Genomic DNA, 144,179 nt, shown 5'->3' on the forward strand with positions numbered 1-144,179 from the left:
GCTACTCCAGCCTGATCCCTCTGCAGTAGTGACCTCTACACTTATTTTGCCTTTCAATGTCTTAAAATTTAGTTTTCTGTGCAGTCATTCACACTGAATCCTGAAAAGAAGATACATATATATTTATAATGATAAAAGAGAAAGAATTTCTTGACTGTTATGGGCTTCTGATATTTTATTAGCCAAGTCTACATTCACCCTCACCCTTACGGGTCTCCCTGTGGTAGCTCTGAGCTCTGCTGATCTCCTAGACAAATGATGGAAACATCTGACTTAGAGCCTTTTAGAATCAAAGAAGATTGAGAGGGAAAAGACCTGCTAGGTCATTTTGTCCATCCCCTGCCAATACAGGATCATGACCTACTGTACAATAACTTCACTAATGTTTTGCCAAGTCTCAATTTAAACGAATCAAATGATGGGGATTATATCACTTTCTCTGGGACAATATATCCCTGTTGCTTCATATTCTCTATGAAGAATTGTTATGATATTCTACTTAATATTCTCAATATCACCATAATTACAAGGATAACTTATTTTCTTCTTGTAACAATTGTTTCTTTCTTGGTGTTCATATTTTTCATATATATCATGTTAAAAGCACTGTATTTGTCACGCAATTCTTCCCAGCTTTCTTCATAACTCAGCTCCTAAGTCCCTTATCGATGTTTGGTGTTTGCCTTCATTTAATTTCCTTCCACTTAATTCATCTTTCTGGTATAGGCTGCTCAAAAAGTTACGTATTGCTCATTAGATTATTCTAGATGTGATTCTTAGGTGTCAATGTTCTACAGCAAGGCTTTTGCCTGAGTCATAACGTGATGCGTCTGGATATGTAATTCCAAATCTCCTGGGTGTCCCCGTTTATAGCTCAATGCAGCTCTCTGACCAGTTCTCATTCTTGTCTTTTATGGCACCAATATACCTTTTACACGCTGCTGAAATTCTATTTTAGTGAATCATCCTTCCAATTCTCAAGTAAGCCCACTTGTTCATTATCATCATCATTTAATATTCTAACTCATCCTACTTATTTCCCTATGCCCTTTTGTAAAATATAAAACTTTTTTTTTGCAGAATTTCTGTATCTTATGTTTTAGTCAAACTGGAAATAATAATAAAAAGAAAAAAGCCAGACTTTGAGTTACATAAACCGTATTGAATTTTTAAAAATCAATTTAATCTTTTCTGGAGCTGCAAAGACTGAACAGCTATCAACATAAATATACATTTATTGCTTGGCATTGCTACAGATCAGAGTTAAGTTTCTTTGGATAAACTCACTGGATATTTCCAAACCAGTATATATTTACCTTTCATTTTGACATAACATTCATGCAAAATTCCTATGAGGTTTTTTTACTCTTAAATAACTCATACATACTTTTAATTTTAACACATCTTTCAATTTTTGTTTTCCATTGGAATTCTTTGACTTGTTGGTCTGACTAGAAAATTTTTAAAGCCTCAAACTATCAACAAAAATAAAAATATGAAAAAGATATTACATGATTTTCTTTAACTGCTACTTCTTGATCAATTCTGAAGAAAGAAGCACGGGAAGAGACAAACTGTATTTTAAATGACCACAGAAATTAAGTAGAATTAACTTTGTTTAGCTATTTGTAAGCTATTGTGCAAATCATATAAGTTAAGTTGGATTTCACTTTCAAAATATTAATTTAACTTACTTTTTACTTTTTTAATTGCAAAATTGCTGATGTAAATGAAACTTATAAATGGAAATATACTTGAAGTTTCCATATGTCTTTTATACATAACATTTGTATATGTGACTCTCCTCCTCCTCCCCCACTAATATAACTAAGGGATCATAAGCATGCATTCCTTAATAAACACGAATTCCTTCACTGTCAAAAATTGCTCCAGGCAAAAAGTTGGCAAGCAAAGAGTTAACAAAAAGGTCAATGAAATGTGAAGAAATCTGGTCCTCAATGTGTACAAAAATAATATTTGTGGTTTTAGATGACTTTTATGTTTCTATTGCTCAAAAATAGATTTTTTTTTGATTGAACATTTTCAGCCTTCCATTGACTGAAATAGATGACCGCCTTAGGGCATTTTTGAAGGGGAAAACTAAAAGAAAAATGACTAAATTCCTTTGTTCAGAACTGCTGCTCTGCATATCCAGTAAATTTTTTAATACAAAGACATACCAGTCAATGGGGAGTTTTGCTTGCAAAAGGACTGCAAGATCAGCTTCTTAGTATGCAAGTGTGACCACCAAACAGGCATGATAAGACTGCAGTGACCAGGAAGGGGCACTTACAGCCATCTTCTCAGTTTTCATGTTTCAGAACACTGCAGCTATTCACATTGGAGCAGTTTGACCAAAACAGGAGAGACGGCCAGCGAGGGAAGGAAGAGAAACCGTTCACACTGCAAACCAGCTAGGAAACAACGCTAGCTAGTCCCATGGCTGAGGCGGCCTGGCGCTCAGACACAAGAGCAAGGTGACCTTCCCGGAACATGGGAAGACTTCAGTTTTTGCTGAGCTTTAGTATGGAGCTGACTATGCACATACCTGCAAAGCAGGTAGTTAATCCAGGCACAATGGATCAAAGGCTGTATACAAAAGGACTAACCATTTACTCTTTGTGGCTAAGGAACAACATTAGCAGTTAGGAGGTACAGCACATTTCTGTTCTTACTTTATTTTTGAATCAGCACAGATGAGTTAGCTAAACTGTTCCTCAGCTTTCCCTCTTGCTTGTATCTATTAGAAGAGGCTGCTGTGAGAAGCAGTGCTGTAGTTTTTGTGATGTATTTACATCAGAGCCTCAGCTGAAGATGCTCTGAAAGAACAAAGCCAGATCCTTGTCCTGACGTTTATTCTGGACACGCAAGCAGTGCTCTATGCAGAATTGCAGGGGTCAACATTACTGGAATAAGTTTTAGAAGTGATGGTTATTTTGTGAGCAAAAAGAAGAGGGGGTGTTAGAGTGTTAAAACTTACATTTTTATTCAATTACAGTTATTCCCTCTTTAGCTCATAGTAGCCAGTAAGAAATACATTGAAAAAGCCTTGATCAAAGGGAAGAATCTACAAGGCTTTCTTTTCCACTGCTGCTGCTGGCACTACCAAAAATGTTCTGTGAAATGTTTTAAAATTTTTGTTATGTTCTTGGATATGTATTGACATCTTAGCTCATAACAGCTATTTAATGGCTATTATAATTTAACAGGTTCATAAAATGCATATTCAAGAAGACCCTAAGCAGGCATTTGCTTAACAGGGGAAGGAATTTGAAGCACCAGAAACATAAAACACATTTTAAAAGGTCCTGTTGATATACATTGAAACATTGGCTAAATTAATAAATCCCAGTTTATTAGACTAGACTACACTAGAACAGAACCGAACAGTTCAGTTGGAAGGGACCTGCAATGATCCTCTAGTCCAACTGCCTGACCACTTCAGGGCTGAAGTTGGTTGGTTTATTTTTTATGGCCTTGAATCTGAAGAGGGACATGAATGGCATCATGAAGGGTTTCTACAGGTAGATTAACAGCAAAATGCAGACTAAGGAAAAAGGAAAATCATGCCTGACCAACCAGATAGGCTTCTACAGTGAGATGATGAGCTCGGTAGATAAGGGGAGAGCAATGGATGTTATTTAGCTTGACTTTAATAAGGCCTTTGAAGCTGTCTCCTATAGCATCATCATAGACAAACTGACAAATTATTGACTGGACAGTGGATGGTGAAGTAAATTGAAAATTGGCTGAAGCGCTGAGCTCAAAGTGTGTTCAACATGACAAAGACTGTCTGGAGACCGGTAACTAGTGATGTCCCTCAGGAGTCAATATTGGGTCCAATATTGCTTAAAATCTACATTCATAACTAAATGATGGGGCAGAGTGTAAGTTTGCAGACAACAGAGAATGAGGAGGACTGGTTGCTATACCGGATGATTGTGCTGCTCTTCAGAGGGACAATGTGGAGAAATAGGGTAACAGGAATCTCAAGAAATTCAGCAAATGGAAATGCCAAGTCCTGCACCTGGGGAGGAATAACTGCATGCACTAGTGCAGGCTGGGGCTGGCCATCTGGGAAGCAGCTTTGCAGAGAAGGCCCTGGGGGTCCTGGTGGACCATGAGCCAGCAACGCACCCTTTCAACAGGGAAGCCCAAGAGCCTCTCCTTGGGTGCATCAGGAACAGCACTGCATCACCTGCAAGTTAAAGGTGTGATCCTTCCCCTCTCGTCAGCGCGGAGGAGGCTACACTACAGCTGGAGTGCTGGGTCCAGTCCTGGGCTGCCTGGTCTGAGAGGGACATGGGTGTACTGGAGTGAGTCCAGCAAAGGGTCACAAAGATGCTGAAGGGCTTGGAGCATGTGAGTTACGCGGAGAGGGTGAGAGAGCTAGTATCGTTCAGCCTGGAGAAGAGAAGGCTCAGGAGGATCTTCTTCATGTGTATAAATAACTGATGGGGGGGAGTAAAAATTGTGGAGCCAGGCTCTTCTGAGTGGTGCCCAATGATGGGCCAAGAGGCAATAGGCTGTCGTGGTTTAACCCCAGCCAGCAACTAAGCACCACGCAGACGCTCACTCACTCCCCCCCCACCCAGTGGGATGGGGGAGAAAATCGGGAAAAGAAGCAAAACCCACGGGTTGAGATAAGAACAGTTTAATAGAACAGAAAAGAAGAAACGAATAATGATAATGATGACACTAATAAAATGACAACAGCAATAATGAAAGGATTGGAATGTACAAATGATGCGCAGTGCAATTGCTCACCACCCGCCGACCGGCACCCAGCTAGTCCCTGAGCGGCGATTCCCCACCCCCACTTCCCAGTTCCTATACTGGATGGGACGTCACATGGTATGGAATACCCTGTTGGCCAGTTTGGGTCAGGTGCCCTGGCTGTGTCCTGTGCCAACTTCTTGTGCCCCTCCAGCTTTCTCGCTGGCTGGGCATGAGAAGCTGAAAAATCCTTGACATTAGTCTAAACACTACTGAGCAACAACTGAAAACATCAGTGTTATCAACACTCTTCACATACTGAACTCAAAACATAGCACCGTACCAGCTACTAGGAAGACAGTTAACTCTATCCCAGCTGAAACTAGGACATAGGCACAAACTGAAAGGCGGGAAATTTCAATTCCCCCATAAGAAAAAACTTTTTACTGTGAAGGTGGTCAAACACTGGAATAGGTTTCTTGGGGAGGCTGTGGAGTCTCCGTCCTTGGAGATATTTAAAACCCAACACGGCCCTGAGCAATGTTCCGTGGCTGACCCTGCTTTGAGCGGGCCAGTTGGACTAGATGATCCCCAGAGGTCCTCTCCAACCTCACCCATGGTGGGATTCCGTGGTTTAGACAGTTCATTGTAATACACTCTGCTGTCATTAGAGCTTTTGGAAAACGTCTTTATTCTTTTTTTTTTTTTTTTTTTTTTTACCCATAGAGAATCATGTCATCAATAAAAAAAAGGTGGCTCACACCATGGTGTACCACTTCCCTCATTTTGCTTTCTGTTTATCTGATAGTGCTTTCTGCCAGGGCCTGGGCCAAGAACAGGAGATCTAAAGTCTCATGCTGTCCGTATTACAAAAAATGCTCACACTGCAGTGAATTAGTAATGGTGTTCAAGCCTCATTGTGTTTCCTGGGGGCAAAGGCAGTATACACCAGTATAAGTGTGCTTTTATTTTAAAGGGTTGGAGGCTGATCCTACAAACCCTTTCTAGCGTGAGTAATTCTGATATAAAGTTTTCTCCCCCAGAGCTATTCACTTTTGAAAGGGTTGCTCTTCACAGGAACCAATCCTTGTGTTGTATGTGGCAGTTTAGAAACTGGACTGTGAAAATATTTCTTCTTCTGAACATAGAATGGTAATGTGGATGGTTGTTAGCAACGCAATTCCTCCAGCAAACGGGAATGGTTACTGCATACAGAATCAGTTTTACCTTCATTACTTTTCAAGAGGTTACTTAAATATATATTGTATCTGCTATAGAGCAAGTAGGAAACAGAATGTGGAAAAATGAAGGCTTCTCATTTCAATTGTGGTCCTTTTTTTTATAACTGGCAGTTGTTCCTGTTTTCAAGTGTTTGTTTCTACTTTAATGAGGATACCAACTTTCATCCAGTGAGATGTGTGGGTCACTTTGTTAGCGCACTTGCACACACCAAGGCAATACGCCAGCTGGAAATTTTGACTTTTAGCTGAATTATTTTTCCCCAGCAAATGGCTTTCCTTTTGACATATTTTAATGTACTTGCACACTGAGAGGAAGAGTGGGTGAACAGAAAACAGACTGTTTTATTAACCCAGCAGTCACCTTTGAGATTCATACATGTCCACTTTTTTCTCGCCTTTGTACCTAATCCCAAGAGACTGGTACCTGGCTTCCCTTGGAATAACAAAGTCAGTCACAAACCTCCAAACATGATTGTTAACTGAATGCCAACTGTTTCTTCTCATCTTTTTTTTTTTTTTTTCTTCTTTTCCCAGTACTATGTTAGGGATTGTGTCTTTATGGGTGCCCTATAACCATAACATTAATTTGGTTTTATATTTAAGGATTTTTATTTTATTTTCAATAATAGAGGTACATTGTGCAAGAAATTAAATTGCTGCTTCTATTTTGTGTGTGTGTTTTATAGTGATTTTTTCAGCTCTGCTAATAGTGGAAAGGGAAGAAATAAAGCAATGCTGCAGGCACTGACTGGACTACAGTTTCAGCTCAGAGGAAAGCTACAGGATCAAGAGTGGACAGACAAGCACCCTCGAGAAGAAGCCCATGCACATTATTCACAGTGTCATATGCCAGTTTCACAATATCCTGGGTTCAATGGATTTTTTCCAGTGGGAACACACTTTTCATCAGACAAAGCTCCAGCAATCTCAGAGGTACCTATATTACTGACAGATATTTACAAAGCAGATATCTGAATGTTGTGTTACCTGCAGAAAGCTATTCTTAATTGTAACATAATTAGCTCATTTTGAAGTGCACCTAAATGAAATCCAGGAGGGAGGTGAGGGGTGAAGCTTTTGGAATTAACACGTTCTAAAAAATACGTAGGGCTCAAGCAAGCAAATGCCGGGGCATTAACCAACTAGGTCTTATCCCCACGCTACCTCAAAACATGCTTCTTGAATCATTAATCTTAGGATCAACTCTCTAATGATCTAGGGCTGACAACTTACACTCCATCTTCCCTTTGGATAGCGGAATGTCTCTGGAGCTTTCTTTCCACATCATGCCGTATCTCCAGGCAACAGACAGGCTGAGGTCCAGCCAGCGGGGAGCGGGAACAGGGCCCAGCAGCCCCATGTTTGCTCCCTCACCCCATGGCAGAGCAGGCAGCTTCTCGTGACATGGGGAGAGAGGATGCTGCCTCCCGGTAAATCTGTGTCTGGCAGTTTTGGCTTTGGCATCAGCCATTTGGGAATGTATTTTTTTTCATGCGCTGCGGTTGACAGCCTGGGGTGGTCCTGGACTGTGGTCTGTTCTCCCAGCTCCAAGGACGAGCGATGGGGATGCGGTTTGGTACAGCGGCCACGGTGCCAGGGGTAATATTGCACAGGCTGCCAACTCCTCGGTCTCAGCGGGGCATGCGGAGGGGTGCAGAGCTGCCGCACGTCAGCCATGCCATCCCTTGCGAGGTACGCGTTACAGAACAGATGCTTAAAACCATTGCTGAACAGGTCAGATGACGCCACCATACTTCTCTCTGTTCGAATGGGAAGTAACTGTGGTATTTCAGATACCACATGGTGGCAGCTGTTGATAAAGGCTGATACTAGTTTGTTTTTCATTTTTAAAACTGAGGAATGATTAATTGCAGTGAGTGGAGCAGCCAGGTAGCCGTTTCAGAGATGTTACATCAGGAATGTTCTGATAGCTTGGTATCTGATGCACTGACCCTTTCTTTCTCATTTAACAGTGGGAAGGAAAACAAAAAGATAAGTAGAGATTCAGGTACCATCCAAACTCTGAATCCAACAATGAATATTTTAAATCTTTCTTTGACTGCTAATAAACTTTCCCTCCAGTTCTTGCCACTTTCTTTCTCTTCTGGGCTCCCTCTGCTCTCCTGTTCCTCCAGTATTCTTCACTGTAGCCTAGGGAAAAGAAGTTTAAGAAAAATAATAAAGTTTTTATTTATTCCTTACAGCTTTTCTGCCCCTGTGGGCATTTGTCTGCCTGTCTGGCTAATGTGCTGTAATGAATCTGCTCTCTGCCATACACACACGTATCGTCCTATCAATCAGTGAGAGGAAATGCTGAGTATGGTGAGCGCTAACAAGCACTCAGAGGGGTCAGTACACCAGTGCACTACAGTGGCATGCTACTTTCCCTACAGGCTGCTTTAATTGGGGGGAACACAAATGAGGTGGCGTGTGGCTGGCACCATGTCTTCTTGCCTATCTCCCTGCTTTGGCAAACTGACCCTCTCTGCTTCAACTTTCAGGGGAGCGCTAACCCTCCTCTGGCTCCTGCTGGAAGGCAAGTCCCTCTCAACCCCTTTGGAGTCTCTGGGTTAACTGGGGCAGGTGGAGCTGCTGGTGGAGCTTGCTTGCAGAGGCTAGCGGGTGATCAAAGGGTGCTGAAGAGCCTGTGGGGATAGCACTTCTTTGCAGGTTGGAAATCACAAGGGAAAGAGAAATGGGAAAAGGTGGAGAAAAAGTAAGGAGGGCTCTGCGGAAAAGTAAAGCAAGGTGGGGATAGGAGACGGAAATGGTGAAAGAAATAGGCGATAGGGACACTGGAAGGACTGAGGGAAAAAACCAAATAAGAGGAGAGAGAAAAAAAAAGAAATAATGACAAAAAGATGTGGAAAGTCATATATAACTGGAGAGAAATACTAGAAGTAGGAAAAAAAATTGAGAAAACTAAAAATATTCCTGTGCAGAAGTCAGGGTAGACAGGAAGCAACATCTCCAAAAGATCTCAAAGAAGATCAGGTCACCAGAGGAATTTTTCAAAGGCAGATTTCAGGTTTTAGACAAGAAATCATGCCCAATCCATAATTAAGTAGCAGTGTTTTAAGTTATATTCCTATAGACAGGTTGACTTCTAGACATGATTTCTTTTCACCTATTTGTGGGCTGCCAGCATGCCATTAAGGACTGACTGTCATTGCTCTGTAGCACAACTTATGATTGAGTACATTTTCTACCGGAGGCTTCACAGCAAAGCCAATCTGTCCTTTGTTGGCTGTCTGGAAGGTGAAAAGGGATTTGTTGGGAAGAATAGAGGAACTATAAATCTCTGAGGGGTTATAAAGTCTCAGGTGGGAACTTGGGGTTAACTGTATGTAAGGACAGACCATTATGCCTTTCTGAAAGTCCTGCATTTTCTTTGCATGCACAGAAGTTCTGGTGTTGATAGGTGTAGCATGATTGCAAGGCAGTCAAATGATAAAAAAATCTTAAAGCAGTGTTTCATTGCCCAGAGCGAGGACTAACAAGGAAACCATCTTGAGTGAAGATTTACTGTAAAATACCATTGAGAAAACTGCCTTTGAGATCAAGGATTTGGAAAGGTAGCAAGAAAGGGTTAGTTTGGTACTTTAGAAAAACAGTAGCAAAGGCCTAAGAGAGTTTGAAGTCTGAGGCCTCATGATGAGGCCTCTTTTTGTGACACAAAATCCGGGTCCAGATTAATTTCTGTGTTGATCAAGGAGAGCCGGTTATACTCTCCAGGAAGGCAGGTTAATCTACAGAAGTACCAGAGGCAGTAAAAGAGCTACCAGATTTTCTCCTGCAGTATTTGTAAGCCCTATAAACTAAGAAACTTTGGCTTTAGCAAACATCTGGATTGGAGATTTTGAAAGAAAATCCAGAGGAAAGTAGGATGCCATTTGTGACTCAAAAAGTGTGACTTCTGCTCTTGAATAAATGCCTGATGAGGTGAAGGGCAACATGTAGTGAGAAATATCATTCTTCAGTCAGTGGGCAAAGGCCATGTTCCTAGTCTCCATGTTTATACCCTGCTGCCCTTTTCTCAGGAGTGTTCAGTATCTTAGTCAAAGTTCAGCTTAGATAAAGACTATGAACCCCCTTTGAAGGAAAATTTATTTTATTTAGGAATGGCTTTTATCAAATATTAGTTTTGGTGGCAATTTTAGTGTCTTTTATTCTCCAAGCAATCAGCCAAGCAAACTAATTATTTAGCATTTCAGGTTGCCACTTATCTTGTTCCCTTGCTCATTCTTTAATGGATACATTCCAGTGGATGTTAAATTATTGGATTAATATATATATTCCTTCTCCAGACTCCCCCTTCTCCATGGCATGCCTTTTTGTTGTCAGTGATAAACTGTGTGTTCACAAGTTCAGGATAATGCATGTCCTTTGTAAAGACCATTGGCAACTTTAAGGTAAAAAGAGCAATATTGTATTATAGTAATTATCATTGCTAAAACCAGAAATAATCATTACAATACAAGCATTCAAACCAAAATATATTCCCTGGTAAGAAGGTGTTATGACTGGAAGAACTCTGTGGTTTTGGCAATATTTTAAAAGAGTTAACAGGTTATTCATCATAAATAGCAAAAGAATGGTTGATATGGCACTTACTTAACAAAGAATGAAAGAAAGATAATGTGCCTTATGGAAAATCGATTTTGTCAAACTAACTTTGTATCTGTCTTGATCCAATTTCAAGTTTGGTTGATAGAGGTAAGACTGTTAATATAATATAGCCAGACTTCCTCAAGGTGTTTGATTAGTACCCATGTCAAATTAACTTTCCATGCAATAATTGGATTAATAAACTAAATAACTGACAGATGTGAAAATGGATTTGGAAATAGGGGATCATTGCTGATTTTGACATAGTCCTTTGGAGTAGCACAAGAATGAATTCTTGGCCCAGTGCTACATAAATATATTATCAACTACTGAAAACAGTTTACATGTGTAAGTGACTTCTTTGCTGAAGGAGTGGAAAAGAGTGCAGAAAAATGTCACTGGTATAGAATAGCATGGGCTTTTCAAACTGTCAAAACTGTGTGCACAACTAAATAATGTATATTTTAATGAGAAGTACAAAACCTGCACCTCCAGAAAATGAAAAGCTCTATCAGGCCATAACAAGATGGGGGACTTTATCCTGGGAACCTGTAACTTTTGTCAAAGACATGGGAGTCAGAGACCTTGATCAAGTGGAAATGAGCTGCCAGAGCAGCATTGCAGCAAAATAATTAATCAAATTCGTATATCTAAAAATGTATATAAATATATAAATAAATAATCCTTGAATAGGACCAGGGATGCTGGCTTACCTGTGTATTTGGGGCTGGTCTGACCATTACCGGATACTGTGTCAATTCAGATCTCCCCAGATCCAGTAGGAAACTGGTAAGAAGGTAAGGACTAGACAAAGACTCCAGCAAATTATTAAAGTATAAAAAGATCTATATTATCATGAAAGATTTGGGGAGCACCATCTCTTTAAGTAGTGTAAAATGAAGTTTAAAGACGACCTGCAGAAAATCCAACAGCTGTAGAGACACCAAAACATTCAGAACAGGCTCTCCAATAAACACAGCAAAGGTATGCAGGAGACAGTGGTTGGAAGCCAAAGCTGGAGTCCCTGGATAAGAATCTTTTCACCTGATTTCAGGCACCTACAAGGTAGGTGTTTGCTAAATTCCCATTGCTCCCCGTGAGGCCAGAATGATGCTTGCCTGCATATACTGGGAAAAGCTCTGCATGAGGGTCTGTCTGTTAACCAGTTTGAAATCTCTACCCTACCACGATCTTCTGTGCGAGTGGCTAGGGAGGATAATACTATGGCAGTAACCTGGGACACTGAGGAAGCTTGGAGGTAAGCTTCTCACAAACATGTCTATAAATGGTTACATTTCTTTTGGAAATAGTTGTTTTAAAGCTGCTGGGGTTAATTTTAATACTTACTCTTTTAGAACCTTTCTGCAGGCAAATTTTATGTTTAAAAACAGAACAGGTCCAGTCCAGACATTGCTAGGAGGGAAGTCATGGCTTTTGTAAAGTATTCTGAAAGTCACAAATATCTGTTATACTTAAAAGTCCTGTGCTGCCTGCCTTGTATTTCCCATGTAGGGAGTCTCATTTACCCGGTGTGTCTGCTACACTGACATCTTTCCAGTTCCTTTTCTGATGTCCTCTGTTGGTTGCAATGACTCCCACATTTCCCACATTGGTGAATAGGCACATAATTTGACAGAATTTTGACAGAATAGGAGACATTATGAAAGGGAGAACAGAATGGCAGCGGCTTACTACACCCACAAAAATACTTCATTTGAAAGCATGAAGACGCACTATATATCCAAGATCCTTTTCGGATCCAGGTATAGATCTCACCTGCCTCTGTAGGCTCTGTAATACCATCTCAGGGCTTTGCTCCAGGCCACAGCTCCTGTGCGAATGACATACTAGCAGCACATAGGAACATAAGAATACTTAAGCTAGAATAGATCAGCTGTCCATATAGCTCAATAATCTGTTTCAGAATGCCTTCCTTGGGATCTCCTCTATCTCTGAAACAAGTATCTAAACCTGAACTAGATGCTTAGCGACTTTTTGTAGGCAGTGGGGCAAGCAAGCGCTTTTAAGATGCAATTTATCTGGCTTATCTTAGGCATTTACTTTCAAGTAAGATGGATTGCACCCTCAAAGTTCCCTTTTTCTCCCTGTTGACTGAAAAAAGTCTAGATAATTAGCCTGGATGTAGGCATCTTCATTTTCTCATACACACAAAGTCAAATGAATTCCACCTCTATGTCTTTTGCTTCAGAGAAAGGATAGGAGTCTCAAAACTTCTTGATTCCACTTTAAAATTAGCTTATGAGCTGACGCTTGAGGGTTAAAATTTAATTTTATGTCACATTACCACAAGTAAAGTAATTGAGTTTATTATGCTTTTTAAGTCTTCCTGAACTGTTTGCTGAAGGAGTTTCTAGCAGCACAGCTGTCTGTGTGTTTGCTGAATTCACATAGATTGTTTCATGGCAGTCATTTGAAATACGTTACTTTTTAGTTCTGTGGACTATAATATTATTTTTTAGTGTAATACTTACATTTATTGATATTAATAACGTCCTTATATTTGGTATTGATATGTATATCATGAGAAAGAGTGTATAAAGAAAAGGAAAGGTGGAAATGAGGTGAAGGGGTTCAGAAATAAGAGGGAAAAGGGAAATGGGAAGGAGAGCAAAATACGTTTTGGAAGATGTGGAAAGAGGAGGAGCAGAATGGAGACCAAAAGATACGGGTAAGTGGGAAATAAATAGAGAGATCTGTGTAGGATCCTCAGGCTCACTCATTATTTTGTGGACTTTTATAATATCTCTTCTTTTCTTCTCCTTTTCAAACTTCACAGACTTCATCTTTTTAACCTTACAGTGTGTAAAGTCCACAGTCTCCATTCTTCCTCCCATATACCTTATCATTTTTTGTTATTTTTTTAGACCTTTTTATTTTTGCTATGTCTATTCTTGCACACACCTCTTCACATCTGAGCACAGCTGTTGACCTACTTCTGTTCGATAATTCCCGTAGCATGGAAATCACTGATGTCGCTGCTACTGAGAGAGTAAGTTCAGCAGGTCCATCACCTTCATCACTTGAAGAAAGCATTAATGCTGGATCAAAATTTGATTTTTGACTCAAAATTAGAATCACAGGTAACAATCCTCTAAGGACTTGAAGCTGTCTACCGTTAGGATGGCTCAGTCTAAAGTGTATTGTGATTCTTTGTATGAAGGAGGCCAAGAAAAGTAGAAGACAGGTCTAAGAAGAAAAATAGTCATGCTTTAATCACAGGATCTCTTGATTTCTTCCCATGTATTCTCAGCTCAGAATGCTGAGCAGCAGTGAGCTGTCTGTCCACACTTACACATTTAAGTATGTCCAGGTCATGTCCAGGCAGTCATCCTCTCAACAACTCTTCTAAGAGTTCTTGGCACAGTTTTGGCCTATGCCAACTAGTGCTCTCCCTCAGTGAGGTTTGGAAGTTACAAGGTCCTGGGACAGTTCATAATTGTCATTTTGCAAATAGTTGTGTTCTTGTAGTTTATAGAGATTTACTGACAGTGATATGGGCTCTTCCATGACTTCTGGGCTCAGTGCCCACTGCCATTCCCAAGCATATCAATTTTCTGAATAGAATTATAGCTTGAGAGGGTCCTGTAAAAGTTCTCTTTTGACAGCAATGTGCTCTTCAGTGTATATTTCAAAATGCATGGTGCAAATAGGGTCAGAACCCATTTGCAAGATATGTAAGCAATTCTTAATTTTTTTTTTTTTTCATGGGGAATATTAACAGGTCCCAACTGGAATTAACAAAGGTTTTGTAATTGTAAATTAGAGAACGACAGTGAAAACACTGATGGACCTACCTTGAGGGTGTTGCAGGCTTTTCCAGTGGTAATGAAAGGAGGCTCAATTTCTTGTCACCTGCAACAGAGAAAATGAATCAGCTCCACAGACTTGCAAAGCAGATCAGCATTTTTTTGAGCTTCTGGCCCAGGATTAAAAGAGTAACAGGACTCCCAGTTTCCTATTGACTTCAGCAGAAAGGTAGGAACCACGGTGGGAGTTAGGAGTCTGATATAAGTCTATACTTGACAGTCATACTATTCCTGAACTGACAAATGGCAGCCAAGCAAGAAGCAGTCAAACTGAAGGGTCACTAGGGAAAAAGGAGCTTTGAAACATAGTGCTAGTCTCTATGACAAGGGCTACAGTAATTGAATTTTGAAGAGACCTGACTGTTGAGATATTAAGTATTATACACTACATTAGTAATTACATAACAGATGATATTAATGATTCTTACACAAGTGTTTGTTAAACCTGTAATTCAGATTTAACGAATAACCAATGGCCTTTGTTATAAGAAGAAACCTACACTTCATTTGTGAGATTAATCTTATTTAAAGCAAAAATTCTCTCTCTGAATAGCTGGTGGTATTCAACCTAAATTAGCATCTGCTGAAGTGAGCAGTTGAGCTTCATCTGACATTTATTAGGACAAATGCATAAAGGCTGTGCTGTGGCAATACCATTTAATTGTCAGGGCAATTAGTTGCCACTTTGGATATCAGAATTGTCACTGAGTTTAAAAAAAAAAAATTAAGGGAAGAAGCTGTTGGTTGTTATGAAGACCCAGCAGAAATGGTTTCCTTTTTAACTGGAAGTGGTGTCTGAATTTTATATTGCTCATAAAAGTGAGAATCTGATGGCATAGACTGGACCCAGGCATAACAGGGAAAAAGTAATCATTTTAACAGTGGTTGGTCTACTTCTTGTGACTTCAAACCAACTCTGACTTTTATAAAAAATATGTAAATCACTGGATGCTAGGGGCAAAGTCCCTGTAGTGTTTATGGTTCTCTTACCTCCCTAGAAAAATCAGGATTATTTGTTTTCTTTTCAACTGTATTAATATATTAAAAATAACCCCCCCTTGTGTCCTCATGCATTATTCTGTGAGCTTTAGTTCATTTGCTCTGCAGTTTGCATACATCTCCTTAAGCAAATTAGCTGTGCAAGTTGTCCAACAGTTTGACTCTTATCTCTTACTATAAGAGCTTTCTTATGTTGGAAAATATTCATGTGGTTATATTCTTCCAATATGCAAGTAAACTGGCCATTGCGTGAAAGGCTCTTCAGCTGCCCTCGTTTATTGGTCTTTTTGTTCTCAAATGTTTTCTAAAGATCTTTGCAATCAGTGTTGCTTATCTGCCCTGTAAAGTTAACATAGCAGAGCCAGAAAAAATCTGGCAGAGTTCGGAGTCCATTTAGCTCAAGGCTCTGATCACAAGCGCGGTGTCTGGAAGCCTATACTCTGGCAGCTTGTACAACGGCTGGCCTTTGGATTAATATAGGAATGCAGAGTTACAAGTCCCTTAATCTTCATAAAGAATGACAACCATCTCTAAATGGCTGGAGTCTCTGTGTTGTGTGTTCATTCCGTCCTTCTCCCCTCCTCACCAAAGTGGCATTTATCGGTTCCACATCTGTCCAGATCAACTTCTACAGCCTGTCTTTTCCATGTGTTGGTCACTTCTGTAGCTGGACAGATAGGAGAAGGTGATTAGATGATTCTCTGCTTTAGAGAGAAAAAGGGGGAATTTAAAATCAAACTCTAGAAAGAAGACAGCGAGATTTTTATTTGGATATGCCAGAGACCTCTGGCCTATGCTGTGATCCAGCTGTGTAGAGGGAGAATTTTGCTATATCTCAGCTGCGATTTACTAGCCGTGCAATGGAGGTAATGCATCTCATACATTCATTCAAAACTGTTTCCAACCATCCCCAAAAGTTCAGTGTGTTTTTACCATGAGGCAGATGATCCTGTCTAATTAAGTGGCTGGTCTACTTTCTGAGCAGTGCCAGACAGGGTCAGGTTCATTTAAAGCTATATTATAATTGTATTAGCTTCTATACATTATTTTCTGAGCAAAGATCTAGGACCTGTGGAGGCCAGCACTTCAAAACTTGGGAAAGTAATACTTTTTCAGAGGCAGGACATTAAAAATGTTTGTTACAAAACCCAGACTGAATCCTTGCAATTTATAGATCAATTGATTTCAGGTTAACTTCTTTGGATGGAGTGAGAGGCAAAGGGATTGAAATGAATGGAAACTCCAGATAGCCTCTACAAGTAGTTGAAATCAAACTTAAATATGATTGAAATAGTGTCAAGATGTCATGATTTGTCTGTGATTACCTGCGGTCCAGCAAAACAACAGAGAATGAAGCCAATCTGATTCAAGAGATCGCACACTTTTTCCTTATTTTGAAGGTTTGGAGCTGAACAGACCATTTTCGTGGTAGTCTGGAGTGCTGCAATTTGTTGCCCATATGAGCCGAGGTATTGCTCTGTATTTCCGTCACGGTGTTTCTGCTCCTTTTGTTGCCAACCCTGTTTCTTCTAAACCCTTGTTGGTCTCTGGTATGTTGTGATCTTGTCTACACCGTCTTTCCTCATAGTGATTGTTGTTATACCTACTCCCATGAAATTTTTTTATTAGTGAATTTAAATACAAAGCAGTCTTTCACAACCTTCCTGGGTAATCAGCTTTACCCATACAAGTACTACTCTTTTCTTTTGTGGAGTTGTTATCTGTCATAATATTAGGGCCAGATTTTGGAAATATGCAACTGCTGATGCTCATTTCCAAATCTCTGTAGCATCTTCTTGTACTATTTTGAAAAATGGCATTTAGTCATTCTCTGGTATTTCCTGAACTGCATTTTTCCAGAAATGAAGCACATGGTTATTGTCAACAGAAACCTGTGGCCAGTCTTGGGCTTGATTCTCCACTAGTTGGAAGGAAATAAGAAAAGCTAAGTGTGTCACTTCCTTCTGTCCTGACCCACAGCTGGTTCTGGATCTCTTTAGCTATACTTCAAATGTCCCACTGTATAAGTTTTTGATGAGTAAAACATGATGTAAATCTTTCATATTTGCCTCTGAGAAAAGGCTACAAATAGCTCTTTATAACGAGGTCAAGCAATTTTTGATTTGACAGGGAATTTTAGGACATTCCAATTTTATCTCAGAAGTCGAATGTACTCCCTAAAATGGAAAGCATCTTCAGTTTGGGGCATTGTATCTTTCACTGTAGAGGCAGATGCTCAAAATGCAGTAAAAATGAAGTGATTCATTGTCCATCAAATGCAAGTACAAAATAAACCACAAACAACTCAGCATGGGTAAAGTAAGACAAGAATTCTCTTCCACAAATTCAGTTGCCTGCTGTTCAGATCTGTAGTATAGAAACATGGCTTTGTTCGCCATGACACTTTTCACCTATAAAAGGGCATATTTATCCTTTCTCAGGAGACAGCTATTTGAATGGAATAATTTGCATCTGTGGGGTTGCTTAAATTTCACAAAGCTGAGAACCATACAAATTTGATAATGGAGAAAAGTGTAACAGACAGAAGGGGCTTTGGTACTCTTCAAAGGAGAATACCTGTTGTAAATGGCAGCAACTTCTTCTAGTGTCCATAAACCTAAAGGAAGAAAAAATACTGTTATTCTACAGCCATGACAGTTTTCAAAGCAAAGCAAAGCAATGCAGAGGTTGTCAAGAAAGCAAAAAACCCACAATAACCCCCACACCTCTAGCATTCCACATTCCACTTATTTCACCCAGGGCTGCATATTTATTTTGAGATTAATTTGGTACATGTAGTGTACATTTGCCAAGTTTTTTTTCCTATTTAAATCTTCAGTTCCAAAGCTATGTTTTAATCCTATTACTGCTAATTGAGTGAAGTCTGCAGTCTTTCTGAGTTAGGTGAAGTTCAAGTTGTAATTGGTATCAAAGAAAGGCACAATGCAAGAACTGAATATTAATATTTAACTCTTGCCATTTTATTATTTCCACTTGAAAATCACAGCAGTGGTTAAAAGACCTTTTTATGAGTTCATGAGGGTAGTGAATTGGAGACTATGGGATGAGATTTTTCATTCATGCAGCAAGATTAACAGAAATTGCTTTGTAAGAAGTGTAAATGAAATATTATACTGGTGCCCAGTAGTACTGGTTATAGCTACAGGTCTCTCAGTATTCCCATTATGAAATTTTTGCCTGTAGGTTAAGTAGCTGCACTGTAAAATTTTGCTCAAGGCTAATACAGCATACAAGATTCTAACCCAGGAGCTATTTTGTTTCAAATCTTCCATTTAGCCTTTTGCAGGTAACTGGAAAGTGTGCCAGTTTTGGATGATGTTTTGGATTTGAGTACTTTTTACATGACTGTGATTTTAAAGCAGAACATCTCATAAGATATGCACACAATGGTGGATTAATTGCTTATGACTGAAAATAAGGACAAAGACCACCCAGGACAAAGACCACCCCTTTGATTTCAGATCCCTAAACAAGTACATTTGTTTGCCTAAAATAAGTTGTTCAGAGACACAAATGGTTAATTTTTTTCAAAGGTCAAAGAAATTAAAAGAAAAATGTCCATTGACAATGGTGGCTTTGGAAATAATTTTTAACCCCCTGATTAAAGAATATTTGGAAAACTCGTTAACAAAGAATTTCTGTAAGTAAGCTTTATTTTCTCTATTATTCTGATTTTTTTCATTGGGAATTACAGGCTCTTGCTTTAATCATACCCATAGTGCATATTCACTGCTATACCCTTGGGACTGCTATAATCAATGATTTGAGATCAAACTGGATAGAGACCACAACACAGGAATCATTCCAGCAGCATAGTAGTAGCAACTATATTTCCCAGAACTGTATGTTGCTGAAATATCACAAACAGAAGAAAAAAAAAAAAAGGTGTCTGAGAGGAAGAAAAATTATAAGAAGTAATGCTGGAAGTCAGAGTAAACAAGCAAAGAGATCAAAACATAGAGAGGAAGCAAAGAAGAGGTGAAAAATTGGGCAGAGAGAAAAACATTGAAAACAGCAGAGCAAAAAGGACAAAGCTGGAAATATTATATCTCCACCATTCATTTTACATTAGATGTAATAAAATGTGGTAATTGTTGCTTATTTTTCCTGTCAAAATTGTTGTCCGTCACATGAACATTGCAGATAGTCTAAACAAGTCATTTGGCCAAAATGTATAACTAGCATTCATAGCAAAGCTGGTTCCAGAGTGAGATACTTGATTCTAAGCACTCGCTCTGTGCACCGTGATTTCAAACCAAGGTACAGATAATCAAAGCTTTGTCTATTTATACGCCAATTTTTTCCATTAATATTTTATGTTAATATCTGCAGAGTTTGTTGCATTGAAAGACCTTGCAAGGTTGGACCAAACTGGGGTCCATGCAGGTCTAGTAACTTTGTGAGGTGCATTAATACAACTGTAGTCACAGACAATTCCTTATGCAGAATGGATCTCAATTGCTTTCTAAAGCAAATAGGAAGAGTTTTTCTGGTTTTTTTTGTTTGTTTGGTTTTTTTTTTTTTTTACAAAACATTATCAAACTAAAACAGGATTGGAACTGTATAATAAATATAAGCTTGTAACTTTCATTAGTGCTGTTACGAATCATGGACATATTTCTAAAAAACAAACTCCATATTTTCTTCATATCTAAACCATAAATAATTGAACTGTGTCTTGCCTTTTTAATATCGAAAGAGGCAGATTACAGTTACAGGCCAAAGGGTGTGAATAATTAAAAATAGCTTGCATTAGGTCTTGAGATAAGCTATGGTATCGAACACACAGAGAATGAAAAAAAATTGAATGTTGCTACAACAACCTCCAACTGATTTAGTGAGAATTTTGCCTTGCAAAATGCCTTGAAAATTTTGCCTTGAAAAATTCAGTAGGACTGAATACAAATAAGCAATGCCATCCACTTTGTGCTACTAAAAATGTGGATTTTGAGGCTTAAGTGATAATATTAATAGTTAACAGAATTTTCATACAGAGTGCTTGAAGTATCATCCAGTTCATTCAAACTCCAAACTTAGTCCTGTCTCTAGATTTTGTCTTTAGTTAGTAAAAATGTCAACAACATTAGAATACAAACATTCAGTTCATACCTTCTGGGGGTTGGGGCTCATTGCCTCCAGCATCCTTTCCTATGTATTTATGTTAAGGGATTTTCTGGCCCCCACTGACATTTTGACAGTATCATATAAATTTTGAAGTTTCACCCCCCACAGTTTCACTGTAAGGAAGGTGTCGCACTTTACAGGTGAAAATTTAAGATGCACAGACACAAATTTAGCTCCTTATAGTATAAGGCTCAGTATAAGGCTTAGCTTCCACAAATACCTACATGGATCCAACTTTTTAGTCGTGTGACTAATAGGTGTCTAATTAAAGTCAGTTGCCCCAGTCTCCCTCTGTGATTAATAGTAAGAGAGGCACATCCAGAGGAATAAAAAATAATAATAATAAAAAAAATTCCTGCCTTTATATAAAGTCTCTCAGAGGTATCTGAAAGTGATTCACTTTCTGGAGGTCCTTTCTGTTGCCATTCTCCAAAAGACAGACTTTTTCTTAACTTAGACTAGAAAACTATCTCTTAGAGATGAATGTCACCTGTGATGAATGCTCAAAATTATCCAGGGACCCATGTTCAGGTAGGAAATGGCACCAGACTCTTTGAAGTCTTTGTGTAGCAGGTAACCACTGAGCCATTCTTCTTGCAACCCAGATGATCTTTCTCCAGAGACTCAGTCCACTTCTCTTATATCCAAGTGAAGCGGAAAGTCTTTTCTCCCCTTCAAGTCAGTAATATGTACTTCCATCTTTCACAGGAGGATCAGCACCTATTACAACAAACTGCCCCACAAATGACTGTGGGATGCTAAAGCTCATATTTTAGGATAGTGATGTGGGCAGCTTTATGACCTGCTTGACAGTATGCTCGTCTTACAGACTTCTGCTCCTCTGGTGCTGACCACTGGTAGAAGTAGGACAAGATGAACTGGTAAATGTGATGTCTTCCAATATCTAACACAAAGTATTTCATGTTAGATACTGTGTGTTAATTATCTGGAGTTTTCACAATGTAAGAAAGTTTTCTACAGTAGTTCTGCAGTAAAACAAATGTAGCTTCCCTGTGGCCTGGCTAAGGATTGCCATCTGCAAACTGAAAGACCTGGGACTAATTCCAATGTCTACTGAAAACAATTGGAGTCTATTGAGCCTTACTTTCAGTCTAAAAAAGCAGCATTTTTAGGGTTTAAGAAGGACCATCCTGTGTTAAAAAAAACAAAAAACTCTGAAAACATTTTGAAAGCATTGCAGCCAGTGATACTTCCAAGAGACTTGGTCTGATCAGACACTCTGCTGATTTGTATTTAAATCATTATTAAAAAAAACATGCTATGGAAGGTATTTTTTTGGATTATAGGTAATAAACCTAAGGGGAACCCAGCAGTTAAAAGCCCTGTGTCTGTATGAATAAAATTGAACACACATAAATGGAAAAAAACCCAAACAAATCCACAAAACTTTTCTGTATTCTTATTTGAAATCTTTATACCAAGTCAGGCCTCCATGTGTACAGGGCTATTTTAAGCACACTTTCTATCAAAAGAAGTGTTGATGACATTTCAGAAGTGATTCCCTCACTGCTGTGCTACAGTTAATGGGCCACTCTTGTGATAACAGCAGTATTGCTTCTAAAAATGTGATGATCCTCTGCAGACAGAAACCTTTTTCTCTGCATTATGCCCATTGATTCAAAAAACAATACTAAAACACTTCTCCGTGGAACACAGATTGGGAAGAAATGAGGCATAACTGGACTTTATTCTCAAAAATGACAAAAGAATAAAAAGAGAATCTACTAGAAGGGGTAGGCTCTTGCCAATCATTTTTTCTCCTTATTACTTGATATTACCTAGTATATAAATATACATATCACGCCCTCCACACATACATATATCTGCTTAAAATATCCTCTATAAGTATGTGCGAATGTGTGGAAGTGTATATAAAAGTCAAAAGCTGTGAGGAGTGGCCTATTGTCACTCCATTGTATAAGACACCATAAATATGCACAGGAGCAGTGAATTAGGGCCCCCAAATGTCTGCTACCTAAGAGTCTGATCCCTGGCTATTCCTAATGGATCAACAACAGTTTCATTACAGAAATAAGGATTCCCTCACACATAGCACCTGGTAGTCAAACCAAACAAGTAACATATGATTGCTGTTAAGGTGGTTGCAATACAGTATTTACTACCTTCTCACTTTTATTGAAAAAAAAAAAAAAAGAAAGCTAGTGGCTAGAATTGACCCACTGTTTATGGTTGTAGAAGATAGGCATTCAGAATTAAACTCCTAGACCAGATGCTTAGATGAGGCACATTAAGCTGAGATTCTCAAAAATGTCTACGTGACTTAGAAATGCAGTCTCCATGACTTTAGTTAATTAATGAGTGCAAAATTATGCACCAAACAGGTGAATATTTAATTTTCTTCATTCAGCAGTAATACCTAAATCTCTCCTATGTGTCAACAACATTCATGTAGCTAACCTGAACTACACTACCAATTATTTTTTTCTACACTTATTTCTTTCACAGTTGGAAGGTGAAGGTGGATTTTCTTTATATCTCGATGACGTTCTCTAAATATAAGCATATTATTAGTCTCTTATGCAGTTTCCTTGCTGTCATTGTTTGCTGTATGCAGCCATTCGGTTCACTGGCTTTCTTTGCAGCTCTTAAGTTCATCATGCATGTTAGTTCTTTCAGAAAGTATTTCTGAAATACTCACTGAAAAGAGAATTTTCCCAGGTGAAGTATTAAATGGTGCTCTTCAAGACTTCAACAAATATAATATACGCCTTTAATGCAATGTGTTTCAGTAAGCAAGTTACTATAATTTCAATTATTAGATAATAGCCACTAGATCATACAAGACACTGATGGTATGTTTGAACAAATTCTAATACTTCAGAAACTTAATAGAAAGATTTGAGCTTCTATTCATCAGCTTGAAAATCCAGTTTAGTGTAGATTGATTCATATATGATTTTCAGAGGGTTTTGGTCGTTTTTTTTCCCCTCAAGTATTTTTAATATCAGTGTTTTACTGCATCAGATTTTTTCTCCTATACATGCCCTTGCCTAAAACCTTTTCTACCTTTTTTGACTGCTATTTGCTACATATTAAAACCACTGAAGTTGCATTCTCCATCATATCTATTCTTACCTTCCAGTTAATGTTAACATTAGAGAGTTGTTCCACAAGAGTTCCTCACATTATGAGAAAATGCAATGGCTTTTCAAAACAATAATATTTGCTTTAAAAATATTATTACTTCTGTATTGTCTCATCTTCATATCATTGTAGATATGTGGTCTTGTAGCTTGTAGCTTTTCTGGGATTCAAAGCATACCATGGTGACTTTGTAACTTCTCTGAAATCAGTTGAGAGTTTTGTAGTTTTGGTAAACCCCCTAAAATGTCTATAAAATCAGATTCAATAAATATATTTGATCTTTGCTTTTCTAAGGAAGTATACTATGGAACTCCAGTTTTTCTTCTGTTGTCTCCTACAGGGAAAAAGTCTGTGGTGCTTCTTCAGGTTGTGTTGTATTAAATAAAAAAGAAACTTTTGAATATGCCTTATAGTGAAGCGGTGTTCCAGGAGGCTCAGTTTCAAAGCAGCACCCATCACTTTCATGAGGCAGCAATATTTGATCATTTTTAGCATAGCTTTCTGAAGAAAGGTGGCATTTTTTTGATGGCAGTTGCCATCTGTTTGCTCATCATCAACCTTTCTTTCCTTCCGTCTCAATAGTTCTTGAACCTGCAGGCCAGTTTCAACAGAAGTGCCTTGAGGTGACATGGAAATCCACAGGCGGGTAAGGAAAAAAGCATAAATTGCACCACAGGGAAGGAAAGCTTTTAATGATTCCGCAAAGTGATGAGCAAGGGAGGCTGGTGTGTGGGGTGGGCTCTCGGGCTAACGTGGGGCTCTGGCTCCGGAGCCCGTGTGCTGCGAGCTCCCTTCCCAGGCAGCAGATGTGATCAACCCTTGGAAGGTGCAGTGCAGGGATCACGAGAAACAATCCAAAAGAGGGTAACTGGGAGTCCTGAGAAAGAAAGCTTTAAGGGAAATATAACAGAAATCCATGGGGAACAACACTGTATCAGTTTCACTATTCACGGACCAGCTCGTTAATATGCAACATTCAAATTATGTTGTGTATATGTAACATCATCATGAGAAGAGGGACACCTGCTACATTTTATTTATCATATTTCTTCAGCTCACACTCATTTTGAGGCTGATCGTCTGTGTCTATTTTTGTACTGCAGGTTGTTAAGGTAGTGTAACAAATCAATGCTTTTGACTGGTGTGTTGAATTTCAACTTGGGTTTTGTATTTAGTTTCTATGCTTAAAATGCTCCACATGTGAAAATAGACATCCTTTGCCTCTGAAAACCTGAGGTGCCTCATTTACTTCATCAGAGTCCTGTGCAGTGCAGAAAGTTCATGGAAAATGTATTACAATAACAATAATAATAATAATAATTCCTGTAATTATTATTGAGGCAAAGTTCCTAACAAATGGCAATATTTTAAAAGCAGAATGGTAGGCTTTTGCCACTGTTTAAATAAGACATACTGCTTATTAGCTAAGAGAGAGGATCTAAAAATAAGATGCAATTGCCAGGGAAAAAGCTCAATTTCTGAATGACGTTACTGAAAGAAGAAAGATGCATTCATGTGACTAGTTTCAGAATCATATAATATTTTTGCTGTGTTTAGCAGACAGCTAACTTTGGACTACAGCATTTTAAATTAATTTAAGAAGAAGGTTGATAGAATCCTTAGTGTTTCTTATTTATTGTATTACTGAGAAGATATTTAATTTGTTTCCACTTTGGAAAAACAGGTGGTTTTAACCTAATGATGCTCAGTTCATACAAGGTTCAGATACTCAGGCTTAAGTCCACCAGGGCAACCTAAGTTACATGCAGTTACGAATCTAGTTGAGGATAACTTGGACTTTTTCTCCGAGCAATTTTGTTGCTGTTTGCACTTTTCTTCAAGTTCAAATGGATTGCACTTGTAGGGAATCAACCCCTACTTCTGTTCTCTGCTGTGTTCCATATCTAGTGCAAGTTCAGCTTATGTCATGGCTCCTGGAGGCCCTTTATTAAAGTGTTCTGATTTCGGAGTTGAATATTAATCTGTAAGCTGTAATAAGCCTATTCACATATGAATTTCTTTTCTTCCTGATTACTCAAGGAGGAAATAATTTACGTTTCATACTGCTTTATTTATAAAGAAAGGAGTCTAGAAGACTTCCAAACTTAGCTACCACACGAGAAGGGACTGCTGAAAGACCTCTGCACCGGGCTGCTCCTGTGGAAGTTGTAAGGAATTGTATTGACCTCAGCAACACAGCACTTTCAGAAGCCCCAGCCGTGACTGAAAGAGCTTGTAGTCAGAAGTTATTGGATAATTCTGGTTTCTTCAACCAGATCAGTGCCCCAGTGTGCAAAGCATTATACAGACATAGTGAACCACTTCCTTAAGGGCCTTACAGCTAAAAAGGACTTTATTGACAGAAAGCACATCTTAGACTTCTAAAGTCTCAATGTCAAATCCAGCAATACAGAAAAAAAGTGGAGAGGACAGCAGTAATCATTCAATGCAGATACTTAAGTTGTATGTTTGTTTAAGTGCTTTGGCAATGTCTTGCTTTTCTACATTAAAAAGGTAGTTGGAGCTATACACAAAATAAAGAACTGTTCTCTGAAATAAAGAGTTGTTCTCAGCTCTGGGGCTTACTTCAAGGAGTGGGGCTGGGGATTCTGGAATGTCCTGAAATATTTCTGTAACAATGAAATCTTCCTTAAAAACTAGGACTCTGTGCAAAGTATTTTTTAGTGGATCCTTCAGTGTAGAAAAGCAATATTTAGAAATTTAGAAAACTGATGTAGAGAAATTATCTGGTGCACAGAGTCTGCAAACTCTCCACTGTCTTGCCCCAGGGTGGATTATTTCATCCCCGCTTTAAATGCTGTGACATGGTTCAGGAGAGTGGGGCATCAGCCTCTGTGGTGGGATGCCTCCACAGCTGAGGGTTGTGTGATATTGCCTTAATTTAGCAGCAAAGTAAGCTGTCATGCCAGCTGTGTTTTTCAAGCGAGAGATGAGAAACTAGTGGGAGAAAGCAGGCACTTGCTGAGCTGTGGATAGTCTTCTGTGAGCAGCTTTCTGAGGTTAGATCCCAGAGGAGCAGAGCTCCTCCTCGACCAGGTGAAGGTGTTCCTCAGCACAGCTGCTGGTAACACAACATATGGTGGCTTCCCCTCTTATGTGATATATTCAGCATTATCCAGGGAGTCAGAAATGGGAGGCTAGATTTTCCAAAGCCAGTTTTGGCAGTTTGTGGATTTGGCATAAATTTCTATCTCTTTCAAGGAATAATTCTTTGGGAATATTTTTGCTTTTTGAATTTTTAACTTTATAGTATCACAAGCCCAACTCTGCACCATTGACTCAAGGTACTCTTCTGCTTTAAAGTTAGAAAACGTTATCCTATTTCTGTAAATTATCTTCATTTTCAGATACTAAAAAATTACTGTTCTTTGAAGAGAAATGACTTGATATCTGGTTTACCTGAATTATGTAATAATGAGACAGAAACCTTATGTTTGGCTTATTTAATGAGGAAAAAGTCAAGTCATGGAGCGCGAAAGATCCGTATTTTATGCATGGACACAACCATGTAAAGATAAATTACTTCACAGAACTCTCTGTTTTTTAGTCTTGATGCTAACATAGCTTATGAAACCAAATTTGAAATTGAACGCTTAATAAGTATGAATTCATGGATGATGAGTTTTGCATTAGTCCAGTCAACAGGTCAGTCTAAGAAGTGAAGTTGGAGAAAGTATTTTGTTTAGACTTACGGAAATATTTTGCACACCATTGACCTGAAGATGGAGCTTGAGTGGTTCAGATATATATGCAAAGTATAACTTGTTTCACAGCATGGTGATTAATAACTTTCTGTTTGGACTTTGTAAAGGGAAAGAAGCACCATCTTAAGCTTATTTAGATTCTTGTGACAGAAAAATGAAATCTATAAACAAACTTTCTTTCTTTAATCTTCCTCAACTACCCTATGCTCCTGGGTGTTTTACAGATTCTTATATAAGACTCCTGTAATTATTGAACTGTTCTTTTGACCTGGTTGCTTGAAGGATATTGGATTTCTGTTATCTGCAAATGGAGATTAGCTGTCAGATCACCTGAAGTGCTAAAACACTGCTAATTTTTTTAAACAGATTTATTACAAAATCTTTTTTTTTTCCTACCTTGGACTTCAGTATTCACATTTAACTTGTAATATCTGTTTAGTGTAATTCGAGGATGGCATTCCCTGGGTAAAATTTTACTAAGCACTCTAATATCTGCAGTACAATGTTATAAACTAACTGGTCTCTCTGAAAAAACAATAATTACATAGTTGGATAACTACTTATGTACCTAATATTATGATTTAAAATAATTAGAGCATGTTATCTGTGGCTGCTGTTTTCTGGTTGTTTCAGTGACCACTTTCTTAAAGGACTTCTTGTCTGTGCACACTGAATCTCAGAGTACTCTCTGAGGACCCAGGTTTACCTCTTTTCTTTAGCTTCTAGCTTTTCAGGTAGAGCCATTGATTTCACAGTTCCCAGCCACATGGCAGTGACTATAAGGACCTAAAATTACTGACATTGCCTGCAGTGGAACTACTTAAAAAGTAGGGTATACTTAACTGTGAATAGGCTTGGTCCTACCTGTGCCCCTTCTGATTTGTGCCCCCAAACTATTGTCCCAAATTCCTAATTTTCTAGGGTTGTAGGAGCAGGAATGTGGGTATCTGTGGCAGCAGAATAACAAACATGGAATTAGTGGCCAAACCCATGAAACAGATGTTTTCTTTCCCATTTGGGGTGAAAATGGAGAGTCCTGAGTGTGCATTTTCTGGAATTGGAAACCCGTGAACAGTTACTGAGTTTGTGAACAGGACCCTGGGCTTTGACCTCACAGAAGAGAAAGTTTTTATTTCCCTTTTTTGTATTCTCATTATTACAATTTATTCTTTTTTTTTTTGTTATGAAATTTTGGATATGGAAGTATTCCTAACGCTAATATCAACAAAGAAATGTGATATTTTCTTTTTGTTAACTATGAGACTATTCCTAGAAATTATCTAAGCTATAAAGCGACATCTACCCCTCAATTCAACAAAGATCCCTTCTGACAAAAATGCAGAGTGGGGAGGGGCAGGGAGAGGAAAAATGAAATATTGTGAAATAATTCTCATTTCTACATATGCAATAAAAGTACGAGACACTATGCTTGTAAATAAAGAAACAAGCATGGGGGGAGGAAAACAGGGTTGCTAAGACCAGTGACTTCCACAAAGAATGAAGAAGACAATTGTAAAACATTATCTATGCAGTTCACAAATCTTCTTCAGCCTCTGTTGTACAAGCCTGAGTGAAAACATTTTAGGCAAAGCTTTAAAAGAACCTGGAGGACTGTACAAAAATGCCAAGAATTGGATTAATTGGCATAATACAAGGTGGCTGGGCACAGTTGGGGAAAGTGTCAGTGTAGGGAGAATCCCCACCAAGTAAGACTGTCTGTGCAATTAGCTATCTGAACTCTAACCCTTCCAGAATAATTAATGAATAACAGAGGGGATCAAGACAAAGACACAAAGTGATTTGGTGGGTGCTAGCAAGTAATACATCAAAGAATGCTGGTAATTGGCCCTGTGGCTTTCATTCTTTGCCCTATTTCTTTCAATTCATTGACTCAAAATAATGGGTTCAGGTTCATTATCAACAGGTTTTAGCTGCAAGAGCACAACACTTCAACAAAGCTATGATTGTAGCAGTGCTGGTGGCTAAGTAAAAAGTTGTAGACTGTAGCACACTCCCTTGAAAGGGAAAGTAGCAGCATAGTCATAGGCTTTGTCTTACATGAAACAGTTGGTATTCACGAATTTGCTCTGAGTTTTCTAAGACTTGGTGTTCACTGAGGTTACAATGCTGGAATACAGTTGGTATGGGCAGGTATGTATAACTCCACTTCAAATGCTACTATAGCAGCAGCATCTATATTCTGTTCCTTCAGCTGTAAGAAATGAAATAGAATTCTTGACATCATGTGTCACATGTACATGACATTATCTGCATACTAATGGAGACAGTTTAGAGGCTTTCCCCCCCATTTTGGCAGCATTGCAGTAAAAGGAAAATTAATTACTTTTAATGCTTAAAAATATCTTCCTGATCTGCAAAATTTTACTTGGGGGTTTGAGGGATTTTTTGGCCAAAACCAGAAATGGAATCTCCACTGTTCTGTTTTGTTTCTAGCTAAATGCCTGTTGTAAGATGTCGGTTTAGCTGATGCAGATGTATTTAAATAATTAGAATAGCTTTTCATAAGGAATAGAAGAAAGAGCAGAATATTAGAGCAGTCGTCTTCAATGAGTGAATGATGTGTAATTTTGCTGTGCTGTTTCATTTTGCCATGATTGTTTCTCCCTATTTACAGGCTATAGCATATGTTGTTTGTTATTTATTACCATCACATTAACAACAATTACATTTACAGTTAAAAACTGCATGGCACTATGGTTAAAAACTGCCCTTTTGGTTTAGTATTTGAGAAACTTGAGAAGTAGTTTAAATTTTAGAAGGATGCTTACGAGCACAAATGAATGTAAAATTATTTTTCTTTTAAGTTGAGACGTTACTTTGAATTTGGTTTCGTAGCAAATACGCAAAATGCTATAAATGTTTTAAACACCGAATTGTGCTCCATATACTTATGGACAACAATCTAAGAACTTCCCAATACCTCTGAAAAGTCTGTTAGGAGGTGGCTGCTTGTGCAACTATTGGCTGCCGAAGTGTTACATGTCAGATTCTGATCTCAACTACATCACTGCCTTTTTGAAATAGCTTGAACAAAATTTATGCAGAATTTCATTTCAAGAGGACTGTATTTTGTAATTGTGAAATCATAAGGTTGAATCTTGAATAATAATAAAGTTAGATAAAAAGTTCCTGGTACAACTTGTGGTATTTCATTTTGATATTAGTCATGTTTCTGAGAATAACAATTATGTATGAAATATTCAGATAAAGGTATGATTTACCAGTGAAGAAATACAGCTATAAATATGATGCATGTCCAGCAGCCTCCCCCCCTTTAAGTGCACTTATACTGTTTGAAATAATGTTGTCACTGATCTGTGTGTAGTAGTCCTTTGTTGTTATCTTCTATCATGCAGATTCATCCATTAGAATACATGCCTTAACCATAACTTTGTCCGTGCCATGGGCAAAAGCATTCTGGTTTTAGAAAAGCCTTATTAGCATATATTCTAAATTGAATAGTTGCTTTTGATAAATTCTAAGTAATGCTTCTTAGAATTTTTTTAAAATTTCAGATATTTGTAGTAGGACACTGCTTAGCACTGGGAACAGTGCTACAAGCCCAGCGTAACAAAGCTGTTAGAACATTTGCTTTCCCCTCTCCCTGATTCCAGCTGGTTTTGGTAGGGGTTTCTTGTGTAAATCTCAGCATGACTTAGACGATATATGAAACACTTTGAGACAATTTCAGGATTGTTGTTCTTTTAAGTTCGAATTCGAGTTCTTAGAGAGGCTTTTCATAGCACTGAGGAAGTCTTTTCCATCTGTTTACATTGGGACATGGATGATGTAAATATATCATCTTCACAATCATTAATGTTAAAGATGGCAAACAAACAGAAAACTGTGATTTATTGTAGTCTTGCCACTGTTATATGTTGTTAAAATGAATATTTTAAAACTATTTCTATTGTGAAGAGCCATAGTCACAGTGCCTTCTGTCACACGTATAATTCAAGATCCTGAGTTGACAAAATACTGGTTGATCTTGTCCCAGAGGTTCTCACACTTTTTCAGAGAGTTGCTCCTCTTTTGTATAATTTTACCTTCAAGTGAATAACAAGACTTTGGGGGAGAAGGAAAATCGTTATTAAAAATACACACAGACTTGATCAAAATAACTTTGATGGCTAGAATGATGAGAACAGTCATTCTCTTCCTTTGACAGGTATTTTTTGGTCTGAGATTTGAGGGCACCAATATTGATTTAGAAAGCTCTGTGGCTCAATTTTAAATGAAATGTAAAACTTTTCCATTTTCTCACCTATCAACCTCTATAAAAGAGCAGCTGCTCTTGCAGGGAAAAGCGCTATTCTCACTTTGGGTAGGTATCACAATGCATTTATGATGTGGGGCTTACCTAAACAGCTCCCCTTTATGTGACTAGGAAAGAAAGCCCATCTTTATTTAGGGTGGGATTTCTGACTGTGGCAGCTGGATACAAGTCTGGATTCCAGGCTGGGATGTGGGCTCCGGACCCCCTTGAGTGCATCCTTCGCAGCAGGTACCCCCTGCTTTTCTCCTCTCTCCTGGAAGTGACAATGGCAGAAGGTTATTCCCTGCTCTCCCCCTCCTGCAGGCAGCTGCACCCCTTGTCTGGACATCCACTCCTCTTCCTCTCCGGAGAAATGGCAGCAAGCTGAATGTGCCTGGGCGTTTGCCTGGATCCTTGTTAGCCCACAGAAAGTTTCCCAGAAACACACAGGGGCTTCATACTTTCTACCCCTGATGATCAAAATTACTCTTAAACACTGCAAATGGATTAGGTTTGATAGCAGAACTAACCATATATGGGAAAGGCAGAGGAAGAGGAGCTGAGGGACAGTCCTGTCTCTCAAACGCGCTCAGTTCCTGTCTTTTAGTGAGAACAGGAACAACTGCATGCTTTTAAGGACGTTCAGCAGATGAGAATTAGAATATACCCCATCGCATTGCTTTCTAATAGAAACTGCACGAAGGCTGCAAAGGAGAGGGGAGTCTTGGTTGCTGAAGGTCAGTTCCTGTTTCAAAGGCTGACCTCCTTTGAAAAGAGGTCTCTCTGCCTTGTGTTCCCATAGGAAGGGACCCAGGGGCTGGATCCATGCTGGCCTGCGGTCAGGGAAGTGCTGAGCTTCCGTTCAAATCACTGTTCCCTGAAAAAAAAGGCATTTCAGCATAACCTTAGGTGTCTTTGACTAAAAACTGGATGCTTTCTAAAGTAGCGTCTTCATTTGGCTGGTATTATGTGCTTGAATATCTCAAAGGCTGTAAACTTAGCAAAATCCAGACTCTTCTTAAACATGATTTTTTTTATCTTCATTTGGTGTGGTTTCGTTTGGCCTGTTATCCACTGCACAGTGCATTACTGGGACTATTAGTAAAATATGGGCTGAATGGGTCTGGGAGATAAAATCATATTTTTCAAATTTTTAGGTGCCAGAAAGAGAAAAGCATAGGATGGCAGTAATTAGACTTAGGGAGTGCAATCTGTGTTTCTGAGTTTTATTCCTAAACTGTGTCATATACCAACTTCATTACCAAGCCTCTCAAAGATGACAATATTTACCAGAACAAAGCCTTTTGAGATTCTTAGGTGAAAAGTTTATGTAGCAGGGAAATATTACAGTAATGACATTTTAATTTAGTTATGTCTCTAATGGTGAAAAAGGAAATATTCATAGCTTGGGGAGGGGAGGGAGCTGACCTCTGTTATCAATAACGTTTGTACTTTCTCTCAAAGTGCATTCCTTAAACAAAAGAATAAGGAATCACCTCTGGATCTCAAGGAAAAGGGTGGCAGGATGCTGGAGGGCACAGGGATGCTGAACAGAGTCCTGATCAGCCGTTTCTCATGGAAATCAGTGAAGTGGAAGCCAGAAACAAGAGGGAACACTCAAGGAGAATGTATTAGATATGGTATCTGCTAATGTGTCATTGGCCAACCAAGAAGAAAGTGACTAGTCCATCTCTCCTCTGTCCCCTCAGGCCAGGGCTTCCATTTCTGTCCCCTTTGCCACCCTGAGCTCCTCCATGATGGTTTTTATATCACTTGCCAGAATTTCTCTGGCTGAAGGTCCAAACAGGTTTCCTCACACCCCCCCCCCCACCCCACTTCGCTGAACGTTGTCTTGTTTGTGGAGCTTTGAATCCACCTCGCCTTTTCAAGTGCCCCATGGGGAGCTAGGCTGTCCCTGTCTAGAGCAGAGCTCGGATGAAGGCAAGTGCAGGTCTCGTGACTTTTTTTTAAGTTTTGCAGTGCTGTGAGAATAGCAGTGGCATCTTCAGCAGCTTTAAGAGAAAGCAGCTCTGTTTCAGTGTCCGAGGTGGACAGTGTCCGAGTGTTTTATCTCTCTCAGATGGTTTTGTCCCTGTATAACTTTTTGCCATATTAGACCTCTTTCTTGCTTGGTGAGATCAGAGGCACTATTAACTTCTTTCAGTATTGTTACTAAAAATTGTGAGCTGCTGTTTGAACTTCAGCCCTCTTGCTTTTGGTTTTGTGCATTGCACCAAAAACTTGACTGAGTGTGAGAACTTTCAAAGTATTTTAGTGTCTTTCAAGTAAAGAATAATTAAACCAGGAAAATACCATGCTAGCTGTAGCTGATCTGTCATTTCTCGTGTATCCCAATTCTTGCTTCTCATGAAGGGTTAGATGAATCCTTTACTCTAATGTTACACAGAGAATAATACAGTGTGAGAGAAAATGGGTGTTTCCTGAACAGGACTTGGGGATGTAACTCCCACCTTTGAAAGTATTTGAATGTGAAAAATTCAAATATGCCCATAACACTTACAGTGGTTATAAAAACTGGCCTTAAAAGAGACAAAATAGCTTCCCTTAAGGCTTTAGCATATAGGTACTACTTTAAGGAAAAAAAAAAAAAAGCTTAGGGGACTTAGCGTGATTTCAAGTTATTCATAATTTGGAGGAAATCATTGCATTACAAAAGCCTATCCTGATTACAGAACTTTTTAATCTCAGCCCAAGATAAACATGTCTTCAACACCACACACACCTGAGTTGCCCTTTTAAATACCCAAAACCTTGATCCATATTCAGGGCTTTTTTTCCCGAGTCTCCCTGCTGTGATGAAAGAGTCATCTCATCTCGTATTAATTTTGTCTCGGTACATGGAATATTATTATGCGATAGCTTTTGGGGCAGGTTTTCTCATATATTTCTGAGAATTTTAAAGCTGTTAAAGTAATAGCTAAAATTTCCACCTCACTTCCAAAAAACATGTTTTGTTTGCGAGAGGAAGGTGGTGTTACGCAAACTTTGCCCTGAGCAGTTTTCTTTAACAGCCATCGAAAGTCAAATATAGAACCAAATTTCTAGTAGTTCCTTAAGAGGTCAACCTTGTCCCCACCCTTCATGGGAAAGGAAGCAGGATCTGTGAAACCCACGGGTGCTTGCTTCCCTCGGCATTACTGACCCCCAGCCGGCCGGTCACGTCTGCCCCCCGCGGTATGGGTAAGGAGCTAGGGTGAGTACGGGGACGGGCAAGTGCCTGCCCCCGGGGACCGTTCCGCTTCTCGGTAGTGGGCACAACCAGCTGGCAGGGTCTAACCTGGCTTCGGGGACCGCGGGAGAGGGTGCAGAGTCTCGCAGCGGCGGTGCCAGCCGTGGGGAGAGCCTGGGTGCCCATGCCAGCCTGGCGGGCAGCAAACTGCTTCGTGGCGGGGGTGCGCGAGAGCAGCGACTGACTGCACAACAGGGCTTAATTGTGTAGTCGTTAATAATCGATTTTAATGCTCGCGTTTGAACTGCCATTGAACTTGCAGTGTATTTTTGTGGCAGGAACTGGTTGGTTAAAAAGATATTTTCAGTGCCATCTGGATTTGGACTGCGTTACAATTAAACTATTGTACTTCTATAGCCATAGCATTGCACCATAGCTAACTGGGTTTAAGTTAGACCATTAACTTAATAAACTGCTTTCTGAGGAGACAAGAAGATTTCATTTCCCTCTTCTATAAAATTTAATTTGTTGTACCACATAAAACCGTACACGCTTTTTACTGCTTATTTACACAAAACTTCTGTTTAGTTCAGTGGAATTTTTGCTGAAAACTTCAGAGCAAGGCTGTATTCAAATAATATTTACATCACACCACACTTTTCCATTATGCAGTTTACCCTTTCCCCTCATCAATTTTAATAGTTAATTATGAAACAATTTTTAGAACTATGGGGACTTTAACGACTCTGTATGTACAGATGTTAAGTCCATGTCTATGGATGTATAGAGAGCTATATTCATTCACAATTAAACTCTCCACCATAAAAACTTGATTCTAAATATAGACAATTTGTCCCCAAGGGAAAGGAAAATAAAAACCACTCATCTAAGGAAAAAAATAATTCTGTCCCCCAAACCTATAATTACTATTTGGTATCTAAATCATACTTGGTCTTTTTGCCTCCACGGTCATGGACAAATCTCTCAAATTTGGATGCCCAAGATGTAGATGAATTTTCAAAGCCTGAGAATGATTTAAGAGCATAGTCTACAATAAGATCAGTGGGGACTGGCATTCTTGAGTCACTTTCGTGGTTCTCACAAGAATATCCTGAATGTATAATTTCACATCAAAGTCAGTTTGCTCCTTGCAATGCTTAGGGGAGCAATTGAGTTTTGGAGAGCTATACACAAAGGTATTCTCATACTACTGTGGCAACTGACAGGACTGAGTACTAATTTAGATGCCTAATTTTAAATCAAAGTAAATTAAAAAAATCCATACTTATTTATCCCAAGTCATATTATAAAGCTGCTCCTAGTTTGCTCATCTTATCTGGGTTGTTCTAAAAGTTTGACATCTGGGCTAAGCCAGTTGTCATTGTGGAGAAGCAAGATCTAACACAGAGCAGTCAATCTGCCTGTTTTAGACATAATTAGGACACAACTCCCTAATTTAATCCAAAACTTGTATTCTGGAACCGACATGCATTTGTATGGAAGAAACATAGCAAAAGGAAAAAAATGGTAACAAGGTTAGATTCGAAGCCATTCTTTTCATATTGAGCTGGCATGCTCCCCAGCCAACACCTTTGCTGAATGGGAGAACACAAATGTGACCACCAGCCTTGGGGAATATCACTTGCTTAGTAGAGAAGCACTTACCTACTCTGCTCCGGGGTGACTGGTCATGTTGGATGGATGCAGGTGTGAGGGTGTACACATTTGTAAATGCAAATGTATTTAAGAGAGCGAAGGTGCAAATTAGAAATTTCTAAACCAGGTCAGTAAAAAGCAAGGTTGCCCTTGAGCTGTGCTTTGCCCTGGTGTGTTGTGTTTTAATCCATCACTCTATGTTGCTTCACCTTTATAGAGTTGTACTGCCAATGCACAAGACTTTTCCCTAAAATTTTCCCTAGCAGTGGTTTTCCCTGCACCAAAAGAGAAAGGGAACATCTCTGTGGGGATCCTTTTGCACAAAGGCATAGGAGGGCTGTGTCATCGGAGTGCTGCAAAGCCACCTTGAAGCAGTAAGTGGTGAGCAAGTGGGCAGAGGCCCGGGTTTTGTGTCACAGTCATTCTGTTACTTTTGGAGGCTTCTTGGGACTCTATCACTATGTTGCCCAACTAGATGATAGGTAATCTGGGCTGGGCAATGTTGTGGTCACGTCTGCCTGTAACTGGCCTTGTTCCAATGGGACAGGTTCTGCTGAGTTGTGAAAGCAGGGGAAGCAGCACAGGGCTGCAGGCTGTTGTCAGCGCAAGGCTAGGAACTGAACAAACTCTTTCCCGCAAGCGATAATTATACCACGGTTCAGTAAAGGAGCGCTTGCAAAACCAGGCACAGCCAAGCACAAAATAACCTTGCTGATCAAGCAGCCATACCCATTGGGATCTATTAACTTTTCATCTTGACAGAGACTATATAGGTGTGTTCAAAACCTGTTGGTTTGATGTTTCTTTCAGGAAAAATTTAAGTGTAGTCCAAGGGAAAGCTGCTTCTCAAGTCTCAGGCTACACAAGTTGTAGAAAATACTTGCCATTTTCCTCAGTTTCATATGGTGTTTCAAAGCCTCCCTTCTTCAGAGGGTGTTCATTCCAGCTGCCCACCCTTGCACGAGTGGAATCCCCCTCTTCACCTCTGTGCATGGCTGGATGTGCTGCAAAGGCTTTAGGGGATGAAGGGAGATATTGCAGCACAAAATCATTTTCCCCTTTTTAGCTGTTTAATGAATTGTGACTTTGAAATGAAGAGTAAATCTGTTCAACTAAAGCAAATCCAACCAAATTCAGATAAAACTTTACTTAGGGTTGTATTAAGTGTCTATAATGGCCACACAGGCTGTATTAGAGAGACTTCATTTGCTCTCATGTCCGTGTCCAGAAGTTGGATGTCTTAGCCTGAGTTACTAGTGCCAGGTTGCCTTCATAACAAATGGAGTAGAGGAGAGAACTCAGGAGACCTCTGTGCAGTCCTCAGTTAGCTGTCCACGGCTGGTCAAACAAATCATCTCCTGGAGAATTCTCATCAGTAAGAGGATCATTGCGGGTAGAGATGTCTAACTTTGAAGTGTCTAAACTTGGTCAAGAGGAATCCCCTCGGGTAAAAATGCGTGGCAAGAAATAGGGCTTGCCTTGAAGAATTTATCAGTTATCTAGGGAAGGCAGGCAAAAGGGCAGCAGAAGGACGGCACAGGGAGGTGGCAGGAATTGGCCAAAGTGACCCAGCCCCTCAGTCATTGCATGGGAATACACCCTTGCTGTCCTGAGACAAAGTTCTTCACCATATATCTTGGATCCATTTTAACCTAGTGTATATTAACTTCGCCATGCTCCTCCGAACTTCCTTATTAAGTCAGAGTCTTAAGCAATAGCTGAAAGCCTGGAGGTGGGGAAGGGGAGAAGGAAGGATGAGAGGAGACTTCCCACACTTCACAGCCTAATCTGAAAAAGGAAGTGCTGAAAATTTTGCAAGATAATCAGATCCTCCAAAAAAAAGTTCAGCCTTGTTTTGCAGCTAGTTTCAGAGCCAGTTTAATGGATGCAGTGAGTCAAACGCAGTTCTGCTGCAAACCAGTTCAGCAACAGACTTTACTGCGGCTGCTCTCACTTGTACTGATTTGAAAATGGCCAAATAAACAAGGGAAAATTTATTTTTTCTGATTATTATATAAACTGATGAGTACAGTGCTGTAAGTGGAAATTCACAATCTGTAGCACATGGATTATGGGTTGGAAATGTGGAAATACCTTTCAGATCACTTAGCACTTTTTCTCTTCTCAATTTCCATTGGCTAAACGTAATCAATATGCCTATAAGCATGAAATATTCTTCTAGTTTTGTTTTTTTTTTTGCAGAAATTAAATTGCTTTAGCTGCATCATAGACGGTATATGAATGTAAATACAAGGGTCAGTGGACTATATTGTCAATCTTCAACATAAGATGTGTTCCACACTGGGAAAAAAAGGAGGGAAAGCAGAAACAAAATGAAAATAGTTTCAAAACCAGGCGATTCACCACCCAACAGAAACATGGATGAGATGGCAGACTCAAAAGATGAGCATTAGGAATGATTTATAGAATGAAATAAAAAGAAAGATGTTGATAAAATTTAAAAACTCAGCTTTCCAAGTATTTACTTAAATGAAATTTAACCTGGGAATCAAGTAAATTTTGCCTCCTTGTTTTGAAATGAGTCTTCTAATGAAAAACTTGAGTGTTCTTTTTCATCTTAACTTTCCTCAATCTTCAGTCTCTGGGCTTGACATCTGTTTAAAAAAAAGTCTAAAAATAGGATAGTGAAATGTAATGACTTTGAGCAATAATGGCATGACTCAGACTACTTTTTCTTAGAGTCCACTGTCAACTCAAACTAAGAGTGGCCTCTGTTCAGTTTTAATTGCTAATGTTAGCCTATCTTTCTTGCAGAACTTTAGTAAAGACAGCTCAAATTTTTGTTGTATAAATTATGATGCCATATAAACTTTAATTAAAGGGATCCAGATACTCGGCTACTATATCTCAGGATTTAATGAAACGAGTTATAGCAAGTCATGATCTCAGCCAGTGTGACCAGCATACAAAGATAAGGATGGTCATTTACCTTACTCATGTGAGATAATTCCCAAACCATATAATTGGCAGCATCTGTAGCTCATTGGTATTAATATGTTTAATGATGATAAAACAAAGCCTTTCCACTGCAGTGTGGGAAATGTTCAAATTCTGTTTCCATAAACACTGCAGGACCTTTGGGGTAACATAATTCCTGCTGCTGGTATCTGCGTGCTGGAGAACCCACTCAAGGAGGGGTGTCCTGAGGTGGGTGGTGATAGGCGTGAGGCTGGGACCACAGTAAGAGGAGCTGTTTCCCTGTCTGTTTAGGGAACCCCAGGCAACCGGGATTGACTCTGCTGTATGTGTGCCAAACGCCTCTAAGGTGTTTTCTGCTCCCTCTCAGAGTGGATGAAGCTGGGGCTGCTGCTCAGAACACCCATGAGCTGTTCAGCAGCTGGAAAGAAAGTTACTCTTTCTTAAAAGAATCCCTGAGAAAAGACAGAACCTAAATACTGGCTGTCTCCCCTGAGAGGTAAATCATTCTGGATGTGCCTGTGGCTCCCTACAGGAGCTCCCTACAGTACCTTAGTGCCTACAGATGTTTGATCAGGTCTGCAGCTTCTCACGCTTTATAGTGAAGTCCTTGAAAAAAGGTGTCCAACCAATTATAAACACCAACAGGATTTTGAGTTTATAGTTACTAACATGATAGCAAGTTGAAATACTCCTACTTTTTAACCAAACCGAATTAATCAAATTTATCTTCTTCTTTGATGCACATGACTCCTGTTCACTCTGCAAAATGCTCAAAGGGTTAAATTAAAGATGAAATAGAAGACAGTAACATGCAGGAGAGCCTCCCCCTCCTTCAAATCATATTTAAATGATAAAAAGCCTTTCTACAGGGTTAGATCCAAACTGTAGATTTCCTGTTACATTTAATAATGTAACCTCATACATAATGATAAAACTTAATTCTTTTAAATTCAATTTTTGGAATTACCATAATTATTTATGTCAGAAAATAATTGAAACAATTTATTTTCTGTTTGTTTGAATATTGTTTAAAGTTGACTATTTTTATGCACAAACATTTTTCTATCGATTTTTTTCACTTTAATTTTAAAGGTCTTCTTTCATGTTAATTCTATTGACTTCATTATTTTTCTCCACATTGCTATTTCTGAATTCATACCATTGCAATTAGATTTTATTTTAAATTTTAGCTGAGGAGAAACTATGTCACATTTGTATGTTAGGGGGCTGTGCCAAGAGCCTGTGACAATGAGGACAATCACGATTTCATATTTGGAAAATGTCAACAACTTTATTAAGTGAAATTAAATAAGATGATAGCTTCAAAGTCATACATATTCAGCAGCTACTGAAAGTCTGGGAGTACCATTGCTTTTTTGCTCCTTTTTGTCAAACAGGTGCAAGGAAAGCTGTCAAGGAAATTAAAAATATCATATAAATGTTGTTATTTAAGATTTTTGAACATAACTTTATATGCCTGTGGAATTCATCACTACAGATGTGTAGACTTTGTGCAACTGAGGAATATTCATAACTGCATGTTATGGAACATTAAAGTAAAACCTCTTCAGACAGCTTCTATGCAGAACTTCCTATTTCACCATCACTAACTTTCAGCTGGAAGTTGCCAGTCACCAACTTTCAGCTCATTGAATCCCATTGTTATTTGGATTGCCTATATGGCTGTTCTCATGATTATATAATTTCCTTCCTTTTCCTGAATACCTGAAAATGGATACTGTTTGAGACAAGTAGATAAGTTGGACTACTTTTTCTCATTGGTGTGTTAGCTTAAGCTGCCTAAACTGAGCCTGTTTTGTCCAAAAACTGTAGGAACTCAAGGTTAAGAGACCAAATCAAACTCTGATTAGAGAAGTATATATATATTTAATTCATGAGACAAGATTAAAGCACAGATCCACAATGGTGCTTAGGGTATATTTAGGAACCGTTTTTTACTGGCTTCCACAAAAATTAAGTATTTAAAAAGGAGTGATCCAACCAGGGCATGGAATAAGGCTCTCTTGTTCTGATGATGGGGCATGACAAACACACTGCTCTTCAAATTACACTAAAGACTCTAGAAAATATAATTACAAATGGCGGAAGTGATATTTCAATGACTTCTACAAAGACCAGAATAACATAACGTGATAATAACTAACAAATTGCTGAACTATTGCAATCCTCATAAAAACTAACAGTAGGATTGAGAGTATGCACAAGAGCTCAGTGAAGCTGGGTAGTCACTGCATGTAGTATCCAAAGGAATTCTCATCAGTCTGCATCAAACAGTCATGTTTGTCTTTGCACGGTAAAGATCAACACCCGACTCCTCTTTCTGCTGACCCTCACATTTCCTTAAAGTACTTGTGTCTGTACAGAACATGAAGCTGCTACCTGCACCCAGGACAAAAGAGATTCAGAGACTGATCCTAACTTTGTTCTGTAATGGCCTTTGTTCTCTGACTTGAATGTCAATGTTATGTTTTGTTGGATTTTTTTAAGTGTGCATATTTTCAAGTTTAGCAGGATTAAACCAAAACAAAATCTAATGAATACTATCATGCAATTAATGTTACCGGTCGCTTGAATCTATGAGAGTTAGCATGCTAATTAATTTAATTTTGACTAAGAAATTCAAAGCACACTTACTCCCCAGGTGTAAGAACAGATGTCTAGGCTAGCAGAAGCACGTATTTAATGCTAGCTTCGTGTGCCACGTCTGTTCATGGTCTTTAATGCCTGAGCTAAGATTGTCTTATGTCCAGACTTCCCACTCTTAAGTTCACATTTAGAAACCTAGATAGAAGTGTTCCTGAGAGTGGCCACTGTCTATGGTATTTTGTAGCCCATATAGCTTTCCATGGTGGTGATTTTCCATACTTGTAAGAATCAGTTCATTTGCACTGAACGTCCTAAAGAAAAAGTGAAACATAACTCTCAAAAGACACGAGTTTGAATATTTTGCTCCATCATGTGTGAAGTGCATTGATCTGCAACTTCAGAAGTGGATGAAAACTGGACATGAACCAGCAATGCATGCTCACACCCCAGAAGGCCAACCGCATCCTGGGCTGCATCAAAAGAAATGTGACCAGCAGGTTGAGGGAGGTGATTCTCCCCCTCTGCTCTGCTCTGGTGAGACCCCGCCTGGAGTACTGTGTTCAGCTCTGGGTCCTCGGTCCAGGAAAGACATGGACCTGTTGGAGCAGGTCCAGAGGAGGGCCACAAAAACGATCAGAGGGCTGGAGCACCTCTCCTGTGAGGAAAGGCTGAGAGGGTTGGGGTTGTTCTCCCTAGAGAAGAGTAGGCTCTGGGGAGACCTTATTGAGGCCTTTCAATACTGAAAGGGGGCTTATAAGAAAGATGGAGACAGACTTTTCAGCAGGGCCTGTCACAATAGGACAAGGGGTAATGGTTTTAAACTAAAGGAGGGCAGATTCAGATTAGATATAAGGAAGAAGTTCTTCACTGTGAGGCTGGTGAGGCGCTGGCACAGGTTGCCCAGAGAGGTGGTAGATGCCCCATCCCTGGAAGCACTCAAGGTCAGGCTGGATGGGGCTCTGAGCAACCTGGTCTAGTTGAAGATGTCCCTGCTCCTTGCTGGGGGGTTGGACTAGATGCCCTTTAAAGGTCCCTTCCAACCCAAACCGTTCTGTGATTCTATGATTCTATGAAGTGATGTCAGGATTGTTATTTCCATGTGTCAGTCAGTGTCCTGCCCTGTGTATAACACATGCTGAAGACTAAAAGTGTGCTTGCATCCTGTGAAACTCCACAATGGAGAAGAAAATCTCATTCTCATTGTGGTCTGTTTAGTCTGTTCATTGGGGTTGTTGAAGTAGCCCTTGAAGTTTTTGCATCTTGTTTTCACTGGATAGGAATTTAAATACTGCTTGGCCCACCTCAAAGTTTTGACTGCGTGAGGAGTTAGTGGCTCTATGTACTTACTTCGGGTATTTGGGTGTGATTTACTTAGATATGTCTTATGCTCATTAAAGCTGTGTTTTGCAGTTTTCTAGTTGTGATCATGGACTGATTAGTAGGGCTGTACTCCTGCCCTGCTCTGAGAGAGCTTTTGTTGTCTACAGAGAGTGAGCAGGGAACCAAGCTCATCATTTGAAGCAGACAAAGGCGGCAGAATTTTGTCTCAATTTGAGGGGAAAGCTAATTTAGAAATATCAGTAATCATAATAGACCTCACTTTTTCGTTTCAGGATATAAAAAATACATGTTGAAGTCAATAAGATTAATTAATATAATATGATGAGAAATTCAAGTGCATGGAGAGTTTTGAGGTAAAAGGCAAGTCTTTTTTTCTGCTTTAAAAGCTCTTTGTGTGTTTGCCCATCTATAGGAAGGCATGTATGAGAAACAGAGAGAAATACATACATAGGTATTTGTATGTTATATATGTACCGTCCATAAATTACCATTTGAGGTTATCATTTCAGTTACTCATCCTTTACTGAACAGAAAGATGGGAAGGAATTTTCTCTGTTATGACTGAGTGAAGGCCAGCTGTGCTGACCTGCCCTACAGCTCGATTGTCTCCCATTGGGGGATCTGTTACTAGCACCATGGTAGAACTGGATCTGAAAAGAGGGCCTGTACAGGAAGAATATTTGTGGAAAAGGTCAGAATAAGAGACAAACCCACCAATAATAATAGACACTTTGATTTATACAAATTGTTTGTTTGATTTTTTATGAATAGAATATTACTTAATTATGTCATTGCAATTTAATTCAGTTCACTCAGTCACAAGGAGGAATTCTGATAAGTGTGTAAGATCCAATTAGAAAAAAAAAATTAAATTCATCTTCTGAATGCTCTAAATGTCTGTCTGTCTGCCTTCACTCTGTTCTCAGAGACAGAACTCTCATTTGGAAGAGAGGGTGGAGGGGGAAAGGAGCGGCAGATGTCTTCAAATAAGGCACTGCCTGCTCAGCTGTATGATATCTACACCCCTTTATGTATCTGAATTCAGAATTCCCTCATCTAAAACTGAAAACCACCCTTTGCAGGGCAAATGAGACTGCCAGAAACAGCCTTTTTCATAAACAGCAGCTTATCCGCTCTACTTTCTCTAGAATAGGAGCTACACTTAAGTAGGAGTCACTGTGGCTTTGCATGTTTACCATACCTCTTAGATGCTTTTAGAAACTGTATCCCTGTTGATACCTGTTGCAGGCACGTAAAACTTTACATAAATAACATTTTGGATCTAAAGTAGCCCATAAATGGACAACATTATTTTTTTGGTCTCGATCTTACTGAATGATATTGTTTCAGAATTCCTACACTGAAAGATGCAGGTCTACAAACATGCTGTAGTTTTGAAAATTTTTCTGCATATATTAACTAGTCCTTAGCCATGTAGCCATATTGTACAAAAGCTGCATAAGGTTGTGTGGATTGTAAGGGTAAGCCCAGGTAATTGAATAACGGGTGTTCCAGGTGGAGCCTTAGGTGGGATGCAAGTGTTTGTGGTGTCTGCCTGCCTTCTTCCTACGTCTGTCTCACTTTCATGAGCAATACAATTCACACACAATTATTTTTTCTATTAGAAAAGTTGAACAGTTGGTGCCAGCCTACATAATGGCTGGCTATTGTAATGCCTTCTTTTTTTATTAACAAAAGCACTCTGAATATTCATAAAAAGTTGACATTATTTCATTAGCTGTTGCAGGTGTATGAGTAAGCCTACTGAAAAGAGTATCATGCTCTCTGCTGGATATCTCCATAAATGTTTCTAAAACATGAATTCCCACAAGCATGGAGGACCATATAGCAAGGCAATTAATGGGCACTGAATGTGTATTCCCAGTCATTCGTTCCTCCTCTCTTTCTTATTAGTTCAGAGCTGTATTTATTATTAGTTCTTTCATAAATCTGTGAGATCCTAATCAAGAGCTCCAATAGATAGACAGAAATGGGTGTTTGTGAAATTCCTCAGCCCTTTTGACTTCCTCAGTTTTAACAAAGAGGTTTTTATATATTGGATTTTTACCAGTATTACAGAAACAAGACTTTCAGAGTTTATTTCAAAATCAGAGTTGCACTCTGGGAGCTCAAAAATTTCCAGGCATGTTCAAAAAGCAGGAAACCTGCCACATTGTAAAGCTGGTGGTTATAACTACTGGCTGATTGTGCCTCCTGAGCAACCTGTGATGTTGGGCAGAGCCTGAAATTTTGTTCTGAGTTTGCAAAATGTATAGCGTGAGGGGTTTCTGGTATATCACAGGCTCTTAGGAGTGACATAGCTACTGAGTGTCCATGCAGTGCAGTTGTATTGATAAGTGGGTTGCAGGTGCTGGGCTGCCAAGATGGCAGGAGGTAGATATAAGTGGTGACGATGGGCTGGAAACCCATTTCATTCCTTGCTTGTGCTCTACCACTGCTTCTCTGTGCTGCTATAATGCAATTAATAAATAATAATAAGATTTAATGGACAATTTCGGCCTGCTGACATTTTGAAGTAGTATAAATGGGTGGAGAGCTTGTGATGAGAGAGTTAGGATGTGCAAAAACCATCTTGTACTGGGCTCACGGAGGAGCTATTAGAAAGAAAGATCCATAAACCTCTGCTTAGTGATCATTAATCAGTCTGGGGACAAGATGCATACAAGCAAATGTCCTGGTTTTCCCATGAGCATCAGATTTTTTTTCTAAATTCTGTGCTTTGCAATAGAACTCCAGCAGTTGAGATTTGCGATTCTGCCCATTATTTCCAAGTCCCTATGCTGATTTTTATCCATTGCTTTTCACCTCCACATGGATTAGCAGCTGCCTGTGAACTTACAGCCTTCAGATCCACAGAACATGTTGTAAGAGCTGCAAATCAATAGAAAGCAGCTGCTTAGCATCCCTACATCGCCCTACACAGAGCAACACATGCACGGCCCATCACTGGCGGGTGAAGCAGACATGCGGAGGGAGCATAGTGATGCTGAACATTTGTTCTATCTTCCTTGTCCTTCTTGACCAGCGTTCAATGGTTCCATAAAACATAACTGCTGTAATAATGATCCAGCAGGAATCATTTGCAAGAAGTAGACCCAAAACATTTTTTAACATGTACTCTTCCCATGAACCAAATAGCCAGATGTCTTATTATGGAAATTGATTGTTCCCATGCCTCTCTGTATGTTGTCTTGCTGCTACGAGGGGCAGGCCTACTTCTAAATTCTCAGTGTAACACTGTGGCTAAGACTAGGTTATTAAAATATATATATATGTATATACACACACACACGTATAACAGAACTAGGTTTTAATCCCAGCTCTATCTAAACTAGCTTTATATGAACTCCCAGTTATTTTAGCTGTAAAACTGGTGAATAGTTATTATCCCCCAACGTATTAAGCCTTTTTGCATATTCATGGCAGTGAGAAGTAGTGAAATATTAGGAGCAGTTGGTGGACTTGCTGTGACCACAAGTCGTGGGGTCTGGGTTTGGGGTAAGCTGGGACTCGTACCTGACTACTACTGCAGGGACTGGGAGAGGAGCCATGTCTTCCTGGGGTGGAGTCAAAATCTGTATTATTTCCTACAGCAGGCTGCAAAAGCCGTAAATTTAAACAGAATAGGCAGCTGTGCTCCACACAGGGGTTGGGGTCGAGGTGACACTGTGTATAATTCATTCAGTTCTGGAGTTTTTTGCATGGTGGTGGTTCTGCTACTTGTACAAAGCAAGCTTTTTAAATGCAAGTTTTAGGGATAAATTGGAAACAATGAATAACATTTTCCTAATAAGTGAAGCCAACGTAGACATTCTTGAAATACTTTTGGGAAGCAGGGTTGACAGAAAGATATTTTGTGGACACACTCCACCATTTCATAACAGACTTGTTCTGAGCTACTAGAACTATCTACACTTCTTATTCATTAGGCTAGATCCCAGTACTCTGTTCCTCAACTCTCATATAGGTACATAAGTGGAGAGGAATAAAAAGCTCTCTCTCTATATATTTTATGTTGAAAACACTGACTTTGACTCCACTGCAGCTGCATTGATTAACACAACCTAAAGACCCGAGTCTACATTTTTTTTTAATATATTTCTCTCAGTTTTGAAAGCAAAACCACTCTTCGAGTCTTTCTTTTAAAACAAAGAATGCATGTAAAACATGTCCTCTATGTTCATCAGACATACTGTTGAATTTGATAGTCCTATCATTTGTAGGCTACATATAGTGTTGCTTTAATGCATTCCCTCACTACTTTGATAAAAGCCTTAAGATGTTGCCACTAGTCCTTTGATGTTTCCTTCTGATGTTACAGTACCTCTTTTTTTTCTTCTCTTCCAAAAAATCTGTTTTGCATAAACATGAGCAGGCAAGACATTTCTAGTTAAGGATAGAAACATCAAATTCTATCAATAAAAGGACAAAATGAAAAGGTATATCCAGACTTTTATATACTGTTGCCAAGCCCTTACAGATTAAAAATTAAACCTACATTGGTGTTTACATTGCAAACATATTAAAGCAAATGTATTTTGCACGTTCAAAAAAACCAAAAGAAAACCAACTTAGGCTGCAGTGAATTTTCTTGTGATGCAACAATTTATTTCGTAATAGGCTCTTAGAGGAACTCTGGGAGGATAAATCTTATGCTGGTAAGAAAATACTTGCATGTCTAGTCTTGTCCATAAACTATCAGTCTACTAACATGGATTAATTGGTTGTCATACAAGAGAAAAGACTGCATTTTTATATTTAGCTTCAAAGCCATATATCTTATCTTGAAAAATAAAATTGCTTAGTCTGTTTTTTTACTGGGAATAAGTAAGGGATTAGTAGTAGTAGTAGTAGTAGTAGTAGTAGTAGTAGTAGAAGAAGAAGAAGAAGAAATGATTCAAATAAAGGTCCCAGTGAAGAGGAGGTGGCATTGTCCCCATGGGACTGAAATAATCCTTACCCCAAAGATTTTCCAAAATGAAAAAGATATAATCATAGTGATAAATAAATACTGCTAATTCACATTTATCAAGGAAAATAAATTAAACATTTTGCTCAAGGTCGTATAGGGAAAACGTAGCAAGGGCAGGGACTGAATACACAGAACTCCTGAGTGCCAATCCACTGTAATTTAAATTACTGGCAAGTGTTGTGGAAAGAGTGATTTTCCTATGAATGGCATGACTGTTTTGCTGCATTCAGGAAGAACCCAGTGTAGTGGAGCCACAACATGGTCTGGTGATTAAAGAATGTTAACTTAAGCCAAGAAATGCCAGCTTGTCATCTTGCTTCTTCCAAGACATACATGTCCTTTGGCTAGTCAAAATTTTTACTGTTTTCAAGAGCAGAAGATGAGATCTCATAATACATTATAGCTATGAACTGAAAATTGAAATCCTTTTAAAAGGTTTATATGATCAATTCTCAGTAATGTAAATAGACATAAAATATAACTTCTTTGTTGCACAACCGGAGTGGTATACTTCTTAAGGACTTCTTTCACAGCTCACTAATACAGGATGCCCTTGACAATTACCGCCTAAAGCTTCAGTCCTATAAATAATTGTCCATGGGAGTATTCCCCTGAAATCAGTGAAAGACCTTGGTAGGATAAAATGGGAAAAGAGTAGGTAGTTGCAGGATCAGGGACTATAAAGGTATTAGCAATGATAAAGACATTCTTGTAGCAATAAGCAGTGATTAAACAAAAACAAACAATCCCCCCACTCTCCCCCCACCCCTCCTACCCCCCACCCCCAATGAGATGGAAGTAGGTAGAGACAAAGTAAGCTCCTAATTAGCTAACAGGAAATTTGGGAATTGGAAATAAGTAGGTTAAACAAAAACTATTTGATTGTGAAATCAAAAACTATGCAACCACAAAAAGTTCTACAGAAACAGAAAAATGGAATGAACTAAGTGATTCTTGAGAATTAATATTTGTTAAACACATTTATTTCTTCATCCTACCTGAAGTCAACTACTGCTTTTGTGTCCACCTTCTGTCTTCCCTGTGTTGTTAAAACTATTGAGTTCGGACTTGGGAGGATGGAGACAAGGCCTTCAACTTCCATTGCTCACTAGTAGAGAAGGTCACAACCCTGAAAGGTCCCTTTTTTTTCTAATCTGCAATACTCTATTTCAATACTGGTTGATTTTACTGTAGAGCTGTAAAACAGCATCTGGAATTTATGCCATTGATCAGAGTGTGAATGATATTTATATATGAAGGATTATACGTAGACGTCTATTTCCTACTGCTGTGCAGGCCACTTCTTGCTGTAATCCTGTTTTCACCTTTTTACCAGCCTTTCTCTTTTTTTTACTCTCCACACATTTTCTTCAGAAATGGTGTCCAGATCTGAAGCCTACAGTAAAAAGACTTAGATTTTTGCTGTACAGCAGTCACTGGTACCATGAATCATTTTAACTTGTCTTGCAAAGACTTAATGCAAAGACTTTTTTCTGTATCTGTCACATCCAGGGAATCCCAGAGTGTCTTACACCAGGCCTCCCAGATGGTGTGCTTTAAATGTAGGTTTTGGGAATCAATAGCCATGTTCATCTCTCTTGTAACACACACTTCTTATTATTGAGGTCTAACTGCTAGGACTACTGGACACCGGGTACACTGAAATTGGGATTGTATACTGGGAATGGGAGAAATAATGTTTACCATGGAGTTTTCTCTATGGCTTTTACTGAATCCTCAGCCAAAAAAAAAAAATCCCCTGGTCCCTCACTTCTTAGTATTTGAAGTATGGTTAGTAACCAAATTAGTTATTGCCCAGGGCTGCTCTTCCATGAGACACCTTTCCCCTCCCATCCATGGCAGTTTTTGCACACTGGACACATACCTTGCACATTATGACATAAAATCTATTTCAGATAAGTTTCTGCATACATCCTCTAAACACTGAAACTGTAAAGCTGGTACCGTCTTCTTGTCTATGAGGGAGGATAGACTGGGATTTTCTTTAATGAAGCAGTTAAAGCTTTAAATTATTTGCTTGCCTATTCACAGTCTGGTCCAATTTTGCCAACTTGAAGAGAAAGCTAGCAACAAAACAACCAGGTCTACTTTGGATCCATAAGATGATCAAAAGCCTGGTGGGGCTTAGCAGCGTGTCTTGTTTTGCTGGTAGTCTTTTGTATGATCCCCAGCCCACGCTGGCAAAGGGCTTTCTGGCTGATGTACTCCTGTGGTCTCTTCAGCTTCAGGTGTAACTTTAGGACCCTTTGTTCTGTGCAAATACAGAAAGTGAGCTAATGAAGATTTTCTGCATCCAAGATTGTTTTTATGTTGAACACATTCTATTTCTTTGTTTTGTTTAATAGTTAAATATTTCTTCTACCTAACCACCCAGGACATTTTCTTGTGCCAAACTGGGAACTCCAATCCTTTGTGTTTATTATGGCAGCACTGCTTCGTGCTGCTTACTGCCAGGGCCAGTTTTAGACTTGGCACCTAAGTAAACTATCCACTAGAAAACTGGAATAGGGTCTAAATTTCTTCTTTTTATTATGCTCCAACATTCTCTGGTTGTTTTTGTTTTGTCTACTTCTCACCTTGTGTAATTGTCTTATCTTGATTTCCCTTTTCTTCTTTTAAGGTTGTTTAGTTTTTATTGTGATGACAGACTCATCTTTCTTTTCTTTCACAGTTTTATTTTCCCTCTTTTCTTGGTGAAGGGCTGTATCTTTGCTTTCAAGTATTCTGTCTAGGAATACAGGGGTATGCAAAATATCTTTAAGTAGAAACTGAAATTAATGTTCTTTCCATCACTCAGTTTTCTGACAGCTTTTATCAAGCCCAATTTTTTTCTATTTACATTATCAGCCTAATCTAGCCAGCTGGTCTACATTTTCTAAATTTTATTAGTCATAGTGTTATCCCCTTTCATAATCATGTTAAATGCAGTTCTTGTTTTGCACCTATTCATCCCAAATCAGCATTTCCTGCTCTTCCCACTACACTGATCACTGCCTCAAAGCTTTCCAGCAAATAGGAGGATAATGCCATCTGCAAATCTCAGGTGACTTGAGTATTCTCTGCTGATACCGCTATGCTTAGTTTCTCATTCAAGGTTTATGGAGACCTTTGTGCAGGAGAAAAGGGGGTTGGTGATATAATTGAAAAGGACCTTTTCACTTACCTTGTCGAATGTAAACTTCGACTCAACTGCACTATAAATGTTTTTGAAGAGTGAAAGGCTACAATACTGTAATGTGTACCTTTGGAAGTGAAAACAAAACTTTAGTAGGCGACATGCAAATCTTGCTTCAGGAGTTGAAAATGCAGGTTAAATTTAGCTGGGCTGGAGACTTATGGATTAATGTGACAAGCTAAATTCTTCTGCTGGAAATCCAGCTGTGGGGGAGGGACAGCGAGAATTCTGAACTTCAAGTAGTGGGATTTTGTAATCTTTAGGGAAGGATACTCTTGCCCATTATAGAGACCATCCTGACTATAACAGTGAGCTGTGCACTCGTGCAGCTGTTGTCAAAGAAGGAGGGAAAAGGCAAAAACACAGCTCAGAGACCAGCACTTTTGCAGTCTGAAGCCACATTTACCTATGCTGTCCTTTCTGTCAGTTTTCTGTAAGAAAGCCTTCCCCACTCTGGCAAGCATTTATGCACCCGCTCATTCAGTGGAATGGTCCTGAGGGCCACCAACATAAGGACAAAATCTAGACTTGACTGAGAAAAATAAGGGTGTTATCAAAATGTAACTGTCTTACATATATGCTCTGCATACAGGTACAGAAACGGTAATAAGCTCAAGTAAATCTCAGTAAATTATGTTGTTAAACTACTTTGAAACAGTGCTGAATAAACTGGGACTGTGAACTGGCTTGAGAATAACCCTAGTGTTTGATGTTACAGTTAATTAACTCATTCTATATTATAATAATAAAAGACTGTAATAGGAAGAGTTCTGCCTCCCTGTTTAGGCTTTGTGGCCTTTTGAATAGCAACAGTGATGACAGACTGACAAAGTGATTGAAGGAAACAGCAAACATGGCCATACTATTACGCTGTTGATTTCTTTCTGCATCTATTCTTCAGTTAATAATGCATTTAAGACACAGACAGGAAGTTTCTTTCCTTAAAAGCGCTGCATCATTTCTTCTTCTTTAACTGAAATTCCAGCCAGAGTTAAGGAAACACCCTTATGAACCACTTCTCCTTTCTCTCCCTCGAACCAACTGGATATACAAACAGTGACATACGTTATTCATGGCCAGATTTTTACTAGACCTTTCTTGTTTGCCCCGCTGTGTTCGGGTACCTGGGCTCTGGGGCGATGTTGTTTCATAGAGGTGATAAAACTGATAGAAATCCAGGCACTGCCGGTAGGTGACTATGCTGGCAAACCAATGTTTCTGCACTTTAACTGTGTGATGAAAATCAGGCTGATCGGTTCTTGCTTTATTTTGCACGTGTGACGGAATCATGGTTTTATCTGCCATCTTCTTAAGGCAGACCAAAGAGGCTACTGTTTGCCTTCTTTCCATAACGTGGCCTACTGATTATGCTGATAAATGCTAATTAACTCATTTGATAATTAAATAAATTTTTTAATACTAAGAAACTCACTTACTAAATCTTAGTGTTAACATTCACAGCACACTGCTTTGTTGCAGTACAAACACTGTGACATGTTTTCCTGCTGAAAGTTTTGTGGCAACATACTGAAGACTCTTTAAAATACTGTTACCATTATTAAATATTGTTATTTTCAACTAAAAAAATTATTTTGGGGGCAGAAAGATTTCACACAGATACATAGCTATGACAATCATTTTTCTAGGCAATCCTAACAACTTGTTTTTAACTTGTACATTCCTTTCCACATTAGGACCATTACATTTGAAATACTTGTTCCGTACAACACAGCTTATAATTAATACTCTTAATAATGACTTAGCAGTAGTAATCTTTAATTCTATATTCACACAGAACTCTCATTCAAACTAAGTGGGAATTTTTCTTGAATAATCCCAGTAAAATCAATCATCTTTTGTTAATTAACATGTTTTTATTTAGTGGATATTGGCTGAAAACTGTTGAGTAGTTTGAGCTTACCTTAATATCACTCCTCCAACTCCTGTTGTGTAGTGCCTACTAAGTACACAAATGTTTGCTGTACCTGAATGGAAATGGAAATGCTGTAATGTACAACTCTAACACTGAAGGACATGTACCTATTTCTGCTAGGCTGCCTTTCGATTCTACTCACAGTGTTTTTACAGCAGTTCTTGTTCTAAAGGTTTTTAAAGGGTGATTTCAGAATTTAAGAGATTATGAAAGGAACTGAATTTTGATCTGTTGTACAGTAGAAGTTGTATTAGGATCTTCTCTTTTTTTTTTTTTTTTTTGCTAATTGAGTTGCTGCTGAACAGAACATGTTGTGAACTAAGATTAGTTTAAATACACATCAAAAGGCAAGACTGCTTGCTCAGTTCAGTACTGAAAGTACCAATTATGCTATTTTTGTGACATTTCCAGTCAACTGCAGAGTACAGCAAAACAGAAGTGTTTGGAGCCTTGCTCTCTGTAAGTGTTCTCTCAATGAATTCTCAGCTTCCTTTCTCCTTTTTAGCAGATATTTATCAGTGTTAGACTGAAAAGTATCTTTTCAGACTCTGACATGCAAAACTATAGTTCAGAAAAAACTCCTCGAACTAAATTATACAATTTTAAGTAAAAATTTATAGTTGTTATAATTTCTGGGACTATGAGATGTTTTTTCACGAACAGCTAGGGTCTTTATTTAATTCTTGTTTGTACAAATAGTGACAAACATAAATCCTATGAAATTATTAAAGTATTTCAAGGGCCACGTAATTACTGCACCGTAAATCCACTGTTACTAGTCTCAGAACATAAATGGAAGTGTATTGCTGAACGAATATACTGATTTGTAGCTGGTGTTCAAGTACTGAAAGTAATGTTTGCTAACCTCATGAACAGCATGCCAACAGCATCCTGAAGCATCATGGTCAGACTCATTGCCACTTACAGCCATAAAACATATTTGAACACAAAATGGACCAGGTGGACTTAAAAAAATGTTCTTAACAACTGATACGAAATATTTTTGTTACTTTTTTCTCATATAGCTGTTCTTGATGTGCCATTCCTGTTTTTGATGGAAATGTCACCTACTGCTGTCAGCTAACCCAATCTGCTCCCCTTGTATGAAAGCACACTTTGTGGCCAGATCCTAAGCTGGCTCAAAATGATGTTGCTGCCTTGATTTCACAAAAATCGTGTTGTGAAGCTGAAACCTAAGATGCCTACTTTGAAAGCTTCCCCCCTTGCCCTCTTTATCATTCTGAGACTGAGGAAAGCAATAGAAAGCACATTTCTCAGGCTGAAGCTGGTTTTGTCTGTGTCTTTACAGAAGCTATAACCCTTCCCAGACTTAAAATAACTTGTCCAACAGATTAGCCTCCCTGATGTGACTACCTCACCAAACCACCTTATGCCACCGGCTTTGTTTCCTCAGTTCTTGCAGTGCATGGGCCGGGGGGTGCATACGTCGGTACAGTTTGTTTTCAAAATGAGGGAGGACTGAAACAGACAGAAAGAAGTTAGTAACAAGCAGTGCTGTCATCTGGTGGCTAAATTGTTACCACTTTTAACAAACTGATCGTGCTTTTCAACCAATGGGTTTCACTTTTTTGAGGAAGTTGATGTAGTCTCCTTGGCATACAGTCATGAATCTTTCATAGTAGAAATAGGCAAAACCAGTGGTTTTATCCAAAATCACTAAACCTTTTGAGCTTACTCTCTTTTTGAAGAAGAATAGCGCGCCAGAGGTAGGCTTATTGTGTTCAGGTTTTGTCTTTCTTCTTCAGCTTGTGCTGCCAAAACATGCAAAGTTATTGGAAAGAGCATTTTAAATGTTGTTTTTTTGTGTGCAAACACTACTTTTCCAATGGAATGAAGAAGTACAGACAGAAAGATGTACCCATCCCTCAGAAATATCAGTATACTCAAATGCCAAAGTACTATTTTCTCCTTTTATAGGTTTACCATCAGTACTTTTTTTCCACATTATATTTGATGCCCATATCCTTACATACCAGGAAAATACACTTTTTAGGTCTAGCTTCTAGGTTTGTTTTTCTGTCTAACTGAACAGGAGGGATACTACTGCCACCATTGCATCTCAAATGATACAGCGTCTGCTCACCTGGGGAGCCAGAAAATAGGTGTAGCAAACAATGAGAAACTTGTTACTTCATGCTCCCTCTTCATACTTTCTAAGGCTGACTTCTCTCTGAATTCTCTTAACCTTTAAAGTGAGATACAAGTGACAAAATTATAGTTGTCACATGAAAACAATTAGAAACCAAAGAACAAACCAGAGCCTTTTGAAACTATTCAGGAATTTACTAAAGTTGCCATCACACCAGTGATCTTTCTTCTTTTGGTTCATTCATTTTGAAGCTCAGTCACCTGACTTTCTCATCTATGCATAAAGGTAGTACACATACCTACTGGTTCTCTCCAATGTTAGACCTATACCCCAAACTTTACCTAGGGATAACAAAACAGAATATATCGATCTTCATAATACAGCCATCTTTTGTCTTTTCTGATTGCTTTCATCTGAAACTAAGTAGTTAAAAATGTTGCCATTAAAATATAAACTTTCATGTCTGCAAGCATTTTCATTATTCCTGATCCCCGTACCAGTATGATATGAATCCTATATTTTGGAGTAGATTTCTTTTTGATGTACAATATTTGTCAGAAGACCTCGAATCTCTGAACAAAATACATGATTCTAGTTATGGATTTCCCATGCTGCTATAACTGTAATTTTTATGGATCTGTGCTAGTTGTTACAGTTGACAAATACAGAACTTTTCATGCTGCTATTTTATTTATTCTACAAGGACCGAACAAACTGCACTGGTGGAAGTTCATTAGCAGATGATATTTAACTGAAACCCAGATGATTGTACTTTCCATATTCAAAACTGATTTTCCTTGAATACATTTGTGAGACCCCCTTCTCCGTTTAATAACATCTTATTAGGTGTCCTAATCTGAAGAACTTCTGAAGATACAGACACGTAATTAAGTAAAGGTATCAGGACCTAGCTCTTTAAACATAGCTAGCCGTACAAAAAGTTTCTTTCCATTCTTCAAATGCAAGAGTCACATTCACTGTCCTTTAATAACATCAACAATAAAGAGGAACTGGAACAGTAAAGATTTATTATATTCACAGATCTCATGAATCAATGAGAGCATGGACAGGGTCACTGTGCAGAGTCAGAGTAAGGATATTAGCCGGGGATTCATAATTTGATTGTGGTCCGTTGTTATGCTTGTGTGGCCTATTAACTGTCGTGGTTGGTTTTATTCACAGTTTAGATTTTCAGCTTAGATTCTAACTTAAATCAAAGGGATAGTTTTGTAAAAATACTTCCTGTAGTTTGCTTTGCTTAACTTTATAGGCTGTTTTTATAGTGCAATGTTAAAAACTTGAGTCTTTTCTGCCAGTGAAGACCACAAAGTCATCGAGACTCATTGTTATTTTAAAACATGACAAGCTGGCCTTAAGACCTTAGGGATCCTTTCTTCAGAAGTCAAGCTGGTGATGGATAAGGAGCCATCAGAGCTGTGTGTATCTTAACTGCAGGAGTTCAATTAAGAAGCCAAGAGTGTCTCAGGTACACCGGCGCAAATGGCAGTGCTTGCTTTGATAATGTCTCTGTAGCTGCTCAGCGCAGGTAGTCGGCTTCCCCCAACTCATTTCTGATTGCACAAGGAGGTTAGCACAGAGGAATACCTGAAAGGACTGAGCTCCATCAATGCTCAGTGAGTGCTGGAGAATACCACAATGGGGAAACGCTATCAAAATCCCTGCGTCTGCACGGGGATTTGACAGGAGAAGGCTAGCTGTAAGATCTCGCCTCTAATAGCCACAGCCCCGAGAGCCCGGCCGCCTTCCTCTGCCCGAGAGGAACGCTGTTCTGCTGCCTGCGCTCTGCCGAGGCAGTTTCCTTACCCAGCACTGGTTTCTGCAAAGTCCGTGCTGCGGTTCTTTTGCTCCCACATTCCTCGTGCTTTTCATAATGGTTGGCAGTGTGAGGGAGAATTTCCGATCGCTCCCGCCCTACCCCACATTTATAATTATCAGCTATTTTTAGACACCGAGATAGCAAAATACAGAAGCGGTAGTGATTGTTGAAGACACGGCCTTTGTCAAAGAACTTTAAAATGTTTCCTCTTCAGTCTCTTCACCCTTGAAAGAACATTCACAAGTTCCTGATGAATATGATGTCAAAGGTTAAATAAGATGAAAAATAGTGCACTAGAGTCACATGAGAATTTTTTCTTAACTTGAAAGCTACTGTAAGGCATCAACTAAACACGACCGTGAGTTGCCAGACTGCATGTCTTTTGCTTTATATTCTCTCTTCATGCATATTAATGGAGAAGGTCTCATCTAGTCAGATCAAAGTTCCAATAAGAAAAATATTCACATTTAAAAATTAATTACTGTGTTTAGCTTAAGTAATTAATTGACATAATCACACATGCTTTTATAAACTAAACATTAAAGTGAACAGCTACATTATTTGGTGATAGTTTTTAAGATAGAATAGAAGTGTATAATTGCTAAGTTAAATTGAAATTTCATTTTATTATGAAATAATTTCACAAATACCCTTTTCTCAAAAAGTTTAATAGAAAGAGCAGGACAAACAAACAACTGATGTTCATTTGTAATAGAAGTTAAAAAGGATTATTTCATCACTAAAAATGCTGTCTTTCCCCTAACCCTTAAAATCCATTTGAAAGTCCTCAGAAATAGAGCTAAAATAGTCTGTGTTGTGACTGTGTTTCTTATCTTAAAATGGAATTAGACTTTTTGGGTACTTACAGAACATTTTAATAATTAAAAAGTTCATAATTAGATGCTTATTTTCTGGTACAGTGGCTGAAAAGAACATGAAGCCCCATAACTCAAACAGTTTCAGAGATGTGTTTTGTTCAGGACTAATGATAAATGATGTGATTCCGTTGGGGTGAGAAATTTTACTTCAAAAGCTATTAAAAACACTGGAACAAATGAACATCCAACATAAATGGCAAACTGTAGTGAAGTCTACTGGGTTCTGCCCAGTACACTATGACGATATCTAAGCATATTATTTTGTAGCAGACTTAAACATTTATTAAATTCAGAGTGAATTTTCATCAAAGAAAAAGTTGCTATTATAATAGCCAGTTTTCAGATCCAAAAAATCCATAAAATTTAAACACAGAAAGGACTATTAGACCACTCATTCTAATTCCTCTAAAATCATAGGCTTTGTATTCCATTCAGCTATTATCCCAGTACTCAGCTTTTGAGTCCAAGAATGTGTTTGATAAAAGTATGTCTTGGATTTGGCTAATGCATCTCTTCCAGAAAGTCGTCGACCCTTAGTTTGAAGAAAACAGCAGTTAGAGCATTTCCTTTTGAGTATTTCACTGTTTATTCACATAATTTCCGATATGAGCTTGCCTAACACCAGCTTGTGGCCAGTGGCTCTTGCCATGCTTTCTGTGCTAGCTGAAAAACCCTGCCACATTCAGCATCTCCCACAAATTTCACAGATTTCAATTTGACAGCAAGAACATAGCTGAGTTTCTTCAAACTTTCATCAAAACGCTCTTCTCAGTCTTCAATTACTTCCATAGTTTTTTTCTGCATTTTTTCAGTTTTTTAAACACTGTTTTAAAAATGTTCAGGGTAGAAATATTTTTAGGATTCCATTATTGATCTCTCGTGAGCCATAAATAAAAGAAGAGTAAAGCCAGGCTCCTGTTCACTACTTCCTTTATGCCATTTTCCCTTTCTTGCTATAGCATCACCTGGACACTCCTGCTTTGTTGGTTTGTTATGACCCCAAATTCTTTACAGACTCGTTGTTTCCAGTGTTTTCTCCATTCAGTTTTCTCTGTTGTTGCATCCTATATTTCTTCCTCCAGCATATGCAGATGTGTATTTGGCTGACTGGGAACACATTTTCTTTCAATGGGATCACTAGTCTAAAAAATATTTATTCTTTTTGGTTGGTTTTATTTTTCATTGGTCCCAAATCACGGATGGAAATGTTGAGTAGTACAAGACTGAAGAGCACCTCTTTCTGATGCCAAGCCTTTGCTGATTACTTTCTTATGCATGTTCGTTAACCAATTCTTAATCCAGTTAAAACACGCTTTATTGATATTGTGTAGTGCTATATTTTTAATTAGAATATTGAATGATACTAAGTCAAAAGGCACACAAAAGTTGAAGTGTATTATACCTACATCGTTACCTTTGGCAACCTAACTTGAAATCTCATCAAAGAGCAGAAGTAGATTTGTTTGACAAGGCTTATTTTGCACAGAACTATGTTGACTAGCATTAATTATATTCCTATCTTTTAATAATTTATTAATTGAATATCTTTTCAGTATTCCTATTATTTCTCCCAGGACTGATGTAGGGCTAAGCAGCCTGGGAGTACAGGTATCACCTCCTTGCCCTTAGTGGAATACCAATACAAGATGTAGCACTGCTACTTGCCGGAATACTGCTGACATTGTTCTTGCCTCCTTTAGGACCCCTAAATATGCCCTCTTTCTTATTTTTGGCATGCTAGGTATTCTTTTACTAATGGAAAAAAAATCTCATCAGCAAATGTGGAAGTAAAATATTTTATGTAAATAATCTACTGAAGGCCTAGTTATGCCATTGTGCAATATATTAGAAATGAAAGTAAAATTAGTGAGAATGTGGGAAAAGACGTTACACAACTCTACCGCAGCTTTACAACATGATGATTTGTGCTCAAATTAGAAAGAGCGATTGAAGAAGTTTGAACATGCACCTGTAATTCTGAAAGGCTGTTATGTTCTTGTTCTCAGAAATGGCTTGTCAGTGAGATATAAAATAGAAATAGGTACAGTCAGTTGCATGTGCATTGGGATCTTGTCTGGATTAAAAAATCCATCTCAAAGTGTTCATTTCTGTTCTAGCTTTGTTCTGGTGGAATTATAATATTTGAGTTTGGGCTGGATGCTTTTGGCTCCCTGCATGCTTGATGTTTGTGGTTCTGAATAGGCTTTAATTTCACCATGATTAGGAAAGCCAGATAGTAGACAAAAGCAGTACCTAGGAGGGAGTGGATAATCTATTTACTGTTGAACTTCTTTATGCTGTCCTTCACTCCTCAATAATCTAAAATAATTAGCATTTAAAGTACGTGGCCATGGCTGCTGCAAGAGAATGCCTGGGAGGAGAACCAGCACTTCGTCTGTGCAAATTCGTCACCGTGTTACACCTTGCACACACAATAGTCAAAAGAGCCTATATAACTTTAGGAACGCTTGGCAGGAAGGGTCAGGTCTCTGACTGTACCGAGAGCTAGAGCAGATGTGCCAGCAGGACAACGCTACGTCCTGGGCTGTATCTGAGGCTTGTCTGAGTCAGGATCTGGATCGTCAGGTGGTCACTGAGTGCCTACTTCTGCTAGGGATTCCCAGAAATCAAGCATGTCAACAAGCAAGTTCATCCATTTCACAAAAAAATAGGAAGGCAGAGAGACATTTAATAGAAAATGGTCTGCTGAGAGCTAGAAGATATGCTTTATCAAATCACACTGCTTAACGTGGATCAGAGATGAGAAGCCAGATTCCACGGAGCTGCCAGCTGCTTGGACGTTCTACCCTGAAAACCATCTCAGGGTCTTCCTTTCAAGCTGTTCTGCTTTAAACAAATTATTAAATATTCATTGACCCAGAGAGAGGTAAAAAAAAAAGGTAACCCTATAGTCAGACTGTTGTGACAGACAGTAAAGGGTGTGTCAGCATCAACGCTGCAAGTCCCTGCTCCAAAGAAGCTTTATGACACCCTCACCTTAAAATTTCACATAGTCTCTGGCAAAATGGTCTCACAGATTATGGGAACTCCTCAAAAGGAATTAGAAAATTAGTCTCCCAACACTGCTGGAGGATACTGTACTAGGATTATTGGGCAAAATAATGATGCTTCTACTCTGAAAAATCTTTTTTTTTTCAATTTTTTTGTGGAAGGACCTTATCTGGTGGATCTAAGATATGCACATGATCAAGGTCTCTAAGCAGCTAAGTGCATATCAGTCTGGACTGTTTTATTTGTGGGATTACTTATGCGAGGGACTGGTGAAATTGGAAAGCGATCTTTCAGTTCTTTCACTTTTTGCATTTATTTCACTGAACCCCTAACCTGGTACCACTTTTTTCCCAGACTTAATAATAATTATCCGGAGTTTCAATATTTAGACTACCAGTTCAAATTCCCTGGCTATTTCTAGACTTCTTTTGCTTCCTCAGGTGCTCAGGGCCTTGTCCAGTCAGTTTTGAAAATCTCCAGGGATGGAGATTCCACAACATCTCTGGGCAACCCATGCCAGTGCTTAGTCACTCTTTTTACACCATTAAAACGAAGCTCAAAATCAAGTCAATGTTTAATGTCTGTAATTATGGTAATAGTTATTTAAAATAGTTTATTTCACCTAAAGTTTTCAGAAAACCTAAACTGAAACTTAGCTTAATACTACTGATATAAGATAATAGAAGTCATCCAGCACTCCACTGGAGAGCAAACCAATCATACTTGGTATCTGACACTGGACTATCTGGTTTCGTAAAATGCTCCTATTTCACACATGTTGCATGGGCAGTTTTAAAAGTTATTTTTAATTTTTGAGATCTTAGTATTCTTTTAGCATACCAGGACTTTTTTTCCCCATTTATTATACACTAGCAGTATGATTATAAAAATAGGATTCCAGCTCTGCTTTGTCTTTACATAGTGGTTTGACTTTCAAAAGTGCTTTACTTCTTATTATTAGCATTCACTTCTAAGACTTATTTAGGTATATAAAGATGATCAGGGATTGCAACTTCAGGTACTTTTTGAAAATCAGGGCATAGGTCTTTTTAACCTCAGTGGTTCTGCTTTGTAATGACTGCGGCTGGCACAGAAAAGGGGATAGAGAGTCTTGCAAAACCATAGCAACAGATCCCATCAATGAAGCTTTAAATTCTTTTCCTGTTTGTGGAAGTTCAGGACAGTACCGACAGGATATAAGCACTGAAAGAATATCGTACAAAATAAGTACTCCTGACAAACTTGATTTTTTACTTAGTCAGCAGTTAGCTGATTGTCTTTCACAGATCCTCCCCTTGCCTGGTGGGATGGCCCTGTGGTGGTTCACTAGGAAATCAGGCTGCACAGAGGTTTTGGTCTACCACTAGCAATCTGAAGTCCAGAGAAAGCAAAAAGCAAGCCATTGACTTTTCAGCAAACTTCTTGTGGCAGGACCCACTTCCTTATTGAAATCCCGTATTAAAAACAAATTTTAAAACAAGGTAGTATAGACTTCAGACACTGCAAATTTCTTATGTTTCCCATTCAATTTGAAGATACGTGATATTCTGAATTTCATGCTTCAGGTAGACCTGGAGAATTTCTAAGACAACAGTTCCTTGCTCATTACAGAGCCATCACCAGCTTCATTTAAGAGAAAAAAGTAGTCGGGGTGAAATGTAGTAGATGCATTTGTAGCCTATGCATTGATCCCACTCTCGTTTATGCCATGTGAAGAAGCTGTACTTTCAAAGCTGTTGATTGCAGTGCTCTGCACTGCTGGAAAGAGGTCGTCGTCAGTTTAGGCACTGCAAGGGTCTGGGTAGTGGTCAGTGTGCGTGGATTCATGCAGTGACCCTAGAGTCCAGCACAAGCACAAAGTGTCCCTGGGTGCTTCTGAAACAGCAGCAGAAAACAAGGGTGCGCAGCAAATCCCTGCTCTGGCCATACAACAGGACATATTTTCTTTTGCTCAGCACGTTGCATTTCGCCCAAGATCGATACTCTGGTTAAACTGGCATGCAGTAGATTTCATGTTTGGATTCTAATTTAAGAAACTGCTTGATTGTCCAACTTTCAATATGAGCTTAAGCCTTACTGAAGCTGAAGGAACAAATAGATGCACAAGTATCTGAATGATTTGGGATGGTTTTACATGTATCCTTACACGTGATAAATCAGAGCTTAAATTAACAGTACATTATACACTTTCTAAAACTAACACAAAGATCTCAGTTAAGACAAGTAGTATCATGATTTAAGTAAATCCCAAATACACATGCAGTTTTTAAAACCTTACAAGGGATGCATACCTTCCCAACATAAAACAGGAAAATATAAACACCATATTTAAGATTTTATATCAATATTTTAATGGAATGTTATTTAATAGCTTTAAGGCTTACATCAAAATAATTAATATTATATTCATTACTGGATGTCTTAATCTTTTTTTTTATGACTAGAAAATTAGTTTAAAGAAACATAATTAAAATAATTCTAGACATGCCACCATAACGTGATTAAAAATAAAGTAGGTACTGCAATTTTGTACAAAAATACAGCTAATTTAAATGCAAACCCCTTTTATGGGCTATTTATCTCTGCTTATGTATGTTAGGGGAATTAAAAAGAAGTTTGTTTAAATGACTGAATTTTTTTTTTAGAGAAAAAAGGGCTGCAAAGCAAGTCTTGCTATTATTTAACAAATATTAATCATGCTTACACAGAGGCCACTTGAGAAAAATTTATTACAAGAAATTTGTGACCAGTCATGCCATAGGAAGAGAAGAAAGCCACAGGGCTGAAATGACAGTAAGGTTTGTGTATGCAGTGCTCCTCTGGTAGTTAAATTGCAGGAATGTGACATTGATCTGAAATGGGAACTGTTTGAAGTAGCAACTGTCAATCTCTGTAATCAAAGGATGGCCCAAAGTCTCACTCAATTAGCCATTTTGGCATGACCACTCAGTTTATAAAGTCCTACCAACTCAAAAAGTGTTCTGTCCTCAAGAGGCACTTCAAGAAGACTGTGTGGTTTGAGGATAGTGAACAGTCATCCAGCACGATAGCTTGGACTCTTCATTTTGTTGTTTGGGTTTTTTTTTTTTTTTTCTTGCAAAAGTACAGCAATGCCTCATTTAACTGACTGTACTTACTACAAGGTGAGCCAAATGTGGATTTAGATATGAGTGAATATCTGCTGCTGTTGATATTACTTGAAGTTGGTTGGATTATGTTTTTCTTTATACATTTATTTACTCTTTCAAGCATGAAAGAGTAAATACACTGATATTAATTTTAGAGTACATATATGCCTGTAGATTTGATTGTAATGACCATCGATTTCAACAGAGATCATTCTTAAATGAGAAGAGAAAAATGTGTGGCATAGTTCTGGTCTTTTCTCAGGATCATGTTTCTCTTTTCTAATTCTTTCATAACTTTTCTTTGATAATTGTTCAGAAGGTTTATTCAGCTGTGTTAGGTGAAAATAGTATGCAAATAAGAAATGTGTAAGGGTGCAAAACTGAAAAAAAAAAATTAAGGTTAATAATAATTCTATCCAAGTGTTATTAAAGCTGAATCTATTGTTTTGAAGTTTTACAAGTGAACATATGGGCAAATACTGGTACCGGTAACTTGAAACTTTAGCGATTATTTCCATTCTTTCCCAGGTACAAACACACTTGGAAAATCAGTCTAGATACCACATACAGCAAAGCCAGAGGCACCAGGTGAAGCAGTACCTGACCCTCGATACCAAGCTGTCCAGCCAGACGCTCTCCCTGTCGCACTCCCACACAATCCAGCCTGTGGGAGTGACCTCCATTTTACGAAACGGACACATGCCTCCTGTCAGCGATATTGGCACGCCAGAAAGCCCTGTTACCAAGCTGCTGGCCCTTGGAGGCGAACACGAAAATGCGGTAGGGCAGGGCTGGTGAAAGGAATGGGGAAATGGGCTTTGCGTACTTCTACAAAAACATTACATGACCCACCTTGTATTGGTAGTGGGCAAGAGATAACTTTCTTTACTTTCATGGGGTCTTCAGTTGCAGCACTTAATCCCTGAATCCTTTTGGATTACGTGGGCGATTCCTTGAATGAATAGCTTATTGCACGATCAGACTTCTGAATTACTGCCAGTTAAAATGTACTGTTGCATCTTTTTATCTATGCGTCATATATTGCTGTACGTTTTTTGAATATGTACTTCGCAATGCAAAACTTTTTTTTTTTCAGATGAGAGTTATTTCTGCCTAAAAGTATTATCCTAGCTGCATAACAAAGTTAAATACTGATTGCCTTAAAGATGTAACTGAAAGGATTGCTCATTCATTTTTCAGTTAGCTGATATATTTATGTATGGGTTATCTTGGGTAAATTGGCATAGATATGCTAACTTTAGTGCCACCATGGATTTTAATAGAGGTACAGCCATTATACAATGTCAGATTCTCAGCCAGTGTGAGATGTGGATCATTATGGCCTTTAATACTTCAACAGATTTCAAAAGAGACTGCTTATTAGGTAAAAGGAATTCCTACAGAAATGAGAAATAGAGATGTTGTATCATATCTTGGGCTTTAACAGAACAGAAGAATCTTACAAATACACTGTGGCCCATTTGAGCATTTGGATGTTATGCAGCTAAGCGCGAGGGAACTGAAAAAAATAAACCCGACACATCCTGGAGAGCTCATCTGGGGTCCCTCCATTCCTTCTGCATTGACAACTGACATTTTATGCAAAGATGATTTTAGATGGCCTTTGTGGAGGCCTCTGCGGTCACCTCTGTGCTGGTGACTGCAGCGTGCTGGAACCGTTCTCAGGCACTTTGAGTACCCGACCAGAATAACTGGTGCCTGCCCTCCTACCACCCTCTGTCCGGGAGAGCCAGGCAGCTGCTTGTAAACCACTCTCCTGAACTGTGCCTGGTGGTGACTGGGAGAGGGACAGTTGGCGCTGGCCAAAATCCTTGCAGGCATCTTCCCAATGATTTGAATAATCCCACCCCAGGGCCTCAGGGAGGTGACTGGCACAGTGTAATTTCCTAGTGCGGATGTGCCCTGTGGTTCAGTGTAGGCTATAGTTACATTAGCAAATAATATAGAGCAAATAATTTAGAGCCAACACAGAGGTTGGTGCGGTGGACTGTAGTCCTTCGTATTGTCTAATTGCTGGCGTTTCTTGGCATCCTTTTGGCCCTGACAGCACTTTCCTAGATAAGTCTGGGCACAGCTCCTGGGACAGCACATGTCTGGTTTTTAGAGAAGGAGAGGAGTGCATGTGTGAGCTGTGCTGGGCCAGGTGGCCTGAAAGCCTGTGTTAAAAGGTCCCTGGCCAGTGTGATACTGTCTTTCCTTGCATAGGACCCTCTACATTTCCTTCAGCTACAGCTCTTCAGACAGCTCCCAAGAGCCGCTTGAAAGGCCTCAGAGCACGAGCCAACTGCTCCTGCAGACGGTAGAGCTAACAGTGACAGGTTCATCGTGGGATCTTTCCCAATTCGTTTTGTGAACAGAGCCAGACCAAAATGATCATTGAAAACTCATGCTGTACCTCATCCAAATCTATGTCGATATGTCTGCAAAGTATTCACTGTTTCATCCCAAGTAATTAATTAGTTATTCCATCTGCTTCAGTAGTTTTTGATTCAGATTAGGACCAGGAGGCTGTCTGGACGAGTATCCAGTGTACTGCCAAACACAACACAAACCTTTGCCTGCTGAATCTTGAGAGCAGTGTGTAACACCAAATCTTGAGTGACTCACGCTCTTGCAGAACCACAGGTTCCTTTCAGCCTCCCTGCACCGATGCAACAATACACTGTGGATATGACACATTTGATGAAGGTGACAGATCACAGTTACAACTTAGCAATGCACTCCTGTCATCTGATCGTGGTGTTGCAATAAGGGGTTAAAAAAGGGGAATGGGCTGGTGTTTGGGAGGAAAGAAGTAACTTGCTAAACCACAAAAACTGTTTTCACAAGAAGTAAAAAATGTGAATATTGTGTAAAAATGCTTGAATTGTTTGAATTTTAAAATGTAAACTTCTGAAATTCAGTTTTATAGCTGCAATAAATATTCAAGATTAATTCCTCTGTATTTTCAGAATAACATTGTTTCCATTATTATTTGTAATGATTGGTCTTAAAATATTATTTTATCAGATGGAAGAGGTGATTGAAGACATAATCAATATGGAATCAAGTTTTAATGATGAAGGGATAGGTTGTTCTGAAACTCCTCTACTAATGCAAAGAACTGTAAGTATTTTGTGGAATTTCAACTTGCTGTTTATTATAGAGAATTTCACTGAGTGATTCAAGCGCACGTCACACTTCAGAGGCTTAAGCAGTACTATCAGTGGACTATTCCCCTTTCTCTTCGGTTGTTTGTCTTTTTGTTTCTTAATATTTGTTTTGTCAACAAATATTACAGGAAGGGGTTCCAATGTGGGGACACACAGCTGTTTTAAGTGGTCTGAATAGCATTTGGGGTTTTAGCCCAGCACCAGGTCTGGCACATAACCCATTCAAGGTACTAAGTACCATGCAGGACTATGGATAAGAGGAGTCCCTAGACCCTAGAAGGCCTTTTAAAGTCTTGCTTAAAGATCCTTCTACCTCATCCAAAAAAAAAGCTTCCCATGTAAAATTTTCTACAGTACAGTAGTTTCTCCAGTGACTTACGCTGAAGCAAGGGTGGGCTCTATTTCTTGACTTTCATAAAGGCACGTTGCACTTAGTTAAATAATTTTAAGCGCAAAGATGAGAAATGGAACTTTTTAGGTGAAATGTTTTATAGGATTAAACGTAACAAACTTGTAATTTTGTAACATCTTTTTGTAAAGAAATGACAGAGGATTAACAAAGGCTGCTTACATTTCCATATATGTTACACATTTGAATAGGAAGGATGGACCTTTTCTGGACACAACAATGCATAGAGCATTATTATTTGTGAAAATAACGCCTATCAAGAACTGTAACGCAACACACTTCATAGAAGGGAAGTTCTTTGTCCTCTCAACCCTAATTTATCTTGGGAACTGTTTTCCACAGATTTTGTCCTCAGGGCCTTAAAATAGGTACTGATAAAGGGAAACTTCACTCTGCTGAAGGCAGAAGGATTTTCACAGGCTTCGACAGTCTACTAAGTTCATTTCAGAATACAGAGTCAGGTGCTTGCTCTTAATCACCCTCTAAAGGAACATCTTTTTCTGGCTACAGAACATCACTGGCTACAAAAATACCTTAGGAGATAAGATCTCTATGCCTCTGTGTTGCCCACTACACAGTCCAGTATTAAGGGCAATTAATTGTTCCATGAATACCTGGCATTTGCATGCCAGCTACAGAACTAATACAGTCAGACTGTTTTATACATATCTCAGTACAGAACATAGCAAAGAAATGCTCCCTGGGGAGTGAATTAATACTTTGGCCTAAATTAACATGAGGCAGGGGAGGATCCTTTCAGGTGTGGTACCGTGGGATGGTGATGAGAGGCATGAATTCTGGGTTTTGGATTAGATTCATACTCCCTCAACACCTTTTAAAACTGGATGATGTTAATCTTTGCTAATTCCAGCCTCATTAGCCTTTATCTTCAGCCATGAAGGACATATCTCTCTAAAATGTATTGAATACCCCACTCTTGATGAGCAAGGAAATATGCAACGACTGTTAGGCCTAGCTGATATCTTACTTGCAAAGGTTTGAGACTCCTGCAATGTCTGTGGGCCAGATAATGGTGTTTATATGTTTTTGTGCTGAAGAAGTCACCAGGCTAGTAGGTAAGCCAGGGAATAGCATGTGTTTCCAAATCTCAGTGCAATACTATGGCAAAATAAAGCCTGCCTTCAACAAGGCATGCGAACTGCGTCAGTGTGGAAGCAATCAAGCAGTGTCTCTGCCTCTTCTGTCTTCCCTTTTGGCAATGTGTACTCCAAAAATATATGAAAGAAATGGACATATAGAGGTGATTTCAGGCATTTAGCTCATGACTCACCGTTTTATGGCATCTTTCAGGCAACATCCTAAATCTGCCTGCAAAATTTTGGTCATAAGCTGTGCAATAGAGAAGGATAGAGAGGCAGGTAGAAAATAAGTTTTTTAGATCCAGTTTTTCATTATCATATTAAAAGTAATGACATTTTCTTTAACTGAGTTAAAAATATATATATTACAACAGTGTTGGACTAGGAGACATGATCAGGAATGAGAGAACATCTAATTCCCCTGAGAAGAGGAACTGGGTTTGTGCTCTACTTAAACAAAGATTCATATTACCTCTTATGTACTTCTGCACAAGGCGCCTGGCTATGGTGGCTGCCATCAACATAAAGTAAGTGAGATCACAAGTGGGACTGAGTTGCCCGTGTACCTGGCTGATTTGGTGTTTGCTACCTCTTTATACTTCTCCAGTGTAATGCTTAAGTATTTTTAGAATTTCATCTTAGATTTTTCCCTCCTTGGCATTGTCTTGAATTTTCCCAAACTGTGCAGAGTAGTCTCTCTAAAATTCTGAAAAAAATCTGACTCGCTTGGTTTTCAGAATGTGGTGTGAGGCTAGGGTGTTTTTTCAGCAAAATCTTTTCTTGACCAAGCCAAATTCATGAAGCCATTTTCTTTTCTTATTTTTCTCAATAGAAAGAGGCTGAGATTAGGGACTTTGCAGTGCTACCTGTTGTGTGTTGCAATGAATTAATGTTTGCTTTAGTTAGATGCAGCCATGTACCATTTTAATGGCACATTAAATGAGGACATTGAATTCTATGAGACCACTCATGTGAATAATTGCTCAGAGGCTCATTGTCTGACCCTGAATTAATGAATTACAGTCATGTATTAGTAGAATCAGAGAAGTGAAAACAAGAACATTCCTCCATCTCTCATTAAAATAATTACAGCTTCTGAAGAGTGGATTGTCTGGCTTTTATTGTGTTTGGACCCAAATTCATAATTTCATAAAACTCTCTGGGTTTGCGTGGTAACTTAAGAATTGCTCAAAGTAGGGAATTCTCTGGCTGTGTTTCTATTGCTCTTAAGAGTACCCTAATGGTAGAAACCTACTTTTTATAATCATTTTTTAGAAGTTCAGTTAAAATATAAGACTAGGTCCTCCCTATATATGCAAGAGGTCTTGATTCTTCTGAATGTATTTGTAAACCCAGTTATATGTTTGTCCAGAAAACACAGCTGAAATCAAATCATAACTATTCTTATTGAACTATCATTTGATGACAACTGTTTATTCACCATAAAGAAGGTAAGATTTAATTTAAAAAACCTTGAAGATGACACCAATTTAAAGTCATTTTGCCTTTTCATAATAATTTAGTTTTATGAAACTGTTTACTAACAGACAGCAACGTATTCATCTACATTGTAAGAAATTAATTTCTTCTCTAAGTATCATACTAGGACCAACAGGTTTCTTCCTGACTTTATAGGAGTCATTACAAAAATGAAACAAAGAATATATGAGTGAGTTTTAGAAGCAAACTAATGTTACATATGTCAGCTATTGTGACAGACATTTGAAAAGTAAACGTTTTTCATTTTTATTAAACTTTCATTCTTATTCAAAATCCTCACAGGCTATTCAACACTCTGTAGTGAATTTAAAGTTTATTAACTTCCAAATGCTCATAACATAGGAAATGTAGATGTGCAGGTCTGTTAATGTAAAGCATGTATGACACCATCATTAAAAGTTTAGGGCAAGTTCTAAAAAGCTGTGGTCTATGTTCCTTTTAATGTCTGAAAAAAGGAAGTTTAAGAAACATGCTGTATTAAGGCAGATGTGGAGAGCATTAGTCACAGTGAAGAGAGCCGGAAAAGAGCAGAGTTAAAAAATAGGATCTCTGTGCTTTTCAGGGTGTGATTTGACAGTGTGTGACCTAGTAAACCTCTACTTGTTACTAAATGTTGTTTTGTTTTGCTGATATATGTATACAGCCCTAGGACTCACCAGAAAACCTAGTAATTTAGCAAGTACAACAGTGATCTCTATGAAAACATTTGGCATTTTACCAGTACCTTCATTCAGAAATAACTGCTGTAGCCCAAATAATCACAGTACAGCTACTGGGATAATGTCCTCTACTTGACATGCAGTCCACTAAAACTTACGTCAAGCGCATTAGGAGATTGACTGGCTTGGAATGAGAATAAAATGAGAGGGTATTAATGTTCTGCAAAGGCACAGGCTTCTCTTGCACCGTGCTGGGTGGCACCGGCCAGAAAATAATTTAATTTTGTGAACATTTCCAAGGATTCTAAGTTGTCTTTTGTTCTGGCGCACAAGAAAACAAGAGCTTTCAGAATTATTCTTGAAGAAGCCTGGGGAAAGAGGCTCTGTAATGATTAGATAGGTGGTGGTGAAAGCTAAGGAGCAGTGCAGAGTAGTGCTTGGGGCAGAGCACTACCATAAAACTGGTCTTCAAAAAATCACCAGCAGCGGCCCAGCTGGTGATATGTTGAATCAACTGGGCTGACTGTTGCTGGAGTAGTAAATATTGAGCGACTAAACAAAATGGAGCAGTTCCTTTCGGATTGCTTCGGAGAAAATTGAAAGCTTCTCCATGGAAAACCTTTTCATTGAGTTTTTACCATGTCCAGTACTAAATAGACCCAAGAAAAAAATGTTTCTATATTGATTTATTCATAATATTTAAGAAATGTTTTCTTTAATTATCCCCTTGAATGAGCTTGCCAACTGGAATGTTTCCTAAAAGCAATGGCTTCTAACCAATAGAAAGCACAGATTTTATTATTATATATGGATAAATGCACCATAAGTGTGATCTAAAGAATTATTCTCACTCAGGGAATAGAATAGCCTTGGTAGCCCTAGACAAAGCTGCAGCAAATATCTGTTAAAACAAGTTATTTTTTAAAAAAATCTCCAAAATAGTTTCCAAAATGGTTGTCTCCTTTAAAGGAAAGAAATATTTAAAGATTTGAAACAGCATTAATTCCTCCAACAGCTCCAGCTCTAACTGTGTACTGAAATCATTACGGTGTCACTGGTGCTTTGAAGTCCACATCACCTCAGAGATTTAGAGCTGTCACAAGCAATGAATCTGTTGTTGGGAACTTTGTCTGTCTATCTGCGAAGCTAAGCAAATTTCTTCGGTCCTCCTTTGAATCTGACTTGATGTACGTGGCATTTATATGCCGGGAAAAGAAGAATTAAATCACTAACAGAGAGGGGAAGCAAAAGCACCTGGTTTTGCTAGCCGGTGGATGGCAGGGCTGAGCTGGGGACCAGCCGGGCGTGGGGAAGGCGACAGAGCGGGGAGCACGGTGCTGTGCGAAGGCGTTGCCTTGGAATAGGTCACCTCTTGAGGGATCCTGCGAGGCTTCGTTGCTTCACTTGCATGACTTCATTTCATACATTCATAGCACACTATTTCATTAAGATTGGGAGCTACGGTCTGCTTAAAGTCCACTTTGGAGTCAAGTCAGTTGGGATCGCTCCACTTCTATTCACTCTTGCAGGAAAACAGCTTACAGAGAAAATCCTCAGTTGCCCTGTGGCTCACTTGTATTTGTTGAGCTCCTCTGGTATTTGAAAAAACCTTGTGTTGTACAGGCATGGAGTAGAGGTTAGATCAGGACAGGACAGGATAGATGTTTTTCTTCTCTAATTTTTATTATTCTGTTAACTACAGCTGGTATAAAGTTCTGATTACATCTGTTAACTCTGCATTTGATTTTATGGCGACACTATTTATTGATAAAAGCACAGTGCACTCTGTCTGCAAAATCTCACTGCTAGTACAAGGTCTTTGAGGTCACAGTTTCTCATCATGGCATTAATAATTTGTATTTGTATTAATTATTTGTCAAATACTGATGGTTACCATCTGGATGGATTACAAAAACTGCTGTCTGTCCCATTCCCAGAAATCATACAGAAAAAAGATATCCAAGTAGGTATCCTCCACAGTCTTTTATTCAATAATTGCCGTGATTATTCAGTCATGAAGTAAAACCAGGTTTCCATTAGAGGTGCATATAGCATTGCTGATCTAGGCAGCCCCCTGCTGCATAATCATGAGTATTTTTTATTTAGTGAATACCAATGTCATTTGGCAACCTTTATAAGTGTATAAAATCTGCTAAAGTTCAAAACTATTTTAGAGAAAGGGCTGGAGTAAACATTAACAACCTCATTTGCTTAGGTTGGGTAACTTGAAAAGGCTGCATAACATCAATGAAAATGCTTTGTCAATCACATTCTACACTAGATTAGTCTTAAAGTCCAAGGAAGAATCAAAGTTCACCTAAGTATATAAACTCCTGTATAGCACTCCTTGGTATCGTTTCCAAGTTTAACGAAAAAGAAAAATGAAGGAGAAGGAACAGTCGGTAGCTATTGAGGAAATAATAGACTCCTCAAAAATAAAACTGGTGAGCAAATATTTTCTTTGTCTTTCTTCAGTAGTATAGAGGTGCTAGATAGGAAATTGTGTCTTTCAATTGCAGAGAACTAACAATGAAATGCACAAACTGAGAACTCCTCAGGCCTGTTTTCTGCAGCTGGAGGAGTGTTTTGCTATCACTGCCTCTGCTGTTTTGAATGTCATACAGATGCTAGATGAAGGTTTGTTTTCAGTGTTTCACACAATATAGTAGTTTGAGGCTGAAATGGGCAGTGTCCAGCTCTCTTGCCTGCTGTAAGTACTCCAAATAGATTGGGTATGAGTGTTTGCAATTTATCTCGTGCCGTAGAAAAGGTCTTCATAGCATAGAGCATACAATACTTTGGGTCAGGAGAAGAACTGTGGTCCGCTTTCACATAGCCGCAGCACTCAAAAGCTGTGCAAAATGCCCAAATAGCTCAGCTTGGTCTCTAACAGTGTAACAGCACAATGTCTAATAACCCTTCTCTGTTTTTGGGGGTAGACCCCTCTGTCTGAAGGGAACCAGAAGACTCAAGCTTCATGCAACTGGAGTAAATTTTTTCATAACTATGAAATGAAGGAAAAGTTCCTTTTTTCCTCTTTGGTTTTCTCTTTCAGAAAGGTAAATAGATATAAATGGAACTATTACTCTAGAATACACAGTTGTTTGTATGTAAGTACCTCTTACAAACATGGTCTTCATCTCAGAGCTTAACACATGTTGAACAGAGGTAAGACTAAAGGATATGTAAAGCAAGTTTCTAGTTCTCCTAATATGCACTCCTCGCTAATTCTAAGCTCCTGTGCAGCAGGATCTGCAAAAAAATTCCTGCTGTTTGGGGCCACCAGGTGGATTCTGTTTTATCCCAAAGCCCTGATGCACAGCCTCTACTGCATGTCTCTTGCTGTCTGCATACAGCAATGCAAGACCTGAGGTCCTCAGTAATGACAGATAATAGAGAAGACTGCATCAGGCTCCTTGGGGTCTGTAGCATATAGGTTATGATTGCTTCTGGAGCTAAACTTTAGGAATTTCTATCAATGGCATTTACATAGGTTGAATAAAAGACTTGTGATGCCAGAGGCAACAACAGTGGCCACTTACTTTGCTCTCCAGGCATAGTCAATCTTCTTACTGCACGATAAAACTAACTTGTGGGAAACACAAGGATTTCTTGAAGGCTGTTTTAAGAAATAAAACCCTAAAAGATACAACTGCTTTTCTTAGCACCTCCTTCTCCATCAGCCAAGGCCTTCTATGACCTTTACCACATGTGTACAGTGGTTTATGAAGTAGTTAACTATGCATTTATATTTACACTAGAAATAAACACTTGTGGATATATCAGAAATCAACTGCTACAGAAAGGAATTCCAACCAAAATGAAACTGCAAAGTACATATTAATCCATCTGAACACACTAGATCGCAGAAATCAGTAAATACCTTACTGTAATGTATTCAGATACTTAGGTGATACGTGAAATGTAAGAGGACATAATACAAAGCATATAATACATATATAAAATATATCATATAAATATTGGTAATAGACATGTTAGCACCTATATTTAAAATAAAATGCCCAATATTCTAATCCTTCAAAAAAAATCTGGTTTTCACTTGTCCCTCAGTCTCAATGTTTCACTTTTCTTGTGTTTTTGTGCTGACATTTGTTCATTGTTTTTAGAGGAAGAATTTGAATGATTTGGTATATGCATTTGCATATGGTAGCCAGAGAAATAGAAGTTGGATGGAACCACGATTTAGTGCATTAGCTGGTGTTGCTAGTGAAATAATCTTAGTAAAACAGCTAATGGAGCTGTCATTTAATTGTCATCTTTGGGTTTCAGACCCTGGATGTTAGTGGGGCAGTACTGCTGTGACGTTTGATTTCCAGCCGCAGGTTGGATGATGACAGTATCACAACATCACTTCACTTTTGGTCGGTGTCTGTTATGTTAGTGTTCTAACAAGAAGAGCCAAGAACAGCTAAAAACATATAATTAAGAGATGACAGTTGAAAGAACAGAACCCTCTTGCAAAAGGCTGATTCTCCAGAAAATTCCTTTGCTTGGTCATATTTGATCAGACATTTATCTAGACAATGGACTTCTATGTATACGATCAGGGCAGGAATGTACTGTAACTGGGAATATGAACAGAGTTCATTTTTCTCTGATGAATAATGAACCAGCTTGATGATCATTATTTGAAGATAAAAAATGAACCAGTTTTCATGCATAATATATAATATGTAATATAATATATCTGAACATTAAGTCCTGGTTGAGGAGTGTGTAATTATGAACCATGTTAAAGATAAATATAGAAGGAGATACAATTTGTTCAAAGGAAAACAAGTCTGAAAAGGGAAGCATTTGCTTTTCTGCTGTTCTCTTTAGATAATAAAAAGAGGAACTGGAACATTTGGGTATTAGTTATTACTAAAGACCATCTATTTTCAAATATAAGTATTTTGTATTGCAATTACAGAAGGACCTAAAACTCAAAAACCGGTATACTACAACTTTTTTGGCAGTTGACAGTGTAAGCACATCCCTACAAAGAAAAAAGATATCACAGCTTATGTTGTTCAACTTTCTTCAAGCCACACAGCAGTTGCAAAAGAAAGCCAGAGGTTGAACCCCAGTCTTCTGAGTACAGAACTTGGATTGACCCACAAGATTATGCATCCTGTCTGTAATACCTTTGGATTAGGTGAAAAGGCACAATTTACTAAAACACACATTGAAGATACAAGAATTACTCTAGTTTTTCCCTTGTCAAAACCTGGAAACACCCGGTATACCAGATATTGCTAATTAGAAAATGGATTTGCAATGACTGGGTTATTATACACTTATTGATCAACTCACTATTTGGCCAAATTCAGTGCATACTTTGAAGTTAATCTGCAAACTTCAAAGATTGAAAAAAATGTTGTTTACCTGTCATGAATAAATAGGAAAGGAATGACAAGGAATTAAGTATGTGTTTTTTATGTTTTGTACCCCGGTAACAAAAATACTGAACAAACTTTTACCTGATGTGTAAAATGAACTGTGGACACAGTTCCAAATTTAGATTTCTACATTTGGAATGCATATATGGGATAATAGTACAAAAACTTTGTAAAATCCCTGCTTTGATTTTTTAATTAAAATGAATAAGCAAGAACCACATTGAAATGGATGGGTGCTAACGTGTTTTGTGGCTAAGAAGAAGAAGTAGCCTCATTTTACAAAACCGTTCTTTGAAGTGATGCTATCAATTAGGTTCATGAGAACATGATTTAAGTGGGATATATTTAGGGGTGGGAAAGGATAAAGTATTGTACTAATATTTCACTTGTGAACACTTCATTCTAGATGCAGTCTGAGCAAGTACTAATTTTTACCAAGCACCAAAAGAGATTTTTTCTTGCAGATATAGTACTCAACCTTTCAGGTTAGGCAGCTACATAGTTTCTTCTTGTGACCAGTAAAGCAGCATGTGTTTGGCTTCCCTGTTTGCGGAGTCTGTAGGTGCAGTACCGGCAATCTGACCGCGTGCAATAGGGCCAGTGATCCTCAGAACCATCTGTACTGCACAGCTGCTCTGCCATACTTCTGATACTGCAGGAAATATAGGCGTGTAGACACACTTGGTGAGGTGCATGTCTGCGGTTATTAACCCTGCAAAAGAGGGTAGCAAAGGAAGTTTCTGCTAGCAGGACTATTCCTGCAGCTTGCTTCTCACTTGCCCTCTTTTTCGTGGGCTCTTCTGACCTGGGCAGAATGAAGACCTCTGGTAGAGGCAGTCCGGCCCTGACCTCTGTATTTTCTGGGGGCATCTTCACCCTTCTGATCGTACATTTGGGCTTGTGAATGTGACGGTGAGGAACTAGACCCTGAGAGAAATGGTAGCTGGAAATAAGCCTCCACTAACAGGACAGTCCCTCCTGCTGCCTGTTCCCAGGTCCCTCAAGGGAAAGCAGGCTAGCTGATAGATTTTTTTTGACCTGTTGGAACAGTCCAGATGCCTTTGGTGAAAAGCTTTTGCTATCCTAGGGTTTAGCAATTTTAGGCAACTAGAACATGTAAGATGTCTGCTCTTTAAAATTGTATATACCCTCCCTCGCTTCCATGATTAGTGACATCCTTTTGGATGTATGGAGAGCTGTCTGCTACTGGAATTAGTCTTGCTAGCTAGTCCTGCATATCCAGGGTTTATTGATTGTAGCCTTCTTTTATGAATGCATATTAATAAAATGCAATAGAGATTATATAGAAAGCAACTGAACAGGATTCTTTTCGGGTTAAGGGGCAAGCTAAAGAGATGATAAAGATTTTGTTAAAAGAGAAGATATTAATGAAGTGCTCCAAGAATCAATCCTCAGCTTCAGTTTATTTAATATTTTCATTAGTGACCTTGGTACAAAAATTACGTTTATGCTGATGAAATTTACTGAGGTAGCAAAAGTAGAAAGTATTGCCAATACAAAGGAGGATGAGGATATCATAGAGGAAGAATTATATGACTGTGATGACAGAATAGTATAAATGGAAGGAATGTAATAGTACTGAGTGCAAGGTCATTCATTTAAATACTAATAACAGGAATGTCTGCAGTAAGCTGAGAGCTCATTAACTGGAGATGACAGAGAAAGATCTGGTTACATTAGTTGCTCAGAGGATGACTATAAGCCATCAAAATGATGGGACTGCAAAAAGGAGATAAATATGATCTTAGGATCCATCACGAGAGAGATTTCCGAGAGATTACAAGGAAATATCCACTGCAGAATTCACTGGGTACAAAACTTTTAGAATACTGTAGACAAATAAAGGTGTCCACCCTTCAGAAAAACTAATTCAAAGCAGGAAAGGTAGAGAGAGGCCTGTTAGGACACATCATAGCATGGGAAGTCTGGCTAAAGAAGCATGGCCTGTTCAACTTAGCCAACCAAAGGCTTAAGGGAGCTATGGTCACAATAATCACATGGGGATGTTAAACAATGAACTATATAAGTTAAAAGTGACACAAAACCAAAACAAAATTTGTCTAGGAATGGAAATAAAAAGAAAGATTTTTAACAATATTTTGCAATCATTCCACCTTTGGAACATACTCCAAATAAAAATATTGGCGATGTGAAACTTAATTGATTTAATTGATTTTAGACAGAACATTATTACTTTCTGAAATGGATTACGTGATGGTATGTTAAATGAACCCAATATCCAGGAAATGCTTTCTAGTCCAGACTGGGCATTACCACATTCAGCAGTATTTTTAAATTAAGAAAAATCTAGCTGACTTCAGAAGAGGGTTGGGCTGTTATTTTCTAGCTGTGCAACATCGCCTGTGATAGAGCCATGATCCTTACAGGCTTGAGTGTTACTGTAAGACAAACACATCATGCAAAGATTAGCCAAAACAGAAAAATACTTAAATTGTACGTGATCATGTAAGTGAACATTATTGTGACATAGAGCTGTCTAGGCACTACAGGTGACAGACACAGACAACCTGTATCTGTATATTTTTTTATCATATTAAGAATCCTTCTCTTTCCTTCCTGGAAGATAAGGAAATGCTCTTTGGTTTAAGTCTTCCTTGAAACTACATGATATTTACCAATAGCTGCCATGCTATGGGATTTGGAATACCACATGATTTCCCTTAATGAGGCAAGGTTTTCCTGGCTTAGTAATGTTCTCCTTTAAAAAAAACCCCATAACTTGGTATTAGAGACTGCAGATTGTGATCACAGCTGTCCATTGCCAGACATCCATGCAAGTAACGAACCCTTAATATTTGCCACACAATCCTGCCTGCATAGCAGTTCAGACCCAAGTATTGAATATAACAAGCTCCTCTGGATGAGGCCTTTACAGTACTTGTCTTGGACACTGGCAGCAAGCACAAGGTCATGGGCCCTTGTGAGGTGCTGCCGAGCTCAAGCCAGACACTACTAGCTCAGGTACTTCAGCTGAAGTTTGCTTTTATAATTAGTCTAAGCTTCAAAGTTGAGCATCTTTCAGGACTGAGCCCCATGAATGGAAATTCTCATGTTCCAGTCTTTGCACACAGGCGTTGAAGATCCCATGACACTCTACACAAAAAGAAGGACGTTAACCCCAGTGTCCTTGCCAAATGCTAACTTCGTTAATTACAGTCTGCTTTCTTTAATTCTCCTTGCAGTTTTAATTAGATATGGTATTATTCTCTTCCTGTACCACATTGTCACTGGTTATTCCCACTTAACCATTTGCTGCGTTAAAGGTTGTTAATCTTTTGTCCAAAGCTGGCTGTATGTTAGAAGCAGGAAAAATGGCTAATTATATACTGCTATTTTTAATATGTGTGTGCTCACCCCTTACGAGCCACTTGCATCTAAATTCTCAGACACACATACATAAATGTGTGTATCATGAAGGGAAAGGTTGGACACTATGTGACTTACCAGGACTTCTCAGAACAACACAGGTGTGAAGCAATATAGCTCATGACACCTGCAGGATAAATAGATTACTTCCTGGGGCTTATGAATTTTCACACACAAATGTCTGTGTTTCCACATCTCTAAACTGAAAGAAAGAACGTGCTTTTGACGCAGTGTAATCAGCTGGAGTTTTAAAGTGCTTTGGGATTCATCAGGTTTGACAGTGCTATGTAATTGTAAGATTATCACTGTACACATATCATATAATTATGCCATTGCAATGATTTCTACTTTTAGTAAGATTGCACTGGATTTTTGTAAGATTGTGTCAATGTATATATTTATCTTGTAATGTAGAACTGGAAGCTACTTGAAGCCTCAGTACTGCAAAAACTTTCCCTGCTTACATGACATTGTAAGAAATAAATTGCATTATGGTGTATGGAGTTTTAGTGCATATCCAAACAACTAGATGTATTTTGACGCACAATTTCTCTAATATATTGTGCTATATATTTTAATTTTGTAATTTAAAAATCAGTTATTTCCCAGATGTCTACATTTCTAAAAGAGCTTCCTGCTTTGACAGACAAAAAAAGTATCTTTCCTCATGTTGTATCAGAATTGGCCAATTTCTGTTTTAAGATTGTTCTCAGTGTTCAGTAACATTAGCAAGGAAATTCCTTCGGACTTTCCATGCTTGACATCAATGGAGGGCAAATTGAGGTAGAGAGTTTCGACAAAATACTTCAATACATTTTTTACTTTGTATTTTTAAAACTCCCTCATAATCAGAAATGTGAATATCTGTAAAGAAAGATCCAGTATGGTTTGCTTTGTTGTTCTTATGTGATTTTTAAACCAAGAGTTTGTTTGGAAATTTTCATATTAGGAGCACAGTGAGGTTTTGTGAGAAGGCACATGTGGAAAGCCTGCAACAGTCACCCCAGGCTTTCTTTAGAGTCAAGAAGAAACAGAAGTGATTCAGTTCACCCTAAGTGTCCAAGACAGATCAGATTAATCACCCCCTATTTCTTCTCTTGATCCTGAATCCTGACACTGAGAGTTATTCCTCTCACACTAATTCATAGCAGATTTTTCCATGTGTCACCATTTCTGTAGGAACGAAGCGACTGTCAAAGGCAGTCTAATTTACTGGTGCTTTATACCCACTTTGCCCTACTGTAAGTGTGAAAATGCTGTGCTGGCTAACGGAGAATGAAGACAGTGTGTCAAAGGGAGATCACCAATGGCTCTATCCACAAAGAAGCCACTTACCCATCATAGTGGCCATTACAATATACTTGAGATTTCTACTAAATGCACAGGAAGAAAGAGGCAGTAGATACTGTGATTGGCACAACTGCTTTTGTACTAAGCAGAATCATCCAGACAAATGCTGAAGGGAGACAGCAATCCTAAATCTGGAGGGGTTGTAGGTATGATGAAAAGAACCTTTTTTTGTATGTCCTTTTTATGGCCAGATGAGTAAACTGTTTATTCTGTTATCTAATCCTTCAGAGCACTGACTGAGATGATGGTAGACTTAAGGAGGGTCAAACCTACCATTCTCTATTCCCCAAAAGTACCCTACCTATGCATTATTAAAAATGGTCATATTTGTCACACCTGTGAATGTTTCAATTGGAAAGACAGTTTCTGCAGCTCAGAAATTACTGCTTTCAAAATAGGTGAATGAGTGAGAATTTTGTAGGCTCTCTGTGACAGTGCTGTTGAATAGGGTTATTCTCCGATGTCCAAGTTCTGGAGAATAATTTAGGACAGTTAACATTAGATCAAAGTTTCTTTTCAATGGTGTGGCAGAAAGTGTCACATTTGCTAACTTCCAGTCAACTGGGACCTCCCCAGTTAGCCAGGACTGCTGATAAATGATTGAAAGTGGCTCGGTGAGCACTTCCATCAGCTCCCTCAGTGGGTGGGATCCACCCATCCCTTGGGTGGATCCCATCCGGCCCCATAGACCTGTGTGTGTCTACATGGTGTAGCAGATCGCTAACCATTTCCCCTTGGATTATGGGGGCTTCATTCTGCTCCCCATCCCTGTCTTCCAGCTCAGGGGGCTGGATACCCCAAGAACAACTGGTCTTTCTATTAAAGACTGAGGCAAAGAAGGCATTACGTACCTCAGCCTTTTCCTCATCCTTTGTCTCTATGTTTCCCCCTGCATCCAATAAAGGATGGAGATTCTCCTTAGCCCTCCTTTTGATGCTAATGTATTTATAGAAACTTTTTTTACAGTCTTTTACGGCAGTAGCCAGATTAAGTTCTGGTTGGGCTTTGGCCCTTCTAATTTTCTCCCTGCATAACTACATGACATCCTTGTAGTCCTCCTGAGTTGCCTGCCCTTTCTTCCAAAGGTCATAAACTCTCCTTTCTTTCCTTCTTGAGTTCCAGCCAAAGCTCTCTGTTCAGCCAGGCTGGTCTTCTTCCCTGCTGACTCATCTTTCGGCACATGGGGATGGCCCACTCCTGTGTCTTTAAGATTTCCTTCTTGAAGAATGTCCAGCCTTCCTGGACCCCTTTGCCTTTTGGGACTGCCTCTCAACAGACTCTGTCAGCCAGGCTCCTAAACAGGCCAAGTCTGCCCTCTGGGAGTCCAAGGGAGCAGTTCTGGTGACCCCTCTCCTTACTTCTCCAAGAATCGAAAACTCTATCAGTTCGTGATCACTATGTCCAAGACAGCCTCCAACCATCGCATCACCCACAAGTCCTTCTCTCTTCACAAACAACAGGTCCAGCTGGGCACCTTCCCTAGTTGGCTCCCTCACCAGCTGTGTTAGGAAGTTATCTTCCACACACTCCAGGAACCTCCTGGACTGTTTCCTCTCCGCTGTATTGTATTTCCAGCAGACATCTGCTAAGTTGAAGTCCCCACGAGAACAAGGGCTAGTGATTGTGAGACTTCTCCCAGCTATTTATAGAATATTTCATCTGCCTCTTCATCCTGGTTGGGTGGTCTATAGCAGACTCCCACCATACCTGCCTTGTTGGTCTTCCCCCTGATTCTTACCCATAAACACTCAACTGTATTGTCACCATCATTAAGCTCTGGACAGACAAAACATTCCATAACATACAGGGCTATCCCACCACCTCTCCATCCTTGCCTATCCCTTCTGGATTAACACGTGTGAATCATTTGAATTAGTGAGTTTATAATATTGTAGCCATCAGTAGATGAATGACTTGGGTTTGGATTTCATTTTCGTCATCTCCACATGGAGTTATGACTCTGTTTTCCTAATGACTGAGAAAAATTGCCAAATGATGAGGGGAAAAATTCTGGAGACCGTCTGTGTGAAGCAAAGATGATATGGGACATTAGGGAAAATATTTCATGCCTTTCACTGCTCGATGGAAGCAGTAGTGCAGCCAGACATAGACCGTGGACAGATACTCGCTTGCAGCCCCGGCTGTGTGGGATGACACTGCCCCAGCAGTTCTGCTGATGGAAGGAGGCATATGAACTCTTACCACTCCAGACAATGGCAGCTGTTTTAGACAGAAGTACTTTCATCAACTGTGTTATCAAATTCAGCTGAAATGTCTACCTGTGGTTTTAAGTTGAGTTTACTTACCCCCTTTTGAACCCTCACACAATTCTGAAATTTCAGGTGTGTTGGTATTATTTTTTCATTACCAGCTAAGTTAGCCATTCATGACCTTTTCTCTTGGATTTGGACCTTATCATTTGAATTCACAGTTTCGTGAATAGACTATAAAAATTTAACTATATTTTGAGGATAAAGTTAAACCACTGTTTGAAAATTAGAAGTAATCCTTGACGTATCTATCTCATGTGTTTGTGTCAAACTGTGGTTTACAATTGTGATTTTTTCATTAATGGTATTGATAACCTTATAAATTGAAAAGATTACCACCAGTTTCATGCAAGTTATTGACCTCATGTACACAGCTATGTGAAATATATAAAATATGATAGATATGCATTTCTCATTTGTTGGACTATTTATTAGATTATATTATATTCAGTGGTTACTATTTCCTAGAATTTCACAAAAACGGTAGCCTAAACCATATAACAGCCTTATCCAAAGTCCACTGGAGTAAGTGTAGGAGTCACATTGACTCTCAATTTTTTATATCATTCTGTTTTCATATCATTTCAATAAGCCAAATTCATTTACATGAATGTAGGAAGTAATTAAGTATGTGTCTAGAGCTAATATGAGTTCTCTCTTGTAATATAGTTATACTAGCCCTGGAACAAAGAAAATGTGAAGGTAAAGCTGCAGTGAATTCTGTAATACTTGTCAGTTTACCACTCTGGAATGAAACAAAGGTGCTTAACGGGCAAATGCGCTTAGCATTCAAATCCTGCATATTAAACATAGCTTGTTCTTGAGTAATACTCAACTGAATTCCAAACATTCTTTTAAAAAGTATTTTCATTGAGAGATCAAATATGTAAGCAGATTTTCAAAACTGACTTGCTGTTGTGATTTCTAATGGTATTTAAGAGTTGTCAGTTCTCCTAAGTAATAAACCTCTACTTTAAAAATGAGCGGGTTATTTATGTGTATTCAGAAAGAATCCTCATTCCTTCATTTCATCGTAGGTTATACAACTGGGAGAATTTAACACAAATTAGGTTCTCAGATAATTTAGTAAAGTTATTAGTTAATTTTGTAAAATCATTATTTAAAAATAAAACATTTAAAATTTCAGATTTAGTATAAAAATATAGCAAGCACTGCCATGGAACAATTTCACACTGAGCACGTCATTGGGAAAGTGTCTCCGTTCAAAATAGCTTGTGGTGAAGCTCACAGTCTCTACAAGAAAAGAAATGATCAGAGCCTAAAAAAAGCTAGTTCCCAGCAGACCTATGGTTGGTGTCTCAGTGACCTGCCTGAAAAACTCCAGGGTGTTTCAGGATCCATGGGTGCAGGGCAGAACTGTAAAAACATGTTTTCTTGTCTATGAAAAACAATTTTCTTAAATAACTCCTTATTTCCTTTCATGCTTTTCTGTCTCAAGTCAGTAGTTTTACCCACAATTTTCCTCACTTTTTTTCACCCAGTTTTTCCTCCTTTTTTTTTTTTTCACCTTTCTTCTTGGCCAGGTGGACCCAAACTCAATTTCTGAGTCCTTGTGTGTTGGTGGCAAAAGAAAAAAAAATGTCAGCACAAACTTTGTATGCATGATAAAATGAAAAAAAAATATGCTGCTCTCACTGCCTTAGAAGGCAATAGGAATACAAGTCTTTTTTTTGTGAATCTGGACTTGGACTCTTTTTATACAGCTGTTTTCACATGAACGTACAGAAATGTGTAAGATACTCATCAGTGCTGAAAGGTTGGTTCTACGGTCATAGAAACTAAGCAAAACCTGAAATGTTCTTTACTAAACTTTTACACGTTTTACAGTTATTTCAGATATGTAAAATTACTCAAGTAAAAGTAATATTTGGGTAATTATCTGGAATCCATAGAAATATACTTTAGCCTTACTTCTCTTTAAGTGCATTCTATGGGTTTATTTAAATAATGTTATATTACATTTTAGAAGGTAACAAGGGTAATGGTATACATTATCGTATATGTTATACATGTTAAAACCATTAGGTTATCTGGTTTATCCTGACAACAGCACAGTTTCTTTCCTTAAAGCATATTCTTTGATGTTCTGTCCACTCTAATTTTAACTATTGCATCTATATGGGTCACTGAATCTTTCTACTGCTAAACCAGGTGCAGTATGAAGTACCAATTCAGAATTTAGTGATGTGGTTAAAAAATCACTGGGGACTAGGTCAAAACCAGCAAGGTTATTTTTACTTTCAACCTAATTCATGTTTGAAATGCAGTTGTGGTAATCCTGTTATTGGAAAATATGGTATAGAAGTAATTGAAAAACAGACACTGGGAGCCATATCCTGCCATCACTCTGCATCTGAAATCCACACAAAGGGTACTTAGAAAGCTGCTTGTGGAACAGTGGCAGGCTGTGATGCTTCATTTTCAATTTTACTTAATAATACATAAAGGTAAGCTTTACCTTTAGACACATATACACAACTACTTCTAAAGAACACCAGACATATTCAAAAAAGTTTGCTCTTTGTATTTATGTTTTTTTTTTATCTTTTAAGTCTTTAACTTATTTTAATATTTTTTTTTCCTTATTCTTCTTTCCTCCCCCTACCCCTCAAGCTATCTAGCAGCATTTTGGATATATATAACAGTGACCAAGGAATGGCATCAGCTAATATGGGTCTCACAAATGCTTCCTGCCCAGCTAATCTACCAGTAAAAAGGGAACTCACAGGTAAAAGAATTCTGAGATTTTAGTATTTTATAATTGCAGAAGTGACGGTGTTTCTCTTAAAAGTTGAATAAATCTTACCCATGAATAGATGTCTGTAATTAAATTCCTGAGCATTTTGCAGTTTGTAGTTTCATTTAAGGAAAGGAACAAAGACCAAGGAGAAATGTTTTCTTTCTGTTCTCCTCTTTAGCAATTCAGAAACCATATTTGCCCCCTGTTTTTTATGAACATCTTGCTTCTAATAAACCTAATTATTTTAGGAAACATAGTGGATTCTTCCACATGTTGGCTCCTGATCAACGGTATAAATAAATTATCATCCATTAAATTTGTTCCAGGGTAGAACAAATGGTTCTTTTAAAACCTTACAATAAGGCTATTCAAGGTAAATCTATATTAGTGGATTAACAACTTTAAAAGTTACATTCAATTAATCCAAAGAATGCTAACAACCATGTACAGTTTATTAGTGTCACTCAGAGGAAACAGTGAGTTTGTTCAATATCTTACAAATCTGATTAACTCTTGCATTATGGGATATACAAATCCACGCACATTAGTGTATTGTAAGTTTTAACCTGATGTAAAATACAGCAAATTGGAGAAAAATACCCCTCCATGGCATTTCTATGTTCTTAAATAAAAAATGTGCAATAAAAAAATCTGAAGGAACCTGCCAGACTAGCTCAAAATTTAGTACTGGTAGAATATAGATTTGCTTATGATCTTGTTTAATAATAAAAAGAGTAATGAAGTAAAAAGACTAGAAGGCTGCTCTTTGTGACAAGAGGCCATTTTGAAAAGGTGAAAGAAGTACTGGAACTGCAACTTAAGGACTGTTTTAATAAATGTTACTTTCTGTCAGAAGCAGATACACGAGCAATGGCAAAGGAGAGACAAAAAAAGGATAACCACAATCTCAGTAAGTATATGTTCATCTTCCATCTCATTAAATGGAATGTATGGGGAATGCAAAAATAATATACATTAGCTACCACATCTCTGTTCTTCTAGATTAGCATCTTAACAGGGTAATCAAATTGAACTCAGTCTGCAAAATCAGCCAGCCACAGAGCTTTCTTCCCTGAACTTCATGTCTTTCACTTTTGTCTTTCAAAATACTTTGCATATTGTAATGAATTTCTTTTCATACCATCTCCTGCTACTATGTTTTCATTCTACAGTTGTACATGTATCCTGCACACTTTACTTGATGTTGTCTCTAAGAATTACAGTGTAAAACAGACAAGAAAGGAGGCAGATGATGAAAAAACTAACAGTGAAAATATAGTCTTCATACCTTACTTCCTGAAGCACCCAAGCGAGAGGCTATATCTATGGGTGATGGGAGGGAAAAAAAAAATTACAGAGGGTATCAGACAACTTCTAAACACTAGTTAAGCACTTAAATTTGTGGAAATTGTATGTCACAAAAGGAGATCAGGGCAGGACTGGGTGAGACTCACGGTGCTCTGACTCTGCTCTGATACACAACCCCCTAACCTTTGAAGGCTGGGTTACACTTCTGTTTCCTGTATGGACAGCAGTGCAGTCATGTACGGATGTTAGGCATTTCAGTTCTAGAGGAACAGTCAATTTAGGCTTAGAACATAGTAAAATTCATAGTTCAGTGTCTAAATATTAAATTTATAAAAATAAACAACAGTTTGGTTTATCTAGAATAGAAAGAAAAGAACAGTTTTTATTGCTGAAAGATTGCCTATAAAATTAGGCAATTTTTCCCTTTAAAGAGTAATTTGAAACAAAACCCCTAAAGGATTCTTTTTGGAAAGTGTTGAATATAGCAATTAGATTTTCCAGTTCTCCTTTCCACTTTTTCCAGCAGAAATAATCTGGCAGTTGGACTCAGTGATCCTTATGAGTCCCTTCCAACTTGAGATATTCTATGATTCTATGAATTTAAACCCAAATTGGTAATTAGTTAAGAGCTGCTATTTATATCTTTGTTGTCTTATTTGTATCTTGGTTCTCTGGCTATTCTGGTAATCTCAGAGGGATTTATGGCTTTACCTGCATGAAATTATACGCGGAAGTATACATACACCTGTACAATGTGCTAGCAACCACTGTGGACATCTTTCTACTACTTAGACTTTCCAGAAGGCATCCTTTTTTCTGTCTGTACGTTTTTGTGGATTACAGACAGACCATGTGTATTTTTAGGCCTGTTGCTAACACATCTTCTCTGAAGTGCCAAGGTAGCTGCTGCCTGTCTTGTTTGGGCAGGAATGGGGAATTTTTGCTGGACTAGGAAGGGTGGTGGGTAGGAGTTGTCTGGAACTGCAAGGGGAAAGACAGGCACACGCATACATTGGGGATGCCAGGACTTACCATTGCCTCCATTGGTTATTTTGGCTCTGAGTTTATCCTTCCTGAACACAGAAGACATGTCTGAGAACTGTCCCTCACCACTGGCAACTGAGCTGAAGGCTGAATGCCAGGACGATTGCACGCAGACATGCGACATCTCTTCTGGTTTGGCTCCAAGTGTATACGTCAGAGTCTCTCTGGCGATAGCTCTACTATCTGATGGCTTGGACATATTAATGCATTACATATAATGGCTTTATTAGTGTGATTTACTCTTTTAGGAGTACCTTTTTTTTAGAGATAGTCTGAAAAATCAGGTTTTGAAACTTGCAGAGAATTATACAAACATTCATGTTTCAGGTTGAATTAAGGTCCACATTTTACAGAAATGTTCTTGTACCTTCTCATACCAAGGAGGAACTAGAAAAAAGTTCTTTCTGAAAGGTTAGATCCTCAATGAAACCATGAAAATGGATTTAGATTTAAGAAATAGAACACTTTCTTCACGTAACAGCAAGAGTTTAAACCATTACTAAATGTATTTTGTTGGGTATTTTTGGTTTTTGTTTTCCAGACAAAGAATTAAAGGTATAATACTTGTTTGTTATATGGTCATCCTGTTCACATAGTTTGAAAAATAATTTTCTGGTTTGTCTTTGGTATAATTTGATACTTGAAATATTATTGATAACTCAGGATACCACTGGACTGTAACAGATGTAAATCAGGAAAGCTCTATTGAAACATGTTTCCAAGCTTCAAAATTTTCCCCCTAATTCATATTGGAAGTTTCTTTTCAGGAAAAACTACAAAAACAGAAAGAAAAAGAATTCTGTAAGTGTCCACTTGTAAAGAAAATTTTTTCTTTGCCTTGTTTTATTGCCAACATTTAGTTGACTACTTTTTGATGAGTATCTTGCAGAGCTTTTCCACAGTGTAAATATTAATCAAACAACAGCTATTATGCCATATGACTGTATAGTTAATGCACATTCTTTAACTCCGTTTGCCCTGCCATTATTTTGCCAACATAACTGAAATACATCTTTTAAATTGTTCGGTTGCTATGTGCTTTTGTACACTGTGTTCTCCTACGAGATCCAGCACGTTCACGCCAATGGAATGCGAGGGGTCACTTAACAGTACACTCAGGAGAATTATAACCCTGTCTCCTGAATATGTGAATCATGACTACAAAACCTGAGATGCTTTAATCTGTTGAGTCAAATTCCTGTTTCTGGAGAGAATAGACAAGTTAATACATCTCACCGAGCCAGAGCACTTCATCAGGGTAAATAATAACACCTAGGGAGCTCCCTGAGCTGGAATCAGCTAGAGAGGAAATAACCGACGGCTGCACAAACCTAAGAGCCTCACACAGACAGGAAGAAAAAACACCTTTACGTGTTGGAAGAAGTAAAGAACTAAAAGTGATCTATGTGGTGGGGCTGAAGTGGAAGCAATATGCTCGTATGACTGTGAGAAGGTTGAAGTCAGCCTAGGAAGACCCACCAGGCTGCCCTTGGCTTTACACTTCTAATTTAGCTCTACTGGGCTTGTCGTACTTATATTCAAAATTAGGACATCAAACTTTTAGTGCACATCTCCATACATGGATGAGGGGAGCAGGTATCCATTCTGCCCATGTTCTAGGCTGGCCGGGTCTGTTCTGACAGAGTACAGCGGCATTAGTATATTGAGCCCAAGGTAAGGTCTTCCAAGAAGCAAGGGATAAGACAAACAGCAAAATGCAATCCTAGTGATGGACCGAAGCTGAATCCTGTCCATTCACTGAGGTTTGGCTTGAGTTAAAGTACAACGTGGAAGGAGTGGACAAAAGTGTGAGGTCACGCCAGTAGAACATCACTGCTGGTCTCTGACACTGACCAGTACCACGATGGGGCTACGTTCTCGCTGAATATACTTTCTATGTCACAATTATGTACAAGAAGCTCCCTAAAGCAATGAGATGTCCTTTGGGCCTATCCACTAGAAAATGTGAAGTTTCTACATGTAAAAGTAGCTGGAGAAAAACTGGTGAGGAAGCAGAGGAGAATTCTCTGTAAATTAGTGAAATGGGAGGCAGAAAGATGACAGAGCCTTTTGTACAGAGAAGGATCACACACTCCAGTTTGGATACTGGTACAATGCTGATAAAGTGGACTGAGAGCACAGGGAGGGGGAACTAATTTTAAGAGGCTTATCTTCTCTTTTTTCATTTCTAAATAAACTACAAGTAAACCAAGATACCATACATAGTTTTTCTTAGGAGAAGCATAAATTTAAACACAGAAATTTTTTTTTTATTGTTTAAATTATGTTTTTCTTCATCTTCTGTGTGTTTTAAAAGTTATTGTAAACACATCTGTGCTGTCCATCACCAAAGGAAACAGATGTGCTGGGTATGAAGTGTTTCTGGGACACAATCTTTGTTTCAGTGAGGCGATATGGTTGCCCTTATGTCCTCTCTGTTGTTTGCAATGCTGATAACTGTAGATAAGGGATAGTGAAGCTGTTAACTGTGATCTGTAGCAGGAGTTCTGCCAAAATATGAAATGTTGGATGAGTTGTCTTGCGTCCCTGTTGAAGTCATCAGCAAAACTCCACTAAGCTGAAAACTCTGTTGTGTGGGAGCAGGGTGGAGAAATAATATAGAAACATCAGAAAAAAAGAAGTGTTAGCTCAGTTTAGACAACATGTGACTATTTCATTCTCTAGGAGTCTAGCTGTAAATGGGGGAGGAACCTACAGGTAGGGTAAGATACAGAGATGGTACTAATCATGGAGTTTGTCCTGAGAGTAAGTCAGAGTCAGGTAAGAGATCATGTTGGGACTTCTATTTGAGGAATAAATTTTCTGTACATTGACTGACTCATTTTTAACTAATTAAAATGTTTTATGTTTAATTTCTCCAAGAATATTTCACCATAAAAATAGTAACTGTTTCTTTTTAACAGTTGAGAGAAGAAGAAGGTATAATATTAATTACCGAATCAAGGAGCTTGGCACACTCATCCCCAAGTCTAATGATCCGTGAGTTCAACAGTCTTTCCTATAATAATGTTTATCGTTTAAATACAGGGAAAAAAAGACAGTTGCATATACTAGCTATAGGATTGAGTAATGGGATACAAAATCTTCCATGCCGGGTCACTGGCTCAGATTAGGCTGTTAAAGTAACAAACCTTTGACAGAGCAAACCTTTTGGTGGCTGTTGGGAAAACTTACGTGAAAGGATAATAAAATGAAAGCAATTCCAGGGTGTTTAAGAGAGACTGACACATCAGGGGAAAAAAACAAAAACCGAACAAAACCAAAAAAAAGATAAGGCAAACAGCAGACAGTCCAGCTCTCTGTCCCTGGGAGCAATTGTGTGGTGTCTCTGGAGAAGGAGTGATGTTTTCAGCCCTTGCCATGGGCCCTCTAGTGGGATAAAACAAAATGCATATTGTCACTGTCTGCCCTTTGCCTAAGAAAAAAAAATATCAGCTTAAGATTCTGTAGACTGAGCATTTTTTGAAAGTCCTCCGGTCAGTGCAGGGAAAACAGTCCTAAAATGCAAGGATAAAAATAATAACTGCTATAATAATATCATTTTATACTAATACATATACTTACAGTAACAGAAATGCATATTTCTTAAACTATACCCGCATTCCCTTAAAGCTTTTATTTGTCATCAATATGAAAAAAAGCTGCCTCGGTAGGAAAGTCTATTGCAGGATTAGCAATAACAATTCAGTGTGATAGTTAGTGCTGAACTTGAGCCTTAGATTTCTCATGTCACTCAGGGAAGCCTTAAGACCATGTGCTAGCATGATTGTGACTCGCATAAAATTGATTATACAGATTTTCTCTTTATCATTTGCATGTCAATACAGACCTGCATGATACTTCAAATGAAAACATCTATTGATATTTCAGCCTTTTTTTTTTTCCTTAGGACTAAGAAATTTTTGATTATATTAAGGATTTCTATAACAATGTAAAGCTGTGTGAGACTTACATAAGTACAAGGTTGGCATACCAAGCCACTTGGAGTGAAACCACCAGAGAGAAAGTTAACATACCGCATCCATTTTAGAGAATTCACGATCTCGACTCCTTCTACAGCATCCACCCAAGATTAAATAAATGGGCACGTTCTTGTTATTAATATAGAATTAGGTATTACAGCCGAGTTAAAATAAGAAGAGCTTTAAGTACCTAAATAAAGTTTTGGCCGCATGTGATCTGCTGCAAACACAGACTGGTAGAAGGGTTTTAATTTTGCTGGTGCATCTCTCAGTATTCAAGACCATTTGGGCAAATAATTGAAAGATTTCTCAGAAAAACAGTGGATGGCACTGTTGGTTTGCAGCTATAAAGCAATAATGGAAGCAAGTTATACTGCAATTAGAAATGGGCATGAGGTACAAATTCCAGTTGTGATTTTTGATGGCCTACAGAGGTGTTTCAGTTACATGTTTTGGTCTGGAATCAGGCTTAGTTTATGAACTTACTCAAAACATTTATACCTAGAGCAAGCACTTAAGCTCTTCTCAAAATGAATGAGCTGGACCTGTAATTTTGCTCCAGTAAATGAATGATTTTACCCACAGATTTTGGTGGTGTTGCTTGATGAAAAAAATTCAGGTATAGATCCTGAAGAAATAGCCTTTTCTTGTGTTAGTCTGCAAACCCATGACTGAGTTCAACAGTGCGACAGCCCCAAAGTGGCTTATGTTTACAAAAGCACGAGGTGAACTTAAGTGTTTCAGGTTCTGAGGACTGCTGTCTTCAAAAGGCTGGTAATCAGTACTCCTTTTGAAAATAGGCCTATTTAAAAGGTTTCAAGTTGGTATTAAGAAAAAAGAGGCATCAAAAGGTGCAGGACGCTTTTGAAAAACTAGGTTGTAACACAGCTTTGCTATAGCTTGGTGCCAGACTAAATTAATACAAAGTGTAAACACATTTTTTTTAATATATTGGTAGGTGGAAAAACATAATTTGACCATGTTGTTTTGTTGGCTGAGCAGGTCAAAATTATTATTTCTTTCTGGTATGGTCCTGTGTTGACAAATCATAACTCAGTGTCCTTACCCTCTCTTTCAGTTCTTGCTTTTTCCTTCATAACACCTTACTGTGCCCCCAATCTGCCCCCTTCTTCTTTGAAAGAAGGAGATGTATCATCTCTTACAATACTTTATCTGTAACATTTTATCACACATAGCATTTTCACCTCATATATTGATTTTAGAAGATTCTTCTTATAGTGGGAACTTAGCTGTGAAAAGAGAAACCTTACTGATGCTTGGACTAATGACAGTGAAGCAAATCAGCCTTTGCATTGAAGAGCAAATACTACTATAACTAAGCCATTGTGGTTAGCATGCCTGTCCCAGATGGCTTGCTTCAAGAAGATTACATTCAGACACAGGAACAGAAAAGGACATTTTTGATGCTATTTGGAAACCTTTTATGATTTATATTTCTTAGAAGTGGTGTGTGGGGTTTTTATTTCACTTTTGTTTTGTTAGTTATGTAGTGAACTTGTTTGGCTCCTGCAGAGCTTCCACAGGGACTTTCTTTTGACTGGCTTAAACCCCTATTCTTTTTGCTTCTTTTTTTTTTAATTTAATGATGAAAAGTGTGGATTACATTGCTTAAATGAATGGGTGTTTAAAGTTCACTTCATCAGCATTAGAAAATGGAGATAAGTATAAATTGCAAAGAACTTTGACTCTTTTGTTTCATTTTCAATGCTTAGATATCCAAGTGGTAGATGATTCAGAATGCAAAATAGTTACACAGAATAATTCAAAAATAGAATTTAAAAAAGGCCCAAAATACCCAGTCATATTTAGCTGAAAAACTCATAACTGTTCCTTTAACTATACCTACCTTTCCATTCATGGTTCCTTTGTGTTCAGCCTTTCAGAATCCACCTTTTAAGTGTGATGGAGTCTGGAAATGCCTATGCAAGAACTGTTTTATGGTAGTCGGACTAGAATTGTCAGAAATACTAAGAAGAAAAAAATCTTTCCTTTAAGAATTCTAGTCATTCTACAGAACTGGGGTGTTAAGAGAACCACTGAGGATTTGGGCAGAAGCAGTGGGTTGCTCTCACTCCCTCCTCCCTGCATCTGCCTGTGCCTGACCTTCTCTCTGCTGTCTGTGGACAGACCTGCTAGCAGCCAGCACGGCCACGTTTCTTGTAAAGGAAAAACTTGCGTACACTCATGCTATTATAAAGTGGAAACTTGCTGCCTCTTTCAGGAGAATAGACTTTGTAATTGTGCAGGTCATCAAAACAAGTGCAAAGTCCTTCAAAGTATTTCTCTGAGCAAGCATAGTTCACAGCTAATTTCTCAGAAATAGGGAAAGAAATGGTCTGCAAACATAGTTTCAACATCACAAATGTATTTGTTATTAGTAACTGCTCTGTGGCTGGCAAACTCTGTGGCTATCGCCCTCTCCCAAACTCTGTTTGCGTTAATTAGTTTTAATCTTAGATGATCAGATGCTCTCATCCTTCCTAGAGGAGTTTGAATCTCAGAATTAGACCTCCAGTGAAGGTTTATTTCAACCTATGAGAAAAAATATCACTACCATATATGTAAAAATTCAAACTATCAAAGCAAAATGAACTAAAAGTAAACAATATCACAAAGGTTGTCAATTATGTGTAACATGAATGAATTTAATCACAAAAAGATTCCAAATACAGTCATGAATATATAGCTTATTCATATGTCAATCAGAAAAACTAACCAAAAATATTTTTGTCTGAATTTGGTTTTGAATTTGTAATATTTTATAACTGACATGAAATTGTTTGTGAAATCACTATGAAATATTTGCCAAATATGTGATACATGCATATTTTTCTCCTGCTGTTACATGTCTTAATTGTTTCCATTTTGCCGGCTATGGATTAATTTCTCATTTCATAGCGCTACATTTTTATGTTCAGACCATCAGTCCAGAACTGACTTAGTTTTGTCTTGATTACATGCTAGGAAGAGCTGACCCCTCTTGCCTAGGCAGATTGTGTTTCTCCAGAGTTTATGCTATATATATATAGCGCTTTTCAAAGTTGCCATGAAAATGTCCTAAATCAGTCATTTTCACTTGAAATTAACCCAAAACCTACCATAATTCTGAGCTACACATAGCACATGTAGTTCATATCTGAGATGGCAGTGGAGAGTCCCAGTCTGAAATGTTGCTGTCCTCCTAGCTTTAGCTGCTCCTGTTTATTCAGGAGTGCTCTGGTGCAGACAGACAGGCACCTCGCTGCCTTTCAAACTCCAGGGCGATCCAGGTGTAAATAGGGACCTCTCAGTATTTCACCAACTTTCCAAAGAGGTCTGAAGAAAACCAGATTATAATGTGGTGATGGCAGTCAAAGATTTGTCCAGAAAACAAGCATTACGTGTACTAAAAACTTCCTTAACCTTTGAACGTAGGTATCCCACACGTGAGGAGGAAGTCCTCTCCTAGGAGGGAGTCCATGGGATGCTGGCAGGAAAATGTTCTGTCCTCCCACCTGGGCAAGAAGTACAGGGAGAGGAACGAGGAGACAGAGGGACTGCCAAGAGGTGATTCAGCTGTCATGAGGGAGACAGGTTCTGCTCTTGGCTCCCAGTCCCACCTCTGCTTTAGTTTTTTTGACCAGGGAATGTCTAAATGAGAATACATACCCACTTCAGCAAGCAGCCTCTGATGTTTTGGCTTTGCAGACAGCAGGTCTGAGGCAACAATTATTTTCTTTCTGACATCCTCACCTTCTAATCCCGAAAGCTGTGCATTCCTGGCTCACATCACTGAGAAGAGGGGGGGTCCCGGTGTGCTGGAGTCCCATGGTTTGTGTGCTGCCCAGAGAGGACAGAGATGTGGATTCAAGCTCTCTCTGATCAAAAAGCCGGTTCTCCCAAATCTCTAGTAAATGATCTAAATTCTAGGATATGGTTAAACACTGTGATGCTTTATCACAAATAATTTTGCATATTCTTCTGAGCATCTTTGAAGCTATCAACTCCATAAGGTTTTATCCCTAGTACAGTGCATCAGGAAAGGCCAGGTGGTCTGGGTCCCTAAATCCTGTACCCGCCTGGCTTTTGCCCTGTACGTTCAGTAGAAAGACAACTGTCTCGGTGGAAGTATCTAAGCATGCTTAGCCTTGGGGTAAGGGTGCAAGGTTCCTTAGACACTTAGACAGGCTGCATGTAAAGCATAGACGCTTCTGCAACAAATCCACTCCAGATCACAGTTTTACTCACCACGGGTGAGCATGTGAGCGGAAGCGAGTCTCACTAACTAAAGCAACCAAGGAATAATGGAAGGTGATGATTGCCTGGAGTATAATTTATATTTCTTTTTGACTCTATAAATGCCAGTGTATAAGTATATGTATTTGGAATAGGTACTAAAAAAAAAAAATAAATGCACTAAGGTGGTTGCTTGTCACTCCCAACCGCAGATTCTTACTGGTTTAAACAGCTTTTTCCTTCTCAGGGTTGTTTTGTAGGACCAGAACTTCTGCCAATCTTCTGCTCGGTCTAAGCCATCTTGCATTGAAGCGGATAGTTTGGATAAACCCTTTTGTCTATATATTTAATGCAGTGGGCCCACCCTGTAACATAAAGCTTATTAGAAATTAAACTTTTTCAACAAATTTCATTCTTGTCCCAAGGCTTTCAAGACCTTACATAAAGGAATACATGGAAAGTTGATAATTGGGTACATGAAAGTCCTTGAACAGATGCATTTGAACAAGTCTATTGTTGTTAGTAAGACTGCTTGTAAGATGGAAGTTAAACCATGATTTCCTGAATGATGGACAGGTTTAATCTTATTTTTTGCAAGGCTTTTATTTTGAGTTGGGGTCTGTATGTAGCTGTGGATTTTAACTTGGTTTATACTGTTTCAAGATTTTTGAACGGGATTTTTGTCATTCCATAGCCATTATGGTTATGAAAGTGTGATTTGTCTGGTCTACCATCAATGAGGAGTGGCATTCAGCACAGACCATTTTTTTCTCAACAAGCATAAAAGCAACCTCATTAGTAAGTCAGGTAAAAGGAGTAGTATATTCAAAATGATCTTTAAAAATTTAGGCTTAAGTCCTCAGTAATGTATATTTCCTAGTTCATTAATGCAGAAATACTGCACATAGATTTTAATCTTAGAGTTAATAATAAAAGCAATTTTCACTAAAAATATAAAAACTGTAATGGTAGAATCATGATATTGCATTTAGCTCTCCCACAAAAAGTCACTTTATTACTTTCTTTTGACACTTATTTTCATTCTGGGATTAATTTTACTATATAAGGGCTTCTTAACTATTCTATTAAAATTTCCATTCAGAAGCAATAATATCTAAGAGTGAATAATAGTCATGTAAATCATTATTTCATATTAATGTAAAAGATTTTGTAAGTTCTTATGAATTCTGCTGACATGCACAATTGTGAAAAGGTTATCTCTACATTCTGCAGTGATATGCGCTGGAACAAAGGAACTATTTTAAAAGCATCAGTGGAGTACATCAAGTGGCTACAAAAAGAACAACAGAGAGCCAGAGAATTAGAACACAGGCAGAAGAAATTAGAGCATGCTAACAGAAGACTTCTACTCCGAATTCAGGTTTGTATAAGAGCGTCGCCGTGAACTACAAAGCTTTCTCAGTACTTATCCCTCATCAAATTTTATTAATCTATATCATTTTTCCCCAAATGGCATTTATTAAAAATGAATTGACTTTCCCTATTTATCGCTGTGTATATTGGGGAGGATGTATTTTTTAGATTTCTAGGAAATTCCTTTGATAATTAGACCTTACATAAAGGAATACATGGAAAGTTAATAAAGTATTTGTACAAACAGTTTCCTTATGTATGTATTAGAGCCAGAGAAAGACAAAAAAGGAAGCAAAAAAGAGTATATCCCTGTGCCCCGATCCAATGTCGGGGAAGGTTTCGTTATGATCCCAAGAGCGAGATTAAGGCACAAACGAGGTCAAATGCCGTATACCCAAAAGAGTTCTTATTATCAAAAGTATCAAAAGTAGAAAATAGTAGCAATAGGATAGAATGGAAGAAAAGGCAGAAATCAAGCAAGCAGTCGGGATAGAGTTGCAAGGATAGTCACCACCATGGATCCAGTGGCGTCCCGTTGGTCGTCAGTCTTCAATTCTTCGGTGGTGGGTACACACCACGGCTTGTCTCCACGGTGTTTTGTAGGGCATAGTTTGATGATGCATGCACATACGTACTGTTCATGCACTGTTCACGCGCTGCAGGTTTCGTCTATCATACGACCTTCGCGTGATCAACACCAGAAACCAGTATCTTTTCTCAAAGACTACAGTTTCCATGAGAATGGTAGTCTCCACATTCCTGCATGCTTCGTCGGCTCCAGCCCGTTTCCTCCCCTGGATGCCTCAGTGGCCTGGTAATCGTCCTTATGGACAGAGGAATGTCCTGCTTAGGCCGTCTCAGAGACAAAGGGCTCGAGATAAGCAGTTCACAATTCAGTCTCTCACATCAAACAATCCTTGAGATGAATGGCTTGAGATGACAGTCCGGTCTCTCACACCTAACAATCTTTGAGACAAACAGCTCAAGGTAACAATTCAGTCTCTCACACCCTGCAGCAAAAAATCAATATTGGACACAAAATTCTCTTCAGTACTCTTATTTTCCCTTTGTAACCATTTCACATATCCCACTTCCTTGGGTGTTGTTTGCCATGTTGTATCTGCTTGTGACATGAAGCAGCAGAATATAGCCCTGCATGGCTTGAAATGCAAGATTTGAATGTAGACACATATGAAGTTGAAACAGTTAGATAGGCAGACAATCAATCATCTTATATATGGTGATTTACACATATATCTGTATATCATAAACATCACCAAATAAAGTGTCTTCTGTTTCTCTGGAAAGCAGTGGATTATGAACTAGAAAGTTGCAACATTTTTCTCTCACCTGTATTGGGTTCAGTACGCAGTGGTTTTAGAGTGGCTGTCCTACCTCTTATGTTCCCATAGGACAGTTACTTAAAGACAGGAGGAGAAATAAAAACACTGGAGTGGCAAATTTTAATAGATTAACAATTTTCTATTTTAAAACTGGACAAAATATATTATATATATATATGTATAATTAATTTGCATGTACAATCCACATACTTATTGCAATAGTTCTGAAGACGCTGTTTTGTCTTTTAAAGTCATTATCTGGTTGTTTTTGTTTGAAATGTTAGGAACTAGAGATCCAAGCACGTGCACACGGCCTTCCAGTCATGTCTTCACTCAGTGCTGTCGATTTAGCTGCACAGGTCATCAAGCAACAGTCTTATCCAGAGGAGAACTCTGTAGACTACTCTCAACAAATGCCTCTGGCACATGGACCAAACTCTGATGCTTGCGATGGATCTACAGCCTTTTCTGATCCACTTTCACACTTCACGGATTTGTCCTTCAGCGCAGCTTTGAAAGAAGAGCAACGGCTAGAGGAAATTTTACTGGATGACACGGTGTCCCCATTTGGAACAGACCCACTCTTGTCCTCCACGTCCCCCGCCGCGTCGAAAGAGAGCAGCAGGAGAAGCAGCTTTAGCACAGACGATGGAGATGATTTATAAAAGCAGAAAGGGCCTCATACTTCTCTAAACCACTTGCTAAAAGACTGAGTTGAACATAAGCATAGTGTTTGTGCTTATTTTAAACATGAACAAGGAGAGCCGCTGTGAAGAGAAGTTACTACATGACAAGGGTTTAAATCAGCCCTTACTTCACAAGAAAATGAGATAGATGGACATGAACTCATATCACTTTGCCTCAGATTCACACCCTCTGTTCACAGCTGACATTTGCACAAATCTTTCTTCACTGGGAACGTTTTTACTACCATCCCATGACTTTTTACAGCACTCTGAAAATGGTTACCGCAAAAGGAAAATCCATGTTACAAAAGTGTATTCAAACTCTCTCTTCAATCTGTGTTCACTTTTCTCTGCTATAAACAGTGAGTCATTTGTTAATTTCTTTTTTTTATATAACTAAAAATTCTACAAAATATGAAGCAACAGGGAACTATTTAAGCTGGGAACTGTAAAGATGTTACAGGTTTTAAAATCTGAAAAAACAGACAGTAATGCTTTAGCACAAGTGAAGTGAGCATGAAATTTAAACTGTGTAGGCTTCTTTTTAAAAAGAGAAAATCCATTAAGCTTTTCATGGAATTCCATTTTTTAAAAATTTCATTTGTAGAAAAAGAACAGACTTTTAATATATATTTTAATGATACAAAAGAAAAATGGAAACTAACATAATGACAGAAACTCAAACGAACTCAGACAGAAAAAGATATGACATTTCAGCAGAAAGACTGTATGGATGTACAAGACTCAACAAAGGTACTCCATGTTACAATTAGCACAATTTAAAACAGGCACTACTGGTAACAGTGCTGTCAGCTGCTTATTCCAAGAATATTCAAACTGTGTCCTTTTTTGTGTGGAAGAGATCAGAATTCAGAGACACAACAGTGCGCTTCTGGACAGTGCTTTCCTTTGGCAGCACAGTAAGGTTTTTCCAAAGGGACTCTATCCATACGCATACCTTTGATCCATTTGGAAATGGAGGGAAATGACAAGATACCCATTTCATACACTTGAAACAAAAACAATTTAATTTCAAATTTGGCTTTGGATTCACTACAGAAAAGCTGAAAAGGAAAACTTTTGAAACCGAAGGGGATATTCAGAAGTGTTGATGTGATGCGCTGCTTCTCATAGCTAGCTTGCTGGGAGGGGGCGTTCAGAAAACGTGTTTTGGTGACTCAGTAAAGGCTTGGCAGTTAGAGGGCAGGTAGAAGGCATATAATTTCTATATATAGTGAAATTCTGGAGACTGATGTATGTTCCTGGAGGACATTAAGTGCAATCATCCTAATTGTAATATTAATACCTGGGAAAATAAGCTGGCACAGGTTCTTCATAGCTCTTCCTCAACCAAAGCCAAAAGATCACATTAGGGAGTTCTGTAACAATTCAAAATATATTTCAAAGTGTGTATTAATTTTGCTGTCACTGAGCCAGTCTCACGCCCCAGGAGTGTCACAGGATTGGAAATAGAAAGAAGAGATTAAAGTGGATTGTTGTTTGCGTGAACGTTTTCAATTTATTTAAACATATTATCCAAGAACAGAGCAATTGTTTCTCCCTATTGCCTCTTCTGTTAATGGTACCTGGGTCGTCCTCACAGTCCTTATGAGGTTTGTGTTCCTCCAGGACCGTAGCCCATTCCTGACCAACCCAGCTAGTGTCGCGATAGTTTCTTAATTGGAAAGTTAGAAGTGGGATAATAAGTTACATCCTGATGGCTATGAAAGATGATGGAGTGTCCAGTTTCACAAGAATATTTACATTTTTAGGAAACTCAAGGATTTCTATGAGCCTGTGCAAGCTACTTGGATGTAAGCGGAACAGAGCAGAACTGATCTTCTTGTTGCATACGTGTGGATTCCCAGGCAGCCCAGCCCTCAGAAAGGGCTATGATACACTTCCACTGTTTGGTTAAAAATAATAACAACAAGAAACAGGGTTCTGGTCATTTTCCTTTTTTGGTAGCATGGAGGAAAGAAATGGAAAGACGAATGAGTATTAACCAAAGGTAATTGAACATAGGGCTGATCAGCATTTTAATTTGAGTGCTTCTATAAATTAGGTTCATTAAAAGACGAGCCACTTTTTGTCATAGTTTTGCCAAAGACTAGCTAATATTGAGATTTGAATACAAAATACGATGAATTAAGAGCAACATTTATGCCCACATTATGTCTCGTGTATGATGCGTATTGTCCATTTCAGCTGATGAAAGGAAGGGATACTTGGTTGATATCAAATGCCATTTGTCCTTGTACTGCAGTTTCTACTACATTAGTTTTAAATACACCAGTGTGGATTGCTCATAATGGAGAAAAAGAAATTAAATATGAATGTATTACATGATTTTCCCATTGAACTTTTACATGGGAGTTAGACCACACTTCTGAACTATATTGACTTTAAATAACATCCTGAATTTCATCACTTTTATAAGCACTGTTCTAAAAAAACATTATAGTGCATCCATTAGATTTTTTAAAGTTGATTTTCATTCTTCTGACAATTGCTTCAGTCTGAAGCACCAGATTTTTTTTTTCTCTTCCTGCATGAGAAACTTAACAGAAGATAGTGAATGCTCCTTTTGCAATATATATGCAATAACCTATCATTAAACGTACTTCAGGTGTCTTCATTCACACAAAATCCCCAACCCCCTTGCCCAAAACACTAAATGTATCCATACCTGTAGGTGTACATGACGGCAATGTTGTTTCACTACTATTACATTTCATCCAGTAGGAAGTCATCATAATTAGTATTTTAGCTAATAACTATAACCTGCGTTACAGCATCACCCTTGAAAGTGAATGGTGGTACAGGGTGCAAGAAACAGTAATCTAGGACATTCCGGGGATGAATAGGTGGTACCGAAGGGATTTAGGAGATAGGTGTGCTGGTAACCGTATCCCAGCCTTTCTGGAGCAAGCACTCCCTCTCCCACCCCAGGTTCGGTGAGGCTGCTGTGAAGCTGAGAGGACTGTTAGAGGAGAGCAGAGCATGGTCCTACTGGCCTGCACAGAGGAAAGGGATCTCCTGACTACCGGCACAAATCCTGACGTCCTTCCTCAGGCAGAATTTCTTTCTGTCCATGCGAGTTTTATTGGAGTAAAACGTCGTGCAAGCGAAATACACTTTTTAGCTATTTCCTGCAGAGATCTGTTTAATGAAATCTCATGAAAGAGATGCATAATATGTCTGTGGCTCTGGGCCTCGAAAAGAATTTAAAGACTTACAGAGTTTGACCTCAAGCAGGGCAGGGGGTGAGGGGAGCTGGCTATTTTTGTCAAGATGTATTAAATGAGAAGTTCTTGCTTCTTTTCAGTAGCAGCTGTTCAAAGCTAGCGGACATATTGCTACAGAATACACAAAACAGCGGACGGATAGTTACACAAAAGGAAAGGGAGTTGAAATATTAACATCCTGTTTAATTCATGAAATGGGTATACATACTATATATACTAAGAACAGAAACCTAAATTATTTCGTTGCGCATAGAGTGAATAGTGTGAAAAGCTACAGTAAGTGCAAACAGTTTTAACAAACAGGAACACAGTTGCTTTACATAGTAAAATAACTAAATATAATTCAGTCATTTAATCTTAATAAGAACATTGTTATTATAATACCTTTTGACTTTAATAGGGCTGTATATATGAATGGAGGATGTAAAATTATTGTAATTTAAAATTATGTTAAGTCTCTTAGATAAGTAAAGGCATTTACATTACTATTATGAGACTGTAGAATATTTTTATAATAATTGCTATTTTTCATTGTTAACCGTATAGTATCTTGTTTTCTAAGTCAATGTATGCAGACAGAATGTACTTTATTACGCACTGTACATGCAATCTTTTTAAAATTACATTTTATACATGCTGGTATTTTATGTTTATTATATGAATACAATTAAAGGGCTGAAATTAAAACATCTCTTTATATGTCCCTTGTGAAACTTCACTATCGGGTCCCTCAAAGAATGCCATCACAAGATGATATAATAACATCCGCTAAGAACATCTGAGATACCTAACAGACAAAACACTTCACAACTGCTAAACATTGAGTCCATTATGATACATCATGATCCAGTAGCCTCCCATTAATAAAAATAATTGATACATTCTTTAATATGGTCTCCTGCCATCTGCTTATTCCTGCTGCTAAGGCTTTGATTTATGGAAAGTGTTTTCAGAATGTTGCAAAATTGCTAGCAGGCACGATGATATCAGTTAAATCACTAAGAAGCTCTACAAAAACCTTTTAATGTACTGGATGTTCCCCAGACAACCTAGGATAAACAGAATACTGTATTTTAAGATGTAAAACATTTTTTTAAAGCTGATAATTAGGTAACATTTGCCATTAAAAGATACTCTTACTTAATGAATTAAGTAACAATTTGGATGGCATTTTGAATTCCTAATATCAAAAGTGCTGCTTTCTTTAGAAGATATTTGGTGCTTTCTGTGCATGAAATGATGCAAAAGTTCTTGAGTAGTAATATATATTTCAGCTATAGTTTTGTAATAGTTCATTTTTTCATGTAAAATAGTGCTCATTGTTTGTCTACATCAGATAAACATTCTGTTTGTAATAAAGATGTTCTCCAGGCTCTTTATTTCATCAAAACATTAAGACACCCCTATCAGTTATAAAACAGAATATTATTATAAATATTATTTAAAGTTCAGTGATTAGCCATGGAAGGAAGCTTTGCTTTTTTTACGTGTTTATTATGTACTTAGGATTTGATCATAAAATGTACTCAGCTCCTTTGTGAGGGACTGAGAGCCCTCAGTTCACTTTGAAGAAAGGCAATACCCAGCCTGTTGCAGACTCAGACACTTAACGATTAAATAAACAGCATCAGAAAATGAAATCAAAAGTTAGTTCAGAGATTAGAAAAGCACTATATGATACACTGCTTGATTAAAAGTAGTGATATTTGCAATTGACAGACAAACAGATTTAATGTCAGCATCATTTGTACTGACAACCAACGGGAGATTAGAGGAAAATGTATGAAGTTGTGATAATAATCAGACCAAAAGTCTAATTATAAAGGAGGCTGCAGCAGTGAAGTATGCTAAGGCTTATTGGTTAAATCACTGGTACCCATCAAGTTAAATATATATCAGTTTCATTAATTGGCAACCACAAGACAGGTGTTCTATATTCAGGGTGGTGATGATTTTGATATAATCCACCACATTGTGGTTAAGTATATGATTCATGTAATAAGAAAAAGGTGCCTCCAGGCTATTGTTCCTAGCATGGATTAAAATTTACATATTGCTTCTCCTTATGTCAAAACATCTGGTGCCTGCAAATGCTAACATTTCGTTAAAAAGTTTCACAAGATAGGAAAAGTGGATTGGAAACATTGCATGTGAATCATTCAAGCATTATAATGGAATAAGAGGCTAAGTTATGAACAGGCAGATTGAACAATAGTATAGTCAAAGAGATTCATATGCTTATGAGTTTGATAGACAACACTTTGTATGAGAAGGGGAAATGCCCCAAATCATAAGAAATAGCCAATATTTTTTTTCAAACCTCATTGAGATATATCATCTCAGTTACATTGCAAACTGCATTCTTCCCTCAAATCAGAACCCTGTACCTAAGTATATGTACTAAAGTGCTAAAATCGTGGCTAATACATTCATTTCATTCATGCACTTTAGTATGTTGGCATCCTTACCTGCCATGTAGTTTCGTCAGAAAATTTCACGACTCGTATTTTTACTGTCCTATTTCACAGCAGTATATAAGGGTAGATCTCAAAAGATTTGGATGGCCAGTTACTCTAATCATCTTGCTTCCTTGGAAAACCTAGCAGTGCTTGCATCAGCACCTAGAGCCTAGACTGAAGACCTTTTTCTCTTTGATTTCTAGGTGGGAGTTAAGATGTTAATTTTCACTTATTAAATTTTTTTTTTTTTTTGGGTGCTACGTTATCCAGAAAGCTACATCACAGATTGCTGCGATTAGCAGATACATTAATGTTGGAAACTTCCCTCTGTGTGAAAGGAGGCAATAAACAGTGTTTTCTGTGAAGTGCCTTGATCCAAGTGATACTATATCTATTGATTTTCTGGAATTAAAACATAAACATTCCTAGACGGGTGTTGTGTTTGCAAAAGAGGAACCATTCAAAAAGTAATGGCTCCCCCAAAGTGCTTTTGCATTTCAAAACCCGACTCCTTGGATTAGAAATTTACTTTCTCTTTAAGGCCTCTGGAGCTCAAGCATGTAAGATTTATGTGCCCTAAGTCACCCCCTGACGATACCCCAGGGATGTCCCAGGACCGCGTATCTGTGCAACGCAGACGGCAGTGACGGCAATCACTCTTTTCTGCAACCAGTCCCACCGCAGGCAGAGTCAAACGAACAAAGCCTCGGGCGGTGAGCCCCATCCTCCCGTCTCTCCAGAGAGGAACACCTCTCCCCAGTCTCACTTTCCACCTGGATTTCTTCCTCGGAGCTGGCACGGGTCTCCTGATTGTCCTGCCTCAAATCCAGAGCGGGGTCACCTTGCAACCCTGCTAACACCTAACAGGCTCAAAATCCATAAGTGCAAAAAGGAGGTTACACAATCTGGTTGCTCGTGATAGCAATCAAGGATTTGGCAACGCGCTTGGGCTCCTCTGCAGACCTCCCAGGCTTCCTCCCACTGAGCTTCAGGGGGTTTGAACAACAGGGTAGCCAAAGCCCAGCACAGGCCAAGAGCTCTCCCTACTACAAACCCTGGGAGAACATTAATTTTTGTGAATGGTGGTTAACAGGAGTTTGGGTTTTTTTTAAAACATTTTACATAAAAGCACGTTTGTACATTGTATTTGCTTGTAATGGACTTGCCTTCAGTTACTAAATGATTTCAAATTATTTAAGTTTAATATATAGAATTTGGAAAAAATCTATTAGCTAAGTATTTTACATACTCTCCCAGGAGTAGGCTGAGTTAAACGAAATGTGTCTTTTTAAAACATAAGATGATAACATTAAAAATTCTTAATAAAATATCTTTTTATCAATTAGTTGACTGTGGTATGGGCACCTTTCTTCATTATTAGGGTGAGGAACTTCACCAAGAAAAAATCCTGCATTGCTACAGAGCCATTTGGAAAGTAAAGTGAATACCCAACGTCATTGCAGAAATACCATTCCATCATTTCCACTGGAAAATGGTTTCTACTGCAGGACAGCTAATATACACAGCCAGCTTGCTATAAAAGCAAACCCACACAGAGCAGTTTAGTCTTACTGCAAAGTACATTAGGCATGGTCAACTGTAAGCATGGACCAGAGAAACGGCTTCTGCAATAAAAACTCGAGGGGCATTGTCTCCCCTTGGGAATTTACACTCTAAATTCCACTAAATTTGACTTGCCCTTTTGCAGTGGGTAGAGCACCCTTTGGGCAAGTGAAAGCAAAGCCTGAGACAGCTGAGGTTAAGGAGCATGGAAAACAAAAGAAGGTACATTCTTGATCCCCAAATGTCACAAATGGGATCTGGTGCACCCGAGGGAAGATCTCTGCTCGAAGGCCAATGTCAGCCTGAAAAGCAGGCAGGGGACTACCAGGCTGGGTCTGGCAGAGCCTGTCCCTTCCCGCAGAAAAGAAAGGAGCTTATTTCACGGTGTTTGCAGCTTCCAGGGGGGTAAGTTATGAGTACCTCTCCTCACCCAGCTCTTTCACATCATTCTCTCCCTTTTTAAACTGTGCCAGATTCTGGAGGATAGAACGCAAATATTCTTCCCTCCCTTCCTCACTGCTCTTCCTCCTCCAGAGGCTGGTGCAAGTGTGAGGAGCATCAACTCCTCCTGCTTGTCAGAGACCAGCTGCAGCCTCAGCTGAACTTGGCAGATCAGTCAGTGGTTTAACAGGTTGGTAGCTGTGAAACAATGCCAATGGACTACTGGTGACAAGTAATTATGTGATTATTTAAAAGGCCAGAAATGCTTTTCTCCATATCTTGATCCTCAGTGTTACCAAGTGTGGGAATAAAATAAACTTATTTGCCCTTTAAGCCTTGCCATTTCAGAGGAATTAACTTAGTTTTGATGCCCAGTGTATTGCAATCCAGTAAGAAATAGTTGTTCGGTTCCCTTCGGCCCCTGAAGTCCCAAACTGGATGGTTGTTGGCTGCAGGCACTTTCAGTGTTACCAGGAGGTGCACATGGCTCGCTCTTGACAACCTTGCTGGGGGAGCACCTTGCTGGGGCCTGTTGGCTTTACTGAGGAATTTCTTCTAAATAAGGGGGTTTATGCTTGAGCTTACAAAAGTATCTTTTTGCTAGACCAATAAAAATATGGTTATTACTGTAGCTATCAGCCTCATGTCCTGTTTTGCCAGTGTATCAAGGCAGAGAAGTAAGTACATTTCACAAGAAATATTTGCAAAAATGTGTTTATTTGGTCTTTCCCCTTCAAAGCCCATTTCCTGAAGCAGATGCCTGGAGTCTGAATACAGGCCATGCATTACTTTGTTCTGGGGAACTAAATTCTTAAGTGAACTGAGAGCAAGTTATTCAGGACCATTCACAGACCATTTCTGTGAGACTATAGCTTTCTTATTATTCTTTCTGTCTTTGCTTAACCATATTGTTAAAGTGCTTGTGCTAGATTCTGGTACCTGCCAGAGAATTTAAAAGCACAGGGATGATGATTTGCTTGACAGCTATTGCCCAAATCAGATTCATGTATGTACTCTGAAACATGAACACAGATTCTGTGTACCAAAATAATTAAGATGCTCAGTGTCCTCCTCAAATTCAATCTGCTGGTATGTGGAGCTAAGATGTTACTCAGAGCGGCACAAGGAACTGATCTTGTAGAAAGCATTGCAGTGATGTCTCACTTTCCCAGGCTTAGAGACCTGGGTTTCTTTCCTCTATGAAGTAACTTCAGAAACATCACTTTCCTATTCCATTATTGGAGCATATCTGCTAGCAAGAGGCTGTGGAAGTCCTATTCTTATTTAGCACAAGGCCTGTGGTATCTTTCTTGTCTATAAAATACAGGGCTACTTATGTCTGTATTATAAATAATAATACATGTATGTGGTGCATGATTCTAATGATGTAATTCAGTTTCAGGTTTTTACTGCCATTCATAAACTGCTTTGGCAGACTTCTTGTAATTTATGGTATCAATAGAGACCCTTAAATTACATCCTAGATTCTGCCATGTATTGCCCTACGAAAGAAAATGGCTTTGTATCCAATATCACTGTAAGAGGAGTGCTAAAGGGAGAATGAACCAAAAGTCAAGTGCCCTTTATTGAGAGTGAATATTGCCTTCACGGTGTGCAATATGTGAGAACTGAACACTTGAAAACAACTACTGTAATCCTCAACTTAATTGTTTGCTTTGAAACTATGTGGAGTTTCCTAGCACTGGTTTGAAATGAGCTTGTCAGGGTCACAAGAAAGGTGAGGCCATCTTTCACTGTGCTGTAGTTTTTGGACCCACAGCTTCTACCTCTGAGACCGTCAGGGCCAAAGCAGCTGCTGCAAAATTTTGGCATTTTCTAGTCTGACTCAGGAGCTTCTTTCTCTTGCCAGGGGCTGGCTGCCATGCCCGGACCTGCTCGGGGAGAGCAGAGCTCCCTGGCTGAAAAGATTGGTCCTGAAGCCCACGTTGCCCAGGGTGGTGATGACATTTGTACAGGAGCCAAATACTCTTGGCTGTAGCGTGAATCTGCACCGGCAGTTTTGAATATTTCCAGTCTTGACCCAGGTAGAACTTGTCTCTTCTGCCTTTGTCAGGTAAGGGGATAAATCCCAACGCACCCATTAGGAGGTGGATCACAGCATGGTAGACTATTGCCTCCACAGCTTTTTTCCCCTTTATTCACCTTCCTCCTATAAAATCCCCTCAGGAGGTCAAGAACTGCAGGTGGTGAGGGGGTGGAAAGGGGACTCTTCAAAACTCAGCAGAGAGAACTGGCCAATTTAGCACTGAGTTATTTTAATTCAGGTGCTTTCTTCCTCTGCGATGTGTAAACCTTCCTTGAGCAGAGGAGTCCTGGGGGCAGTGGCTGGAGGGGATCCATCACTGCCTTGGCTCCATCAAAGGCCTTCTGGGGACAGGGAGGTGGCGTGGAGGCACTGAACCTCGCTGGGGGACAGCTCCTGTAGCTTCCTGTCACACAAATGCTTTTATTCCTGCCTAAGGAATGACTTACTACTGCTAAAAATCAACAGAAAATAAAGTTGTATAGAAGCTGTACTTGCAGAACCAGTCAAACTTCTTCTGGTTTCACAACGGCAAGCACATTCAATTGTTTGCTGTGTTTCAGCAACAAAAGCCATTTGTATTAGACATTAAAGCTGGATTCAGAAGAAACACTATAACTGGTATACCAGCCAAAATACTTGAAATGTTAATAGGATTTTTAGTAGGTTGTTTTTAATACTTGTGGGTACCTCTGCTTTTTCAAAGTATTTAAATTGAGTTTGACCTTGATTGTTACCTCTGACGAAAGGTGGCTGTAGAGCTGCTCTCTTGCAGAAGGTGTAAAAAACAACCTTAGCTGGTTTTATATATGTAGGGCAACTCTTGCAGTTTTCAAAGCAGTTCAGCTGATATTAGGGGGAGCATAGTCAGATTTATTTTGTCTAAACAATGGAGGAGACCTGAAGAAAAAACTTGTTCTGAACATCCCACAAGTTTAAAAATACTTGGTCTTGGACTTAACTTTGAGTATTAAGTATACTGATACCTGAAGAGGAGGAAATGCAATGTAGACAAACAAGACACAGCATGTGAAAATTTCTCAGATTTTTAGATAGTCCCCTAATCTTTTTGCAGCTGTACCTAGCTATTTATATAGGACAACATACCAACTCATAGGAATGTTATCTAGACTACTTTTTATCATGTTCACTGTTTTATTTTCTTTCTTTCTTTTTCTTTTTTTTTTGGTGCAATTTAATTCTAGTGGCACTGTGTAATTTCCATCAACAAAAGAAATAAAATGTATACAGTAGAAAATGGATCCTGTTTTAAAACGCTCAGACCTGTCAGGTGTCCATTAATCTATATATATTCCATGTAGGAAGTAGAAAGCAATATGAGTTTTCACATCCTTTGTATTTAATATTTACCTGTGGGCATGTATAAAAAAATTCTAATAAATCCACCGCTACTTACAATTTACAGAACAGGACTAATGCTGGTAGTTGATCCTAAACTGACACAAACCAGATATTCTCTTAATGTTACTCCAAGGAATTTTAAACTGACTCTGTTAAAGCCAAGGTTATTTGCCTTGGGGATGCCTAATGGAAGGGTTATTATAACACTGTCCACAAATAGGTGTCTTGAGAGAGCCAGGGCCATAATACTTCATTGACAGCTAATAGATTGTGCTATTGCTGTATCATAGTGATCTTTGAGGCCAAAGGTCACACCTCTTCCTTAATATTTAAATAAAGATACTTGACTAGAGCAGAAAACAGCTTATTGCCAGTGATGGCTGCTGCTCAATTTACAAGAACCTTTACAAAGTCATGCTAATTCCCGGCCTCCTTAGAATGCACGATAACCTTTCATAAATCCATCTTTTCCACATGTCCTTGGAAATGACAGTTATAAAACTACAAATGATTTGTAATGCAAAATGGGGCTGACAGACTTGGAGATTAGTTCTCAATGTACTAAAATGACTAAAGACTATAGCTAACAAAAGACTTAAAATGCATCAATAAGTATCTGCCAAAACAGTTCATGAGTATCCTAAACATGTTCAGTAATGGCTGGAAAATAAGAAATAGTCATGACTGTAATGTGACAAATGGCCATTTTCCCTCTAAGGGTCTCGGAGCAGAACTTTGTTTCTGTGGGTCAATCTGGAAGGCAGGTTTTGAATTGCTCATGCTTTGAATGCAGTGTTTTATTTGTCTGTATCATCCTCTTGATGAATGGGACTGTTTATGAACCAAACACAGTTGTTTATGAGATCAAATTCTACTAAGACTTATGCTCATCACAGTTCCAAAGGATTATAAAGTGTATTTAGATTTAGAAAGTGCTACAGAAAATACATATGATTAAAATAAGAAATACTCCTTCAACATTTAGGGAAAATATCCTCTTCAAGATTTTGAAAGTGTATGTGATCAAGGTTTCTAAGTTTCACTGAAAGTATACACTATAATTTGTATTTATAAATCATTTTGTTTTCTGCTACTCCAGGGGATGCTTTATAATTCAGAAAAAATACGAATTTTTAAATATACCTGTATAAGCATCTATGAATTCTTCAATATTTCCAAAAGTCTACAGAAATCAAAAGAAATAACAGATGTTGACAGGGTTGCCTAGAAATACAGTCTTCTAGCTAAGGCAAAAACTACTTTCTAACAGTGAAAAAAATATTAAGAGGAGCCCACCCCAAGGCATATCTGCACCGTCCCACCCAGAACCTCCTGCAGGGACTGCCTGGCAGGTAAAGCATTAGGGTGATGGCAACAGCTCATAGAACCGGCGGGACCTGCTGTGGGAGAGCATCCTACATTACGGCTTGTATTCACCACCCCTCTCTTCTTTGATTTTCTCTCCTACTTTCAATGCACCTGCTCTCACTTTTGTTCTCAGATCCTTTGTCTAAAAGACTTCAACCCTGAGAAATGTTATTTTTGGAATGTGGAAGCATTCATTGAGTTAATGAAGTATTTGATAAAATAAATAATAAATGTTATCCATCATGCTAAGGAAGTATGTTATTATGAAACGGTCATTTTGTTCATCTTTTCATACTTTTAAAGCTACCTGGGAAAATGATAATATATATTAGCACCAATCACATAGCTTAATTGGTCACAAATGTGTTCCTAGCTTTTGTTCATTTGGGAATTATTTCACAGTCCTGGTTTCTGCAGAGGTATTTGTAATTCCCAAGTTTTATATGGATTATCAAAATGTATTTCAGCCAATTGTCTGCTCACACACATTTTACCTCACCTGTACAGCGTTTCTTTCATGGCAATGATTGTTTGCCGAGATATAATGACGTTGTTCCTGCTCCCAGATTGAATTAGTGAAAGTTATTAATCAGTCACTCCCTAGTTTATGAACAAAAAGCTGTTCATATAGATATTAAGGAATGGCATTAATAAAGAAATCCATTTGAAAAAAATGGCTCTTCAGCCTTTGATCTAATGTTTGTGAGCCACGATCTTATTTTCCTCCTAGCTCTATTTTGTTTATTTTTGTAAAAATGTCTGGTTTTGTACTCTGGAGCTCAGACTCCAGCACTGTGATGTCATTTGTTGTGATCAAGAAAGTAAGGGAATAAAGCCACGGTGCTCACTGCACCCCTGTGCAGTAATAAGTTTGCCACATCTTTTCCTTTTATGGGATATGTTGACCCAAACTGGGAAGCCCTTATCAGCTGTCACTGTTCATTCTCACTGAATGTCCTTTCTCCTCTTCCTGTGGGACCTTTCCACTTGCCTCCCCACACCATTTATTGCAACCCATAGCTAGCAACTGAAGCAAATTTCTCTCTACAACCCCAGATTCACGGCTCGCGGGGTGCCCCGCAGCTCTCGGTCTCTCCCTCCCCAGCAGCCTGGGCACCTCCACAGGGCTTCGCAACAAGGTGCACAGGGCCTCTAGCTCAAACTCACCCAAACGAGGCGAGAGGCAATTAAGCATCTGAGGGTAGGGAACTGGGAACCAAGTGACCAACCCCAGAGGAACCCCCCAGAAAAAGGGCAGAACTTCGACCTTTTTGAGTGTGCCTGAGTGATGCACTTTATTTTGTCCTTCTCGCAGCCATTAATTTTTCCTTGGCATGAGGCATTAGTGGCATTTAGATGAAAATTCAGAGCGAGATTTAACCACCAAGCCTTCCTGAGCAAAAGTGGCACAGGCAATCGCCCAAGGGTAAGAGACTTGGCTTTGAAATACTTGTTTTGCCTTGTTTAATGTCAGGCTTAGCACTTTTTCCATCCATGTCACTGATGAGCACTTTAAATAAGGCATCGATCTTTTCTCAATTGACTTCAGGGTTTTGAGGGGGTGTTTGGTTGGTTGGTTTTGGTTTGTTTTGTTTATTTGTTTTTGTTTTTAATAGGACATGAAACTCTTTCAATCAGGAGATATTATTAAAAAAACCTCAACGCTAGATGATAGCCTAGTGGTAAGAGCAGCCTAGCTTCTTTGACAACAAAAGACCCCAGATCAGGCTCCTCTTTCAGATTAACTGCCATGAGGGTTTCAGACATCCCACAAGAATGCCCAGAGTGCTGTTCTTTGAATTACTGTGCACAGTCTTCTTATCCTAGCGTACCTGGTGCAGCTTAGATGTGCACTAGAGAGATATGATAAAGTGGCACTGGTGGGTTAAGTGGAGGGGGCCGTGGGTTTTGACAGGATCTGATGCTCCGAGTGACGGAGGACCACCAGGACTTTGGTAGTTATGTGTATGTTCGTGAAAAGGAACTGTGTGGGTAGGCATAACCTTGTCTGCAAAGCAGCTACAGCAACGGGAGCTGTAACCACAACTCAGTTGTTGGTTGTCACCCTTCAGGTTTCAGAGCAGGGCCCTCCGATGGTGAACTCCAGTGCAAGGAACAACAGGTTCACTTGAGTCAGGCGCTGAAGAGGCTGTAGTGAAGATGAACACCAACAGCCTCAGAAACTGAGCAGCTACAGGTATCTTGCAAGCAAATGTCTCACTACTATGTTGCAAGCATGTGAAGCATGTACAGACGCGGGAGACAGATGAGCAGAGCTCTGTGAATGCTACAAAATGTTGCCCAGATGTTTAAAGAGAAATTCAGGTGCCTGGTAACACTAATAAAAATTCAATGATTACTGAGATATTTTTTCACATTTACGCTGGGATATTTGTGTCTGGTGGTTTGTAATAGTGATAAAAGGGATAAAAATCTTTCCTAGGTGTTTTCCCTGACAATTCAAGTAACGATGATGTACACGGTTAACCTAATCCCTAACAAAAAGTATACTCCTAAACATATTCATCTCTTGTGAGGGATGTGGGAACAGAGTTTGTTTGCCTCTACAAACATTTAAGAAAAGGGTACTCAAAAAGCAGGGAAAATAATTCTCTGACTTTTTAAGTTTACAAATCCCTGTTTATTTGTATTAACAGAAAATAAAAAAATAAAAAGTGAGAAAAAATATCACAGTGAGAGGATCACTGTTTGGGATCCCTTGACTCCAGAAAACAGTCTCTGAACTTGCCAGATATATTTGGAGATTAAAAAGAAAGGGAGGGAGTATTGGATGGCTCCATATGAAATGGTTTTACTCTGCCAACCTGTCCTAAACCAATAATTCAATTTCAATAAGAAAATTGAAACCATGTGTCTCTCTTTATAGGAAAGATTGGTAAATTACATTTGGTTAACCATTTTCTCCCTACTCGTTCCTAATACGGTACACTTCTTCAAATTTTTTACCTTTTTGCAGGACTAGTAATGAATCTTTTCATGTTTAAAGGATCAGCATATATTTTATGCACAAAGATTGCAGTGCCAGATACGTTTCTGCAGCAGACCACCTCCAGCAATAGCCTAAATAATATTTAGAGAGGAGTCCACCTACAGGGGAAAAGTAGCCCAGACACCTATCTGATCAGAAATGATGAGGCAAAGATGATGAAGTTATTCGCTAAAGTAGACCCCATAGTTCTTCTGCCATCAGCAATATATTCAAGGAACTGATTGATAAGGCTTGTTTTCATGCAATAAACCTCTGAAGGATGAGGAAGGAAAAATGAAGATGCACCATGTAAGAGTAAATGTGATGGGAGCACAAAAGCAGATGGCTGAAAGGAGATAATACAGCATGTAAACTGTACCATTAACTTGTCTTTTGTCTTCCAAAAAGAAAAAGGAAATGAGAAGTAAAAAAAGGTAAAAAGAAAAAAAAAGGTGAATTCAGAAAGAAGGAAGCAAGCTTTTTCTCCCATTTTTAATAATGTCATTGCTTACTTAAACTACTATGTACTTATTCCTTTCCCCAGTGATGTCCTATTGTCACCTAGAAAACAAAGCTATATGAACAATTTTTATGCTATTAGAGCCTATTGAAAAAGATAAATGCTCTCACTGCAAATTCCAAAGTGCCAGTTGTCCGATTCATGGGCTTGCTGAGATACTCACACACAAGTAACAAACAGGTTTCTGCAGCAAATTGCTGAGAACTGTTGGTAAAATTCCTGAAAGAACTGTGAATAACCTGTGTGATGAATGGGGTTGAGAAATCTCATCATCTTCTTATATCTGAGGAGAGCTTAATTAATTCAAATGAAGAAATTAAAGGTGTATGAAGGGGATTAAGGCAAAAGCTGAAAATAAAAATAGATCTGCAAAATATTAGATCTCTCCTAGCCTCAAAAGAGATCAATTAAATCTTTACAAGAGAAAAGGCACTGAAAAGGTCTCCTGTGGGGCCAGCAAAAGTCTGAAGTGTAATATTTTGGAAATGCCATAATTTAAGGAGAATACAATGTGTTATTTTTATGTGCTGCAGAACCCCACAACTCCACCTCCCTCTCCTGTTAGAAATGCTACCCAACTAGCTTAATACTTGCAACTCTTTGACACAGCATCCTGGATTTTAACACTTTCTGCCTATTTTATTTTCCATGTCTGCAGCAGTTCCAGAAGTCAGTCACCTCAGTGCTATTATTCTCCATAAATCAGAGAGGAGTGATTGATTCCTTTATGAATTATGTGTACCGCACAGGAGACTGGCTGGTAAACATTGCGATAGTAAACAGGCCTTCTCTTTATACATATATTTTTGAGAACCCTGCACAAAGAGTTTAAATTTCTGACAAAATGCTTGCTCCATCTCTAATTAACATTAACACTAAAAACACTATTCACTATTCATATTTGCTCATCTCCTTATCTTAGATTAACCACTGTTTAATATGTGGTTAAAATTATTCTGCACATCATCAACCGATCTATGTGAAACAGCACAGAGAACAAAAGAAGCTTAATCTTCCATGAAGCTTCAGTCAAGTGAAACTGTACATAATCCAGAGACAGTTTCTTTTTGATAACCTGCACTTAATACACACTGCATGTCTCCCCTCTCTCTGCCCCTGCATATTTTGAATCTGCTTATTAAAATAAAAAATAGCCCTGATTTTTTTTTTTTTTTTTTTTTTTTTCCTAGTTTTCACACACTTTGGGCCTAATTGTGCAAACTTTTTGCATTGGGCATGATGGTTGAGCTGTCCCAGGGACACGACTCTGTGCTAACAGCCGTGATACCAATGGGACCACTTGCAGTAACATTCCATCCAGGAAGAAAGAGGAATTTGTAAGATCAGGCTTCGAATAGTGATTGTAGCTGCAAACAACTTGAGACAAATAGTTGCCGTTTGAGCTGCTATGATGAAATAGAAAAATAAAATAAACAAGATCCTTCCCATAAACAAGTAAGAGGACGTTACTGTACGGAATTATTAAGGTGTGACAGAAGAGGGTAGGCTCTTGTTAGTAAGAACATACATTGCGTCACTGAACCCCTATGCTTTTCCAAATGAGTCACCTAAGTAAGTCTAAGAGGGCTCAACAAACAGGCGCTGTAAACCAAAACCAATTTTCTGTACCTTGAAATATTTTGTATTTAAGGAAAAAAAAAAACTCACCTGGGATTTATAGCAACATTTTAATTTTTAATAGCGCGTCCCCCAGCGCACTGCTGCCTAACACGCTAAATTAACGCCTGAAACGGAGCGAAAGGCGGTTTTTGCCCGTTTAGCCGGCCGGTCCCCTGGCAGGAGGAAGAAGCCGGCGGGCAGCCCCTCCGAGAAGCGCAGCCCGCCCTCCGCCCGGGGCCGAGCGCCGGGCGCGGCGGGGCGCTGCGGGGCGCGGGGCGGGGCGGGGCGCGGGGCGCGGGGCGATGCGCGGAGCGGGGCGCGGAGCGGGGCCGGGGGGGGGCAGAGGACAAGGCGGCCCCGCGGGGCCCCCGGGCTGGTGCTGCCGCCGCTAGAGGTCTCTCTGGTTACAGCTTTCCCGCTCCTGCGCTCGTTAATTATTTTACTCAAAGGAACAATTCTGCCTTTTAGATTGGAATGCCTGGCTTTAAGTGGTGTGCTAGAGAAAGATATAATGCCTCCTCAGCTTGTTCTCCTGCTGATGAGTAGATGTTGGCTTGACTGAATGAATCATCCTGGATATTTTAATACACAATGGATATACTTTAGCAAAGAAGTTTGAGCTTTCACCTTGGCTTCCAAAAGGTTGAAAATTTGACCAGATAAAACAATATGTTATGGTAAAAAGGGCCTTACTACTGAGAGACAGACAGCGTGATGCTTCAAACTCTCCTGAGGACACCTAGGATCCGGTATAAACTTAGATCCCATAATTGCAAACGTGAACCCTTTTACATTCATTTCTGCTTTTTTTGGAGAAAGGGGAAAAAAATAAAAAAGGTGCATTTTCCCATATGACTTGAAAGTAAAGTTCTAGTGTATAACTACTTCCACTCTGCCATGCATTTTTCTTTTAATAAAAAATGGGATATTAACCGTGGTACTAATCTTTTTTATCGTAACCTTATTATGAAAAAAAAAAAACCCAAACCACATCAAACTTCTTTGTTTACCATGTTCTTACTGTTTTAAATTCTTGCAGGATATTGCTTCCCTTATACTTGCTACACAGATGAAACACAATGTCATCCAACTTAGGTAAAGTTACGTCCTTCTGATAAATAAAAGCAAAGGACATGAAGAAAACTGAATGAAACGCAAACAGAATCCCAGCCCCATAAACAAGGCAAACCGTTTTTGAAGAAAGTACAGCAAAGTGCATTGATACCAGCTAGAAGGCAATATCAATATGCATGGGATAGGAAGAATTTTCCAATTTCCAAGGACAGTGGAGGAAGACAGGTGGAGAGCATCTTCTTAGCACAGGGAGTTAGTTGCATGTAGGAGGTGAAGAAGAACATACTGCAGCAGATCAATGCCGGTATCATGCTGAAGAAAGTCAGAATAAGGGAGGAGATTCCCCTGTTAAACAGGGAGGTAGGCACTGTGCAACAGTGGGGGGAAACAAAGGGGCTTGGATTAGTAGCAGTAGGGTGTTACAACCTGGCCAAAATTACAAGATGAAAAAAAGCCAGAAAGTTATGGAAAAGGATACTGTAGCAAAAATTACTGTGAATTGAGCAAGAAAGCACTGTAAAGAAATATTACGGGGCCATAATCGCACCATTCAGGCTGTGCTGAAAGAATTCAAGCTGAAGCCTATTTCCTACTAACAAATTGTAGAGTTACAGCATGAATACATACTCCCCACGATATCTTACTGGGATTGTTAAAATGATAGTGTACATCCGGATTCTGATGGCACTTACACTACTTTCACTGTAGTGCAGCTGGAAACTTCAGTGGAGTTACTGCTTATTTACAGTCCTGTGAGATCACACTCAGTATCTTAAAAAGCAAAGACGTTCTCAGTATTCCTTTTATGATTCCAAATTACTTGTTCAGTAACAAAAAATCTTTCCCCTAAAAGTTTTAACGGGCCCGATTTTCCATTTCCATCTCCCTCACTGTTCCCACCTTTCCAGAGTGGGTGTAGAAAGCTACCTTCCCAATTTTGCCTCTTGGCACTCAGTTTGCCTAAGCACATAAAGCTATGCAGGGGCTAGGTAGTAGAAAATCATGCAGTCATAATTCTTAGTATAATTATGTTGTTTAAATGTTTAATAGACCAAACTTTGGACCACGATACTCCTACTACAAGGCTTACGCAGAACCAGACACCCTGACCACGCTGAGGTAGGCTGATACATATTGTGAGACTATTGGCCTTCTTTAATGAAGCTGCTGGCACCTGGTGAGACACCGTTGTTTTACCTCTGCAGAGGGGAATGGCAATTGTGCAGCCGCCCACTTGCGTGTTTAAATTCTATTGTTCAAGTGAAGAAAGAAATAGGGGTTTGCAGTCAGAGAGGACAATGCTGAGGGTAAAACCAGTAGCCTGTAGGAGAGCGAGATCGCTGATCTCAGAGCTTTCCTGCAAGCAGTGAGCACCTTCTTGACTCAGCGTGGAGAGGGAAGTCCCTCCTTCCCTACCAGTGTAAATCCTGGGAGGCTGAGAAGGCTGCACAGTCCTCTGAGCCCAGTGGCTGCAGATGTCTTTCCATTATGGAGGAGGAAGGTGGGGGTAAGAAACCTTCTTCGTCCTCTCCTTCTGCATGAGGAGGCCATTTTTGTCTTGAAATCCTGGTAGACATTCAATGCAGTTAATTTCTCCATCCTTTACAGTAGTTCCACACGGTTCGTTGTAGCCTGAGGGCTGTCATTACTGCTAGGGCTTACAGAAGGGGAAAGAAAGACCAGATTCATTATTCATTTGTACTGAAGGGAGAGGGAGTGAATCCAGAGAGACAGAGTGGTCATACGCAGAACCCAGTTTTCCCGACTCGCAGGGTATCCTCTGGGCTATGCTGCCTTTGGCATGTGCCAGGGGTAGGAAATGCATTAAGTACCAGTGTCTGCCCAATAAGCTGTGTAGCTCCTACCCATCTCCTGGGGCAGAGCAGCCCCAGTACTGCTTTGGACTGCAAAGTGACAGCTAAGGATGAGAGCCCTTGCCTCGCCTGTTTGGGGAAACATCCCAGCCTAGTAAGCGATGGGGAAGGGCTGCCACGTTCTTAGCCAGAGCTGGATACAGCTGCGATGGTGATACAGAGAGAGCAGCATTTTCTTCAGCTCATGACCCAGAGTATGTGCCCCTTAGTTTCTCCCATAAATCCATTGCTGCTAACTGCTGCATTAAATAGACCCATGACCCCAATATTTTTAGTTCATCTTTTCCTGGACTCTGGCTTAGCTATTACTATAAATTAGGAAAATGAGAAAGGATTGTGTTATCTCTGGAAGTGTCCTTGTTCTGCAGACCCCTCACCTGCTGTCAGTAGTAGCTACAGCTTTCAATTAGCCTACTCTTGTGATTTGCAGGGGCTTTTTTTTGGTTCTGGGATTGTTTGGTTTTTTTTACATTCACGTAGGACAAAAAATTTGTGTGGGAGGTTTGGGTTAGTGTGGGAGGTTTATAGGTGACGTTCTTTAGCAGCAGTGCTAGCCAAATTGTTATCCTATGTTAGTTCTTTGGGAAGATGGTTCTTTGCATGTTAGACCTCACAATGGCTTTGGTGGAGATTTCTGGGGAAGGTCGCAATTGTGAGAACATCTAGTGGCCAAGGATAGCTTCTGAGGAGAAGGCCACCATGCACCACAAGAAGGTCTTTTTACCTGTTACCATTTTACCAGAGTAGGAGGAAGAACCCCTCCCAAGATGCTGTGGAGAATGTGTGCTCTGGAGACAGGTTTTCATCTTGTAGAATAAAAGAGGAGAGAGAAGTTTGCAAATTAAAGAGCTCAGAAGAGAACAATATTGGACAGGGAAAAACATCCTTATATTTCGATGCAGAGAAATTAATTCCAGAGGCTTCAGTTTGCTCTTGCTGCTCTTTGGTAGAGTGTGGTGCTTTCTGATCCAAGCTGGTAGCCTACTCACTGCTGTACGGACTGGTAGAGTTGCTGATCTTGCCACTGGTTTGGCAGGATCAGGTCAGGTATCCATCAGTGACTTTCTTATTGAAATACAGGTTAAACTTTACAATTGCCAGCCTGGAAAAGGGAAAAGCCTGTCTGTATAGTACTTCCTTTGCCTGGGAAACTCTAGGTGTAATAGTTCATGTGTAACCGCTAAAGGTCCAGGATCCAATACCCATGGAGAGCTTCAGAGAGAGAGAGAAAGAGTCTATTTTCATCCCATTTGCTGAAAGTATCACAAATTTTCTCCCTAAGGTAGATTTTTTCATTGCCATTTATTTTTAATGGAAGCTACCCATTCTGCCTATGCAAACCAGAATATTGCCTTCTGGTCACATAGTTACAGGGTTTGCAGCAGATTATAAGGCTTTTGAACTTTGTCTGTAACCTTACTTCACCGCGACATACCAACTATCAGTCAGTTTATGTATAGGTCTGCATAGGTAGTAAGACAATAATAGTACAGCTGAGATCTACTGTGAGTCTAAGGAAACAAAATTCTAATGAAATTATTAATTCTGACTTAAAGGAAATATTTGAGATGGCTTCTTTCCCCATATGAATTGCACTACGGAGACTCCGGACCCATCACATTTGCATTGTTTTCATGTTTGGGATATTACCAGTCTGTTGGGTTGGCATTACATTTCTGTTTATGAGGAAACAGAATCAGACAAAAACAACCTCTGAATTGCCATAGAAACATCTCTCTTCAGTTTGATTTCAACCCAAAAAAGTATAAAGGATACCAGCATACTTATTTAAAGTGTGGATATACGTCTGCACGTTTGTTGGGACTGAGCTTTCAAAAAACTCTTTGTCAGTAGCCATCTGATACATAAATGGCTTTGTTTACAGCAAAATGCTGGCATAAATAAATAGGAATATTGAACAAGAACAATTGCTTTTAGCAGCCGGTGCTGTAAATCATACACAAGCTGTCATCATGAGTTGAAACACGTCTGCATATTTAGTACCATGTTTAGCTTGCCTAATCAGAACAATATGTAAACCGTTAGTGCACATGAGAGCTTGCCAAGCCAAAAATTATTTACAAGTTGCATTTTGTGTTTCTGGAAATTTTCAACAAAGAGGAGAGGAGAGGAGAGGAGAGGAGAGGAGAGGAGAGGAGAGGAGAGGAGAGGAGAGGAAAGGAAAGGAAAGGAAAGGAAAGGAAAGGAAAGGAAAGGAAAGGAAAGGAAAGGAAAGGAAAGGAAAGGAAAGGAAAGGAAAGGAAAAGGAAAGGAAAGGAAAGGAAAGGAAAGGAAAGGAAAGGAAAGGAAAGGAAAGGAAAGGAAAGGAAAGGAAAGGAAAGGAAAGGAAAGGAAAGGAAAGGAAAGGAAAGGAAAGGAAAGGAAAGGAAAGGAAAGGAAAGGAAAGGAAAGGAAAAAAATTGGTTTTAAATAATAAAAAAATAGTTTGGGTATAGCACTCAAGCAAACACAGAATGTTTTCCATGATGGTGCAATAGTGTGGGCCAGATCTCCAGTTGATATAAATCAGAACAGTCAGTGAAGCTGTACAGATTTATACCAGCTATAATGCTGCCTGTTAAATTTTTACTTTCTGTTAAATTCAGAGGAATATAAACAAATAATTTAAAGCCACATGTATTTTTCAGCTTGATACCATACATCAGAATATGGTACCTTAATAATATGCATTCTGACCCTAACAGTCCTTTCAGCCTGTAGGTAGGTATAGCCTTTAAAAAATATGTATGCTGGAGCAGATTCTCAGCTGGGTAGACTGGACGTTTGATTTGAATTGCTGCTACTTTGGTTTGTATTTCCATGTCTCTGTTTACAAGAAACAGTAAAGTTCCTTTATTTATCTGAGAGTAATAGGAAGCACGGGCTGCCCAAGTTCTCGTGAAGGTTTGTTCCTCTCTGTACAGCCCTCAGATGTCACCTTAAACACTGTCCCTGACAAGGCGTCAGGCGTATATGGATTTACCTGGATGCCCCTTGCATTGTTGTTGATGAGAACACCTTACAGGGAAATTCCTCCTGAGACAAAATTGTGTCTTTAGCACTGCTGGAGGACAGTGAGGAGGAATAAGGGTGCTACTACCAGCAATGGCTGAGGCAACGTGTGTCTACCGTAGTTTTTGATGGCCCTTCAGGGTCTATGTTAAAGGCCTTATTTGCTGCCTGTACCACCAGAAGAATATGGCCCGTGGCTGAGGCAGGGGCTGTGCTCTGGAGAGACGCAGCGAGGCTGCAGCCGGGCTGCAGAGCAGCCCTGCCACTGGTAAAACCGTGCGGGGAAAATGGACAAGAGACAACCGCAGTGCCTGCTCTGGCCGTGCATCAACTGCTGAAGAGGGAGAGCCAAGACCATCAAATCCCGGAGCGCCAGGGTGAATGACACGCACTAGTTCAGCCTTTGGAGAAGTAGCATGTATTCCTCTGTACAGCCATGCAGGTCAACTGGAGGAAAGCGGCATTTGGGCCTCAGATTGGTTTGCCTGGTGCTAGAGCACGGAGAGCATGGAGAGAAGCTAGAGCGAGGAAGGGAGATGAAACTTTCCCGCTGTCGTCAGCTGGCACCAGGACCTAGCATTCATCACTATGCAAAATAATATGGTCAAGTAGACAATTTCCACTGTTATGTGACCTGAAGAAAATTTCAATAACCACTCTCTTTTTAATATGATAAATCTTCATCTATTTTTACAGACTATAAAGAGCACAGAATTGTAGCACAGATTCCTACCTTGAGTATTTGCTGTTTACAAATCTGATTTCCTTTTGTTTCTGAGCATGCTATTCCAGCAGAGAATCCTTTGTAAATGCCTAATTGCTTTGTGGGCCACACACTATTTGATCCTGGTGGTCTATGAAGAACAATAAAAGTAGACTTACAATAGCCTTCTTTAAATCATGCTTGGCACTTGACCATGAACATGCATGTATTCTGAGGTTTCCATTTATTAAAAATCCAGCACTTTTTATTGAGCAAATTAATGGTTCAAAATCACAATGAAATACCACTATTACAGCTGATCTTACCTAGAAAAATATGGCACTAAACCTAACGAGAATGAACTGTTCTCTCTCCATTTTACATACGCTGCCGACATCCATATGTGGCGTTACAAAAACTGTCTTTGGCCTTTTTAGAAAAATCTTAATGTGTATTTAAATGAAAACATAAGTGGGCTACAATCCTCTGAAGTACTTTATTCAATTAACTCTTTTTTTTCTTTCCTCAGTAGAAAGATTTGAATTATTTTATATTGTTTTGCTCCCTGAAAGTCTCTAGTGTGATTACTATGATGATGCCATTTGTGCCACTCCGGGTACATTTATGTCGTATTTTTCATTTATAACTCCTTGATTCAGATTTTTATGATGAAACCATTAGGAGTCCAGTCCTGTAAAAAAGGCTTAGACCCAGGTCCTGGAAAAAAACATATACATATGCTTAACTTGACTGCTGAGAGTAGTCCTGGTAGCGAAGTTAAGTGTGGCTGTAAATGCAGTACTGTGGCTTTCTCTGTTTCAGTAGCCCTGCTAGCTGCAATGAGACAACCCAGCGCATAGAATTAAGGTTGGGCATATTGTGTAGGTCCAAGGCTGAAGTCTTCTCTGGGATGAAACTATAGGATCTTAGTTCAAATGCAGCTGATCTTAAGAAAAAAATGGAAGCAAATTGTTTCAGCTGTTATTATGTCACATAAATGAATGGTATAGGAATGGTGTGATATTAGATGCCTTTTTTAGCTTATGAAACTAAAAAAAATATTTTTAAATTAAATTTTGCAGGTCATTAGTCTTTAAAAGACAGAAAAGTGTTGAGGGCTATTTTGAAAATGCCAGATAACTAATATTTTTTCTAACTGGTCATTCATACACACATACACCCACAACCTAATTTTAAAAATAATAAATTTCATAACTGCTTACAGATTGTTCTGTATGTGCAGCAGCCAAATAGACATGAAATGCTGAAACAGATTTAATGGAGCAGTTGTAGTCTATTGGGGTTAAAAATCTCCTGTCTACAGGAATTTAAATATGCATTTAAATAATAGCCCATAATAACTCAAAGAACTCCTATGCTGTATAGAAGAAATAGAACAGTTGATAATAGAAAGTCAGCCAAGTTATCATAAAGATATTTGGGGAGCCCTGTAGCTTGCGGGTTCGTAGGGTAGGGAATGATGCCATGGACAGCAGTGGCCCTTACTTACCCCGGCTGTCCACTTGGCTGACAGAGAGGTGATTCAGCGGCCAGATTTCGAGCCTCTCGTTCACATTCCTTGGTGGTTATTCATTCACACAATGAGACCTATTAAAACCAAAGGGAGTCCTTGGGAGAATAGCGTTTCTTGCCTGTGGGCAATGGGTTCTTGATTTGACTCCAAGAAAGTAAGATGTAGCAACATTGCGCTGCCCAGCTGTGGTAAAGTGTTTTGGCAAATTGGCATAGAGTCTTGGCAAATGAGACATGCTGAAAGGCATCTGCTCCAGTACACAGCTTCCAAATTAGCACATGCTTTATCATCTCTGTTTACTGAACAAATGTAGCCAACAGGGGGTCATAATCCTTGCCAGCATTTTGGGATGCGGGTTTCGTGTGTTAACAGTCCCATTTGCTCGTGTTTTCTCCTTCTTACTATACTGTGTTATTTAATGACATCTGTGAGCTTCTATGTATTTTCTATACTCATACATTCAAGTCCTGAGCTTGCTAATGAACACTCACATAAACATCTCCTTGATTACAAAGGCAGTAGTCACAACAGTAAAGTTACTCAGGAGTTTAAACTCATGAAGAACTGTGCATGTAGGATTAGTGCCTTAATTTCATTTCCTTTTTTTGTTGTTTGTTTAATATTTCAAATTGATTTAAGTAGTTTTTGTCATTATGATTAAATACAGGTGAAGAGAAGCATTTTTGGATACTTATCTTCCTTTCATCTTTATTAAAGTTTTTCTTTTATTGAACTGGAAAAATATTAAACTTTTCACCTTAGACAGCAGGTTGAAGTATGACAGTGTAATCCAGATGGGAAACACAGGAAGACTTGGATAAAAGAAAATGAACTGCAAAGGGGCTCATGCTGACGAAGTTGACAATGCTGTAATACTACCTTCGACTCAGTCTCGAGCTGTTTGTTTTTGCAATGAACACAAGTTTCCATTATAACATTTGCCTGTATGAAAAACTGTGGCAAGACTTTGGTTTCCATGGTGACACTTCTCTTTTTCATACATATTTATCATTAAAAAGCAGGAAGCCCACCCTTTTCTATCTGAGAATGTTACTTTTAGCACTTAATAATTGAAGCCAAAGCTGATTTATTTTTTATGTCAGGGTGTCTTACACACATTCCTCTATCAGTGAAAACTCCTGCAGTATTACAGTCATTTATTATAAGTAGTTTATTCCATACATTACTTGAGGAAAACATTTCCAGGTTTTAAAACTGGAGAGTGGCCTGCTTTTCCTCCCACAGTTTCAATTGGCACCACAGGGTATCAGGGCTAAGCTTTCAAACTATTTCAGAGCACACACCGCTCTACACACAAAGCTTTTGGCTTCATTAATATGACATGCAAGAGACGCAACATTTCTGGTTCTTGCCAGTGACCAGAGAATACTTGGAAGAGTAAAATATTTTATGAAATTAACCTTTTTGGAAACAGAAATGCTCTGCCTTTACCTGGCTGGCAATCTTTTGCATTTACACAGCAGCATTGCTACTTTTTCCTCCTCCACAACAGAGGAGGAAGCTAATAAATAAGCTAGGATGGCCACTGTGTCAGTTTTCCTGTTCTTCAAAACCATACTTCAGCTGGCAATTTGCTAACATTTCTCAAGTGAAAAAAGTTAGAAACTCAATCCAAAACAATTTTTCCATTCTCAGGTTCCCAAGCTGATGCCTTTTATTAGCTGAGCTTTGTATGGTGGAAGAAAGATACCCTGGTGAAATATGTTGTCTAATTAGTTTTGAATCTAAAAGCACCAAGGATATGTGACATAATTAAATATACAAATGCTACTTGAACCTAAACAATTCTTACAAAAATTGAGGCAACATCAGAATGATACATTCAGAAATGTATTAAGCAGCGCTGAGCAAGGTCTGTACACTCTATATACTATCTGGAGGGGGTCAGTTACCTGAGGTGCCTTAGTGTGTCCTTAATATTTACAGTATTCTGGGTGTTTCCCAGCATAACTGAAAAAAGGATCCTGTAAATCCATTGCAAACTGGTGCCGTAAATCCAAGCCGAGATGTTTGGCCAAACTGGTGGAATAGACTGTGATTTGGGATACTGTCACCATGCAGTTATGGTGATGACTATGGTATAAAAATGCAGGTATTTTTTAACTTAATGGCTAGGAGTCATTACAGCATTGCTCAAAAGTCAACGAGCACTGTAAGTGCAATGCAACTGGAGATGAGTATCAGAAAAATGAGGATTAAGAAGTCCTTAGGAAGAGTTGTTACATGTGAAAAATCATGGATACTTCCATCACTGATGTCTTTCTGGCTTAAATCTAGACTACCCCGTGTGGGTGGCAGAGCTGAGCTGAGCGATGACCTAGCCACCACCAGCGTAAGAGCTGCAGTGCTGTGCACGGGGAGGGCTCCTCACCGCGATGGGAAGGGGCACGGCCAGCAGAGCAGGTTCTCCGGCCAAGGGCCTGTTTCACCACCTCACGTCAACTCCTTCAGACCTCTGGGGATGGCAGTTGCATCTGGATAAGAAGAAAGCAGCAATGCAATGCTGACACGTCCGCACTGCACTGATGGAACTGTGCTGCCTGCATGGAAGTGAAGGGAGATGAGACACCTTTGTTTTTCTCCTCAAACATCTCCTTCCAGGTGTAGGATGCTGGGGGAGACCTGCTCTCTGTGAGTGGCCTCTGTAAGGACCCTATCCCCTGATGGTGCAGCTCCTCTGAGAGACTGTGGTTTCCCCTTGTTTGGGGGATCAGATATTCTCATTTAAGAAATTTTTTTGTTTGTGATTTTTTAATTATTTTTGGGGGGGTGGCGGGGGAGCAGCTGAGCAGAATTTGTATACTGTTATGCATTTAAGAGTAAAGAAATAAAAGCTATTAGAAAAATAGGTCAGTCATTAGATTTACATTACAGTAAATGGACAGGTAGATAGCTAAATAGATGTACATATACATATATGTACTTCTCACCTACATTAGTGGCAATGTATTGGTGGGCAATGAAGCAGTAAGAAATATCAATAAACTTCTTAATATAGGACAGGCCAAACACAGGATTTTATATAGACAGATACATATGTATAAAAACTGTAGAATTTGTACATATATTTACATGTGAAGTCAGCAGCTGAGGTTTTTGAAAGCAGTATCTAAGTTAAATTTGATAAAACATTTTTGAACTATTCAATGTTCTTAGTTTAACTCTCTCCATCCTTTGTTTTCATATAATCCAATAAAGACAATTTTTTTTTTTTTTTTGTGGTAACTTGGTTGCTCACACCACATGCAGCTGGTTCAGCCCAGGCCTTGGTCTTCTCTTCTGGATTTATTTATCTTCCATTGTAGAGCAGAGGTGGTCTTTCATATATGCACTAATAATGTTTACATTTCTAAAATGGAACACAGACTTTCACTTGAGGTAAAAGATCACAAGGTCAGGGAAACTCAGAGATTAGATCTTCTGCCTAAGCAGACTGCAATGTAATAAAACGTTGGAGATCTTGATCGGTAACACTAATACCCTCCTTCAGAGCCAGAGGCCAAGGCCTTTTGTGCACCAGCATTTTTGTTAAAATTGCCTTCTAAAATTTCTTTTAATTACCCACTCACACCAGTGAAACCTCAGGCAACCTAACTAACAATTGGGAGCATCAGCGTATTTCGGTTTAGTGCTGTAGCCTCGGCATGATCCAGCCCTGGTAAAGAGGGATGCCAATCCGCCAGCTGCCCACTCACACCTCCTGCCCACTGCTAATGGAAGTGCATTGGTGGCAATGAAACAACAAGAACTGTTATTAAACTCACTAGTAGTATAGGCACGTCAAACACGTGATAGTGATTTTTAGTAGAACAAATGCACCTATCAACAGCTTCGAAATGAAGAAAGCAAAAGTCAACGTCTTGGAGACTGGCTGTTTGGGTAGCAACGTCCCTAAACAATTAAGTCTGACATGCTGCAGAAAATCTCTAGAGGTAGGTTAACTCATGAGTTTTGAATTAATTGGTGGTTACATTTAATTCATTCAGATATGGTGAGACTAAATTAGTAAAAAAGCTTGGGCTAATGTTCAAGCAGATTTTCCTAGGAAGACTTTTTGCCCTGCATAAACATTGAGCATCATCTCCATGATGTCCATGTCGTTTCCACAAGCAGTCCAAGTATACCTCTTGTTTTCCTCGCAGCCCCCATAGTGTGCTTTGGAATGGAAACTTGTAGGTCTTGCTTCGTCCAGTTTAGATTTGTGCCAGTGCCTAAGTCAAGAAGTTAAGTTTAACTTTCTCTGTTGGACTGCTGTTATCTGTAGTAGTATAAGACTATAAAAGCTGCAAAGTAAGTGGGAGAGGTAACATCTGTCATTAGAGAATTCAAGATAGTTGAAAGATACAAAGGATCTAGAATAATTTCTGCTATTTTTACTTGCTTGCTTTCAAAAAAACCCCGAACATGGAAATATAAAAAAAAAATTCAGTGGAAAAAGATTTGCCTAAATTGTGAACTTTTTGACTGAAATATTTAGACATTTGACCTGAAATACTGTTTCTAGTTTGTCAGCCGGAAACAAATGTTTGCTTTGGGCAATATCAATCTGCTTCATATTTTGAGTGCCTCATGGGAACGGTAGTTCTCAGACTCTTACACCCTCCTTGTTCCCTTGGTCATGCTTCACAGTCAGACCACTACTCCCATGGTCAGCAGTGGCCACTCCCTAGTAATGAATTACTGCAAAGCTCAAGGGAGAGAATATGTAAATTCCGCTACTTGCAAAAAACCCCTGTTGCTGGGCTTTGTGTAGGAACTTTTGTTGCAACGCTCAGAAAGGAAAACATTTCCTTTCCTGTGGTTAAGTCTGCAAAACTACTTGCCCGTTCCCCTGCAACTTCCCTCTCCCTCTTTGCAGAAAGATCCTTCTTTGTCTTGCAAGGTGCTGTGTGTGTGTTGTGTGGTCCCTTTATATCCCTAAAATCTAAAAGCACCTTTCTTTTGTACTGAAACACATGTAAGGGATACTGCGTGTGGATGTCCCAGCTGTATAACTCTATACGGATCACAGAGGTGTCATCCAAACTTGCAGCAATTTATTGGCTAAACAGGAGAAAGTGGCTTCTGTAAATGACAAATGAAATGGGGACTATTAACCTTCCTGGAACCAAGTCTGTGGGTACAGAATGTGTGTAGCCCACCAGAGATGAGCAAGATAGGATGGATGCCTGAGCAGAATCAGAGGCATTTGTTTAGTTGCAACCATGGTGAAAATGGAGCCAAAATCAGTCACTGCGAACACAGACAACTTCAGGCTAGAGTTCTGATTCCAGCCAGTTTCTAAAAATAACATGAAAGCTGTGGTGAAGACTGATAAAAGCTTGGAAATACCAAGCTACAGCTGGTCACCGGGCTTGATTCACTACTATATTAAAGCCCCTTTAAACATCTTTGGCAGGGCAAAGGGTCTTTAAAGTGAGTGTGAATTATATGGTTAAATACTTGCAGATGAGTTATCATAACTTGTGTTGCTGTATAGGGTTATGGAAATATATGTTGTCTAGTCCTGTTCTCCTGAGCCGTACAGGTCTAAGAAACTCACGTGTTTGCAGGATAGCTGCAGCTGGAATGCACAGACCGCAGCGTGGTGTGGGAGGCTCAAGCCCGAAACAAAAGCTCACACTTCTCAGTATAGGAGGTTGCAATATACCACATTATATCAACATTTAAATTAAATTATTTGTATTAAGTAAAAATTAAAAGTGTTTGTAACAAATTTAGCCCACATTCTATGTAGGTTTCTGTATCTGGCTACAATAATTGTACATATATAAGTAAAATTCAGGACATACATCATAGTCTTCAGAGAGCTCTTTTTTAAAGATGGTAAAAGCCTGAAGTTCACTCTGTAAATACCATCTAATTAAATGATTCCACCTTAGTTTTAAATCATTATGCAAAATGCCCAGACCATGTTTTTCTCTGGGTTCCACCTAATCCAGCTGAATCTGTTTTAAATAGCTATAATTGGTGATTTTCTAGATCAAGGGTCTTACTCAGATCAATGACAGTAGCTTGTGTATATTGATTACTAACCATGCCTATGAAAATATCATTTGTTACCTCGGGAATGATAGTGGAATGAACAAGCTAACTCCAAATTGGAAGGGGATCAATGTGTTGCATGTAGATAAAAAGAAGCATGTTACCTGAGAAAGCATCAATTTTTCATGGACTGTGGACAAAACACGAAAGAAAAAGGAATTCACTAGGTCAGACACTTAATTACCGAGGTCCTGTATTATTTTCTTGTAGCAAAAGAGGGAACCAAGTTCATTTTTCAGTCACAGAGAAGGAGGAAATTCTCTAAGCCATGCTGAAATATATGGGGCATATCCATTAAAAGTGAAGATACATGCTGTGGTATTACAATCATACTTAATGGTTTAGAAACAGAGACTAGTGTATCATCTTATAATAAGTACTCCTGGGCAGACATGCTAAGCCACCCAGGGGTGAACAGCTTATGCACATAAACATCCCAAATGTGTTCAGGCCTCCAGGAGAAGCTCACTTCTCCCCTTTTCCTCAGACATATGAAATTAGGAGTAAAGAATATCATATTTCAAAAATATACCAAATTCAGAAAGTATATCATATTAGAATCATATTCACAAACACGCTTCCTTGCAAGCACATATTGCAGAATATTTCTTCCCTTACTCCAGGCTTGCCACCGAGGTGGATTGGCAGATCATGGCAGATGAGCTTTTTTGCTGTAAATGTGCAATAAAAGAAAGATGCAGTCCACAGTTCAGCAGCACTTATTGCAGTTCCAGGGAGGATGGGATGTTCTACAAGGGAAAGGGACGTGAAGGACAAGGTTCAGGTTGTGCAGAGCTGCTCTGCTGAAGCGCAGAGCAACCCAGAGGCAGAGGACACGTGTTTGCCAAGCAGAGGAGCTGCAGACGTCCTGCAGCCACGACGGAGGATGATGCCCTATCTCTGCAGACAGGTCCATGCCGCCAGCTGGCTCCGGGCGGTCACTGGGAAAGCCCCCTCCTTGCTCTGTAGCGAAGGGGAGAGGAGGGAGGAGAGACCTCCTTCACCTGGGGAATGATCTGATGGAAACATCCCAAAGGCGAATTCTGTAGTGTTTTCGGACTGTGGCCTTTTGACTGGTCTTGGTTGTCCTTTCTGGTACGCAGATGGCAAACACCCTTGTGTTAGGCTATGCTACTAGACTCAGGAGAAGGTAACTCTTCCTTCTTTTGTGGCACTAATGTGAGTACTAGTATACGGGGACTTAGCCCAGCGCTGAAAATCACAATTCCCTGATGCACTCCAGACCTACCTAGTGGGATCTATAGGAAGTTACTCAAGTCTAAAGTAACACAATTTTTATGTGGTGCTTTAGTGTTGAGGAAAGATAATGCAGGTATTGTAATTGGCGAAGAAGAGTGGTGAACTGAAAGAGAGTCTAAATTGTTAGCTTGTTTTTCATTACTTTTCTACCTCACCTCCACCCTATGAAGTTTCCATAGCATTTCTTTCACACTGTAGTGGTGTGAAATGCATGGAATATACTGGCAAAAGCTCTGTTTTCTGATTTCAGCATGAGTATTCAATTTTTTTCCCCCTCTGAATAGAAAAGGGGAAGGGAAGGGAAGGGAAGGGAAGGGAAGGGAAGGGAAGGGAAGGGAAGGGAAGGGAAGGGAAGGGAAGGGAAAGGCTTTCCAGAGTGAAATTAGAAATATTGACTGTTCTCTGAGCCAAAGGTACAAGATAAAAAATAAAATCTTTTATTAATTCCACATTTTTATTTGCTCCTGTGATTTCGGGACCCCACTTGTGGTGTTTTAATTCATTTGGGAATTTGGCAATAATCAGCGAAATTATAGGTGTTATTAAAATCAAGAGAAATCACATAATTTTCAGTCATATTAGCTTGAAGTATTTCCACTCTATGAGCTGACATAATCCTGAACAGCCTGTACCTCTTCTCAGATTTGCTTTTGACAGTGACAGAGTAAATACAGAAAACAAATGAATACAGGTTTTCTACTTTATTAGGGAAGAGTACCATGTAGCCACAGAGTCTGCAGGTTATTCACTGCCACTTTAAATAAACAATCTTCCACAGCGTTACTCCCCTAAAATATTTTTGGGTGGATGAAACAAGTCAACAGCATTCATCCACTGATAGAAAAGCATGAGAAGTTGAAAACGTATGTACTACTGTGGCTCAGAGAATTTATAGTTTAAAGTAAACAAGTTAGCTCCAATGTTAATCCTTTATTTGTTTTTAAAAATTGAAGAAGGTCATAAAAACAACTTACAAAGAAGAATTTGGCATCTGGGCATACTGAAGGAGTGAGATCCTCATCAGAAAAGAAAGAAGTGTTGATATTAGTCAGCTAAACTGGATTCATGCTGTTTTCTGCTTCTGCTACTGTTTTTTTTCCTTTGCTTCCAAACATTAGACAAATACTAGCTTTCTGCTTTGTTTCAAGCAAGGTGATTAAATGTAGATGCTGGCTAGCTTGCAAAAAGGAAAGATTGTCTCAGAGAATTAGCACCCTTATTATATGGTTCAGATTTTAAATCAAAATTAACAAATAAGACTGTCACGCTATTGTATATGAACCATAGGGCAATTTTTACATGTATAAACACTGATTAGCATTTCACTTCAATTTGTTAATTTAATTAGGTATTTTCAGAAATTTTAAATATTGTTTGAGTAGAACTCCTGTATTTAAAGCTTTTATATGAAGGTCACATGGGCAAATCTTGTTTTGCCAGGTGGACTGTCTACAGTGTACAGAGTCTTGATAAAAACCAGCTGCAATTGCCTGATACTGGTTAAGACTCAAAAATCAGACTGTGCAAACAAATATATCTTGGCCCTAGATACTTGCCACATCTGCCAACAATTAGTTATATATCAGGACTAGAAAGGGGCACAGAATAAACAAGATCTGATTTCAGAATAAGCAAATAAACAAGGAGCTCTGCATCGTTATTCATCAAGTGGATGTGGAATTACCTAAGTTGTAGGCTTAGGTTCGGAGCTGTCAATCCTTGAGGTTTAGCTAAAAGTATTAGGTAACAAAAGATCTGATTGACAAATACTTTGCAGATGCTCTGGGAGCGCTTTATCCCACCTGCCTGCCTGCTCAGGAGTGCCACCCAAACTCCCAACCAGGGTGCTTCTGGGGGACACGTGCTGGGGGTGAACTGGCTGTGGGAGCAGAAAGAGCCATTTCTGAAGAGCTTCTTATCACGATTGTTAGTGTTCCTACAGATAGTCCTGTCATTATGCCACCGGTGTCCTGAGATATCCATCTGCTCAGAAATAGGCGAGAATCTAAACCAAATGGATACTAACATTTTGGACTGAAAGGCAGTTTTTAAACCAAATTGTTTTATGAGGGTTGAAGGAGGGAGGGAAGCTGAGACTCAGTGAAAATACTGAGGTTTCCTGGCTTGCAAAGTTAAGTTGCTGTGTAAAGGAACCATGAATCCTGACTCTCATCTTGCAGGCAAACTGTTCCAAGTTTTGAAGATTTTCCAAAACATTTTGACCTGTTTCTGGAGAGCATGAAAATGAAACAATGTTGAGTTTCTGTAACAATGAAGCATTTAATGACAATAAAATTGACAAATAATAGGCCACGTTTACTTTACTATCTAGACAAAGCAAGTCTTTCTGATATTGTGTTTCACTTGAAAGATTGTATTCAATTAAAGTCAAAGCAGGAAAGGAATTTTATTACCTGCATGTAATGTGGGATATGATATAATGACCTTCATTCAAACTCCCAATCATTAAAACTCTCTAACTGGTGACCAGGGAGGACTTCAAATTCAGTCCAACAGCTGCAAAATATGAATAAAAGCTATAACTTAATTGAATCAGTGATTCTAAATCTTAATACACAAATGGCATGAGAAAATCAGGCGTGTGGAAAAATAAGTTTTCGCTCTAATGTATTACATTTTATTTTGAATAATTCTTCAGCTGAGTTGTGCTGGGTAAAAGGTAGTAAGACACTGCGCACTGTCAGGTCTCTCTGATACCTCGATTTTATTCTCTCTAATGAATCCTCTGATGGTTGGCAACAGCAGTAACCCGCCAACAACAAAGAGCGAGCTACTGCTCTCTTGCGCAATGTAATTTCTATAGTGGACCAGGTCCAGAGCTCAATTATGCTGGAGCAAATCAAGAGTAAATATCCTTCTGAGGCCTGATCTGAATGGCATATGAGAAAAGGCATTTTTGTGTCTATGGAATGGGAATTAACAAGCATGGGTTTTTTCATTACTCGATTGATAATGGTCATATAATCACACATTCAAGGACCCTGATCACATATTCCACTGAAATCAGCTTCAAGACTTCCACTGATTCTGGCCAGCTTTCAGTCAGGCTTGCAGACAGCAAACAGGCGGAGGTGAGTAGAGTATAAGTTATTTTTCCTAAGCTTTGGGGAAATCAATTTTATTCAGAGTATCTCTGAATTAGGACACAGGCCTTAAAGGGGCCTCAAAAATAATTTCCTGTCCTTTTATACAATGTCAGAGTCAACACAGAAGCTCATAATGACCCATTTAGATTTTATGGGATAGCCAGGCTTAAGGGTTGCAATCATTTTGTTTTCTCATGGATCAGAAAGAAGAACATGTTCTGGTCAAAAATAATGCAGTCATGTCCAAAAGGAAAACTAAAAGCTTTCCTCAGAAACACAAGTTTCACAGAGGGGGATATGATACCTCTCCTCCACACCTCAGGTTGCTGTGTTCAAAGTTCAGAGCTCACAAGGAGATGAAACAGAGTAAAACCTGAATTCTTTACCTCACACTGCCTTAAAAACTCACATCTATACAATGGAATATTTCGTCTGAGTTAATTAAAAAACACTCTTTTCATCTTATTACCTATATTTAACCAACCCAGTTGAAAGTTGCTTAAAAAATCAGAAATTGAAAAGGAGCTCATTAAAAAGTGAATTAGCATTTCACTGATTTGAGTTTAATATGATTGCATTTATACAGTACAGAAAAATTACCACTTTCTTAGAAGTCATTTGTATACTTAACTGCTGTATGAATTCACCTTTGATGTAGTGGAATAGTATTTATATCAACTGTTAAGTATTATAAGGTAATTAGTCTTGCTCTGTTCTGCTTCTAAACAGTGAGTTATTAGATGCACATGGTATGATACAAGTCTTATGATTTGTGGCCCCAAAATCTCCATGAATCTATTGGGATATGTCTCTGTAGTGGCTTATCCTTATTCCAGGCATAGGATTACTTTAGGAAAACTCTTACAAACCTAATGCTGGTCTGACAGGACTCTAAAGCCTAGTTTTTCCCTCTAACCAGTCAAAGAATCTGGAAACTTTCTGCAAGAAGCTTGGCATGGTGTTTATTCTGGGAAAGATGTTGTGGCTGAGTGACAACATGCTCAGATGTCCCAATATGTGAATGCCCCAGGGAAGTTCTTCTCTGACTTGTCGTGTCCTAAAATAAAAGTATAGTAGGAAAAAGTAGAGTATAAATATATATTGCATATATCTAGAGGATATGTGATCAGCCTTGCGTTCCGGTCCTTCCTGATGCTTGCAAATTCAGAGGAATATTTTTAAACCACATTTCAGAGTCATCAACTCTTCTTTTGTTCAGGAATCCAAGTGGTGCTAGAGCAAAGTGCTCCAGACTGATGTAAACACGCCTTTTAAAGTGGAGCCAGGATTCTCCCTCGAGTCCTACTGTCTTTCATCGCAAGGCCACAACATCCTTCTGTACATTCAAAGTGAAGAAGGAAGGAAGGAAGGAAAGAAAGAAGAGAGGAATGCAAAGGGGGGATGAAAAGAGGGAGGGAGAGTGGAAGAGAAAGAGGGAGGGAGGCAAAGAAGAAGAAAACATTTCACAATACTTTTACTCTTTGTCTGAACTATTGGGAAAAGATTGAACAGATTCAGCAGATTCTCTTCTGGGATTCTCTAAAAATCTGTATTATTATGAATGACACAAGCAAAAAACAATTTCTAATACAGAGATGTATGCTTTTCCATTTGGACAGTATTTTGGTGGCTTCAAAGGATATTCCCCTTCATGTCTATGGTTAGGGACTTTGAAAAGTGCTCGACAGTGACCCTTAATCTTAGGTGAAGTTCATGCAGAAGAGCACACTTCCCAAATAATCTTCCAAATGCATGGTTTAGTCTTCATTTACAAGGCATTGAGACACTAGAAGCTGATCTCCATGTTCATTCATTTTTTGTTTCCCTTAAAGTGTAATCCAAATACTGCCAGATTTCATCTGAACCATATTCATTTTACCATGCGCCTACTTTATAAAGAAATGTGATTGGGAATGGTAACTTATTCCCACAAGCCATGCAAAAAATTGAATTTTTAAAAGCTGTCAATCCTCAGCAACATTTAGCCAGTTTCAGAAAGACAATTTACGGGGGAAAACCCCAAACTGTTACTTCTCATCTGAGCGAACATTTCCTTTTTCTTTCCAAGACCTATATTTTGAAAAGCAGGTAGAAGCATGATCAGCTGCAACTGCTATCATATTCTGTATTTTAGCAAAGTCTGGTGGTGTTTTAAACAGTTTCTGTCCCAGTCTTGCAAGAAGAAAAGAAAGTACCAGGGATATTATCTTACTAGACAACAAGTCTCCCTCCTAGATTCTGTAAAACTTCTAGCTAGGTACTTATGGCTCATATGTCTCTGAGCATCCCTTTTAGCTATTTAAAGAGAGGCAAAGATCCCCAATTTCTGTTACCCTTTTTTTCTCAGTCTTGAAATGGTTGATAATTTTTTGTGTCTGTGTGCATTATTCAGCTATGGATGCATACTTGTGTAAAATAGTGCATTCATTAAGGACAGCTGAATTGAAAAAGTATGTGCACTTTGTTCTAAAAAAAAAAATATCTTTATTTCCATGATTATTGTGAATGAATTCACAGGATCTTTCATGACCCCTTAGGAGCTCAGTTTCCAGGGTTTGCAAGCCTCTGTTTGTAGGATGAGAGCTTTATTTCTGAAGGGAAAAGAAGAATCTCTCAGATGACTATGGCCAAAGTCCTGGAGGAGTCTGTGACTATGAGGACGGGCATTTATCTTTGAATTTTTTCTTAGGATGGAGAGTGCCAGCATGCAGAGTAGATCACCAGCTGTGCTCACAGGGAACTGTCTTGCCTAAAAGATGGGCTGCTGCCTTCTGCAGCAGAGACCCTTCATGGAGAGACCCTGTCATTTTTTGCCTGGTTCTGATGGGTTAGAATAGCAAAGCCTATGGAGTTATTGTATGCCCTGTTCTATGGCAGGCTGAAACACGAGGTTTAACATGAGGTTCAAATTTCTAGTAATAAATGGGATGCGTGTGTATATATATAGAGAGAGAGATAAAAAACACAGTAAAAATCTCAATAGCCATCAGTGGTGAGTATTCCAAGATCAAGATTAACTAAGTCAAAGACATATTCCTTCAATAGTGAGATATGCTACAGGAGAAGAAAATGCTTGTGTCTTTCTATGAGTTTCTCTCTTGGTAACACTATCAGGCACAACAAGAAGAAAAAATCTCTGTGTAAAGAATGAAAAGCTTTCTCCCCCCTCTTTCTTCGCTCTCCAAACCATTTTTTCCTATTTAAATTTGGAAAAGCAAAGCTCTGAATACATTATAAAAGAAGGTGTTGAAAGAAGATTAATAAAATGTGTGTCATCTCTTTGCATTCATGGCTTCTATTACAGAGGGACCTGGAAAGACTGTAGTGCACACCTCTGTCATCTTTTCCCTAGACATAAAATAGTAAGGAAGGCATAGATTAGAACTGAACATGCTTTGATTCTTGTCACTCGCATACAAATGTATGTGGATGACATAGCACTGCTTAGAGTAAATCTGTTACAGAGATAACTCTCCTGTCTCATACTGATTTCAGTTCTACTTGTTACTGGTTTAGCAATAATAGATGTGTGTTAAATGGAAATAAGTCAAGGTCATGGTTTTGGAGCATTAGTGAAATTCATCAGCCTGAGTCCATCTTCCAATATCTTCTCTGATTTGTACTAAAACTTTTCTTTTTCAGATGACTTCTCTGAAGAATTCTTATAGCATTCCAGCAGTATATTCCTGTATGATATTCAGAGCCCCTTAATAGGGAAATTATAGTACCTGTCAAATTGATGTTCGAACACTACTGTGGTTCTGTGGGATAGTTTTCATTTGCTTTGTTATTTTTTATTTCCAAAGGGAAAGACATATTTGTATAAAGTTGAGCTAAAGATATTTATTATCACAGTATGTTATAGTAAAACAGCCAGAGTATATATAAAGACTGATTATTGGCTGAATATGTTGCAATCAATTTACATTCTCAGAATGAAACATCCTTTTTTCTCTTTTCAATTCTTTGTAAAGCCATTTGTAATAACCTTGTTTTCTGAAAAGCATATGCCGACAGTTACTAGTGTGGTAATGTATTACTAAAGTAACTAAGCTCAAAACCAGTCATCCAGTCATTTGTTTAGCTCTTTCTTCAGCTGTAGGCTACTTTATTTAGGACATGGATGGGAGCTGACTGCTGCGTCTGTGCATAACCAGCTCTCTGAAGTTGCCCACTTGCCTTTGGAAGCTTCATGGCTCTTTCAGCTTGGCTGAGCTGGAGGTAAAAATCTTTGCTGGTTGGTGCTTAGGCAGTGAAATGACTGTGTTTCACTAAGATGTGTTGAAGAAATAGTAATGGTCGATATTCCAAGTTCATTGCTTAAGTCAAAATGCTCCTGGTTCTGAATTCGCTTTTCTTGTTCCGGACCCGTCATCTCTTATATGTTGGATTTGGGACTCAGGAGGTTTCATTCTGCTCTTCAATCTCATTAGCATAAGTATGGAGTCATTTGACCAACCTGGAGCTTTATTTTGTAGATACAGGCTATTTAATTCTGTTTAATTCTTTTATTCTTCTAAAAGACATTAACAAGACTTCACATTTGAAAATTATACAAAATTAAGAGGTGTTGCAAGTAACTGTGAGGACAGAAAAATAATATGGGGGCCATGGAGGTTGGTAATATGCAGTGAAAATAAGTTCACATAGGTGAGAATCAAAACAGAAAAATGCAAAATAACACAGTATGAGACGAAGATAATACGAAACAGAGATATTCACCGGGAGGATAATGCTTGAAAAGTTGCCAGGTCACAAGGACCTGCTGTGAGATAGTACAGCAAACTGGTTGAACTTACAATGTGGCACAATGGAAAAAAAAAATCCAAAGTGTAGTTGTTGCAGTGAAACTGGTTTTGATAGAAGAAAATCCTTATTTGCCCTTTTGCGTCTGCAGAATATCTTGAGGCAAAGTCAATATCACTTGTTAACTATTTTATTCTATCCCAATTAAAACCTCAGATTTTCCACAAAAGAGGAACTTTTTAGTACTCTACATAAGGAAAGGAATAAAACACGTATCATTATTCTTCCTGCCAGCAGGTACAGCTACTGCTCTTCTGAGACTTTTTTAACTGCTTTGTTTGCTTATGCAATAAAGGTCTTATCAAGGATTGCTTGAAGACAAAAGTGCTAGTTTATCACTTTCTAAAGTCCACCCTGCATAAGCATAAAGCAGATTGTTTTTGCTGTATTATCTTGGTGTTCTGAACGTAAGGTGCAATATACAGCCAGCCCAGCATGATCCCTCTATAGTTTCTGTACAGTATCCAACAAATCTTGGAGATGACCTTATAGTACGGATTTATTAATTTGACTTTTTTCTTTGTTTTTTTTTTAACCCTAACAGGGAAAATGGTCTTGCCAACTGATTTAGTTTTGCCAGATCTGATCTGATTTACAGTTGCAATCAGATGAGATATTTTCCTGACAGAAGAAAAAGTGAATACTTCCCTTCAATATGATTCATTTGGGCCTGCAATGGAGAAGCAGAAATCGGGTCAGCAATAAAAAATGTCAAGCTGTTTCAAATACAGGAGTCTATGAAAGTAATGATCAAAATGAGGTCACTGAATTATCTGATTCTGAAAACAATTTTATCTGTCTGCATGGACTGGAGCTTGAGGGTCATAGATACTGAGATGAGAGCAGGAATGAATATGCCTGGAGACCATGAGAAGCACTTGAACTTGCAGCTGCTGTGATCTTTGATTTTGGAATATTCTCCTTGAAAGTGATACTTCAAAGATTGGCATCAGAACTTCTAACCAAAATGACTGATTGTTTCTTTGACAAAATTCTGTTTATTTCTCCTCCCACAGGCATTACTTCTGAGAATTTCTTTATGGGTCCTGTCAAGAATGCAGTTATTTGCGAGGCATCTGTGGGTGCTGTGTACTCCAGTTTGAGCACTCCCTGAGCAATGCTTTTTCTAGAGTATTAAATAGTCTGAAAAGCACCGTGAAAAAAAAATTGGATGTGAATTAAACACTCAAACCCCCACATTTTCATTCTTTTAATTCTTCATCAGTGCAAGTGAAAACGTCTGTCACAGCTGTCATGATTCAGGTACTCCATTATTTTTAAAATGGTGTGTGACTTCTGACATCGTGGCACTCCTGGGCTGCTATGAGTGGGTAGATGGAAGAGAACTTTTAACCACCTTTACTGAGTTTTAGCTGTTAACTAAACAGTGGGGTGACCCACTTTCCTTCTGCATCGTGAACTCAAGGACAACTGAGAAATCTCACTGACTGGTTTTGAGTTGTCCATAGTCCCACGTCATAGTGAAACACAGCTTTTCCCATTGGAGCAGTTCCTGTGTGCAGGGATGGTCTTCTTCAGAGGAGAGCAGTGGAAGAGGCTGGGGCAAGTGTTCCCAATACCACAGCCCCAGGTTTTCCACTCACTGCTGAAAGGCAGGGAAGCATGTGTTATGTATGGAGCTGCTGTGTATCTTCTCTGAATATGTCACCTTTTAAAATACAAAAGTACTTTCTGTACAGGAAGGAAAATATCTTGAGAAAGCACACAAGCTCACTGAACCAGGTCTTCCTGACTGTTCACCTTTTGGATCCTGCTTGTGTTCCTCAGCACAGTTGTGAATGATGTGCAAGTTAGCAAATCAGACCTTCAGAAAGTGAGTTGAAGGGAGTAATGACGCATGAATGAGCCACTGGCATGAACTTTTATAGTTACCATGGGTTAGTGGATATGCAGGTATTTGTTACCCTTTGGTAACTTGTTTGTATGTCTAGGAACTTCATCTTTCATTTGAACTATTTGAGTTTAAAGGTACTCCTCTGAGCTCCATATTATTATCTAAAACTAAGAGCAGAACTGGGGTCCCAATGCCTATTTAAATGTAGAATGTATTTGGTTTTGTTTTCTTTCCTCATGGGGACTGTAATAAGGTATTACTAATCCTTCAGATGGATCAGTGCAAATACAGGTGATCATTTCCCTGGACCAATAAAGTACCTATTTTAGGGTCCAGTTTGAAGCCAATTAAAAGGTCAAATCTGATTTTTCTTTCTTTTTTTTTTTTTATTTTTTTTATTTTATTAGTATAACTTTAATGACTAGTGGAGTGGTTCCTAATTTAAATGAGAAAGGAATGAAGCCAACAGTTCTGTTACAGAAAATGCATTTGAATCACCTGGCCTTGTTAGCCACTTTCTCTATTCTGACCCCCTTGCCTTCTAAACTGCTTGGCTTCACTCTAAGTCCTTCTTTCAACAGTCATGGCTTTGAGAAGAAAGATCAATCCAGACTTGCTTGCCAGGCTCCCTCAACTTTCATGGAATTGATTTGCGTTATCACATACCAGAACAGAAAAATAGGTAAATTGAATGTGTTATTAAGTGAGTAAAAAATGAAGTTTAAAATATTATTACTGGGCTACTTGCAGGTCACCTCCAAAGGACAGGAACAAGCACTTTAAG

General features: G+C 38.9%; 1 protein-coding gene across 3 annotated transcripts; it reads left to right on the plus strand.

The window, feature by feature from the left end:
* The first annotated feature begins 6,244 nt into the window (after nt 1-6,244).
* TFEC (transcription factor EC) lies at nt 6,245-104,425 on the plus strand. 3 transcript variants are annotated; one of them, XM_030016167.2, is made up of 8 exons: nt 6,245-6,890; nt 65,013-65,264; nt 67,515-67,610; nt 86,390-86,504; nt 87,370-87,426; nt 91,793-91,868; nt 98,321-98,468; nt 100,089-104,425. In XM_030016167.2, exons 1-8 carry the CDS (start codon nt 6,690-6,692, stop codon nt 100,467-100,469), a joined length of 1,326 nt encoding a protein of 441 aa, XP_029872027.1. In that variant the 5' UTR covers nt 6,245-6,689; the 3' UTR covers nt 100,470-104,425. The 3 variants fall into 3 exon arrangements, with proteins under 3 accessions (XP_029872027.1, XP_029872028.1, XP_040979843.1); XM_030016168.1 differs by having other exon boundaries at nt 87,373-87,426; XM_041123909.1 differs by lacking the exon at nt 6,245-6,890 and adding an exon at nt 34,787-34,864.
* Nucleotides 104,426-144,179: the final 39,754 nt, after the last annotated feature.

Source organism: Aquila chrysaetos, chromosome 5, assembly GCF_900496995.4.
Source record: "Aquila chrysaetos chrysaetos chromosome 5, bAquChr1.4, whole genome shotgun sequence".
In the NCBI taxonomy this organism is placed as follows: Eukaryota; Metazoa; Chordata; class Aves; order Accipitriformes; family Accipitridae; genus Aquila; species Aquila chrysaetos.

Bases quoted from the DNA above. Each gene is read 5' to 3' on its own strand.
- TFEC (XM_030016167.2), top strand. From the start codon at position 6,690: ATGCTGCAGGCACTGACTGGACTACAGTTTCAGCTCAGAGGAAAGCTA. The intron at 87,427-91,792 runs GTAAGTATATGT...TCTTTTTAACAG, and splicing joins AAAGGATAACCACAATCTCA to TTGAGAGAAGAAGAAGGTAT. The intron at 91,869-98,320 runs GTGAGTTCAACA...TACATTCTGCAG, and splicing joins ATCCCCAAGTCTAATGATCC to TGATATGCGCTGGAACAAAG.